Source organism: Strongylocentrotus purpuratus, unplaced genomic scaffold (genome assembly GCF_000002235.5).
Source record: "Strongylocentrotus purpuratus isolate Spur 01 unplaced genomic scaffold, Spur_5.0 spur5_contig_862, whole genome shotgun sequence".
Taxonomy (NCBI): Eukaryota; Metazoa; Echinodermata; class Echinoidea; order Camarodonta; family Strongylocentrotidae; genus Strongylocentrotus; species Strongylocentrotus purpuratus.
In genome coordinates this window covers 168,147-312,325 of record NW_022145571.1, presented here as the reverse complement: position 1 = coordinate 312,325, position 144,179 = coordinate 168,147, and the positions used below count along the sequence as shown (strand labels likewise).

At 36.8% G+C, this 144,179-nt stretch overlaps 6 protein-coding genes and 4 long non-coding RNA genes across 13 annotated transcripts; 3 read left to right on the top strand and 7 right to left on the bottom strand.

The window, feature by feature from the left end:
• Positions 1–10,139: 10,139 nt before the first annotated feature.
• On the bottom strand, positions 10,140–13,049 carry LOC588356 (protein HGH1 homolog). The gene is made up of 3 exons (XM_788046.4): positions 12,264–13,049; positions 11,674–11,864; positions 10,140–10,717 (listed from the first exon to the last, which is right to left on the bottom strand). The coding sequence occupies exons 1-3, from the start codon at positions 12,922–12,924 to the stop codon at positions 10,451–10,453; spliced, it is 1,119 nt and encodes a 372-aa protein (XP_793139.1). The 5' UTR covers positions 12,925–13,049; the 3' UTR covers positions 10,140–10,450.
• An 81-nt stretch (positions 13,050–13,130) lies between these two features.
• Positions 13,131–17,565, top strand: LOC115918266 (serine/threonine-protein phosphatase PGAM5, mitochondrial-like). 2 transcript variants are annotated; one of them, XM_030971972.1, is made up of 5 exons: positions 13,131–13,465; positions 14,199–14,371; positions 14,910–15,127; positions 16,083–16,213; positions 17,075–17,565. In XM_030971972.1, the coding sequence occupies exons 1-5, from the start codon at positions 13,281–13,283 to the stop codon at positions 17,223–17,225; spliced, it is 858 nt and encodes a 285-aa protein (XP_030827832.1). In that variant the 5' UTR covers positions 13,131–13,280; the 3' UTR covers positions 17,226–17,565. The 2 variants fall into 2 exon arrangements, with proteins under 2 accessions (XP_030827832.1, XP_030827827.1); XM_030971967.1 differs by having other exon boundaries at positions 16,080–16,213.
• A 3,306-nt stretch (positions 17,566–20,871) lies between these two features.
• On the bottom strand, positions 20,872–42,770 carry LOC115919124 (mediator of RNA polymerase II transcription subunit 19-like). The gene is made up of 6 exons (XM_030971935.1): positions 42,574–42,770; positions 40,141–40,260; positions 39,337–39,467; positions 38,250–38,358; positions 23,675–23,787; positions 20,872–22,936 (listed from the first exon to the last, which is right to left on the bottom strand). The coding sequence occupies exons 1-6, from the start codon at positions 42,749–42,751 to the stop codon at positions 22,868–22,870; spliced, it is 720 nt and encodes a 239-aa protein (XP_030827795.1). The 5' UTR covers positions 42,752–42,770; the 3' UTR covers positions 20,872–22,867.
• Positions 24,700–29,804, top strand: LOC105442014. Its single transcript, XR_004061706.1, has 4 exons — positions 24,700–25,082; positions 27,450–27,559; positions 27,958–28,088; positions 29,762–29,804. It is a non-coding gene; the product is annotated as an uncharacterized LOC105442014 (long non-coding RNA).
• On the bottom strand, positions 31,285–32,642 carry LOC115919128. Its single transcript, XR_004061707.1, has 2 exons — positions 31,714–32,642; positions 31,285–31,669 (listed from the first exon to the last, which is right to left on the bottom strand). It is a non-coding gene; the product is annotated as an uncharacterized LOC115919128 (long non-coding RNA).
• On the bottom strand, positions 33,823–36,838 carry LOC115919125. The gene is made up of 3 exons (XR_004061705.1): positions 36,796–36,838; positions 34,423–34,538; positions 33,823–34,144 (listed from the first exon to the last, which is right to left on the bottom strand). It is a non-coding gene; the product is annotated as an uncharacterized LOC115919125 (long non-coding RNA).
• A 13,265-nt stretch (positions 42,771–56,035) lies between the features above and the next one.
• Positions 56,036–58,341, bottom strand: LOC115930066. Its single transcript, XR_004061704.1, has 3 exons — positions 58,201–58,341; positions 56,923–57,044; positions 56,036–56,408 (listed from the first exon to the last, which is right to left on the bottom strand). It is a non-coding gene; the product is annotated as an uncharacterized LOC115930066 (long non-coding RNA).
• Positions 58,342–58,703: 362 nt separating this feature from the next.
• LOC591398 (neurofilament heavy polypeptide) lies at positions 58,704–100,308 on the top strand. 3 transcript variants are annotated; one of them, XM_031000558.1, is made up of 17 exons: positions 58,742–58,800; positions 61,196–61,281; positions 62,419–62,596; positions 64,589–64,672; positions 77,524–78,231; positions 78,805–78,891; positions 81,247–81,400; positions 81,754–81,935; positions 82,913–83,170; positions 83,548–83,726; positions 84,346–84,455; positions 86,582–86,781; positions 87,172–87,366; positions 91,463–91,643; positions 92,056–92,169; positions 94,325–94,388; positions 95,414–100,308. In XM_031000558.1, exons 3-16 carry the CDS (start codon positions 62,471–62,473, stop codon positions 94,384–94,386), a joined length of 2,640 nt encoding a protein of 879 aa, XP_030856418.1. In that variant the 5' UTR covers positions 58,742–58,800; positions 61,196–61,281; positions 62,419–62,470; the 3' UTR covers positions 94,387–94,388; positions 95,414–100,308. The 3 variants fall into 3 exon arrangements, with proteins under 3 accessions (XP_030856414.1, XP_030856420.1, XP_030856418.1); XM_031000554.1 differs by lacking the exon at positions 61,196–61,281 and having other exon boundaries at positions 58,704–58,800; XM_031000560.1 differs by lacking the exons at positions 61,196–61,281; positions 94,325–94,388 and having other exon boundaries at positions 58,704–58,800.
• A 1,180-nt stretch (positions 100,309–101,488) lies between these two features.
• Positions 101,489–113,281, bottom strand: LOC115930060 (pescadillo-like). Its single transcript, XM_031000546.1, has 14 exons — positions 113,134–113,281; positions 110,994–111,073; positions 110,339–110,492; positions 109,713–109,822; positions 109,211–109,382; positions 108,753–108,842; positions 108,137–108,253; positions 107,277–107,465; positions 106,539–106,672; positions 105,847–105,972; positions 105,143–105,330; positions 104,476–104,651; positions 103,549–103,716; positions 101,489–102,363 (listed from the first exon to the last, which is right to left on the bottom strand). Exons 1-14 carry the CDS (start codon positions 113,152–113,154, stop codon positions 102,280–102,282), a joined length of 1,809 nt encoding a protein of 602 aa, XP_030856406.1. The 5' UTR covers positions 113,155–113,281; the 3' UTR covers positions 101,489–102,279.
• Positions 113,282–120,782: 7,501 nt separating this feature from the next.
• On the bottom strand, positions 120,783–133,556 carry LOC115930059 (sodium-dependent serotonin transporter-like). The gene is made up of 12 exons (XM_031000541.1): positions 132,993–133,556; positions 129,876–130,010; positions 129,267–129,477; positions 128,583–128,721; positions 128,029–128,163; positions 126,202–126,305; positions 125,648–125,772; positions 125,071–125,183; positions 124,520–124,651; positions 123,967–124,167; positions 122,547–122,717; positions 120,783–121,842 (listed from the first exon to the last, which is right to left on the bottom strand). The coding sequence occupies exons 1-12, from the start codon at positions 133,513–133,515 to the stop codon at positions 121,762–121,764; spliced, it is 2,070 nt and encodes a 689-aa protein (XP_030856401.1). The 5' UTR covers positions 133,516–133,556; the 3' UTR covers positions 120,783–121,761.
• Between the last annotated feature and the right edge of the window lie 10,623 nt (positions 133,557–144,179).

The following is a 144,179-nucleotide window of genomic DNA, read 5'->3' as shown; positions in this document are numbered from 1 at the left end:
TTTACGATCAGATAGGGCAAAGGAAGTGGAGCGTAAATCGGCGTGGGATCCTAGGGCAAAGCCCCGGCGGGGGTCAGGTTTTTAGGCATTTAATAAGGGTCAGATGAGCATATTTTGATACCTTATTTGTGTCACTTGAATGCAGGTCACAAATTGGAGTGGGGTCCAGGGGGGCGAAGCCCCCAGAAGGCCTTTGCACATGGTTAGGTGAGCTTCCAGTAGCCCGCTTAGGGCCCTGGTGGGGCCCATGGGGCGGAGCCCACGGAAGCTCAGGTGTTTTAGGCATTTAATTATGGTCAGCTGAGCAACCAGGGGGCCTTATAGGGCCATTAGTGGGGCTAAGAGGGCAAAGCCCCCGGAAGCTCAGAGAAAATCAAGCCATTTCAGCAACATTTGTAAATTTGTCACTGGTATCGAATTAGAAATAAACCACTTTTGAATTTTATCGGGGGGGGGGGGGATACTGCCCCAAGCCCGAGTGAGTGAGCATAGTGAACGAGAGGGGTGAAGGTGACGAAAGTGACTACTCCCTCACAGGTTTTGTTGCATTACAAAATTATATTCCTTAGAAAAACTTTAGTAGTATGAAAAGAAACAATTTTTTTTTCACACTTTACTTTCTACAATATTTTACTTGAACATTTTAAAGGATATTATGCAAGGGAGCATAGCTCCTGAGCCAGAAGATTTTTACATTTTTATATCTAAACGCTTAATTTTTAAGTCTAAACGCTGCACTCTTGGACCCTCCAAAGCCTAATAGTGTGTTGCAGTCTTTAGTCAGTATTTGCTGTACATTATTATGTTAGCACTTCTTCAAATTTACAGGGGGGGGGGGGGACGATCTCCCCCTACAAAAATCGAGGGGGGGGGGGACGTGTCCCCCGCCCCCCCCCCCCCCGGGATCGCCGCCCCTGGTTGTGCGTATGTAGGTGTGTGTTGTGAGTTTGCGTGTGTCGCTTGTGCTTTTCTTTTAATTTTATTTACAAGTATACTATGGCGGAAAGAATATAAATCAGTGCCATATTTCTAAAAGTATCTCCATTGATGTTCTGAAGTAGAATTCAAATATCAAATATATCCAATACGTGCAAAAGTTACAATTAAACATTTTAATCAGTTATCTTTTACACGATATTGCAGCATTCCTAATGTAGAGATCATTACGAGACAGCATTGAAGTAATTTAAAAAGTAATTTAAGTGTCATCAAGGACGACTTTAGGCTACCATAACATAAATCACATTCAAGAGAATGCATTTGCTGGACATACTCTTTTTATGAAATACTAATGTGAAAATGTACGCTTAATAATTATGTACAGACGTTCTTTACTGTCCTCTTTTGTAATGTCTTTAACAGCAAATAACTTTCTGCTTTTTCCTAAATCCAAGTGAAATTCATGCGATAACAGACGAAGTTTTTACATTGATTGACTGTTTAGGGTTGTGCGGTCTACAAGTATGTTTTTGTTTTTGCTTATGTTCTACTTTGATTTTTTTTTGTTTTGTTTTGTTATTGTTTATTCAAATACCATATATCATTTGTATGATTCCTATACTGTTTTTTTTTTCTGGTGGCTGTCCAGACAAACCCTCTAGGGTTTTTATACAGCAACCTAATTCATATTTGTTTGTTTTTACTGTCAATATTGTACTATGTTAATCATATTTATGTAAAAGTAATATTTTGATGTCACTGTTTTTTTTTTTACTATGGAATTAAATAAATACTGAACTTGAACTTGATATCTCAAGAAATCGCGTAGTAGATATCGCGGTGTGTGTTATTTTGTTGAGGGTTTAACTTGCCAACGCAGCGCCTAGATTTTCATAATGGTAGAAATACTAGTAGCCACTAGGTACCTCGTAGCTCAATATGTTCTTCATGATCATCGTCGTCATGAATGTTAAATAAATTTGCTAAATTTGTATATTTAAATTTATAACCCCCAAACTTCGTTTAAAAATGTGTTCGAAGTAGGATTATACAACATAAAAAATGCCACAATACAAGAATATACAGAATCGAGTACCGAGTCCATCGTCGTTTTATATTGATTACGAAGCTTCCTAAGCTCGTGATATGAATAATTAATGGTGAGCACTGGGTGTGCAGATGTGTTTACCCGGGGTCTAAGAGACACGATTGATTGTATGTGTACTTATAATGATCAACAAAACTCATCGGTGGGGGTGTAAACACTATAGGGGCTGTTATGGTATGTTTTTGGCTGTAGTTAGATTACAGAAGATAAAACCCCTTTTTGATTGCGGACGTATCTAACAACTCAGAGTTGTGATGCCTTCCTATGGGATGTGATGACGTCACAACCAAGTTTCATCATCATGTTTGACCACTTGCAGTCTATTGGAAAATAGTACATTTTATGGTTCAGCGGTGATCATGAAAACAAAAGGTGATATAAAGGATGTTTCATCGTAATAGCCCCATCTCAAGACATACAATAACATTCATTTACAGCAATATCAGGATTGTGTTTTACCGTGTGCTTATAGTGCGGCATAATCATGAACATGTAAATGAGGCAGATGGTTTTGTGTTGGTCTAATTAATATTGAAGTAGATTTAGAAGGAACTGATACAGTTTTTTTACAACCCAAGTCTTGATAATCAGTCAACAATCTTGTTGATATTTAAAAAAACGAAAAGAGCTCAGTTGTAAAGCAATTGTTTTGAGATCACAAAGTTGATGCTCACGTATTAATTACCATGTTCCATGATTATAGCCATGGGTACACTGGCAACTTATATACAAGCATGTTTTACATGCTCTCTCAACAGACAAATAAACTAATTAAAATGATGATATTAAAGAATAACATAACGGAGAACAAACCATTATTAAAAAGCATTTTTGCTGTATAATGATTATGATTGAAACTTTTTTACAACCAATGAAAAAGAAAGGGCACCTGAGAAAATATAATAAATACGACCACAACATGTATAGGAAGCTATTTGTCTCTTTTTATTATTGACCGATTTTATTCTTGATATGCTCGTCTCAATCTAAGAAATTGAATTGAAATTGATTTGAATTTTATTATTTATTTTCATGCACAAATAAAGGGAAGGCATACAAATCTTCTTACGACTCGCAGTTTGTATAAAATATAACAATACATTGACATGTCATAAACCTATCATAAACAAATAACTACAAATAACATAAAACATAACAATGTCAACTCTCTGTTGAGAGCCAGAGGAATACCAACCCGTATTATTTTGTAATCTCCTGGCTCAAAATGTTGATGCTTTTAATAAACCTTGAATTGAATACATGTTGTATTTTGTAGCAATAAGTAAGATTCTAATGGTACTGATTGGTGTGCTTTGTCTGTGTAAAGAAAGAAAAGGCGAAATTTATTATATTATTTATACAGAAGTCATCAATTTTCTTTTATAATTATATTAAATGCCTTGTGCTGATATGGATGGGTGTCATTGACATATAGGGTAAATTTGTACGTGTGTTTCTCAGGCACTATACATTGATATTTTTTTGCATAGTAGAATAATAACTGTTCATTGTACATTGTGTACTTTTTGCAAACACTACATGTACTTGATATAATATAGATCAAATTTGAAATGTAATTCTTGTATTCAAAGAAGGGTCTTATGATGGCTGTGCATAAAATCCATTTGGAAGTGTACAGGTTACTATTATTGCTTCTCTATTGAAATAAAATGTTTACATTGTGAATTTTACATCAGAAGCGCAATTTGATTTATTTTACATTAATTGTTAACAACTTAAATGGTAGGCCTAATCCTTGTCGCACTTCAAAATGCTCAAGAGGTTAAAATTTTTACAAAATTTGTTTAGGAGAACACTTTTGTAAAATACCCGTTTAGGGTGTGAATTCGGGAATAACCACGCGAAATCCTAATTATGGTGTATTTTGGCTTCAGAAGAAATCCTCGTTTAGTGGGTGTCTGGAAAACCTGTGGTCACACATGCTAGCGGTATTTCTACATGACCGAGACCCCTACAGGGGCATATATAACGACGAATACAAAGGGGTCGTCACCCTTAGAAACTATAACGATCGCGGTCGGGGGGTAGCCCCTGTGTACGTCTCTCTCGTCGACGGAATAGAAATGGTTGTGTTCAACCTTCAGAAATATACGTGTAGCGTCAACTTATTCTTTGTATTGAATTGATTTGTAATGAATAAAGGCTACTGAATAATCAATGAGGTTTACTGTTTGCCTGTGTTTCAAAGACGATATGCGTTTTATTTATTAGTTTTGACCATCGTAGAAGGGACGTATTATATTATTTTAGTCATTATTGACATCTTTTTTTCATTCTTTATCTGACAGTTATAGCGTTATATTACATTCCATGATTGTGTTTGTGTAGGCAGGGCCATGATAAGAACACTGACACGGCAACCCTGGGTTTAAAACAAAGAAAACTAACCACATGAATAAATAAATTCAGCTGCAAATTTTCGGGATATTGATGTAAATAAGGTTTTAAATACAGCAAGATATCGGCGGAAACTTTAATCGAATATAGCTTGAATTGTATAGTAAAGCCATTAACATTCAATTGCATGGAAGAGATATGCTAAAAAAAAAAGTCATCGGTTGATGTTTTCCAGCATAAAACTGGTTTGTCTATGCCAAATCTTAAAGGTTCACTTGAAAATGCTGCAGAGAATGTTGACTACATGCAGAGGCGGCCCTCCTGGGGGGGGGGGGGGGGCAGAGGGGGCACAGTGCCCCCACCACTTTTTCAAGCACCTGAAAAGTGCCCTTTTTACATAGAAAAAGTGCTCCTTTAACTTTGTAAGAAGTGCCCCTTTTTACATAGGAATAGTGCCCCTTTTACTTTGACAAGTTCCCCTATCAATTGATAAAAGTGCCCCTTCCCCTTTTCACCTCTGATAAGTGCCCCATTTATTTTCACACATGCCCCTTTTCCTTCGACAAGTTCCCATTTTCCTTTGCAAAAAGTGTCCATTTTTCATTCTTATAAGTGCCCTTCTTAATCTCTATAGTAAGTGCCCCTTTACAGGTATGAGAATTGCCTTTTTTCACTTTTGATATTAAAGTGCCCTATTCAAATCTGTGAGGTGCCTCTTTTACTGTGACAAGTGCCCCTTTTCCTTTGTAAGAAGTGCCCCTTACCCTTTAATGACTACCTCCAATTCAACTCGGATAAGCGCACCTATATTTTCACATGTGCCCCTTTACCTTTCTAATAAATAAGTGCCCTTTTTCCCAATGAAAAGTTGCCCACGTTAAAAAAGCCCCTTCCCTTCTCATAAATGCACCTTTTTATCTCTGGTAAATGACCCTTTTCAGGTACGAGAAGTTACTCCTTTTTACCTCCGATAAATGCCCCTTTAAAATATGATCGGTGCCCATCTTCAGGTGCAATAAGTGCCTCTTTTCACCGATACGTGCCCCTTTTACTTTATAATAAGGTCCCTAGCCCCTTTTCATAAATACCCTCTTCACCTCTTATAAATGCCCCTACAAAAAATGCACATTTTCATTTATTATAAATTTCCCTTTTTCATTCACATAAAGGCCCCTTTTCATATCTGGTCGTTGCCCATTTTCAGGTGCGATAAGCCTCTTTTCACCTCTGATAATTTCACGTTTAACAATAATACGTGCCACTTTTCCTTTCTAATAAGGAACCTATCCCCTTTTCATAAATGCCCCTATCAAAATCTGATGGGGGCCCCTTTTCCGTCGACAAATGCCCATTTCCTATTCTCATGACTGATTTTTTTTTTTTTTTTATCCCTGGTGAGTGCCTCTTTTTGAAGGTGTAAGAAGTGCCCCATTTTCACCTCTGATAATTACTCTTTGTACTTTGACAAATGGTCCTTTTCTTTCAAGTGATCTATGTGATGAAGTTAATGCAATTGAGATTAGAATATACTTTTTTTGGTGGACAGTTGCTAAAATCGATTTTGATTTATCATTATTGATTTACCAATAGAAGCCATTGGACTTTGGATAAGTGTCCCCTTTTCCACTCATCATTAAACGCGCCCCTAATTTCAAGCGACTAATAGCAATTTCCCCAAAGCTCATGCACTCGCTACGCTCGCACGCATTTGTAGATGATATACTTATGTTACTTCTCAAAGGCCTTTTCGGTCTACCGTTTTGAGAATGTGCTTATTATCTCATAAGGATTAGGTTTTTTCCTCTTTATACGCTCGCAAATAATTTTACAGACCATCACACCCAGCTGCATGGAAAGTATGATGCTTAAGCAATATCTTGTATGGTGTATAAAGTTAAACAAATATTGAAATCATCCCTGAAAATGTATTCATAATGTAGACGTATAAACCAATGTAACAAGGGGGGGGGGGGAGGGGTTGTGAGCGCTACTTTTTTTTTGCCCTCGAAAAATTGAAAATTCGCACCCCCCCCCCCCTTGGGCGCCAGGGGAGGGGGACCATCTTCCCGAAAAAAGGTAAAATAAATGTGTTTTTACCTGTTTTCCCCCAGGAGAGGGGGCCCGACCCCCTGGATCTGCCACTGGGAATAACGGTACAGGGGAGGGGGGGGGGGGGGGGCTTGGTAGGCTTGTGGAGAATGTCCTCAATCCCCTTACCCGGAAATTTGCGGGAAAAGAAATAAGAAAATAAAATAAGAAGAATATGTATAGTGAATAATTAGTTAAATAAAGAAAGATAATTCTTTAAAGGCCGTCGCCATGAATGCAAAAACAAATGTCTACTGTAAAAGGCAAAGCCTCCCCCTCCTTTGCGTTCGATTCTTCCTCCCCCCCCCCCGCCCCATCACCTTCCTCAAATCTGTGGCTCAATATAACCCCAATGCTCGTCCAGAACATTTAAAATAAAATATTGAGCGTCATGGGAGGACTTAGTGTCGATTAGATAACAGTTACAAGTTTGTTATAATCAATGTGTATACAATGTTGCCATGCATGCTTGCTTTCTGTTTGCTTTCTAAGTAATGGTACCTTGTTTGCTCTAACCACGGGTGATAAACTTTCTTCCAATCGATGAGGGGCTTAGAAAGAAGTTTATCGCATACTTATATAGGTTAAGACCCTGGCAGTCTTGTGAGGGCGTGTATTGCTTATTCTTCATTAGCATGATGAACTTAAGTTTTAGGCCGTGAAAAGAGGTAATTTGAATCACATCATAAGCTTTTTTCATTTGAGATGCTTACACGGTGGCAAAAGTTTGTTTCATCAAAAGTAGAGTAGTATTCAAATAAAGATTACAAATAGCTTATGACCACACTGTCCGCATTATCAATGAGGTGTTTTTGTATATAATTAATGTGATAAATAATTAAATTGCAAGTTCCGGGTATTCGATGCATAGCATGTCTTGTGAATAATAAGCATTAAATATGTATTAATGTAATTTGAAAATACCATATTTCAAAAGCAAATTCATGAAAAGGAACATAAACAAATAAGTTTTTGATCGAGAGTACTGCTTTGTGGTGGTTAAACGATATAAGTGGTAAGTAAATGGTGAGAATTAGAGGGGCCCAGTTAAATGATGAGGAACAAAGGAAGATTTTGTGAATAATTTCTTTGGAAACACTCTTCTTTAATTAAGTAAATTCTGTCATCTTACTTAAAATCATCTCTCACCTTCTCATTGCGTGTCTGGGTGTATGTCCCTCACATTGCGATGTACTCGTCACTTCTTCATTTTACATGATTTAGCTGTTGATCTGTCTCTTCTTTCTCTCTTTAACTTTCTTTCCCTCCATTCTTTTACCACTTCTCTCTCTCTCTCTCTCTCTCTCTCTATCTATCTATTTCCTCTCTCTTTCTACTAATACCCTATAATCACCATTTCTCCTCTCCAACCCAAGTGTTTACTCATTACAAATAGGCAATTCACATTATTTTTCTTTGTGTTATCTGCTTAACTTTATGGTCAAACCACTTTTGAAGTACTCAATCATTATAACATGGACTAAATATACATGTACTTACAATTTATAATTCAATACTTATGTATATAATATATTTATAATAAAGGTATTTCACTATCATTATACCAACAGGAACTAGATTGTGAATAGCATTCATGTAACTATGAAATCATATTTTCCTTTGCAGAAACACATGTTTTTTCAACAGGTTAAGGAGAACAAAGTTTCAGTGCCTTAGGCTTCAATAGACCATGAAGCAGCCAAAAGGTTCCACATGAATGGAAATTTATGACTGGTTTCACCTATTCTTTTAAAGGAATGTGATTGTTAGATTTGATAGGAAATATGATATTTTTGATCAATGAATTCCTGTTCAGTGATTGGTCAACATACTGTAGCATCATGTGACCAAACATAACATTGCTATGATGTATCCGTGACGTCATCCATGGTATAGTGCACTATACCATGGATGACGTCATATGCGATCGATCAAGATCAATGTGCTATCGGTCGCAGTGGCGGTACTGTCATCTGCGCTGCTCTCACTGCACTCTACACTACTTCAGTGACAGTTCACATGATTATTATTATTATTATTATTTTCATGACGGTTGGTTTGAAAAATATAAAACAAAAATATCATGCACTATTTCAAGCCATTACCGGTAGTTAAAATTATGGATTCCTGTGCGACAGAAATAATAATAATAATGAACGTTATTTGTATAGCGCATATCGCTAACACAAAGAAAGTCCCTATGCGCTTAGAAAAGAAGGACAAGGGCGGAATAGAAATGAACACTTATGCCTGATACATGAAAATAATTAATTACAACAACAATATGGCACTATTTCCTGCCACCTCGATCCATAATTTCAACTAGAGCCTCTCAGTGCATGGTATATTTGTTTACTATTGTAAATCTGCACTAACAAAACAAATGTTCTGGTAAAATCTTACTTAAATATCAAATAATTTGTCATGTATTTTAACAATTATTGGGAGGTAAGAATTAGTTGCAAGGATATACACCTGTACTATACTTTGGGGGTAAATAATATTGAAAACAAATTCAAGAAAGTTCAGTAATCTTCTTTTTCTCTCATTAGAATCAAACTGCAGTGGATTGAGATGCTATTAATCATGACATGGCATCATTACCGGTCCTTTGCAATCATGAAAAAAACTCACAAATGGAAACTTGTAGAGTGAAACCTGCTTTAGTGACCACCTGTATATAAAGACCACATTTTCCATTTCCCTTGACAATCGTTTCTCATGAAAACCTGTACATAAAGACCACCTGCCTATAAGACCACATTTCTTGCAACCCTTGAGTGGTCTTTATATACAGGTTTCACTATGAAAGGTACACATTACATGTTAAATGATACAAAAGTATATTGTTCAGATGAGCCTTATCATAAGGTCCTATATTAAACTCCTTCTTACAAGACAAGTATTTGAAGTTTATTATTTTGCAGTTCATCTTGACAGATTAGACTTCCCTCAGTGGTTGTAATGGTTGTTCTTAGGCTCCATGTCAGTCATTTGAATCCACATAAAGATATCTTCAATAGAAATACAAATAACTAGATGAGGTATAAAGCTGTTCTGTCTATAGTATATATCATTCCATATGATCCTGTAATGTATAACAACTGATTTTCTACAGATAATTCATCTCAGACTTCTCTTTTTTTCTTCTTTATCTACATCTTTCCTATCTCATTATCCTCATCTTTACTTCCTGTCTGTCTGTCTCTCTCATATGATCAGACTTTGCCCCCCCCCCCCCCTGAATGTGATTCAGCTGAAACTCTTACTCTTTCTTTCCGTTTCTTTTTCTGTCTTCAGATCAATCTGTTTCTTAATCTCATCTTAATCCATCTCAACCTTCCTTTACCTCTCATTGACCATTTATATACAACACACAATGTATGAATTTAATTTTCATCTTATTCCTGCTCTTCCATCTGTCATCCTACAGTATCTGTTGCGTCTTGAGCTCCTAATAATCAACCTTTATTTAAATTAAATACCGGTAGATTGTAATGGTTGTCCTCCTGCTCCTCCTTCTCTCGGAGGCGCGATAGCTCAGTCGGTAGAGCAGTGGTCTCGTAATCCGGTAACCAGGGTTCGAAACCAAGTTGATGCGCTAGTGCCCTTTGGTAAGGCATTAATCCTCATTACCAGGTCCCTCGGAGAGGACCTAAAGCCATCGGCCGTCTGGTTGCTTACTAACAAGCATTTCTGCTTTCTTAGCAGTCAGGCAAAAAATAACCACCACCACCACCACCTAATGACTAGTGTGTCTTGATTTCATCATATTCCATTCTAGTCCTTCTCCTGCCCCTCCCGACCCTCCATCTCTTTTATCTGATCTAGCTCTGCTTTGATCTCCTCTAGTCCTTCTCCGGCCCCTCCAGACCCTCTTGACCCTCTATCTCTTTTATCCGATCTAGCTGAGCTTTGACCTCCTCTGGTATCTCGACCTCCCTCAGGTTCTCCATTCTAGTCCTTCTCCTGCCCCTCCTGTTCCTCTATCTCCTGCCTCTCCATCTCTTTCATCTTATCTAGCTGAGCTTTGACCTCCTCTGGTATCTCTACCTCCCTCATGTTCTCCATTCCTGGCTGTGGTTCCTCCATGATGAGAACCTCAATGACCTTACCACATAGACTCTTCACTGTAGCATCCCTTTCCCAATTATAGTACTCCCTCAGGATAACATACGTTCTTTTCTCCTTTACTATACGCCGACCTTCCTTGGTGGAACAAAGCTGGAAAAGAGAAAAAAAAGTCATCGAGTATATCACATATGTTTTTCATAATGAAGGGACTCTATGACTACTCCTGAGTTTCAACATATTGTATATGTGTGTCCACACATAATAATAATAATAATAATAATAATAATATTCCGCTTATATAGCGCTTAATACAAATGTCTCTAAGCGCTTTTACAGCTTACCTCGGTCATTGGACTCAGTGCTTGCTATTCTATTAGCCAATGAATATCAAGTTAACTTCAATACATAATTTTGTGACAATCTCTTTGATAGCTTTAATAAGCATAATCAATACTAGATGTAAATTCCAACTATTTCCAAGACTAATACATTGTACAAGGCCCAGGAGTGAAGAAATAATAGAAGTGACATAATCGAAAGCAAAAGCCTAAATTAATTCCTAATTTCTTGTGTAATGTGTACATAGGAGCAACTGAGTGATACAATATTCTGAGTCATATCCCAATGATTGGAAATGATGCCATGTCTTTGATTGAAAGGTATCATAATCCTCATGAGAATACGTGTTCCCTGTTTCAAGGACATTGATAGAACATCAAGCTTCCTCACTAACAATATGCTTTGATTCAAACGTACTTCTTAAAATAAGGTTTAAACTTTAATTAGACTACAATATTTGGTTTATAAGATCTACAACAATGGATCAATTGTTATTCATTGACTGAAGAAAACAAATCCTCAATGATTACTTTTTAGGCATAGCAAAACTGCACTAGGAAGTAAGGGGACACATGTATACACCAAATACTTTTTTTTGGGGGGGGGGCGGGATCCTTTTAAGGGGTATGCACACTTAAATATTTTTTTAGTTTAATAATATTTGGGAACTCTTAAACAAAATAAATATCAAGTTTGTTTGCATTTTCGGAGTAGTAAACATTATTTTAATTGAAAAAAAATACAACTTGAGTTAAAGGAGTGCTTACTTGATAGATAGCTTCCAGGAGCATGACACGTATATCAGGATCATCCTCTCTCTTCTTACTCTCCTCAAGATATTGAAGGTCATCTGGTAACCCTTCCATGTCCTCCTCACTCAGCTCCTCAGGACCAGCCAATGGAAGCAACAGATGAGGCAAGATATCCACATGGTCTCCTAGCAACCATTCATGACATGCTGATGGGGTGAAAGGTCAAAGAGATCATGGGATTAAGTACAACCTGAAGCTTTGAAGATAGAATAATAACAATTCATACTTATTTGATGAAGTATAAATACATGTACATTTAGAAGTAGAAGTATGAACCATGATACTCTATAATATCTCAGCACACCTCAGCTTGTAAATGAAAATACACTGTATATATGTAACTGACATCTTTAGCAACAAGTTGTAATTATTGGGGTAATTTCAAACTAAAACACAAAGGGATGACTTGTGAATGTGATAAAGACCTACAGTGGTTTAATTGAAACCTAATGAAGTTGGCTTTTTCCTTTCATTCATATAAACTTTTAATTAATCCTCTAATCATGGCAATAATGTGATACAATTTTCTAAAGCTAAGATCTTACCAGTATCAAAGCAGCAATTCCTCAATACTGTGACCACTCCTCTCCTTCTGACCATTGATAATCTATACTGAGTGAATGGAATCAGTCTCTGAACTACACAGCGCTCTCTGTCCAAGATAAACTCCCTCGCTTCATTCAACTGCGTCAAGTTAGATAATAAGGGTCCAACAAAGTCCAGACTAGAACTCTTCTTGTTATAACCTTCTATACAAAATGATTCAACCAGTTTGTTCATTCCAACATGGTTCTCCTCATGCTCAAGGATTGTCAAAACTCTTGCTGCTCCAGCCTTGTTTCGAGTTAAGTTATTCAGAATCATGCATGCCTGCCTGGCAAATGGACTCGAAGGGTCAACAATTGTCTGCAGCAAATAAGAAATGTACGACAATTCAAGGGCAAGTTTCTCCGCATAGCTGTCCTCAGATGATAAATTGACGACAATGTGATAAGCCTGCTTTTTGTGTGACTCGTCTATCCCTTCCGAACGGACGAGCTCCCCCAGAGTTTCGGCTACAGGCAAGAGCTGTTTCCCGATGGCAAGCCGCCCGACTCTAGTGGCAGTCGTCCCTTCCACATGTACTAGTGCGGTGTTCCTGATGTCCGGTCTGGTTGTCACCGATAGGAATTGAATCAATTCTTCTATTACTGATGCATCTGCCATCGTGGATGTTAATATTGTATGTCATAAATGTGAGAGAAACAACAAATTTCTTGCATGTGAGCAGTCTAGTCACACGTATACCTTTAGTCACATGTGTGTAAGATAAGGATTATTTCTTAGATTTTTGACAGGAGTTTTATCTTAATCGACAATTCACTGAACGAGCGTATAAGTTCAAAGCACGCCGAGTTGTACAAAAACGACTGCAAAAGTTAGTCTTATCTTTTATTAGCATTTCGTTTCCGGTAGCGTAACTGCAATGATTCAAGTGGAAAATACTTCTTTGTGACTGATTTTGTTACCCATTACTGTGTGTGAAGAATTATTTGAATCACTTTGTGTACTGCATTTGAGTAATGCCAGCATTTAATCACGGTTTTAGAGCTGTTAAGCTCATATTCGGCATTTCAGGCGGGGTTGCGTTTGGAGCAGCTGCAGTTGGATATTCTCGCCGAGAGCGCGATGGATTCCTCCCCACAGCTCTGGCGGCGTGGACTACCAACCACAACCCCAGTGTGAGATGGGATACAAACTGGGATAAGTGAGTCTTCAGTTCTTGAATCGTTCCTAGCTCCTGCTCCCCCCACCCCTCACAAAAAAAAAGGGGGGGGGGGATAAAAGATAGGTATCTAGAGATAGAAAATCTAATTAGACTTGTTATTTCTTAATTCATTTTTAAAACTTTTTAGTGAAAAAGAGATCCAAGAAAAGGCAAGATTCAGGAACTTAGTACTGGTACTGGTAGGCCTATTTATCTATTTGTCATTAGGATATTTATAAAGAAGATTTAGGAGTAATGAATGAATAGGGGCATTAAGGCATCTAAACAAAGCCCCTCCCCTTTATTTATGGCTTTAAGAAATAACGGTCAATATTCAGTAGTTGACGTCTTAACCCACCTGACTCTTCATGCAATCAGCACAACAAATAAGTAGATAAAGATTTACCTACACACTATGTACAGAAATATAAAGTTCTATAGATCTCAAGTCAGTTTCACATTAAATGAATATTTGGCATTGTGAAGTTTTCTTCATTGAAATTCAGTTTTTCCAAATGTTGAGCTACCAAATCATAAGCCTTACTAGATTCTAGATAACGATAATACTTTTACAAAATGTTAAATGAGTGTATTATTCATTTCATTTCCCAACATTTATCCTTTGAAAGATTTGGCTTATTTGAATTTGAAATATTTCTAGAATCTGTATCTTTGATTAATGATTACATGTACCTTGATTTACCATTTCTTTATGAAACGTCCTTTATGCCAGGAGAGATCCAGAAAGCTTGATAAATCCATCTAGGACTGAGGTCGACTCTAAGGATCCAACTACCAAACTTACCGGAGTGAAACCTACAGCAACCAGGCATCTAATCCTCATCAGACATGGGCAGTATAATACAGACGGAATCACTGATGATGAGAGGATACTAACTGCACTTGGTAGGTACTTCTTCTTACTAAGTTAAGCGTATAAGGTTTGTTCAGATATGATGCAACAAAACTGAAGTGTGTGTGATTCGCTTCATAGTATCTTATAACACAGAGTCCTTTTTGCCTGCAGTTGTCATTCATTTTCACTGGGAAAAAAATGCAACTGCTTTTTTGCGCAGTTTACTGTTTCATATCTGAACAAGCCTTCAGCCTAACTTAGCTTAGGTTTAGAGAAGGAGAATGGCATGTTCATGTAACAGTCTGTAGAGGGAATCGTTAATGTGGCTCATAGTAGGGGAGGAGTGTGATCTTTATAATACACATCTGTAAACAATTGTATTCAACAGTATAAAAGACCAAACTTTTTGATGTTGATTGATTCAAGTATCCAGGTTGTGTGTCTCTTGAAATTCAAATAGTTAGCTCTGACATTTTGCAGATTCCAAAGATCTTAAATGTACATACATGCCAAATTTTGTGGGATTTTTTTTTTGATGGTGCAATTTACATCCGATTCTTTCAGGATAAATATTATTAAATGTTTCAGGTAGGGAACAAGCTGCAATGACAGGACAGCGTCTGAAGGCACTGAACCATCCCTACACCACCATCATTAACTCCACTATGGCTAGAGCTATAGAGACTGCAGACATCATCAGTGCACAGATACCGGATATACCTCGTGAAACATACTGTGAACTCCTGAGAGAAGGTGCTCCTATCCCTCCTGAACCACCAGTAGGTCATTGGAAACCTGAAGTAAAGGTAAGATCGTGACTGTATCTTCCCTCAATTTTACTTGTCCTTGCATCATTACAAATTCCACTCAAGAAACGTGAATAGAGGTGGGATAGATTTGATGAGAAAACTTCTAGTGTGATTATTGAATTAAAAGTTAAGAGGCAGAAGACAAGAAAAAGTGGGAAAGTGAAGAAGGAGAGTTCAAGGAGATTTATCCATACTGAAACAGAGACTCTATCAACATGTTTATTTTAGGCTCCATTAGTACCTACTTCATGGAAGTTGATTGTCAAAGAGAACTCCAAACTAATGATTTTTAAGCAAGCTTTAATTGCCTCATGTACAGGTACATGTTTGACTGGATGAGGCGACTATGAAGCAAGAATTAATCTACCAATGGTTCTAAACTGTTCAGCTTTGAAATGAGGATTTTTGTAACACAGAGATGTTCTTTTAAAGATTTTTCTTCTCTTTCTAATCTGTTTTTCCTACTCATTTCATTTCTGTAAATCTCCATCATAACTTCACAACGTACATTGTGACCATTTGATGTACGGTATATGTAATCTTTTGGGGAAAAAAAATCTGTTGTGAAACTTATCCTTGTTTAAATCTTTCATTCCCTTGTATTACAACATTACTTTTATGTTTGAGATGTTTGTTGTACATGTTTATGTAATGTATCCCTCTTATGTTTGCACATAAGAGAGAGAGAGGGAGGGAGGGAGAGAGAGAGAGAGAGAGAGAGAGAGAGAGAGAGAGAGAGAGAGGGGGAGAGAGAGAGGGAGAGAGAGAGGGGAGAGAGAGAGAGAGAGAGTGAGAGAGAGAGAGGGGGAAAGGAAGGTTCCTTCTAGGTTAGTAGCTTATGATATCTTTTAGGATGTTCTTGTGTTGCTAACACTTTTCTATCTGTCTGCTCTGTTCTCCTTTAACACTCCCTTGCATCTTTCTGACCCCTCATCTTGGCCTTCTCTAGCAGTTCTATGAGGATGGAGCTCGTATTGAGGCTGCTTTTAGGAAATACTTTCACAGAGCTGACCCTGCTCAAACCGAGAATAGCTTTGAGGTCATTGTATGTCATGCTAATGTCATCAGATACTTTGTATGCAGGTAAGAAGAGTGTACCTACTTGTGAGTGACTCCATGTGTGTTCACAGATTTTTATGACCTGAATGCTTCATATTTCATTCTTAACACTGGTTGAATTGCAGCAAAACAAGCAGACTTAAATCTGACATCCTAGAGCTCTTCTTCTTGCTCTCGTCCTAGTAAATCGCAAGACTGAATAGAAAACTCAAGTCAGTCAATACAAGCAGAAGCTAAAGAAAGAAAGTGTGTTAAAAATTAATGGGCTGTGTTTGGCTTTGGGAAAGTAGATGTAAATCCAGCCATTTAATGACAATGGGCTATAGCAATGCTAGCCAGAATAAGACAAGAGTCCGTACTAGCTCTTTTGTCTAGACTAGAAGCCAATTAATTTATTGATGCTTTGCTCCTTTATCCTCCGCTTACATTGATTGATTTTGGCTTTCTGTTCATTCTTGCGATGGATCCAATTTTGTAGTACAGGTTGAACATCTAACTTAAACCTAGGATTCAGCAGTATATACAAATTAACCCTTAAATTAATCTTAAATCCATTTTGCACTGTAATCCTATGATATCCTAGGATAGGATTAACATTCTTTGAGAAATAATTCTTACAGTTTAAAATATCACATAAAAAAACAATGCATTGGAATATATACATGTATGCAACAAATATAGATTTGTATTGATAGATAAATGTTTTTTACACAGCACAGATCTATGTTTTATGGTCGATATGTAATAGATTATCTCATATTATTTAATATACATACCGACATTATATTTCAGGTGCTTTTTTATCAAAAGACTAAATATCTGTAATTTGTAGAAATGATTAATGATAGTAACAAACTCTTTTTTTTATTATTTCTTCCATCACAGAGCTATGCAGTTTCCACCCGAGGCATGGCTTCGTATGAGTTTATATCATGGCAGTATAACTTGGGTTTCAATACGCCCCAGTGGACGAGTCTCACTAAGAGCTTTAGGTGATGCAGGATTCATGCCTGCTAACAAGGTCTCCGTTTCATAATACTCATCACTGCCAGGTCAGATACCTTAGGATCTTCATTCGGGTGGTATTCCATATCGTTTGTTCAGAGCCAGAAGAATTTTAATTCTGTAAACATAGGTTTATGCCCTTTTGAATGTTAGATGACATGCCAGATCATGAGAAACTATTGAAATAATAGCAATTCATTTGTGTGTTCTATATTGTAAAGCATTACTTTTGTATGCTTAGTTGATAGGGAGACTATGCCGTACCAGATTACATGTACAAATAGTAAGTGTATACTTTTTTTGTGTGAATTAAAACAAAAAAACTACCTGAAGTCTTTGGCAGATTTAAGATAAACTCACTGAACGCCATGAATGATTACCCATTAGTAGACGCCTGGCATTGAATTACCTCATTTAAAAAGTTGTATGTCAAAAGAAATTAGCCAAAATACTTGCATAAGCTTGATGCTAATATCAAATACCAAACCTGCCTATATTGTGACACTGAACTTTATGAAGTATGCCAATTGTGCTTTTAAATGAACAAGAGTACTGGATAGTATTGTGCTCCATATCTCGACACATGTGCATTCATCTCTTTGTATTGTCAAGAATTTGTTCACTTCAAGTTATCAATGCCATGTAGGTATATAAGTAATTACAGTACATCTAATAATCCCTAAAATTTTGTATAGCTTTCTTCAACGTGTAAGAACAATGCTTTCTTCCGTTCTTTCGTAACAAATTTGGTTTCCAATCGATAACTTCAGTAATGTTTGACGGATTTTAATTAAAGACCGTCACCACTACTGGGCCAGAAGAGCCATCGAGGTCACTGTGACAGGTGGCTATCTCATTAACTCAGCTCTCATTTAACATAAGAAAAAGAGGATCATGGATCAGTTTTTTATATAGAGGGAGCAAGTAGCTACAAGTATGGCAGTGTGCCTTTAAATTTGATATGAAGGTACATGATATCAAAATACAGGCTAAGTTTGATTTCGGCATAGGGTATGTAGGTCAAAGGTCATAGCTCATTAAATATGCGAATCTGGTTTGCATTCAATAACTTAGGTAATGTTTGACGAATTTTAATGAAATTTAATATGAAGGTACATGGTATCAAAATACATGTACAGCCTAAGTTCAATTTCCGAGTATGTAGGTGAAAGGTCGTAGCTCATTAAATATGCAAAAACACCTAATTATATTTGTAAAAATGTGGTTAACTTCCTTGCCTAGTAATATTATAGTATAGTCCAATGGAGGTAACTTGTTCTGACGTATACAGGCCATTTGTACCCTACATGGGGATGCTACGCTTTGCATTGACTTGTTTCCTATTGATCCTATGCATATTTTGTTGTCGCTATTAACCTAAATGCTGACTTAAATGTTAGATGCTGCTTATAAGATTGGCTTGCATGTATCAACTTTAAGGTTATTCAAAAGATTTAGACTAATGCATGCATACATGTACTACAAAAATGGGATGCATGCACCATTTTCCTGATAAGAATACTGGGGCACCTAGCCAATAAGTATTTAAGATACTAACAGTTCCCAGAATACTACATGTCTCATAGTACGATCAGGATGTTGTTATAGATTCACTGCATGTATTCTCAACACTTTATAATATTGATGTGTCATAATATCAAATCTGTAAGAGAATATATATATATATATATATTTGGGAGTAGGCAAAAGCTGTTACATGTAATGTGTTAAAGAATAATGTTGCCGTATTGACTTTGTGTGTTTGTTTGATTGTAAACTTTGAAAGTTCCTTGACATTTAATATTATTCTATTAATAAATTGAGCCTTGGATGTCTCTTACTACTTAGAAATCAACCAGAAGATGAGTGACAAGGCTTATGAGAAAGCATGTTTATATAGTGCTGGCAACCTAATCATAACGGATGGACAAACTGTTATTTTAAATGTGAGATGTATTCATCTGTATCATGAATGTGTAGCAAAACTCAGTTTTATACTTAGCTGTGTTAAGGTCTGCATGTATTGTGAAAGGTGTCAGCAAATAGTAATATGGAAGAAATTTCTGTATTTCAGGAATTAAAAAACAAAAAGATGTGGTTGCTAACTTGATATCTTGGTTTATGGTAGATGAACCCTTGTGTAATATCTAATCAGTCAACTTGTACAAATGAGCTATTTCTTTACGTAGTCATTTGCCTTAACTTCTTTTATTATGCATACATAGGCCTCGATGCTACGGGTGTGAATATCGTTGAAACCAGCTGAGCAAAGCTAAATGTTAGATGAGATTGTGCTTTACATCATCTACAATACATTGCAGGCCAACAAAATAATTTTTACTTCAGAGTATATTTATGATTATGTGACCAATAAAAAAAACATCTGAAAAATAATCTTTGCCTGCTTGTGGCAATTTATTTGTGTACTTTGGATCTTGGTGGTGGGATTAGTGATACATATCGAGGGGTCAGTGACACAAAGACGTAACTCCATTTTTGCCATTTTGAGAAAAAGAGGTTTAAAGATTAAAGAACCACTTGGGTCTTAAGGAGTTAAGTCTATGTTTACTAGCCATTGACTTCAATTGGGTTTCTTTGTCTTTCCTGGAAAACCCACATTTTTCTGAACATTTTTATATCAAATACTCATTTTGACAAAACATGGAGTTGCGTCTTTGAGGCACTGAACCCTCAATATAGGGCTCTCTGAATCAACAGGAAGTAGGACCAATGGTATAACCATGGACTTATTACGGATGGACATTCATCGTTTTCTTAACGAATTCATTGTGATTGTCTCCGTCAATGTCGTCTCAATAACATTCCCTACATGTTTCTTCACTTTGATCTCATGATGGTCACCGCCAAGAAGCCGGGACAGAATCAAGATAGTGATTTTACACATGTTAATCTACTTGCGCAGAAGATAATAACTCGCCTAAGTCATGGAAAATAGATGTGCAGATTTGGCTTATAATCCGAAATTGTTGTTCCGTGTACTGTACATGTATTTTTTTGAAAAACATGTTGATATTAACAGATGGAGCTTATTTTTTGATTTTTTGGTTGTGATTTAAAATCCTGTTTCCCCGTATTTCCTCATAATATTCCAGAGCTACAACGCACAGGGCTGATACAGATCATGGCCTTCTAATTGTTTTATAAGGTCATAGGTGTGTGCGAAAGTTTGCGAATCAGTAATAATACATTTCATTTCACCAAAATCGTCTGCTTTTCAACTTTGCTGCTCCCTATTGGGGATGCTTTTATTTAAGACACACTCTTACAGAGCACACCATCCAAACAAAACCCAAGAGAGGGAAACTGCTCCTTTGTCAATGACCGAAAATGCTTACGCAGTCGTTATTGTTAAAACAGATGAATTTTATCATTAAGATGCACATAATCAGAAGGCGGTGACTATCATTTGATCAAAGAAAGAATCATGTTGAATGTCCATCTGTAATAGGTCTATGGTATAACACATTCAGATATGATCCGTTCAATGAAGACAATATGTATGCTATCAAACAACACGGACAAGAATAAACTGCGTAACACAGACAGACTTTCATTTTAAATAATTTTCTTATTTTTTTCTTTCTTTTACATTTGTATAAATAATAAGAATGAGACATCTTCATACCATTTAAAATAATAAAAACATGCATCTATTCATACATTTACATAAACAAGAGTCACTGCTCTGCAAGATTTTTTCTCATTTAGAACACTTGTTACCAGCATGCAACTACATGTATTAGAGAAATTAAAATATACAATACATGTAACATAAATTCTTGTCTGTACCATCACTCTGCTTGGTGTTTTGTCGTTGAAATTACCATGTGCTTTAATAGCAGAAGAGAATGATTGGATGCATGGAAACTGAACTATTTCAAGTTTTCGTCTCCTTTGATTAATCCAAACAACACATTCAAAACATACACCATACACAATCTACATCTACATTGGCACTTAATAGTCTTCTCTTAATATTTCTTTATCTTTTCAACACCAATAATATAAATGGTAAAACTTGATCAAATCTATGTTGGTGAACTTCTGCTGGACACATGATGATATCAAAAGAAATAAAACAAATTTAAAGTTCTTAGAAACTCAACAGCTAAAATCAGCATCATGATTCCAAAATTCAGAATTACCTGTAATATTTATAATAAAATGCTCTCTCTCCTTTTCTCTCCTGCTCTTTTATTTCTTCATTTTCTAAATGCAAACATTACTTTACAAAAGCTGATTCAAAAGGCCTGATCAAGGCTAAATTAGTGAATCATGTTGTCAATGATTAGGTGTTTGAACTGCTAGAATACTTACGTTATCAAACAAACAGTAGAGTTCCAGAGTAAAAAAGTTGAGTTAAAAACAATGAAAGAGCGGGTACCATCCAACCCAAAACACAGGAACATGTAGTGTCTGCATTCTTGTGTTTGGTTCAGGATGATCCTTTTCCTCTTTCATTAGATCTACCGGTACTCAGATTTGTTTAATTAGTATTCTAGCTGTAGAGAAAAAACAAATTGGCTATATTTCAAAATTACTTTCCCCAATAAATAAAAGTTATTTATTATACATTTTTCATTCCTCTATTTCTAGCCCATTCTTAATCTGAATATTGAAACAAATGACATGAATAGCATACTTAATAATTCAACAATTTGACAATATTGCATTTCTATTGTGTGATTTACATGACTTTGAATAAGATCATGCTACAGCAAATTGGTATGATGAAAATGTATGCCATTTCAAGACATCAGAAATACAGTCAGCCCTTTTTGTTTCATTGAAAATACTTGAGTACCATGTATAATGTTCAACTAAATTACTGTATAAAAGTGTGATAGTGATATTTATAACCATGAGATTTTAAAATCTCATTTATACATTGAGTTGAACATGGTCCTAATAGAGGGAGCCCTTCAATCCTTCCTGACACAGCTCTGGAATAGGTGCTCTTGAGCACGGCATCAGAATGATCTTGCACCAGTCGTCCTACAAATCATGATGACTGACCCTTTGTGACCCTATTGATGATGACATTCCAACCACTTCTATCCTGGGCATAGCGATTAGCTGCGCAGATGTTCATGCCATTCATCTCTTTTATTCCATCAGCCCATCAAACTCTTGGCCTACTACGTTTTTGTTGACCCTTAACATGACCTTGGGTAATGATCTTCTCCAGGTTGTCACCTCCTCTTCTAGAAATGTGCTCAAAATACTGCAAGTTGTTCTTATCTATCTTTTGGTATAGGGTGACCTTCGCTTTAATTGCACCAGGGTCTGTGTACTATTCTTGATAAAGTAAGTACAAGTCCCCCAACTTGCTTGGAAAGTATCAAAATGTAGATGAGCCATGATAAGGGCAGATTTCATTCAGGAATGCGCTAAAAAACATTCAGCTTTGAACTGGGAGGTAGTTTACTTGTGATATCTCTGCACACACTCTCTCTCTCTCTGCTGGTGTGTTAGACATAATTTAATGATTTATGCAGAACACATAATGGGGATTTGAAAGCTGGTCTCACACCCCAGAGGAGCTAAGTTGCAGAAAGGTTTCATCTGGATATCACAATCCGTTTCAGGAGAACTGCTACAGTCTTTGCTTGAATAACGTTCATTCATATTACTAATATATGCTGGACGTCGTTAGGGCCTACCTGGTCCACTGCCCTCGTGTGTTGCAGGCATGCCAGGGTGCATCGGATCTTGACGAGCCTGTGATACAGTAAGAAGAGAAACAGGCAATTTAAAGATTTCCACTTACAATACTAACAATAACACTTTTTGTTCTTAGTAGAGGTATTGTGGTCGAGTGGATACGTCGCCGGACTGTCGATCACAAGGTCCGCGGTTCGAGTCCCGCCACTGCACTAATGTCCTTTGGCAAGACATTGATCTACATTTGCCATACTCCACCCAGGTGAAGTAAATGGGTTCCTGGTAGGAATTTATTCCTTGAAACGCAGCGCGCGTAACAGCTGCACTGCTAAAGCCAGGGTAATTATGCTGCATTATTGTAGAGCGCTTAGAGACTTCTGACAAAGTAAGTGTTAGGCGCTATATAAGCACTGTAATTATTATTATTATAAATATAAAATAATCATGTATATTTCATATGCTTGGTTGCACATGAAAGAGCTATTAAACAAAAAACATACAAGCACATTTTAACACATCTTAGCATCCCCCTCCCCCCCAAAAAAAGATTTAAACTTTAAAGAGTGTGTTTTATTGAGTGTTTCTCAACTATAGTAAAATCATTCACCTCAAAGATTACATGCAATATCATTTAATACCAACAGTACCATTGTAATATGTCCTGTGCACATCAGTAAAACTCGTAACAATCTATGAGCATGATTTTAGCTGTAAATATCCAAAGACATACCCAGAAAGCAAACTTTCTTTATATGCTAAGTATAGGTAAGAGGACAAACATGAAATCAAGTTTACCTTCTTCTTTTTCTTCTTCTTGTCTCTCTTTTTCTTCTCTCCATCTTGGTCTCCGTGTTTCTTGGTTTTCTTATGTTTCTTCTCATGGCCATTGTCTCCTCCAGCTTCAGCTCCTATTATAAGAGAAACAAGATTCCAAGGTTACACTTCATTCAGAAACAAGTATGAGATTCCAAGGTTACACTTCATTCTTAGTAAGAGAAACAAGTATGAGATACCAAGGTTACACTCCATTCTTAGATTTCATTCCAAGACTCTCTCCACCTCTACACTTGACATATCTGACTCTGACACCTTTCTCATTCATATGAAACAAAAATGTGTCTAGTCTAATTCTTTTTATTATAGTTTTACTATGAGGCGCCGTTTGTAAAACAATTATATAGACAAATTATATGTTATATAATCATTATTTAACAAATAATAACCATTATTTACATATAATGCATGAAAATGTACGTTTTTATTTGTATATAATTCTTAACACATTTTTATTATTTATAAATAATGACAAAGAACTTTGCATTATTTATATATAATTGCCATTATTTATAAATAATCACAATTCACACTTTCATTATTTATATATAATGAAAAGCATATTTCCATTATATAATATATAATGAAAAGCACATTTCCATTATATAATATATAATGAAAAGCCATTTCCATTATATAATATATAATTAAAAGCGTATTTCCATTATATAATATATAATGAAACACACATTTCCATTATATAATAAATAATGAAAAGCCTATTTCCATTATATAATATATAATGAAAGCACATTTCCATTATATAATATATAATGAAAAGTGTATTTCCATTATATAATATATAATGAAAAGCACATTCCATTATATAATATATAATGAAAAGCACATTTCAATTATATAATATATAATGAGAGGCGTATTTCCATTATATAATATATAATGAAAAGCACATTTCCATTATATAATATATAATGAACAGCGCATTTCCATTATATAATATATAATGAAAAGCGCATTTCCATTATATATTAAATAACGATTGTGTATGCAAATGTCAATGGTTGGTAACGCCCATAATATGAATATTCATGAGCTTGACTGATATTATTATCCTCTATTCCAGGCACCTTTCCATTTTGTGTTCTTTGTGCATTCTTATCAGAAATCCTACGTGCGGTAAATAAGTCTCTGTATCACTATTCTCCTTCTTATTTGTATGCAGATTTGGTTATAATAATTGATAACTGTAATCATCCTCATTATTTTAATAAGAAATTTTTCTATCTGTGATGGAAGTTTTTATGTACGATTGCCTGATCTGAAGACAAGACTTTCGCTGCATGCATATTTAATGTATGACGTCACCCACACAGAGTGAGAGCTCGAGGTTTTCTTTGAAAGTTTGATGGTGAGTACAGCTGTAATTACGTTCAAATCTCGTAAATTGAATCATATTTATAAACATATCTGCTGTAGGTATGAATCTGCTGATATGTCTGTACATTATGAAGTGGTTTAAAATGGTTATATCTGATGAATTTAGGAGTAATCTACACTCGAACTTTTGATTCGTTATTTATCGTCGTGAGAAATATTGCAGCTCGATTGCCATCGTCACTCCTTGATCCTTGGCCCAAACTTTCGGGCGAGACCCTCTCTGAAAATTAGATACGAGTATAGGGTCTATAGGCAGATCACTTCACTAGCGCTAGCTGCATCAATGATCCAAGCTTTTTGTTACTTTTAGGTCCAACTGTTGAAAAACTACTTTCATAGTTAGGTCAGAAGAAAGTTAATAGCTAACACTAAAAAGCATGGTCACAGTTGACATGAGTTGTGAACAAGCGCCAAAATTTGGACCAGATACCGAGATAGACGAGTACGAGAGTAGGCCTAGAAAATTTGAGGCCTAGGCCTACAGACCAGTAATTAATTGGACTACCTGTGAACAGGCGCGGATCCAGGATTTCTTAGTGGGGGGGGGGGGGGCCCAAATTTGAAATTATGCAAGCCAAATATTGGTACATAATAGTGACACCGGCAGTAGCGAAATGAGCAAAAACCGGAGGGGGGGGGGGGGGGGGTAGACAAAAAAATCTGCACCACCCCACTCTTACATGCAGGTTCCGCTAGACGTTTCTCTATAAAAGTAGGTGGGGGGGGGGGGAGGTATTTACGATCGAGTAGAGCGTTGTGAAATTGGCGTGGTGTCTAAGGGCGAAGAACCTGCGGGGGACAAGGGGTGGAACCCCCAGAAGCTCAGGGGTATTGGCATTTAATTGCGGTCAGATGAGCATATCAGCATACCTTATTTGTGACACTGGCAGGACACTAATTGGCGTCACTATTCTTTCTTTCTTTATGAATTTGCCATTGTCCCACAAACGCATTAAAAAGTATAATTTATTAAACATTGAGGAAAAATCTCAGAAAATTATGTCATTTCAGCAACATTTGTAAATCACCGGTAATCACCGGTATCGAATTAGAAATAAACCACGTTTGAATTATATTTGGGGGCCATCTGTCAACCCCCCCCCCCAAGTCCCCTTCCCCATCAGTACGCCAGTGCCCCCCCCCCCCCGATCTACACGTAACTGATCTCCCCTACCTTTCTTCTTTCTCTTTTTTTCTTTCCCTTTCTCTCCTATTTCCCTTTCCTTTCCCTTCCTACTCTCTGTTTTAGGTTTGCTAGGGGGAGGCAAGGGCCTTTTGGCCCCCCCTCCCAGATCCACACATTGTTGGCGGGATTAATCGCAACTGTTCTCCTCTTCTTATCACCCTTTTCTTTTCTTCTTCCTCTTTTTTGTTCCCTTTTAGCTCTCCTCTATCCCTTTCCCTTCCTTCTCCTCTTTTTTTTTTTGGGGGGGGGGGGGGAGGGAGGAGGAGGCAAGGGCCTTTGCCCCCCCCCCCCGAACTACAACTTGTTGGCGGGAAAATTGCAACTGATTTCCCCCTTCTTTTCTTCTTCCTCTTTTTTCCTTCTCTTTATCCCCTCTTTACTTTTTTTCTTTCCCTTTCCTTTCTTCTCTTTTATTTTTTGATGGGGGGAGGGGGAGAGGTTACAGCTGGGAGGCAAGGCTCTTTCGGCCCCCCGATCTCCTTCTTTTCCCCCTTTTCTTTTCCTCTTCCTCTTCTTTCTTTCCCTTTCTCTCCTTTTTCCTTCCCTTTCTCTCCTTTTCCCCTTCTTTTCCTTCTTTTCCTTCTCTCTCTCTCTCTCTCTTTTTATTTTTTGCGGGTGGGGGGGGGGGGGGGGCGGCCCCCCTGGATCCGTGCCTGCCTGTGAATGTGATACTCGTAGTCGTACAGAGTCTCATAGCTGTCTAACAAATTAAAACATGATCCCCCCAAATTAGACTACACTGTATACAGGCGTACGTATAGTGGTGCCTGTGTGTTTCTTAAATTCTTTGTTGGCTTAGCCTAATTTGCCTCTGCTCTAGGCTCTATCTTTGAATTTTTGTTTGCTGTAACCACGATTAAGTTTTCTCTGTCATATATAGATCTAGGTCCATATCTATTTTGCGTTTTTTCAATTTGATAGAATGAACAGTTACGAGACATGCATCTAGATCATCTAGAGACTGTAGATCAACTAGATCTGGATCAAGGAATTGAATATAAATTTCAATGTTAGATAATGAAGGAGGGCTTTTTTGGTAAAGAGAAAATCCAAAAGAGAACAGTTAATTCTGCAAATGCTCATCAATGTTTTAATGATCATGCTCATTTCCTTTTATTCTAAGAATTAAACCCCCCCCCCTCTCTTTTACAGGAAAATGTACAGAGACTTGTCGCAGTTAATGCAGTACCAAATGCTTGCTTTCTTGGAGTATGTGCTTGAAACAAGAATGTCCTGGAGAAAACAGACCACCACAAGAGAAGGTAAACATATTTACTTTTGATCTAACTTGATCTGTTTAGTTTTTTTCAAGTAAAACAAAATTTTGAATAGGTGAGGTCAAGGTCAAACTGAAGGGGATGCAAAGGGCTGGTTTGAGAAGTATGTATTCATGGGATGGCTATGTATGAATCCACATGTCTACTAACACGTTGCTGAAGTGTTTCTCTTTTTAGAATTAACATTTTTAAGCTCATGTGCGGGGGGAAAGGGGGGGGGGTCCAATACATGAAAAGGAACGACAAGCAAAAAAAACAAAAAAAACAATTGACCTTCAAATTTTGCTGAAAAAGTAAACGTTAAAGACAACTAAAATATTAAATAGTGCTATTTATTTCAAATTTGGTTAATATTTATTGAATTGTTTATAATTCTGTTCCAGGGATTGAGAAGGAGGGCTTCCTGTTGACAGATCAGGGGGTGCCTTGAGGTTCCACTCTTGATGTTCTGCCCCTTACCTGAAAGCGATGGCCTCTTGTGCCTGACATATTAGGAGCAAAGCACAATGGACCGGTAATTAATAATGAATATTACAATGGTTTTTTTAAAATCTGGTAAAGAAACAGATAAAGTCATAGCAAGTGAGCCTGTCATGGCATTTCGAGTGACCAAACATTTGCTCCTGCAACGACTGCTCAAGGCTTTATTTTTCAAATGTGTAGGGTTAGGCCGAGGGTTGCAATTGGGATTGAGGTTAGGTATAGGGTAAGGTCTAGTGTTGGATCCCGGGATGAAGTTAAGTATTTGGATAATAGTGTAGGAAATTGATGTTGAGCAAATGTCTTGAGGAACAAGTGTCGTACAATCAGATTTTCCAGGTGCTGGTGGAGCTGTATGTATTGATACTCATCATTGGCAGTTTAAAAATCTTCCTTTGTATTAGTAAACTAAAAATACGCTGACCCCCAGTTTGTGAAACGTGTATCTGATTTTTACGACCTGCTCTATTGTTTAGTGGTTATGTTGTAACACAAAATGAATTCTTAATCTTAATCCTGGATCCATAGCTAAACGTAATATTAACCCTAAAGCTAATCTAAAACCCTATCACAACTTGAGCAATAACCATATCTTGATGAAATAAAGCTTGTGTTAAGCATTGGCAGACCCAAAGTCGGGTTATCCTAAATTCCTTTCTACATACTGCTATTGTACAAAGTTGATATTTAAGTACATCCCATTGCAAGTTCTAAAATTTCTGTTAAAACCTTACCCTGCTGCAAGATGATAGTGTGTGAAGTAAGTTGGCTCATAGTAGAGCATGAATTATTACCTGCAATTCTCAACCAATACACCCTTGCCACCTGCAATCCATTTTACTTTCATAATATATTCTTTAAACAACATTAACTGAAGTTCAAAATTTTGATTAGTTATAAAAAAAGGCTACAAAGAATTGTATTTTTTTTCACACTCGTATAATAGAGGGGGAGGGGGGGGGGGCAGGCTAGCAGTACAACATCAAATTATCTTATATGATTATATCCTGCAAGTGTGATAAAGAAAAATATGTTTGTGTACTAAAAGTGAAACAAAAACAAATCACTGGAAACTTTTGGTTGTTAATAACTCAAAAGTTACACTCAAATCAAAACGAGGTTTTCAAAGCTTAAAGTTTAAGGATGTAAATTCTATGCCATTTCTATGAATGCTAATTGCTATTCTTAAAGCCCCACTGTCCTACTTGCTCTCTCTATATAGAAAACTTCCCCAATCGGTGTCTGTTGGTCCCCCATGATCCTCTCTTATGTTAGTTGAGAGCTGAGTTGATGAGATAGCCACCTGTCAGTGACCTGGCTGGGTGGTCTAATCCCTTCTGGCCCAGTAGTATTGACGGTCTTTAAAACAATGGTCGGAATGTTTGATTAGATCTTTTACTCAGACATGTAGTATATTAGTAATAAAATACATGTTTGGCAATATGGTATTTCATTTCAGACCATAATGAGAAGTAATATTTTAATCTGGGATCTCTCGTTGGCACAGAAAATAAGGAATGTACTCCTGTTGAGCAAACAGTGAATTTATATAAAACTAATAGCCCTTTGAAGATTACTAGAAGAAGAAAAACAACAAGAAAGAAGAAAAAGAAATATACTTGTGATGTCAGCTTTAGATCTTAAAGTGCTTGTAACAATATTGGATTTTTTTTTTCTTCTTTCAATTAACATTTTATTCATGAACAGCTGGCTTATTGGAATTGGTTACAAAGATACAAGTGGACTTGTCGTAGTTGCTGAAGAGGAGCAGTCAGCACAAGGAGCGTGTGCCTCCAAAACGACGTGGGAACTTCTCCCAAGTTCATCTCAAATCACAAGGCTCTTCAGGAATCAAGATGTAACAATGGAGGTTGAGAAGGAGTTTGCGACCCTCCAGATTTGGACTACTCGCTATATACATTCTCAAACAATGGATTGTAGCACTTCTGCACAAAACTCAACAAGTCATGATTGAGGAAAACGCAACAAATACTCAGTTGAGCATTGATTTATGTGACTGGTATTAGGGTAGGTTTCAGCTTGGTAATTTTATATAAACTATGTCCCAAAAGAACCTCGTTGGTCCTTATGGTTCCACGCCACAAGCTGCTCCCTCCCCTGTTTCGGTATACCGAACCCAGACTATCAAGGGATCAAATGAATTAAAATCCACACTTGATTACAAATGAATTGATCTTTTGAATATTGTCATCATTTCAGGGTGGTTTTGGTTACGGGTTAGTGTGAGCTTTCTGTGCGTAAAATTGAGGGTACTTCGTGCGGAGATCAGTGAATGGATATTTCATGTACAATGCAAGAGAGGTGTCTATCTTCATTGGAATTCAGGATGTGAATTCCAATGAAGATGGCTTGTTTATAAGGAGAGAAGCAAGATAGATTGATGTAAACTTAATGACATCAGGGAATGTTTGCCTGTATTGTTTGAATGACACGGATATTGAATAACATGAAGTTAAGTGGAAAGAATGGCATAATATATTCGATTTGTACACCATCCTATTGAATTTTTTTTTTAAATAGCATTATATGATAACATTTGTGCACAGGTCTATGGAAAACCAGTAAGTGGCATATACAATAAGATCATTTACCGCAGCTCAAGGAATACCGTAGATATCACTTACCGCAGTTACTGCTATTTGTGCCCACATGCATATTAATATCAAACAGTTGAAGCTAAAACTAATATAATCTAATTAACAGGGTTTTTTTTCTCCAATTATCATAACAAGAGAGAAAAACATACTTTTATAATAACTTCCATTATTTATTTATTTGATCCACAAGACCGAGTAGTCCAGCCCTTGTGAAACTGTATGTTCTCCAGATTTCATTGTCAGGGCCTATCAGGGGGGGGGGGGGGCGGATCTAGCTTTTTGCTAAGGGGGGGGGGGGGGGTTGTCCCTATGACGATGCAGAGCATCGCCCACGAGCCGCATTGCGGCGAGGCGATTAATGCATTTATAAGATGGATTTTTAAATTTTTTTTCTCTCTCTCTCGCTGTCTCACTGCATTATAAATTTTTCATTTTCACGACATCAACATCTCTCACCATTAAACAGTTCTCTCATTTCCTTTCCTTTCTCTTTTGCTCTCTCTCTCTCTCTGAACTCTCACCTTCTGTTTCCAGATTTTTTCCACATATGATTCTATTTATCCAACCATATATGCACACTAAAAAGAAAAGATATGAAGGGAATACTGTATATAAGATAATAAACATGTTTAATTTATTCATTTTATTACAACAAACTAATATGTTTACAGATTATAACATTGATGGTCAAATATTAAGCACAAATGACCTCATCTGCTACTTCCATTTGTAGATTACTTTTTTCTTTAAAAATTCAACAAAGCATACTTAGGCTAAATCTGAGCACTATTTTTTTCTCCAGGGAATGTATTGTATCATGACCTGCACCCTTCTTTATAAAACACATTATAAAAACATTTCTTAAAAAAAAAAAAATACCAATGACTCAATGACTGCAATTTTTTCCAGAGAAACAATAATACTGTACAATAGTATATAACATCCTTTAGTGTGATGGTTACTCCGTGGTCCACACACGCACCAAGGTATATCAGACCTTTTATTAACAGTTGCTTGTTTTATACAATATATAAATCATACTCATAGGCCCATTCCCAAATGTTATAATTATTATCAATAAACAGAAATTGATAAAAGATGACCCCTCCCCAAAACTCTTATATTCCAAAAGTTTGATCTTGGCTGACAGGTGGTAACTTGAGTACTTGACTACATCTTATTTGCCCTATAGACACATACTTAAAATGGATGCCTTGGCAAAGCCTCAGTTTTATAAATGATTGCTTGACTTAGACTGCCGATGAACATATTTGTTGTGTATTTATCTACACCATTAACTTTTCTCCACATCATGCTGTCAGATTGAGATGCTTTAGTGTGATATACTTAATGTTTTACATCATGTTTTTAATGAACTCCTACCTTGCTTAGTTATGCAGACATTGGGCCCTTTTTTTAAAACTTGCGATAGCAGTGGAAAGGATGTGCATAAAAGAAGAGGCGGGATATCCATACTACTACCATGTACTACTACAACATGGGTAAAATTGCATCATTGTATTATACCTTGGTTCCTGGTTACCTCTCCTCGGTAGTTTGAAAACTATGTTTCAGTACCGGTAATCATTGTAATAGTGTTTCTGTTTCATGGTGTCACTGGTGTGGTTGTGTGTATGAAGGCCAAATTTTCTATTTTCCTGCTTCGCCTGTCCACAATTACTAAACAATTTGAGCTGAAATACAGGGCCTAATATACAAGGTGATTAAAAAATTGAACATACTGCTTGCAAGGTGAAGTTACACGTACTGCTTGAAGAGAATTGTGAATGATATTTATCTATTGGGAGTTTGACAAAATCCAGGTTCAAAAATTCAGCTTCGGAGGGGGGCACATTACCCCTCAACCCCCCCCCCCCCTGTGCGCGCTTTTGACTGATGTGTCCCCCCCAGGAGTGGCGGAGCGTCTTTCAAAGTGGGGGGGGGGGGCACCAACAAAATAGGCACTTTCTGGAAAAAAAGGGAATCTCAAAGCGAAAATATCCATTTTTTAGACAATGGTATATACCCCTACATTGTGATTACATTATCAGGGACGATTTCAACATTTGTTTCTCTTTATACACCATACATATATATCTTTAGTTCATGAATTAGTTGTTATGTGTAATTTTGTTGTATTAATATTGTAATTTTGTAAAGCGCATTGCTATTTTCTTCGAAGATGAAATGCGCTATATAAGTCTAGGTTATTATTATTATTATTATACAAGATATTGCAGTACAAAAAATTGCATCTTATTAAGAGGGAAAAACCCAATCCTGATGGGGTTATAAGCACATTCTCACAATGGAAGACTGAAAAGACCTTTAATAAGTAACGTAATTATATCATCTATAAATGCGAGCGAGCTTTGGGGGAAGTTACTCTTAGTCGCTTGAAATTAGGGGCGCGTTTAATGATGAGAGGAAAAGGGGACACTAAAGGGATAAGGGACATGTGTCATGTAAAAAGGGTAATTATCAGAGGTGAAAATGGGGCACTTCTTAGACCTACAGAAAGAGGCACTCACCAGGAATGAAAAAAGGCACTTATGAGAATGGGAATTCTCACGTGATTGGGAATACTTGATAACCCTATAGTCTAAGTTTCATTGACTAAAAACTTAAACTTTGAAAATTATATCAAAAATTCAAAAACTTAACCTTAGGTTAAGTTTTTGATGTTGACGCCGTCGCCGCCGCCGTCACCGGAAAAGCAGCGCCTATGTCTCACTTTTTGCTTGTAGGCGAGACAAAAAGGGAGGTGCAGATCAGATTTTAATAGGGGCATTTATTGGAGGTGAAAGGGGGCTATTCTGAAAACGGGGAAGTGGCTCTTATTAAAAAGGAAAAGAGGCACTATTAAAGTAAACAAGGCACTTATGAGAGATGAAAAGGGGTAATTATGAAAAGGGTAAGGGGTACTTATGATCAGAAAAAAGAGCATTTATTAGGAAGGAAAGGGGGCGTGTCAAATAAAAGTGGCAGTTATTAGAGACAAAATGGGACACTCATCAGAGATGAAAAGAGCACTAATCAGGAGATGGAGGGGGCACTTATCAAAAGTGAAAAGGGGCATTTCTCGTAGTTGAAAAGGGGCACTTACTAGAGATTAAAAAGGGCAGTTATGAGAATGGAAAATGAACACTTATTGCATAGAATAATGGGAACTTGTCGAAGGATAAGGGGCACTTATCAGAGGTGAAATGGGGAAGGGGCAATTTTACAAATTTATAGGGGAACTTGTCAAAGTAATATGGCACTTTACCTATGTGAAAAGGCCATAAAAGGGGCATACTGGGGGTACTTGAAAAAGTGGGGGGGGGCACTGACCCCTCCCCCCTGGCTAACATCATATCTCCGCCACTGGTTATGAAGTTTATAATACCAAGGTTTTGATACCCAGTCGCAGCTCCAGCAGTTCATTGAAGAGGCTAAGTAGAACTTCATAGTCCATACTGTACATGTATGTCTGTTGAATGAAAAGAGAAGAGAATGAAAGTAAAACATTGATACCTACTTCATACATGTATCTCTGTTGTAACATAAAAATGTCTTGCATGTACATTGTAGGCCTAGGCCTCAAATTTTTTCATGTGGAATCATACATAGCCATCCCATTAATACATACTTCTCAAACCAGCCCTTCGCATCCCCTCCAGCTTGGCCTTGACCTCACTCATTTCAAAATGTTGTTTTACTTGAAAAAAAATAAACAGATCAAGTTAGATCAAAAGTAAATATGTTTACCTTCTCTTGTGGTGGTCTGTTTTCTCCAGGACATTCTTGTTTCAAGCACATACTCCAAGAAAGCAAGCATTTGGTACTGCATGCATTAACTGCGACAAGTGTCTCTGTACATTTTCCTGTAAAAGAGAGGGGGGGGGGGGGAATTCAATTCTTAGAATAAAAGGAAATGAGCATGATCATTTAAACATTGATGAGCATTTGCAGAATTAACTGTTCTATTTTAATTTGGATTTTCTCTTTACCAAAAAAGCCCTCCTTCATCCTTCATCCAGATCTAGTTGATCTACAGTCTCTAGATGATCTAGATGCATGTCTCGTAACTGTTCATTTTATCAAATTGAAAAAACGCAAAAAAGGTATGGACCTAGATCTATATATGACAGAGAAAACTTAATCGTGTTTACAGCAAACAAAAATTCAAAGATAGAGCCTAGAGCAGAGGCAAATTAGGCTAAGCCAACAAAGAGTTTAAGAAACACACAGGCACCACTATACGTATCCCTGCATACAATGTAGTCTAGACTGAATATTTTGTTTTGGGGGGGATCGTGTTTTAATTTGTTAGATAGCTACAAGACTCTATACGACTACGAGTATCACATTCACAGACAGGCGCGGCCGAGCGGGCCTTGGCCCCCCCCCCCCACCCCATCCGCAAAAAAAAAACCAAAAAAAAGAGAGAGAGAGAGAGAGAAGGAAAAGAAGGGAAAAAGGAGAGAAAGGGAAAGAAAGAAGAGGAAGAAGAAAAGAAAATGGAGAAAAGGAGATCGGGGGGCCGAAAGGGCCTTGCCTCCCAGCTGTAACCTCTCCCCCTCCCCCCATCAAAAAATAAAAGAGAAGGATGGAAAGGGAAAGAAAAAAAGTAAAGAGGGGATAAAGAAAAGGAAAAAGAGGAAGAAGAAAAGAAGGGGGAAATCAGTTGCAATTTTCCCGCCAACAAGTTGTAGTTTGAGGGGGGGGGGCCAAAGGCCCTTGCCTCCTCCTCCCTCCCCCCCCCCCCCCCAAAAAAAAAAGGAGAAGGAAGGGAAAGGGATAGAGGAGAGCTAAAAGGGAACAAAAAAGAGGAAGAAGAAAAGAAAAGGGTGATAAGAAGGGGAGAACAGTTGCGATTAATCCCGCCAACAATGTGTGGATCGGGGAGGGGGGGGGGGGCCAAAAGGCCCTTGCTTCCCCCTAGCAAACCTAAAACAGAGAGTAGGAAGGGAAAGGAAAGGGAAATAGGAGAGAAAGGGAAAGAAAAAAAGAGAAAGAAGAAAGGTAGGGGAGATCAGTTACGTGTAGATCGGGGGGAGGGGCACTGGCGTACTGATGGGGAAGGGGACTTAGGGGGGGGGGGGGGTTGACAGATGCCCCCCAAATATACTTCAAACGTGGTTTATTTCTAATTCGATACCGGTGATTACCGGTGATTTACAAATGTTGCTGAAATGACATAATTTTCTGAGATTTTTCCTCAAAGTTTAATAAATTATACTTTTTAATGCGTTTGTGGGACATGGCAAATTCATAAAGAAAGAAAGAATAGTGACGCCAATTAGTGTCCTGCCAGTGTCACAAATAAGGTATGCTAATAGTAATGTGCTCATCTGACCGCAATTAAATGCCTATACCCCTGAGCTTCTGGGGGTTCCACCCCTTGACCCCCGCACGTTCTTTGCCCTTAGACACCACGCCAATTTCATAACGCTCTACTTGATCGTAAATACCTCCCCCCCCCCCCCCACCCTCACCTACTTAGAGAAACGTTTAGCGGAACCTGCATGTAAGAGTGGGGTGGTGCAGATTCTTTTCAAATTTGGGCCCCCCCCTAAGAAATCCTGGATCCACGCCTGTTCACAGGTAGTCCAATTATTTACTGGTCTGTAGGCCGAACTTTGTTAGGCCTCAAATTTTCTACTCTCGTACTCGTCTATCTCGGTATCTGGTCTAAATTTTGGCGCTTGTTCATGTCAACTGTGACCATGCTTTTTAGTGTTAGCTATTAACTTTCTTCTGACCCAACTATGAAAGTAGTTTTTCAACAGTTGGACCTAAAAGTAACAAAAAGCTTGTATCATTGATGCAGCTAGCGCTAGTGAAGTGATCTGCCTATAGACCCTATACTCGTATCTAATTTTCAGAGAGGGTCTCGCCCGAAAGTTTGGGCCAAGGATCAAGGAGTGACGATGGCAATCGAGCTGCAATATTTCTCACGACGATAAATAACGAATCAAAAGTTCGAGTGTAGATTACTCCTAAATTCATCAGATATAACCATTTTAAACCACTTCATAATGTACAGACATATCAGCAGATTCATACCTACAGCAGATATGTTTATAAATATGATTCAATTTACGAGATTTGAACGTAATTAGTTACAGCTGTACTCACCATCAAACTTTCAAAGAAAACTTCGAGCTCTCACTCTGTGTGGTTGACGTCATACATTAAATATGCATGCAGCGAAAGTCTTGTCTTCAGATCAGGCAATCGTACATAAAAACTTCCATCACAGATAGAAAAATTTCTTATTAAAATAATGAGGATGATTACAGTTATCAATCATTATAACCAAATCTGCATACAAATAAGAAGGAGAATGGTGATACAGAGACTTATTTACCGAACGTAGGATTTCTGATAAGAATGCACAAAGAACACAAAATGGAAAGGTGCCTGGAATAGAGGATAATAATATCAGTCAAGCTCATGAATATTCATATTATGGGCGTTACCAACCATTGACATTTGCATACACAATCGTTATTTAATATATAATGGAAATGCGCTTTTCATTATATATTATATAATGGAAATGCGCTGTTCATTATATATTATATAATGGAAATGTGCATTTCATTATATATTATATAATGAAAATACGCCTCTCATTATATATTATATAATTGAAATGTGCTTTTCATTATATATTATATAATGGAATGTGCTTTTCATTATATATTATATAATGGAAATACGCTTTTCATTATATATTATATAATGGAAATGTGTGTTTCATTATATATTATATAATGGAAATACGCTTTTCATTATATATTATATAATGGAAATGGCTTTTCATTATATATTATATAATGGAAATGTGCTTTTCATTATATATTATATAATTGAAATACGCTTTTTATTATATATAAATAATGAAAGTGTGAATTGTAATTATTTATAAATAATGGCAATTATATATAAATAATGAAACGTTCTTTGTCATTATTTATAAATAATAAAAATGTGTTAAGAATTATATACAAATAAAAATGTACATTTTCTTGCATTATATGTAAATAATGGTTATTATTCGTTAAATAATGATTATATAACATATAATTTGTCTATATAATTGTTTTACAAACGGCGCCTCATATTTTACAGCAGCAGATTTTCAACTTGCAAGAAGAAAAAAAAAATTGGATTCTAGAATTCTGTAATACAACTCATGTTTTAACCAGGGTATTAATACTGAGCTCTGTTTCAATCTTGTTTCAAACAAAACTGCTACGATTCTATCATATGCATTAATGTCATCATCTCACAGTAAAACCGAAAATGTCAGTAAACCATTCTATTTTCACAGCAAGAAATGTTTGCGCATGGCAAAAGTTCAATGTTGTGATTCATTTTTTAAAGCATTCTACTTTCACAAATCTTGACCACTTGCAAAACAAGCAAAGTTCTATGGACACATACATCTCACATTATAGAGTACATTAATCATTTCATTGTATACATGAATTACAGCCCTGGAATGAATGGATCATCTTAAATGACAGAGCACAATATAATGATTGTACTCTTCTTAATACTCCTGAATATGTGGCACTCTTTACCTGCGCTCATTGGTTCACTGAGTTCCGGTATGCGATGATCTCTCTTGTGCTTCTTGTGTTTGTGTTTCTTAGCAGGTTGATGATGAAGTAGCTTATACTGGTCAGGAATCTGATGAGAGAAATAAAACAAGTGATACAAATCTTAGTTGAGAGGTGATTGCATTCTTGTAATGTATACATGTAGCATGATGTCAAGAAGTATATGGGATACCCTGTAAATCTGCTCTCTGAGTGCTTTGCTTATAACAATATCTACTCACAAAAGAGTAGAATGTCATAATGCGACAGTGAATCCAAAGAGGTCACACCTCATCTAAATCAGCCTTTTTTTTAACCCTTTTTAGAGTCACAACAACCTTCCACATTACAGAAGATTCATTTTCTATCACTCTGGCTCACATCATGCATCAAGTGTTTTGTACGCACGTAAATCTTCCTGTTTCTAAATGTTCCGAGCGAGTGGGTTGAACGAGCGTGGTAAAGAGACAATTTCAATATATAGAAATAGAAGACATATTCAGGCACCTTGCTCTCAAAAGAGATATTGTAACACCTCGTTGACTAATTATATGGGTATTCAGGCACTTCACAGTTTCATAATTTTGCAAGCGAACAAAGCGAGCGAAGTAAAAAGACACTCAAAATGTTATTTCTTCATGAAAATACAAAAATACGAAATTGAGGTTTATTTTTATGATGGATCCAAAAATAGATGCTTAATTAATTTCTCTGGCGGCACCACTAGAGATGTCCTGCAGCACCCCGAGTGAAAAACACTGATCTATATACAATTAAACCCACTTCTTTGCTCATAATAGGGTTTGGCATGTTTCCTCTACATTGAGTGGGAGGAGGTAACCCATATACGTACTGTATGAAACCATGCATGCATACATTTTCTTACATTACCATCTCTTAGTTTAACTCTAGGATCTATGACTGCATATCTATGACAGAATAAAAATCAGTTTTTGTCAAACATAGGTTTACTAAACACAAGTGAGTGGCTAATTTTCTTTAGCATAATGAATATGCATCAGTATAATGAATATGCATCAGTATAACGAATATGCATTAGTAAACTTACTGATCCTGGATGCAGTTTGAACCCTTGCAACATGCCTGTAGTAAAGGTAGTGATTTCCTTTGTAATTGGAGGTTTCTCAATCACTGACTGAAGACTGCTGTTGTCTTGTGAACTAACAGTGTCAATATTCCCTGAAACACAATACAATTGTTGAAAACATTATCTTTAGTACAAGAACAATAGGAAAATTGTAGAAGAGAAGAAGAGAAGAAGAGGACAATGTTTTCGGATCTGATTATCATGAAATTGAATTTCAACATCATTCTACTTTCAAAGGAAAAGGATAAATGGAGTAAGGAACAGAAATAATCAGTCAGCCCTGCAAATATACTTCACCTATTCCAGAGCTGTGTCAGGAAGGATTGAATGAAACTAATAACATAAAGGCTCTCTCTATCCATTATCAGACCTAACATTTCTAAAACAAAGACTATTTCATGACTGGTGAAGCCACCGGTACTTAAAATGAAACATTCTTTGTATCACTATAAAGAAAATACAATGAAAATGCAGACTACTGTATAAGTAACATCAAGTCTCTTTGTATTTTTCTTTCCATGTGTGTAAAAGGTATCAAAAACGTACAAGACCATCTAAATGAACCTCATTCCATAGAGAATATTACACAACTTTCTTTAAATACTTGATGTTAAGAAAACAGTGTCCCTTAAGAAATTTTCCCCCTTAAGTTAAGAACAGGGGTTGCTACCGCAGCAACCTATAAACCTGTAATTCCCTATCCAAGAGACTTGTAGCGACCTATACACCTGTAATTGCCTATCCAAGAGACTTGTAGCAACTAACCTGGTAAGAGAGGCAAGAATGCACTGAGCTGTTCTTTGAGTTTCTTGGTGGAGAATTTGTTATAGCTGTGCTCCAAACCATAGTGGCTGATCATGTGGGTTTCACCTGTCACCTCAGAACCTGATGAGAGAAAACAAAAATACATTCAACATAGAACTTTGTTAGCTGCAACACTTCTTCTTTATACATGTACATTCTAACCACAAAATAATCTTCTTCTCCTTCTGAAGTGCAGACTGTCCTATTTACATAAATTTATAAATATGTTGACGACTTAACGATTGTAGAAAGCCGAAAAGTAACATCTCAGTCTAAACTACAAAATGAAATCACTGATCTATACCAATGGTCAGCTAAAAATAATATGATATTGAATCCGTCCAAGTATTTCTCTATGGTAATATAACATTTATGAAAATTGTGAAGAACAAACTTCAATTTCATTGGCGACAGAATTAATTTATGTTCATCAAGCCAAAGTCCTCAAAATAATTTTACAATCAAACCTGAAGTGGGATAGTCATGTATCCGATCTCTCAAAAAGGTTTAATGGGAAGTTGTTTATGTTTCGTTGCCTTTAAGAAGTATGGATTGCCTGTAGATGACCTTTTATTTATATATAAAGGATACATTCGTTCGATTTTAGATTATGGGGTACCGGTTTTCAATGGTAATTTAACAAAAACTCATGTATATATTTTAGAATGTATTCAGAAAAGAGCTTGCAAAATCATTTTAGGACATCAGTATGAAAATTATGAAGCAGCATTGGAAACGTGCAATCTACGTTCATTAAAAGCAAGATGTGAGCAGCTATGTTTAGACTTTGCCAATGCACTTGCCAAACACCCACAATTTAAAGAATGTTTACCTCTTAGACAACAAAGCACTTATGCTCTAAGATCTCAATCAAAGTATAAACAATACCAATGTAAAACAAAACGCTTCCAGTGCAGCTCTCTTCTTTACTTTATAAATCTTCTGAATAAAATGTAATACCAATATAAATTGTATTTTTAGAATTTCACAGTCCATGATTGAACTACGTGAATGAATTTTGACAGTTTTTATCTCAATTTTCTGCATTACTGAATATTTCTTGCCATCTCCCTCATCTATAATGATACGGTACCCTTTGTCTGTCTCTTCGTCTCTTCAACTCTCTCTCTCTCTCTTTCCGTCTCTCTCTTTCGTCCCCCTTCTCTCTCTTTCTCTCTCTCTTTCTCTCCTTCTCTCTCTTTGTCATTACTCCAACTCTCCCTCCCCTACACCTCTCCCCATCTCTTTCTTTTTTTAAGAAAAATTTGAATTTGATCAATGAATTTTTATGAAATGTCTATATGTTTGATTAGTGATTTATGTCATATTTTGTGTTATTTCAATTTGAATTGCAATTGTATTGTATCCTTGTAAAATCAATCGCAATTCAGCCATTGGCTGCGATGATCTTTTTAATAAAAAACATATCTATCTATCTATCTTAAGGTGCAAGTAAAAACAATTGTCCCATCTGGTGCTGATTCAGCCATTGTTTTTTTTAAATTCAACTCTTTCACATGTATGGCACAAAGAACTTTGAGCATTGAGCACTGTACAGTGAGTTTACGCGCTCTCATTGGCCGATCCGCTTGAGTGGCTTTGAATTTAAGTGAGAGAGGGTCTACTTAAGCGCAACTTAAGTTCAATGGCAATGTCAATGCTTAATGTTACGTCACAACACAGAGATTTTGACATGTCATGCTTTAACAGGTGACGCACTTCACACATAACTGACGCACACATGAAATTGCACACACATAAAGTAGAAAAATCAATGAACATTTCAGAACAAAATTCCAGTTTGTACCATAAATATGACGAAAATGAGAATTGTTCAAACTTAAAAATAGCTATATAAGACTTAAAATCAAGGGAAATACTTAACCTTTTAAGGATGCTGAAAAAGTTGTAACAAATAAAGGGTTTGACTGAAATATCATAATTTTGGTATCAAATGAAACGGAAAATCGCAAGCTTGCTCCTCACACAAACATTGAGCAAATGGAGGCCAGTGATAGCCAATAAGAAGGTCCCTTGTTAGCGCCAATTTCGTAAAATGAGACTGCGATTCGCAGAGATCGTTTTGCGCATGCGCTAAATGTAAGCTAAAGTTCTCCGGCATGGCCAGGTTTGCCAGGTTAAAACATTTCATTCTCAACTTTCACACAAACCACATTCAATCACAGATCCATTTCTCTAATTTCTATTATCCTTCTATTTGAATGGTTGGAAAGATTGGATTGCACTTCATTATTGCTTTATTATGGACATAAATCTCTAAAGATCAAACAATAAGAAATAAAATAACTTGGCCTTCACTCTGTTTTATGTTGCACTTGAACCAACGCCATTGTGTATATGTGGGGCTACATATTTCTATTTCCTATGGCTTACCAGGTCCCGATATAGGAGGGTCTTTCAGCAGATAAAACGGCTCTGGATCAACACTAGGTGGACTAAGAAACTGCTTTGTTGGCATTGGAGATCTCTGGCGAATTGGAGTTGGCATTTTTGATGGTATTCCTCCGTAGTTTGAAGAGGAATCGGAGGGACTTCGCTTGAAAAACGACATTTTCACAACATCGTCGATAATATCGACAACTTTCCAAGAGAGGGCGCTATGCCATTATGATCTGTGGCTGGTACCGGTTGCATACCCCTCAGAATTAGAACTGAAGATCCGTATTTTCAGTTCTGTGAATACCGCCCCCCCCCCCCCCCCCCCGCGAAATAAAATAAAATTCAAACGTGCTTTATTTTTTAATTCGATACCAGTAAGGGAAGCCTAGGATATAAAGAAATCCCGGACAAAGCGATATCCGTTTGCAAGGAGGAGAATCGTGTAAAAAAATAGGTTTAGGGTTCACTATATGTTTGTTTGGCTTGATACAAAACTAAGTTCAGAATTAGATTCGTTTATTTTCAAGTTTTTAATAACATCAATAGTGCATAACAACATCAATACATTTGAGATGAAAGCAATGTGTTTTTATAAATAAGTAAATTATACAATAGTTTCACAATAATTATATATCATAACGGCCTATATAAGTTATGACCTTCAGGAATTTTGTTGTTGTTAAAAACATGCTGACATGCTGAATAGCTAGACTGAATCATTTCCCAAAACGAGTTATTTAATTTCATCTTTTTCATTCATTACCATCTCAGTTAATTCATACGACAAACATATTGACAATATCATGCTAAAGTTATGGCAATCTATAATGACCTGAAAATGTCTTCCCTACCAACGGACTCGGAATGGTTTCTCTTGGTTCTTAGTCGATCAAGGGGCACTGGATTTATTGGGATGCATCGACAATCGAGAAAAAAAAATAGTTTAATGAAATGCGAGAAAAGAAGTCCAAGAAAAGTGTGTGTTGCACAATAATTTCATCAAGTTGCCTCCCCTCATAAGTGGGGTCAAAGTAACAACTTTGAGAGCGCCTTATTTTGCTTCTTCTTCTTTGTTTTTCTTTGTTTTTCTTTTTGTGCGTGTGTATGTTGGGGCGGGTGGTTTAGTGGTATGAAGGGTATGGAGGGGAGGGTTTCGGCTTTAAGGGGCAGGGAGTGAGAAGAGTCAATGTAGCATTCAAACATGGCTACATTCAGTAGGAAAGGTTAGGGCTAATCATAATGTAATCATGATAGATTTCATTCTGTATCCTTTTTGTTGTTGATAATCTCAGTTAATGTGGGTCTTTTTTTTCACTTGCTCTTATAGTAGAATGTTATTTGTATCACTATCAAATTTTAATATGCATTAATTGACTAAAGCATCAGTGTTTAAAAATATAATTTCCGTTTCTGTCAACAGTGAAATATAATTTATGTGCAATGGAATCAAATAAGGATTACGGGGATAAAAATGTGTTCCGGGTCGTGAACCAATAAAATGAAAATGGCAATCATTTTCTTTCTCTTTAAGCATTTTATGATACTTTTTGATATACTGCACTTACAATCATTTTGTTTTCCTCACTTTTTTCTCAAAACAAGAAGCAATATAAACATGATTATACACAAAGAAAGAGCCACTTACAAAGTCGAGTAACTATCAAACACGATTTTGTTTTTGTCAATTTTGATTGATGTACGGATTCTCTCTCTCTCTCTTTCTTTCTCTCCTCCTTTATATTTCTCTCTTTCTCGTTTCTTCTGTACCGGTCACCCTCTTCATCAATCTGCCACACCTATCCATCTCCCCCCTCCCCCCAGCTCTCTCCCCTCCCACTCTCCTATTCGCCACCTCCTTCTCCCTTCTCTTACCAACACAAACCCATAGTCACCTTTCCTCTATATCACATTATTTCCCTCACTTTGTCAGACTGATTCGGACAATGAACCTTGATTCACATCACATGCTTTCGAAATTCAAACTGCCTTTCACGTTGCCTTTATTATCACATCACTAATCTTTTTCTTTATCATTAATAAAATCACACAGAATATAACTAATAATTATGAGAACTGAAGTCAATCTTATACGAGATCACATTACAAGGGTTTTTATTGAATAATATAATGGCATAAAGGTTGAGTACATTACTCGTTATAATTATCTGTGCTGAATGATTTCTTCGAATATTCATCACCATGTCTTGCTTGTAGAACTATATCAAGGTTGAGGTATATGAACAGATTCCATGATGAGATCTATAAAATGACACAAAATGAAACACAAGGGACATCCAATTAGCGGTATGCATAGACTCGGCACTCGGCCGTGATTGATCAGAAACAATAATAACAATATATTACATTCTTTTAGAATAAGCAGCATGAATCACATTTTTTATCAATGATTTGTCAACTTATAGACAACATCATTTCTATGATTGAATATCATGCATTCTATTTCTATAGCTATAATCATTGCAATATCTATAATAGGCGGGGGCGGGGGTGGTTGGCGGTAAATAAGCCTATACCCGAATTGCAAAATGAACGCAAGCGCTATACAAAGATCACTTGGAAGACGGGGGAGAGGAGCCTGGAGGGGGGGGGGGGGGGGGGGGGGGGGATTCGCATGCTCTCCAAAAAGAACTTGATATTTATTTCAACTAATCTTCAAAAATGTGTAGCATCCACTAATGACGTAATAGGGGAGGGGCTGTGCTTGGTTATAAGGCGCATCGTTGAAGTCAGGCGTGAAGCTGGACGAAGTGGGTGTGGTGAATTTTCTTATTTGAGGTTTTCTAAGATCGATAACAATGATTAATGTAGTTGCTCACCTGAATGTAGTTCATTCATGATAGTTACACGAGTGTGTTTAGTGAATCTAGACGGGTGTACCCATGTTAGCAGGCCTGCAGTTGACATAACGTCTCCTGCTGTTACGTCTGAACTTCCTATCACAGACACAGTTATCACCACGGAAGTTCTTACAGACTGAATTCAAAAGATATAAAGAGAAAACAGAACATGTTAGAAAACTATGTTTTAAGCAAACAAACGCTGCTGTATATATAGCCATGGAATAATCATCCTTGCTTGAATGTTCTCTATTATTGAAATTATTTTCAAAATAATTATCAAGTCGGCATCAGAAGCGTCGATAGACGTGAAGAGGTGCCCCCTCCCCATTACCCCCCCCCCCCACAGCTTACAACTTATTTGGTCCGACGCCCCCACCGCATTATGTGGAATCCTTCCCGTAAATAAAATAAGTTAGTAGGGGGGGGGGGTGATTTGCTTAATCCAAAAATTGATCAGTGTAGGGAAAAGAAGTTAATAATTATTTTTACAATTTTATGCGAGGCATGATTTTCAGTGAATAGGCTTTTAGACTCAAAAATACTTTTTGATCTTAACATGGAAATTAAGTTCCAACTCAGTTTCTGTTTCTGGAGTAAGTTTCTGTAAAAAAATTATGGTTTAAATTTCAGTGTTTCAAGAGTTCTTTTAGAATTTGAGTTTATTCCATTTTGGGGCAAATCTTGTCTATCGGGTTAGACTCACATTTGAATCGTCCTCTCTTCACCATAGGCTCACTTCCATAAGCCATGTCCTCCAAGAAATCTCCTTCCTCCGGCGATCGTTTGTCAATCATGTCAAAAAGCTCCTCCTCTTCCTCCAAAGCAACAACGGAGGCGACGATGACGGCGAGGGCGAGGAAGACGTAGAAAACCTTCATATTGGAGTTACTGATCAACAGAAATTAAGATGAAAGGTAATATACATGTATAAGCTGATTTATATGATATAGGTTTACAAACAGAATATTGATGTACTTCAATGAAGTTTAATAAATACAATACACAATACATGTATTGCGTAATGAAAATTGGTGTGATGCTGATGGAGGAATCCATGCAGTATGATCTGAAGAGGGGAAAGAGAACCTTGTGCCCCTCCCCCTTTCCCACAAAATGTGCATTTGAAAAATCCGGCCATGCAGCTCCTTGACTCCCGGGGAAAAGGTACATTTTTTGACGAAAGATAATTATTATCAGTTTAATTTTCCAAAACACCTTCACCCCTTTATGGATTACCGATTTAGATCATGTAGTCTGTCGTAGTTCAACCGTTATAGGCTCGTACCCGAAAGTATATGGTATATAAACGAAAGTTACTATTTTCCTACATAATATGTGTCAGCAACTTCATATAACATACACATTCTATATTTTGTAGATATGAAATGGTGGACGCGTATGTTAGACTGTCCCGTTCATCATATTATTCTATGTCTCCCATTAACATGTTTAACTTTCATGTTATCTTCTAACCTGAATAACAGAATGATCTTCATGTTCTTTTCCCCTCATTCTATAGTTGAGCTACAGCCAAAGCTCTTTTTTCTTATTTTAAAAGTTGCATGAAATAACGAAGTTGACATCACAAAATGACACTCATATTATTTTAGTCATGATGTTAATTCCTCTATGTAATAGTCATCAAGCGTTCAACGTTCTGTTTTCATATGACAAATATTTTATTCGAATGACAGTGAACATTAAAAAAAAAAAAAAAAAAAATCCCATTATTATAATAAAATTGATGCTATCATCCATTTCCGAATGCGCATTGCTCATTCCCACTATTTTAAAGACTATTATACAACTAACATACTATACCCTTTGGAACCATTAACTCACAAGCGCAGTTTTCACCTATTATAATATTATATAGGTACCTCCATATTTCACGCTTCTTTTTAGTTCAGTCTTTTCAATTTACTGCATGCAATCAAATTGAAATAAGGTACTCAATTTCTTTTCTAGTCTCTGTCATTATAAATCATGCGCGTTTGTACCATTTATATTGTGAATCCTTGCAAAAAATATTAAGAATAAACTGAAACTGAAAGAAGAGAATCATATGATATTATCAGACTTACCTTGATTCCGCTGTATGTTGCAATGAGAGACTTGGATGCGAATGTCCAAAGACCAGATATTGACGCCTTTTTATACTTTGTCATCGTTTCGTAGATGTCATTACCCTTCAATATGTTCGTTCATCCAAAACTATATAAAACCCAAAACTATACCAGAAAATTGTTTTTATTAGAAGTTATATAAAAAAGAATGATAACATTTTCACCGTTTCTGTAACCTCTACACATCATCACCAGTCACTGTAATATCATCAGGATTTAATGTGTTTTAGTTTGTTACGGAAAATCAATTAATGAAACTCATCTGCCTGTAACCAAGGTTTGTTGTTATTGGAGTGATCCGGAAGAGCGTAACCAGGGTAACGGACATGGCCTTCAAGTGTCTGTCATCTTCTCGAAGAGTTTCTTTGATTAATACCTTGCTACCATGTAATATGGATGTGTTGATGTGTTGGTCGTTGCATTATTAGCAAGATGGAAGAGGAAGGTATGGATGCCCACACTATGACGTCATCGATTGGGATTTTGGATGATAAGCAATATTGCCCTATGCTGTGTCTCAACTCATGACAGTTTGATGTTTAAAAGCTTAAAAAACTTCGCTATTATGTTGAATGAAGATACACAATGTATTATCCTAAGCAACATGCCATTGACCGTGATTCAACATCGTGTATACTGAACTGTCGATGCATGAAACGTATATGCAGTAGTATCAGGGCTGGGCTTGAGAAGAGATAATGGTGTTTCTATTTCGATTTATGCTAAATGATCATTGTCTGAGGCCACATGTACCTCCTTTTCAATAAAAACAGCCAAGTGTATTATCTTCTTTGCACCAGTCAAACTACTCAGGGGCGGATCTAAGGGGGGGGGGATTCGGCGATTTTCCCCCACCCCCTTGGGCGGCCAAGTGAAGAAAAAAAAAAGGAGGAAAAAAGTGAGAGAGAAAAAAAAAAAAGTAAAACGGCGCGATTTTTGGAAAATCCTGGATCCGCCACTTGGTCGAACCCCCCCCCCCCCCTCCTTGGCAAAAAGCTAGATCCGCCCCTGCTACTTGTCGGATCGATTGAGAAGGGGGCAATTGCACGGGTGTACTGAACCGACATACCGTACACATGAAATAAGATGTACTCATTGTGCCCCCGGTAGCACTGTTTAGACCATAGGCACTTGAAATGTAGGCTTAGTAATTCTGACTATGATTATATTTCTTTTTTTTCTTTCTATCTTTCTTTCTTTCTTTCTTTATTTCTTTCTCTCTCTCTTAATGTATTTCATGTCAGGGAAATTGGGAGAGAGAAAAAAGCTAACAATCCAATGACCCCCTCTTTTATTCAGAGAATATTTTAATTTTTTCCGGTTAATTTCTAGAGTCATTGATGATTGGTACGGATCTTTTTATGAAAAGAAAAAAGTTGGTGCATGTTCTCTTGATATTTCAAAATGTTTTTAATTTGTATTGACCATGAACTTTTGTTGTCCAAATTGAATAAATATTGTATTTTAAATACTGAACTTAAAAGGTTTTCTAGTCTTTTATCGGGTCGGAAACAAGCATTAGGGAAATATTCGTTTTAAAATAATATGCCATAAAAAGGGGAAACATTTGAGATTGTAGCTCATCATAGATATTCAAGCCATTCGGAACTTTGTCTAAAGCAAAAACTATTATAAATTTTGTCTTTCTCTCTCTCTCTCTCTCTCTCTCTCTCTCTCTCTCTCTCTCTCCTCTCTTTCACCCCCGTTTCTTTTGTTTCCTTTTTCTCTTTTTCTTTTCTTGTTTTCCTTTCCTCTTTTTATTTCTTTCCTCTCCTTCCTCTTCTTCTTCTTTTTTCCTTCTTTCCTTCTCTTTCCTTTCTTTCACCCTTTTTTCTTTTCTTTCCCTTTCCCTCTCATTTCCCCCTCCCCCTTTTCTCATTTTTCTCGATAGCAGCGCAATTTTACCGACAATACTCCTGACAGGTGGGGGGGGGGGGGGGGGGGGGGTGTCGCACCGCACCCCCTTTAGCAACGTCCCTGGAGGCAACTATATAATATAGAGGAGTAGATTTTACCAAATGCCAGAGAAGCGCGGAATCTTTGACGTTTCATTAAATCATTAGAGAAAAAAGACGATTCGTTGTACCGTTCTCGACTCTTATTCCTTGTCTGAATTCAGTCGCCCCCTCCCGCGCGTAGCGCGCCAGCGTTTTATCTTAGAGAAAGAAGACGATTCGTTGTAAAGTTCTCGACTCTTGCCCCCTTCCACGCGAAGCGCGGAAGCTTTGACGTTTCATTAAATTATTACTCTTAATCCTTGACTGAATTCAATTTCGCCCACTCGCGCGAAGCGCGTAAGCTATTACATTTCATTAAATTATTAAAGAAAGAAGACGATTCCTTGTATCGATTCTTAATCATTATCTGAATTCTCAAAAATGTTTCTTTGCCGGATATAAAGTCATGAGTTCGAAGGGAAAACAAATTGACGGCCGACCGACATATTACATCGCACCGACTTTAAACTTCTGCATTATTATACACGAGCAGGGGCGGATCTAGCTTTTTGCTAAGGGGGGGGGTTGACCAAAATAATGACGATGCGGAGCATCGTCCACGAGCCGCGAAGCGGCGAGCCGATTTTTTTTGGGGTGTTTATTTGAACCCCGTAAGTGATGTTTTCCTGGCATCTATTAACACAATGGAGACCATAAAAAGCAGTGCATGATAACGTCTTTTTAAATCAAGTAACAGTTAAATACACAGTTATATCCAGAGTTATCATGTGTTTGGTTAAGTTACCTGATGAGTTGAATATCTTCTCACAATATTTGCACTTGAAAGGGTTTCTCTCCAGCGTGCGTTCTTTTTTCTTTCTTTTTTTCTTTCTTTTTTCTTTTTTTTTTTTTTTTTTTTTTTTTTTTTTTTTTGGGCCGCCCAAGGGGGGGGGGGTTGCAACCCCCCCAACCCCCCCCCCCTGGATCCGCCACTAACGAGGATTGAGCAATTGAGGATTGAGCTGACCCGACACAGCAACAAATATTAATCTATGCGTATCTTTCTTGCTCCCGCGACTCGACGTGGCGACTTTACCCAATGACCCAACATCCCCTTCTCTCTTATTCCCACCCCTCTTCTTTCAGGCTCTTATCTCCCTCTCTCTCTCAACTTCTCTCTTTCAGGCCCCGTTTTTTATGTTTCCTTATATTCACTTTTTCTCTTTTTCTCTTCTTGTTTTCCTTTCCTCTTTTTCTTTCTTCGATCCTCTCCTTCCTCTTCTTCTTTTTTTCTATTTCCTTCTTCTCTTCTCTTTTCTTTCTTTCCTTTCTTTTCCTTTTTTCTTTTCTTTCCCTTCCCTCTCCCCTCCCCCTTTTCTCATTTTTCCCGACAGCATCGCAATTTTACCGACAATATCAAGACAGGTTGGGGGGGGGGGGTAGGGTGTCGCACCGCATCATTATCTGAATTCTCAAAAATGTTTCTTTGCCGGATATAAAGTCATGAGTTCGAAGGGAAAACAAATTGACGGCCGACCGACATATTACATCGCACCGACTTCAAACTTCTTGAGGATTGAGCTGACCCGACACAGCAACAAATATTAATCTATGCGTATCTTTCTTGCTCCCGCGACTCGACGTGGCGACTCCACCCAGTGACCCAACATCCCCTTCTCTCTTATTCCCACCCCTCGTCTTTCGGGCTCTTATCTCCCTCTCTCTCTCAAATTCTCTCTTTCAGGCCCCGTTTCTTATGTTTCCTTATAATTCACCTTTTCTCTTTTTCTCTTCTTGTTTTCCTTTCCTCTTTTTCTTTCTTCGATCCTCTCCTTCCTCTTCTTCTTTTTTTTCTATTTCCTTCTTCTCTTCTCTTTTCTTTCTTTCCTTTCTTTTCCTTTTTTCTTTTCTTTCCCTTCCCTCTCCCCTCCCCCTTTTCTCATTTTTCCCAACAGCATCGCAATTTTACCGACAATATCAAGACAGGTTGGGGGGGGGGGGGGGGGGGTAGGGTGTCGCACCGCATCATTATCTGAATTCTCAAAAATGTTTCTTTGCCGGATATAAAGTCATGAGTTCGAAGGGAAAACAAATTGACGGCCGACCGACATATTACATCGCACCGACTTCAAACTTCTGCATTATTATACACGAGGATTGAGCTGACCCGACACAGCAACAAATATTAATCTATGCGTATCTTTCTTGCTCCCGCGACTCGACGTGGCGACTCCACCCAGTGACCCAACATCCCTTCTCTCTTATTCCCACCCCTCGTCTTTCAGGCTCTTATCTCCCTCTCTCTCTCAACTTCTCTCTTTCAGGCCCCGTTTTTTATGTTTCCTTATATTCACTTTTTCTCTTTTTCTCTTCTTGTTTTCCTTTCCTCTTTTTCTTTCTTCGATCCTCTCCTTCCTCTTCTTCTTTTTTTCTATTTCCTTCTTCTCTTCTCTTTTCTTTCTTTCCTTTCTTTTCCTTTTTTCTTTTCTTTCCCTTCCCTCTCCCCTCCCCCTTTTCTCATTTTTCCCGACAGCATCGCAATTTTACCGACAATATCAAGACAGGTTGGGGGGGGGGGGGGGTAGGGTGTCGCACCGCATCATTATCTGAATTCTCAAAAATGTTTCTTTGCCGGATATAAAGTCATGAGTTCGAAGGGAAAACAAATTGACGGCCGACCGACATATTACATCGCACCGACTTCAAACTTCTTGAGGATTGAGCTGACCCGACACAGCAACAAATAATTAATCTATGCGTATCTTTCTTGCTCCCGCGACTCGACGTGGCGACTCCACCCAGTGACCCAACATCCCCTTCTCTCTTATTCCCACCCCTCGTCTTTCGGGCTCTTATCTCCCTCTCTCTCTCAAATTCTCTCTTTCAGGCCCCGTTTCTTATGTTTCCTTATAATTCACCTTTTCTCTTTTTCTCTTCTTGTTTTCCTTTCCTCTTTTTCTTTCTTCGATCCTCTCCTTCCTCTTCTTCTTTTTTTTCTATTTCCTTCTTCTCTTCTCTTTTCTTTCTTTCCTTTCTTTTCCTTTTTTCTTTTCTTTCCCTTCCCTCTCCCCTCCCCCTTTTCTCATTTTTCCCAACAGCATCGCAATTTTACCGACAATATCAAGACAGGTTGGGGGGGGGGGGGGGGTAGGGTGTCGCACCGCATCATTATCTGAATTCTCAAAAATGTTTCTTTGCCGGATATAAAGTCATGAGTTCGAAGGGAAAACAAATTGACGGCCGACCGACATATTACATCGCACCGACTTCAAACTTCTGCATTATTATACACGAGGATTGAGCTGACCCGACACAGCAACAAATATTTATCTTTGCGTATCTTTCTTGCTCCCGCGACTCGACGTGGCGACTCCACCCAGTGACCCAACATCCCCTTCTCTCTTATTCCCACCCCTCGTCTTTCAGGCTCTTATCTCCCTCTCTCTCTCAACTTCTCTCTTTCAGGCCCCGTTTCTTATGTTTCCTTATAATTCACCTTTTCTCTTTTTCTCTTCTGTTTTCCTTTCCTCTTTTTCTTTCTTCGATCCTCTCCTTCCTCTTCTTCTTTTTTTCTATTTCCTTCTTCTCTTCTCTTTTCTTTCTTTCCTTTCTTTTCCTTTTTTCTTTTCTTTCCCTTCCCTCTCCCCTCCCCCTTTTCTCATTTTTCCCGACAGCATCGCAATTTTACCGACCATATCAAGACAGGTTGGGGGGGGGGCGGGGTAGGGTGTCGCACCGCACCCCCCCCCCCCCTTTAGCGACGTCCCAGAGGCGACTATATAATATAGAGGAGTAGATTTTAGCAAATGCCAGAGAGGGAGGAGGTGGGAGAAACAGGCGAAGTACGGAGAGAGAGAGAGAGAGGGAGAGAGAGAGAGAGAGAGAGAGAGAGAAGGGGAGGGGGGGGGGGGTGAGAAAAAAGACAAACAGACAGACATACACAAGAATATTCTACAGACAGTGCTAAGTACCGGGTAATAACGAAAGAATAGAAAGAAAGAAGGGAAGAAAGGGGAAAAGAGGAAAGAAAGAAACATGAACATAAAAATAAACAAAAATAAAAAGGAAGATAAAAAAAAAATAATAATTAAAAAAAAAAAAAAAAAATCACGGCCCTAGCTGTTTTATAAAAAGTTGCGATTAGTCCAAATCGCAAGTCTTCCAACTCTCCAATGAATCGCAAGTTTGCAGTCTCCTATTATGACAGTTGCGATTGATATAAGTTGGGATCTCAGACGGGTAGCTTCATAAAGTAGTTGCGTCGAGCAGGGGGGTTCAACTCCGCTTCTGCATCCGTCTAGCCATGGGAAGATTTTGGAGGGTCAAAAGTGCACACTGCTTCCACTTTTCATGTATTAGCCTATGAAGACGACAAAGTTTTAGTGCACCAGCGAAATGGGGATTTTGGACTGCGCGTAGCGCGCAAAATATTTAAATTAAAATTTGGAATATTCATGAGCTCTTTTCCACTTATTAGCATATTAACGCAATGAAAAAAAGACAATGCGCATGCGTTACTATATCGACATAATCCTTAATTGGGCCGGATAATGTAGAACAAAGTTCATGCAGAGTTGTGGAGGTGTGTGTGTTGGGGGGAGGGGGGGGGGGGGGGGGGGGTGGGTAATAAACTTTTAAATGGTTGACTTAGTTGGGGCAACAAACTTCACTGTCACCAGGATGGAAAGTACATTTTTAAAAATTCAGTTCAGTTAAAAGGCAAAATAATGACCCTATTTCACTGTGGTACCTCAACACATTTTTTGCCTCTTTTTTTTGTTTGTTTATTAACTTAAATATTTTTTAAATCAGAAAAACTGCACTGATCATTTAGCCGACTTAACAAGTGATATATTCATATTTTTAGTGTCCAAATAATGAATCATTCTCACCTCGACTTCAATGTTTTTCATATTGTGCCCCATCCCCAATGAAATTTAAATTTTTGCATTCGTCGCCACTGATTTTTTTTAAATTTGCCCCCCCCCCCCCCCCCCCCCCCCAACAGTAACATTTTCAATACAGGGACCCTTTCCAATATTGACATTTCCATAGTCTCTATTAACCTCCCTCCCCCATCCACACCCCAATTACCTATGCTTTCATCATTTTGGCATTGACTTATTCTTTATTTAAGCTCCCCCCCCCCCCCTCATCTTATTGTAAACCATTTTTTATACTGTATTTATACATAAGTCTTGCCCACTCTCGTTACATTTCCGCTTTCTCTCATTAGGAAAAATGGTTAAATCTATCTCGCTGATACCAGATATAAACAAACATCAAAAGGTCGAACACCATACTCAATTCTACACAAGACTGCATCAGACCCCATCTCACCTCAGTCATACAGCATTATCATTACAGAGTGCCTACATCATCATAATCACCAGCATCATCACATATATTTCACAAAATAAGAAAATGAAAAGAACAGAATTAAGCATTATCAACTAATTTATTAACATTTATGAACTCATTTTTGAACATATTTTGTTTCTATAAAGATCTTTTTAAATCCAACATGACATCAACAAAAGGATGGCAAATGGATTGGGGGGGGGGGGGGCTGTCTCTTGAATTCAAATTTTTCAGTTGTAAAAGTTTATTGTAGATTTTGAAAAAAATATTCAATAATATCAACATGCTATTTTATTATGTAAAGAAAAGGTATATACTGACTTTTATGAGTACTTTATCTTACATTGGACATTATTGTTGTTGTTTTTACTACTACCTGTATTATCATTATTATTACTACTATTATCATGATCATTGTCATTATTGTTACTATTAGTTGGAATATTTTTGTTTTACCCCAAGTTATGGAATTATTTTATAAATAATTTTAAAATAAGATCGGAGAATGTATACTATTATCTAGATCTATTATTTTTAAAATAATTCCATAAATTGGGGTAAAACAAAAATATTCCAACTTTATGAGCGCCAGTGTATAATTATATTACTACAGTATTACTATCGAACTACATCATTTTATACCCCACCCTTCAATTTACTATCCAGTTCAGCATCCCTAATATTTTTGTCAGAACTTGACTTAAGATTAAATATCAAAAAACTATATTACATGTACACGCATTTAAAAGAAGATATGATTACTTTCATGATCCTCGATATATCTTCTTCTTATTCTTCTGGTAATCTTCAAAAGGCGTTGTAGCCTATCACGAAGATGAACTAATACTAAAGATTACAAGTGGTGTGAGGAAGACAGACTGTTTTTAAGTGGGATAAGGAGAGTAGATGCCTCAGAAGTAGTCCCTGGCAGCTGGACTGTCAGCATGCACTATATTTGCTGGAAGTCAGTTCCATTAACTTTGGGACAGAGTGTTGGGCAAATACAAACTTGTCTATGTCGCTTCTGGCTTGGTGCAACTGGAGGGTCATGTCATGGTACTTCCTGCTCGTGATTTGTTAAAGCCCGTCTGTACTAGTTTGGCCAGCGGGATTAGACCACCCTGCAAGGTCACTGACAGGTGGTTATCTCATCAAATCAGCTCTCAATTAATATAAGAAAAAGGGGATCATGGGGGACCAGTAGGCACCGATTAGGCATTGTTTGCTATATAGAGGGCGCAAGTAGCTATAAGTAGTGCAGTGGGGAAATTTTCAAGGGAGAGCGGAGAGACCATTGACTATCTTGTGCACCATTCCCAGTCTTCTTGCAGAGTGCCTTGTAGTTGTAGATATAGTAGGCAATTAAAAGGTGCTGATCATCTCAGTCAAACTGCTGGTTCTCTTGTGGTCCCCATTGTGAAGTAGCGTCCTGGACATCTGAGATGTTGTAGGGATCCCAGACACCGGAACAGTTCTCAAGATGAGGATAGACAAGGGACTTGTACAAAAGAAGCCTGGGAATCAAACCTTCTGCATGGGACAACCTGCATAATAAAAAACAAAAAGAGAGGAGAAATCAAATAAGATTAAAACTGCTGCATTATATTGGATTTTCAAAAATAGTACCTCCCCACTTTTTTTAGGTCTTGTATTTTAATTTTATTAAAAAATGATAAACTTATGTCTATCTGATAGGACCTTTTTTGAAGAGAAGAGTAAAGGTTAAAATGTATTTCCAATTATTTTAAAAGTAATTTCCAATTCATTTTAAGTTATTATTTGCTAGACTTTTGTGAACAAAAGTTTGTTAGATATAATGTAATATTTAGGAAAAGTACCTTTGAGTACATCTTTTAATATGCTGAGAGAATAAACTGTAGCAACACCATAGTTTGTCACCTAAATAAAAAGCTAGAGAATAAATGAGAATTACAAGATATAATGCAACATTATAATTAAGATGGTAATTGGTGGTTAGTCCAAGATGAGTGCGATGTTGGCATGGGCTTAGCCTTAGATTATACAGCCTGAATATTTTCGAACTTTATACAAACATACCTTGCCAGAGTTCAACTTAGGTGTCCTGTTCCTGAGATCTACACCATAACATATGATGATCAGGTACTGGTAGTCTCTGTTGCACATCTGTGGTCATTATCTGCTTTTTGGTTGCATAGGATCTACAATTAAAAGAAAACAGAAACTTAGTAAGGTTCGTGCAAGTAATAGTATCAAATGCTTGCATTAGTTATCAGTTTATAACTTGGTTCATGTCCTTTAGACTAGAATTAGAAATACCCATGCAATACCAAATAAAAAGGGGGGTAGCAAATAGTCCTGAAACTTTACTGTAAACAAGGTAAATATTCGGACATTAGTAATATGTAAATAATATAAACCTATTTTCTCTCTAAACATGTCATTTTCCTCTAAATATTTCAAACAAGGCACAGTGCCATAACTTAGAAGTTAGAGCACAATGAAGAAAAAAGAGGAGTGGGGGTGGGGGTAGGGGTGAGGGGGTGGGGTGGGGGTAAAATTATGAAGCTAGGAAGGGACACCCTTTTTGTTTTGTTGTTGTTGTTGTTGATATAGTCTATCTAGCCTACATCCTAACTAAGCTGGACCTGGATACATAATGCCACACTAGCAACAGCATGACTAGATCTAGACTAGGCCTAGACCCTAGGCCTAGCCTAGGGCTAGGCCAGGGCCTATGCCTTGCCCTTAGCCCGAATTTTCTGTCTCTTTCGTTCGTTAGCCTCTGACTTGGGTAGGATTGGCTAAAGAGAGGAGCCGACTCTACCCAAATCAGAGGCTAACGAACGAAAGAGACAGAAAATTCAGGCTAGACTCTATGCTATGAATACTAGCCTAAAGTGTAGCCTGTTATAGCCGCGCCAGCTCAGGAAACGCAGTCGCTTATTGGTGGAGTGTTACAACCGGCTAGCACCGGCGAATTGAAAATCATAAACCGCTCCACGAAATCTCATCGGCTTGGACTAGCAATGAGCCATTTGCGCAGTCTACAACAGGTCTACATCTACTACCGATTACTATCGGTAATCAAGCTATGAACTGAACTTAAAATTACGAGATGTGCTGTGATGAAATAACCTACGGTAAACTCCTGATTATTTCTAAAAATATTACCGTCGACGACTTAAATTAGAGTTCATTCAATCAGTAATATTCTTTGGTCAGAACAAAGAAAAAAGGATGGGGTAGGGGGTTAACCGGGTAATACGTTGTGACAATGCGGAGAGCCCCTCACTGCAATGACGAACACATCACAATCATTTCAGATATCTTCACACAAAATTTATCTTTACTTACTTTTTTGGTATCCGTATGGTATCACTTTGATGTCGATGTTCGCCTGAAGATTTTCTGCTCAACTGAGATGTATTTGACAAACTTCTATTATAATAGAAATTCACTTACAAGAAAAATGTTTCATTGTTCGTAATTGAAAAACTTCAAAGTCGCAGTTCATACAACCGCCATTTTTCATCATTTTCTTGCTCAAATCGTAGGGAATTATGGGAATGCAAAAAATGTTTTATGCATGACCTAATACATAAAACATTTTGTCGATGGCCAATCAACAAACAGTAGTTGGCGTATTTTTTACGTCATTGCTCATGAATATTCATTGACCCTCCAAAACCGTCGTTCAAATCGGACAAAACCCCCATAATGCATCCAATGCAAAACCTATGAAATGTCAAAGGTCACGATTTTAGTTGGCCCTCTAGTCCTCCTACGGAGGACATACTGTGTATGATCGAATCTCTTTGGCGTCGAGTATTTATAGCGCCATCTATTGCTATGTCCTTGAAATGTTGTCGATCTACATAATTTTTCTCTCAAAAGCGAAGTCGAGTCGTCAAGTCAAAAACACCTTGGCTGAAAGCTATGAGAGGGAGAACTGTGGTAAGCTAAGCCTATTTATCTGCTCATCTTTTCAATTGATTATTATGAAATGGAATATTTTAGTCTTTTTTTCTCATCATATAAGATTGTGGGTGTGTTCGAAAAAGTCGTGGAAATATATGTGTAAGTCCCGTGAGTTTGACTTCTCGCTCTGTCTCAGACTTCACCGAAGCCGATGCCTATGGCACTAGCAGCTGTGCAATCAAACAAGTGGTCTGCATCTACTATGGTCTAGCGCTCAGCTAGACCGAATTTTTCTGTCTCTTTCGTTCGTTAGCCTCTGATTTGGGTAAGGTCGGCTCTCTCTTTAGAGACAGAACAGCCCTATACGCTGTAGTGGACGCGCGTTTGTGTAAACATGGTAAAGAAACGTTACACAAAACTTGGCCAAACTTAATCCCTAATTTTGATATTTTACCGAATGCGTATCCGATGCATTTAAGTCCTAAATTAGTTTAAATGCTTAACTACTTCGGTTTCACTTACCAACTTGACTACTTGAATCCATCTAATGGTCCCTTTTCAGGAAATTATGGGTCAAGATTGACATCCATGAAGAAAATCTTGCAGCCGGGTCTCGTTCCTTCTAGTCTACGCCGAAGGCAAAATGATTATAACGGAAAAACAGTGCATGTCATTACGAACTCGTAGCTCGTGCACAGTCTTTCCGTTATAATCAATTTTACATTGTAAAACAAAAGCGTGGACGGCATTATCCTGAAATAGAAAACCAAACCACTATTCACTCTGCCCGGCCCAGCACGTAGAACTTGAGCTTACAGCTAGCCGATTCTAGTGCATGCGCATTACGTCGATCCAGTCTCAGCCTCATTTAGCCAAATTGGCGCCTACAAGGGCCCTTCTGATTGGCTATCGCAAACCTTGTATTTGTTAAGATTTTTGTAGCATCCTTATTTCACTTTATAAGTTTAAGTTTTACATATTTTTTTTAAAGTTTGAAAAATTCTCATTTCTTTGTGCAGCACAAAGCAACAACCATTCTGTAAAAGGGTCTGAAAATCAGACTATTACTTAGGTGATTGCATTACATGTATATAATTTTCTCCAAAAAGAAAAAAAAAGCTAAAAGAAAAGGGATGGAAGAGAAAAACTGAACTTTTTCAGTGCCTGCATCACTATCATAGCTTGCAGTTTAAAAAACCTGGCACAAAACCTCATTTTTCAGACCTTCAGCTCATTTTGGGGATCCTGTTTCTTATCAGTGGGCGTAAGTGCTGACTTTCAGACTTTTTGGCAGCAGAATTCAACCTTTCATTTTTTGTGAGTTTAGTGTGAGCGCTCAGTTATTTTAGTTCAGAACAAATCCTTTCTAAAAGTTGGTCCTCTGTATTTTATTGTCATAACAACAAAGTGCTTCATTCTGGGACCTGTTTCACGAAGCCTTTTTTCAATGACAAATGACAAGTCTGCTGATAACCAATCAGAAGCAAGGATTTCAGTAGCTTATAACAAAAACTGTCATTTGTCACTGATGACAAGTTTTGTGAAACACCACCCTGGTTGTTCAAATCCAGACAAATGCTACAAAAGTCCTATGAGTGACTTTGGTTTTGTGTTGTTTTGTTTTGTTTTTGAGCATGGATGTTTCTTAAATGAGAGACATTATTTAAAAACTCATTAGAAGCTTCAATATACTGTACATGTATGCCTTAAAGACTTTCAAATTAAGAATTCAACACGGCCCTTCACATTGCATTGGCATGTTGTTTACAAAGTACAGATGGATTGAAAATCTTGTTCATTAAAAACAAAACAAACAAAAACAAAAAAACAATGCACTTCCTATACCTGTAGGTTACAATACAATATGCATCATGGTAGTTGGCCTGACATAGTAGATTGTCAATATACATGTACCATGTACAGTACATGTATACAAATAAAAAGGTTTGATTAGATTTGTATTGAAATGAAACCCAAAGTTGGGAAAGGTTATTTGTCAGGCCTTGTAATGACATCTTATCTTGATACGTGAACCTTGGTATACCCAATCAATGAGTGTTTGTCTGCATAGTTTATCATTCCTGTATTAATAGAGCAAGCATCTGTGTTGTGTACATGTAGGTGTGAAGAGAATTCATTATTGATTTATTTCTGCTCTATCCACCACTACCATGTAAAGTACATGTAATGCCCCATATGGATATATCATATAGTTGATCTTGAGGCTGAATCACTGAATACATGTACATGTATGTTTGGAAATATATTGGAATAGTTGTTTTGTCTACTAAGAATTAATCCTTTCGTCATCTCTCAAAAGTAAGTTTGTTTAAATTTGTTATGGAAATTACTATACATGTACATGTATGTGTGTCATCTACCATGACACGTTGTTAGAAATAATTTGATGTTTTGATTGAAATTTGGTCAGAATGTGAGCAGCACACCCGGATTTTACCTGTACTCTACATACTGTATGCACTGGAACTAAATTATTCCTACCCCTTCTTGTACTGTGTAAGACTGTAAGTTTATTATATGTTTTTTCCCCCTTTTTTTTCATTTAATTAAAAAATGAAAGGTGGATTTGTTAAATTAGGGCCTTTGTTGAATATAGGCTTTAATATGTCACATTCTCAAGAAACATGAATTGGGACAAATAAATTGTTCACAATTCCAACACTTTGTAACTAAAAGGTATGAATAAATGAGCTGTTAAGGAACCATTTCCTGTCTGTTTGGTGTTTTGTTTTACCTTGTTTAAATTAAAAAGAATGTTTTCCAGAGCATATTCTTAATTCCCCTTCTTCTTATTTCTATTATTATATTGTGAGGATTTATTAATATTATTACTGAATGATAATCATAATCATTATCATTGTAATTATTATCATCATTATCATAACTGTTATACTCATTATTTTGTATAATTATTACAATTATTATTATTTATTTATTTATTTTGAGTATCATAAATTATTATTATTTTTATTAATTCATTAATATTACATTTGGCACAGACAAAATCAGAAAATAGTGAAAACATAAACAAAAGTAAAGTTTGAAATGAGTCACGTGGATGCTTGGAAAGAAAACGATTATGTACTACATCTGTAGGTGTGCTTGTTCATGTAAATAGAAAACTCCAGCTTCTGTTGCCCCTCATAGACAGGCCTGATAATTACCCGATTTAAATCAGTTTCCAGATTATTTTTTTTTCTTCATGATTTTATTCCAATTTTCCAGATTTTTCTCTTATTTTCTCTATTCTTCCCTATTTTCCCTATTCTTCCCTATTTTCCCTATTTTTTCCCAATTTCCTTACTCAAAAGGGGGGAATGTTGTTAGATGCCATCCCCCCCACCCGAATCCTCTTCTTTTTTTCTTTCTTCTTTTTTTTTTACTCAAGGGGGGCATGGTTGAGGGGATGAATGGATGAATTTGGGTTGATTTGATCGATATACATGTTGTATGTAAAAGAATGTTTCAAAGGAAGTGTCTGAAGTTTGTGCTCCATTTCTGGCTGAAATACACTGAAATCGAATTTGTTGAATACTGTAGCCTTCATGTACTGTAATTGTATGTACATGTAGACCTACAAAAGGGAAACTTGAAGACATTGTTTATTGAAAATTGTTTTTTTTTTGTCTGCAGGGGATGCTCTTGAGTTTGCCCCCACAATACTGAGTGAGAAGGATTTATAGTGATGTCCCAAGAGGAACCTAGTGATCTGTCAGCGTTAGATTCTCTGTTCAGTAGATACGGACAAGGAGGAGCTCGTGGGCTGTCAGAACAACGCAAGAAACAGATCTATGCAGGCAAACAACAGGAGGTAATTCATCACTAATTCATTCTACATTCATTCACTGCAGTAATGCTGGAAATGAAGTCTTAGTCTTTTTATAGAGTAGTTGGCTATATATCTTTGTTAGAAACATAACAAAATAACAATTGATACTGTAACAACATGATTTTATCAATCATCATGTCTTCAAATAGCTATTGGTGACCCGACTCAAATAAAAAACAAAGGATAATAAAAAAGCAAAAAAAGCAAAATATCTTGACCTGTCTGTTTCATGTTCTCATTGTGTAAATATTAGGTACTAAGGCTGTGCACAACAGTGTAATGAGGTACCCGAGTACACTCCCAGGCTTACAAGCGAATACTCAAGTATTCGGACGCCATGTTTTTTAATAATTTTTTTGAATTTTTTTGAATTTTTTAAATTTAAATTTTTTTTTTATTTATTTATTTTTTAATTTTTTTTTTGCCACCACCATACCACTGGGGCAGTATCTCACGTCTCCGAAAACGCATGCAATTTTACTTTGAGTTGCAGTTGAAGCACCGATTTAACAGTAAACAATGCTGTTTTAAAAACCAAAGATGGCAGAATAATCCATTTTCCTCCAAGTCCAAACAGAAATCCAGACATTTGGTCCCAGTTTCTGAGTGGTGAGTTTGACAGTGCTTGAGTTGGGAAGCATTTTTACCGACGGCACCATGCCAGCGGCCGCCGCTCACCCAGGCACGGGTAAGCGTCGGCCTGGACAGATTTTTTTTTTTTTTTTTTGCGGCCGAATATTCGGGTACTAAAAATCGTACCCGAGTAGTTGTCAACCGTGCGGGTACTCGAGCATTCGACTACACATCGCAGCCCTATTAGGTACATGTCTAACAATTAGTTAACAGGTTTTATTATTATATAAGTATGTACAGTACATGTGTAACGGCCTTGCCCTAAAAATATTGAAATTTAAGGCCTGACATGTACAGGTATACAGGAAAGAAGTGAGTTATCTTGTATAGATCTTTGTTCATTTGTAGGTTGAATGAGCTGGCATTAGATTATGCTTGAGTCATAAGAGTAAACTCCAACAGATTGTTATCATCACAGGAAATACCTGCTGATTTCTCCACTGATATAAATTGATAAAAGTTGACATTTGTCTAAAGCGCTATAGATTATATGTACATTGGTTTGCATTGTTGATTAAGGTAGAGGAATGTGTTTTGTTGCAATATTATTTCAGTGTTGTTGAATGAATAACAGCTACACGTACACTGTATGTATGTAAATTGTACAGCAATAATAACTATTAAAATGATATACCTCTGTACATGGAGTTCATTACATGGGTTTGTAACTTTGTAGATAAAATATATTTCCATCAAATAGGCTTAATAACTTGAAGACTGGTAGTGATTAAAATATGAATACAAGAAAACAAAAAACCAAAGGAGATTCATCCATTAGTGTTTTACTTTTGTTGTTGTTGTTTAAATACATACACGGAATAAACTACATAACAACTGATACGTATTAGACCTTTACTGGGATACTAACCTTGTGACAGCAGTCTAATCTGTTGTTGTTTTTTGTGAGTGCCATAACAGTACAAAGGTATCAGGATACACAGGTATTCAGTGCTCAATGCTCTACCGTCTGTCTCTACGTGTATGTATGTTTAGGGCTAGATCCACCCCTTATTGATAAGAAGTTGAGGACAGATTAAATTGGAACAGTGAATTGTGGTCAATTGTAGTAATACTGACCAGGAAATCGCCTTCCTCATAACATGCTCTATTCGTTGTAAAGGTGTGTTAAAGAGTACTGTACAACATGATATACATGTAGACGGCAAGCATATTGGATACGTGTACTGGTAGTTGAAAATAGAGAGCCAGTACGGTGATATATAAGAAGTAATATATCCTAGAAATGCATTGTTGTAGAAGGGTTTTAAATAATCACTGCTGCATGTGAATTGAATGTTCAAAATACAAGTGTGTTTATTGTTTTCACCATTTTCATGACAGGATCAGCAGGAGTCTAGTAATCCTACCCACAAGACACTGCAAGCAATCCTTGATTACGAAGAGACTATCCCAGATCGAGAGGTGGTAAGTTGAGTAGGATCTATAATGAGTTTATTTCATGTGATGTGTTCATTGTGTTGTGATTGTGAGTGACCTGAGGAGCACTGGTATGGGAATCAACACTTGCCAATCATATTGCAAGGTCTGCGTTATCTAGACTACGGCTTCATATTGCTTGACCGGGAGCTCTAGAAACATGAATTTTCTTTCAAATTTACCTCTTTCATGTTAAAATTTTTGGGGATTTGGGATTTTTAGTCGTGACTGACCAACATCACAAGTTTTCAACAACAACAAATGCAGACCCATGTGTCTTGATGTAGTGGCCAATGAACATGTTCAGTGCAGTGAAGAGACCTTGTTCAGTGGAGATATATAAATTTCTTTGCCGAGTCTGTTAGAAAAAGAAAAAAGAAAAAAAAGACAATAACAAAAAAGAAACAAAGAAAACAAAATAGATCAATATTTATTAATGAGCTGCAGATTCAAACATCCTGGAGCAAGGTTTCCACGTAAAAGCTAAAAATACATTACTCTTTCTCAGGTAGCATTTAAGTGCCTCCCCCCCCCCCCCCCCATGCAATGCAGGTCATATGAGCTGTTGAACTTGAACCCAGCCTAGTCAGGAGACCGTTCGTCCAATGTTATTTCAATGAATCTACAAGAATACTCAGTTTGTAACCTCTTTGGAAAGCACATTGAATGAAAATAGGAATAGAATCTTTGACTGGTATAATATGCCCCTGCAGTGGACCACGGATTTGAATCTTCTGTTCTGAATATAATGAGTTACATGTACATGTACCAAACATCAATGGACATGGACCTGTGTGTTTCCTGAATGCATGAGGAAGAGAAGGATTCTTATCTTTCCTTCTTTGTTTATCAACAGGTGGGTTGTAACCAAATAGTACATGTAGATACCAGATACCAATGAAGGATCTCTGTAATACACAGTATATAAAGACCTCCATAGATACACAGCTAAACCTGTGTATAAAGGTCATTAAAGGGATAACAGTGATGCGGTGGTCACAACCCGCCGTACTTGCAAGTGCGTGCTGTCTGCGTGCAAAAACGTGGGCAAAATGTGGGTATCCGTACGTGGTGAATACTGCCTCCGTACGGATTTGGGAGCATGCAGACACACCGTAGCATTTTTAGTGCACGAGGAACTTTCGCTGCTTTCGGGCTGCAGTCGGGTTACCAATTCACCCCCAGTACGTGTTACTATGAACATGACGGACAAAGAAAGCAGACAAAATATACAGTTCCTCATTCTACCCTCAACAATTGCTGTGGTAGACAAAGGAACATCCCTTCACTGCTATTATTTGAAAAATAAGTAGCACAGGTGAATATAAATGTGACACCTGTTCTACACATTTTGACGTGCGTTGCCGGTACTCCCTCCCTGCCTTTGCCACTCCCTCCCTATGTTTTCAGAAAAACGTGGCGGCCATGGCCTCCCCGAAAACCGTACGGACTAAAAACACGCACGGTTGGGTGTGACCAACGCTTTAGGTGGTTGTGATAATGATCTGGACGGTGTGGTCCCTACCTGTGCATGTACCTGTTGGTATCAACTCTTAATGTTGCAATGATAAACACATAAAGGGAAACAGGAATGTGCGGTCTTTATAGATGGGTGGACAGTAGTCACAGAACACTATGGCAGGTGTTACTGTACTTCATTTCCTGTTTCTGAGAATTATATGGATGTCTCATGCTCTAAATTCTACATGTATAGACTTGTTCCTAGGAAATTATACACTACAATTATATAGAGGAAGTCTTCTGGAAAACTAAAACCCCGGCAAAATTCCTACAACTGTATACAAATGTCCAGCATACTTGTCTATTGTATGATTGCAGTAAATTGTATCAGAACAAGGGGACAGAAAGGTCAGAATCTGTAAAATATCCTGGTACTTGGTATAGAGCCCACATATTGTTGAAGCTTGTTATGATGGATTGAAGATCTGATCAATATTACAGTGTACAGTATACCACTGTGTATTCAAGATACAGTTTCAAATTTCTCTATAAATGTTCACTGTTGCAAATCTGCTCAAGGATATTTTTTCTGATTTACTTTTCAAATATATTTGAGAACAACAGTTTAGTAGAGCAACAACATGGATGCTCAGATTGTTGATGTCCTCATCATGGTCATGCATTATGTGTAGACCTACCATTGTACTAGCTTTTAACTGTTTTCTCAAGCCGTAATGAAAATGTTGAAGTCTGTAGCATGAACATTTGGCCTACTGGTAACATTTTTGAGTATTTTGTCCTACAATACGCTCAACCTAGTATTCACTTGATAGCCAAGCATGCCTGTGCCCGTCTTTATTATTTGTTTGTTCTTTTATGTGGTTTTATTTACCGGTATATTCTTTTTAAAACACTGTCAATGTAGTCAAAACTAGTGCTGTAGTGAAACGTTTAACCGTCCGGTATCCGACCGCCCATGGCGGATTCCGTTTTCAATTGGACGGTTTCGTTTTCCCGTTTTTTTATTTTTTTAAAATTTTTTTAATTTTCAATTTAAAAAAAAAATATTTTTAATTTTTTTTTTTTTTTAAAGTTTCGATTTATCTGTGATGTTACAGCACTAGTCAAAACTTCGTAGCATGAACAGTACAAGGGCATGGATGTGTTCAGTAAATGGTTTCTTGATGTACTGTACAGTATGCGTATGCAAAATTCATTGTTTTACTCATATCTTTTGGTTGGAAGAAAATTATATCTGTGGTTATATTACAAAAAATCACCCATGATTTAGGTCTCTATATTTACCTGTAGGTCTGGAATTTGACATTTTTTTTTGCTTGATCTACATGTACAGGAGCATTTGCGTTTGGTGCTTTTTCATGACAGACATTGTCCCAGTTAATATTGGAAAAGTTTGTTAAAGTTTGTTCCCATTTTATTGCTTTGATCATTATCTTCTTACATGCACCATTCATATTAGGGCAGGTCCAAGCTATTTGCTTTGTGACGTACGGGACATTCAGAGACTTTAAACAAGAAATAACAATGGATGACATTATTTATATGACTATCTTTTGGTATGAGTCTGTGGCTATTATGGGCTAGTTCATTTGTGGAAAGTTTTAGTTCTGACCAATTCATAAATTAATTTTTAATGTAATTAATGTGCTACGTGACGTACGGGACCAGAGAATTTCTGACTTTTTCAAAAATAAGTTCATCATAAAAGTTCTCTGAATTTATTAAGTTATGAGATTTATGGTAATGATATCTTAATTCATTATGAAATCAAGCATTAATCACAACTATTACCATATTTTTCTGACCTTTCGTTATTATGTAATATACCAAAACATAAATGTGTGCATGTGACATACGGGACATGTGACGTACGGGACAACTTTTCCCTATGGGAAAATGCATTGAAATGGAGAATTTGCGTCAAAATTTGTTAAATGTGAACAATTTTAACTTGAATCAGTGACAATTAGAGTGTTTTAGAACCCAATTAGATCCTCTAACCATCACTTAATATCATCTGTGTTAATTTATGAGGTAAATCAATACAAATATTACTTTAACACAGAAAACAAATTGAATTAATATTTATACACACCATTTACCCATCTATCATGTGCAGTCATGCTTCTTTTCTCATTTCTTTTTTCCATTCCATTCAACATTGCAAAATGTTTTTAAACAATAATTAATGAAGAAGATGAACTTGAACTTGAAAACTTTTATTTAAACTTGTTTGAAACACAGGGACACACTCGGCACATCATATTTTGTCAAAGAACATTTCTTATGTTCTAAGTGTTTGTGAACAAAGATACATTAAAAATATGAAGTCTTTTCTTCATAGCTTGTTTGAATTATTTGATAGTAATATCACAGAATTTTGAAGGAATTCAAAGATAATGCTGAACATATTGTCTTTTTTTATGTCCTTTTATCACAGATTAGAACATGTATATGTTGCTGTCATATATTCAAGAATTTTGATGTACATTAATGTAGCCTACATGTTTGTGAAAGATGGATACAAAAATATAAATCTTGAATGTATTTCGTATTGATTAAAACATCTTATTAACACCACCAGATATAAGAAATTAAAACCCTAAATGTTTGTGTGACCTTTTCCACAATTCAAAAGATTAATTGAAAGCAAACTCAACAAAAATGCATGGGTGTAAAAGTGGTAACAATCTTAAGTGGGTGAGAGTGTGAAATACTCAAAAAGGCTATCCTTCCTTAAAAGTTATGATTTAGTTTTTAGGAGATCAGAATTCCCGAGCTGGCTCCATAACATGTACAGTGCATGCTGTAATCCTTTACCATCATATATGACATTTAAATATAATATAAAACAACCTCACATGGAGAGCTTGATAGCATACATGTGCTAATCTTACCTGCAGCATCTATCCACTACCATATAATTTCATTAGACTCATTCCAGGAACTAGTACACTATTATGATTTACATATTTAGCATCCTGCCAATGTTAGAGACATCAACTGGCAAAATACCAAAGTTGATAATACCAGGGGTCTGGCTTGAAGACTAATTACATTAACAAGAATTACATAAAACAACAACAAAAGTACAAACAAGTAAATTCCTAGAAGGGACCCAGTTGGAATGTTCATATATCCCTGTATACAACAAGTTTCCTAACACAGTATATATTCTCCTTTTGGTAATTTCCTTTTTCACATCACCCATTGGTTTTGTATGTGGTTGCCCCGTACGTCACACACTTGTCCCGTACGTCACATTTCTTAATTTGATTATGTAATCAACACAGAATTTTTGAAATTTTTGTTAAATCTATTTTTTGTTAGGTATTCATTTAAATTAGAACTTCCTAGAATATCTTTAAAAAAAAAAAAAATTTTCATAATTAAAATTAAACAAATTATGATCAAATTGTGACGTACGGGACATCACACTTTGGGACCTACCTCATTTCCATAATTAATTAATTTTGAAAGTTTTTATATTTTTTTCCTATTTTCTAGCATGATGGTCTTCATGTCCTGAGATATTTAATTTTAAACAAATAATTCAAATGAGATACAAAAATAAAAATGTAATGTCCCGTACGTCACGCTAATTAATACAAATCGAAGTTCGTGATCTTGGCACCCTTCGTATTTTGATAATTTTTTTAATTTTTTATCAGATTCATAAAATTTATAGTTTCAGCTTTAAAATGAGGTATAGTTTGTTAAATATATAAAGATGAAATTGGACCCCCAGAGGGGACAATAGCTTGGACCTGCCCATTAACAAATAACAAACTACAAATATTCTGAATACATTTGAGGCAGTGTGTACATATGTTTAACTCTGGTTGTTGTTAGATTGGTGGTCAGATTGGGTAGGACTGTGTGAATAGTATTTGAAATACCTGTGGGTGACAATTGTTCAGAATGTTTACATAGCTCTTGATCTCTGTCTAGTTCTCTCATAGCGTTTCTAAAGTTCTGTGATTAAACCATTGGTCCATGGTTGAACTGTGCTTGCCTGCCACCAGGTCAGCTCTAGGTCACTCTACACTACTGCAATACGTACTCTCATGTAGTTTCAGGATAAAAGAATGAACTTTTATAAGCGGAATACGCAGGAAGGTTTGGGCATGGCGATCACTAAACACAGGAAATGTGTTACAGTTGTGCCAATAGTAGTATGACTGTCATGGCTTGGATTTGGAACCTTTTGTAATAGTACGTATTTGCCCTAATTTCATGGTAACCATTATAGTTTAACTGAAAGCAGCGATTTGGCTTTCTTTTTAGATACTACAAGTACATTACTACATGTAGTTCTAATAAACATCATTAGCAATTAAGGACAGTATTTGGCACAAACCCATCTTGGAAATTACATGTCCCTTTGCACATCCAAAGAACTGTGGGCTGGATTTGAACCCTCAACCCTTGGATTGAGAGTCAAGTGAATGAACCACTATACCATATCACCTCCACATATACATTACATGTAGGCCTAATGTACAAGTATTGTATGTGTACATTGCATGGAAGAAGAGTATGTGCAACAAGTACCATTCAGATATCTCTTTTAAGTTCCAACTTTATACAACCCTACTAGTACTATAGATACTATTGTCCCTCCAGTTTCAAGTGTCATTTTGTAGACAGGTGGTTTGGTTTTTGTATGGAGTCTATCAATGAAATATTATGGATTCTTTGTTTTTACTTGCATTGTGAGACCTCTTTGAGAGGCTAACATTGAGTTGTTTAGTCATTCTAGGAGGATCACTACATCACTCTGGTAAACCTAAGATCAACTCATTTCCTCTTTAAACGGTCCACCCATACTCCTTGCTAATCAACTACTCTTGTGTTCCTGTAGCAGCATGCAGTCATGCTCGTTGTTAGTTGTACATAGGACAGACTGTATTCTGCTTTATTAGTGAAAGCTTGTGAACACAAAGGCCAACAGAAATCACTTCTTGAAAATATTTTTCTGGGATCTCTATGTTTTTAACATGATTTGTCTGCAGAAACTTTCTTTATATATTCCATCAAAGATTGTCTGAAGGTAAATGCTTTGATAAGCTTGTTTTGTATGAATATTTTATTCCAAATATAAATTTAACTGAGGAATAGCTGTTGCCTTTTATATCAAGGGACTGATAAGATGAATTATAATCTTTGTGACTGTAATTATATATTCCTCTTTTGAAAGAGGCATAGATAAAAACTGTTTTTCTTATTCTTTCCTATCCATTTTCTGTTTCATACATGTAATATCTACAAATGTACATTTACACGTTTATTTCTTCTTAAATAAGCTTTTTTATATTCTTACTTGTACTTCTCAATCAATTGGCTCTTCTCCTTTGAAGTTTATTAGATTCCATCTCTTATTTCTGCATTAGTCCAGTTATCCACTTAATGATTTTCAATGTACTAAGTATTACATTGGCCTTTAATAGAGAATAAATTCTATTGAGCACAGCATACTAACTGGCCATATTCTCTACATCTGTACGAACTTTACTGAATCACATGAGGGTGATGTTACATTGTAAATAAGCCTTCATACTGCTTGTTATTGTTGGTGACCATTTTTAGACCTTCTATTTTGTAACCCCCCTCCTCCTGCTAATGTCATTGTCAGGGGGGGGGGGGGGAGTTAAAAACATACACTGTGACTGTACATACTCAACTGTAGAAATACAGAACAGTAGTTTTAATGTTTTTTTTTTTATTGCAGAATAAGCAGACATAAGCATTGGGATGTATTGTACGTGTATTGTACATGTCTGACATTTCTACTGCATTTCTCTTGCAATGCAGAATTGCAGATAATAAGGAAGTTTGAGTTTAGTCGAGTGAAGGAATGAATAGTGAGTAGTAATAGGATTATTTAGACAATGATGTGACTGACTGACTGATCTGTCTATCTCAAGCTGTGTTTCCATGGTCATTGATTGAATAGAGCAACGAGTTACTCATTGAAGTTAACAAAGATTTGTGTCACTTCACAACCTTTGTTCTTTTGGGCCATCTACATGTAGCAGTGTACAGGTACATACTTTACAAGCCTTTCATTTGTTTATTTGTTGTTTTGAGGCAAGTGTAAAATCAGTCCAAAATATCGTCAATTTCAAAATAACCCAAGAAAATTAAAGGTTAGATGAAAGACATGTGTTTACATGGAGAATCACAAAATGAAAAAAAAAAGGAATTTGATAGAAATCAGAAGAGTGTACTGTGCAGTCAAACTAACTGTTTTGGTAGAAACATCACAGAAGAAGAAGAGGGAGGAGAACAATTACTATTACACAAATGTAATATTGAATTTGACAGTGAAGTATATACTTGCAAAGTTGCAATCTTATAAGTGGTTTCATACTTGTGCAGAGTTACTCTTAATTAATGGTCTTCCTTGCCTGAAAAGTTAACAGAGACACACAGAATTGATGGTGCAGTATGCAATTTTATGTGATGTTCATGATCAACCAAAGTACATGGCACTTACTTGCAAATATCACTAACTCATTAAAGTTAAAAAAAACACAAAACAAAACAAGCAAACAATAAAAAATCACACAAATCATCGAGAAACAATAATATTCACCAGATGATAAAAGAATGCTGAGCAATTCTTGTACTGACTGATTGCAATGTGATTTCCATTGGATTTAATGCGGGTTGCAATGTAAACACTGTGACACAGATCCTAAAATAGATCTTTTGTCTTGTTAGACCTTGTTAGGTGGGAAAGTGAGTTTCCTGCCTGCAGATTTTGATCAATATTTGATGAAGATTGCTGATCGCGATTTTTTATTAAATTCTTATAACAGGGATGTACACTGTACTTAAATGCATAAATGAAAGAAGATGAAATCGGGTTAATTTGATCGCATTATCATAATCAATTTGATGTCAGAATGATCACCATCATTATTACATGTATCATTAATGAAGAATTAATGATGATCACAATAATTCTGTTAGTAAAGCAGTTAATTTGACCTAATTTCATGTGATTTCCTCTTATATCCTCTTATAGTATAGCCAAGATCAATTCATGCAAAATATAGATTAAAGTCTACCAAGCATAAAATCCACATTATATCTACTCCAAATCAGAATACAGAGATCTAGTTTTATGACAGTGTTTGCATCAATATTTCTCCTCAACGAATTGGGAAAATATGCTCTTATCCTAAATCAAATTCTGTTAAACGTTCAGAAATATGTTGTTGGATGAGGCAGATATGCTAAGGAGATGAACTCTTAACTTAAGTACAGGCTTTAGCACAGAGAGTATGGTATTTGAGCCAACTACATTATGATACAGGTATGTAACTAAAACTATTTTCCCTTAAGTCTGGATCCATGCATACATTTGTAAAATGTGAAAGAGTGAAGGGTGAACAGAGTCACTCAAGTTTGTTATCAGTATGACATTTCTAAGACAGTTTTTTTTTTTTTGGAGGCTGTGTTTGTATTTAGTTGAGTTACTTGAAACCTGTTCATAGTGATACAGATGAGCTGTCATGTTGGAAACCATTTTTCTAAATGAAATAGACTGCAAGGATGCGTTGCTTTAATATACTAGTCAATGTTTTTGACAATTTCAAAATGCAGCATATTCCACTCGATAATATAATTGCTAAGATCGCAGTGTGTTCACACACTGAGCATGTCTTCTATGTGTAGATGTATTCACATTTACATATACCGGTGCTTCTTCAGTGGAGGATTTGTTCTGTGACATTCAGTGTGGTTGTTTGTAGAAATGTTCACATTAGAGAGGTTTTATTCACTTTCTAAATTCACTTGGGAATATCACAATTCTTAAAGATAAAGTTGAGTTCTGGTCAAGCAATTGCATTGTGAAAGAAACGGTATGGAATCGATCAGAAAAGGTTGATCATCTAGCATATATGAGTATTGGTGTGTACTGCAAGGTTCTAGAGCAGGCCTTCTCAACTAGTTTATTAGAAGTGCCAATTTTTTTTTATATTGAAGTTGAAGTGCCAACCTGTATGGTTGGTGACTGTGTTGTGAGGGAGCGTAGCGACCGAGCCGATGCCGCGTGGTGTCCGCCCCCGGAAGCTAGTCGATTTTAGGGCTTTTTTAGGGCCCAGATGTGGCATTTTTAACACCTTTTTATTCCATAAAACATCAATCATAATTTCATATTGATGTGAAATAATTAGTACAATTCCTTGGTAAAATCTACACTGGAAGTAAATTTATATGTAGTTATTTTGGTGCAATAAACATGGAAAATGTCAAAATCCAGTGAAAATCAAACAACCAAAATGGCTTGCTTACATTTTGGGCTCAACTTCAACTGCGACTTTTGATTTTGCTGAGTTTTTAAATTTTGAAATATAGTTTTTTAATTTTTTCTTTCTTTGATTTTTAATTTTTAATTTATATTTAATTTTTTGGGGAACAGCCGCGCGCCACTCCGACTGACCGCAAGCGCCACTAGTGGTGCGCGCGCCGCCAGTTGAGAAGGCCTGTTCTAGAGTCATCAAACTGATAAGAAATTTGGTAAAGTTATATAAGCACTGCACACAGGAAGATGTATATGGGACTACACAAACATGGGGCATCAAAATCTGTCCCGATTTTTAAGCTGTTACATGCCATATTTAGAATATTAAGGCATTTGAAGAGCTACATGTACAGTGTATGCTTTTCAGGGAACATTTTTTTATCCAATGTTTTTCCACACTAGCATAATAAGAGAGTTTACAGATAGCACATGGTACAAATGACCCCAAATATCCACAGATCTTTTACACATGGAGAAGTTCCACTTTGAGCATCTTAGAATAATAACTGCCAAAGTCCTAGATATGCTTCATGAATACCTTTTGTTTGCCCTCTTGAAAAGAATACTTCCACCTGCGTGTCTTAGAATGTACTGTTGGTGCATAAATGAATAATGTTACATAACTTTCATGAGTGCATTTATCCAGTATTCATCTCTGGTGGGTGTTACCTTTTTGGTACACATGACCTTTATCTGCCCATGCGCAGATTGTATCTGTAAACTCCCTAATATAACAATGATAACGCTTACAATTTTTTTTTCACCTCTTCCCAGAACTCAACCTTCTCTTTAAGCCAACTGTCAGCCTTTTAAAAATTCACCCTGTTTTTGTCAATAAATTATGAAATTTATGGGTAATAAAGCTGTTCAGTCACCACCACGTGATGATATTTAGTTTTGAAAGTTGTCTGGAAAGTAAAACACAGCTATAGAAAAGAGCCCATCTCATTTCCTTTGATATGTAATCCATATAAAACCCTCTGTCAAGAACTTCCTCCCATCATTGAGTGATGTGCTTCTTCTACTCATGATCTGTCTCCTGTCTGTAGCTGTAGCTGGATTCAAGGCTTTAATAACTGTCTCTGTTTAGCTTTCTCTCAAAACTATTACATGCAGAGTGATAAATGTCATATTATTCATACAGTGGGTTTTGATATCGATACAAGCACACAAAGCTGCTCTTCAGTCTAGATCTACAAACCTTCATACTCGGGATATGTTGTCTTTCTTCCATTGACCGGTCTGTCTGCTAGACGTCTCGTATACATTTCATTTGAAATGATCCAGCATTTCAGAGAATTCCAATGCTCAGTTTTCATGTTTAACTTGGACACATGTACCCTCTCTATTTATGAGTTAGGAGGTCTTGATTTATCCTTTAAAAAGATCTGGTATTGATTTGGATTTGGATTTGAAAGTTTGGATAGCTGTCCAGAACTTTGTTGTGTCATGCATTGTGCAGCTCATTCTTATGAAGCCAGTGAAATCCATGATATGAAGTGGTAGTCTCATTTTTTCATGAACTTGAACAGTGAACATATATACCTTGCATCAAGAAGTGATCATATTTGAGTTTATCTTGTTGGTCTCATTATCTTTCATCATGTTTTTATCAAAGATTCATGCCTGTATATTGGTAAGTTAATTAGCATTTAAACATGTATGTGTCAATTGTACACATTTCATTGAAAATGGTTTGATTCTGATGCAGCATACATTTTGTATAAACAAGTAACTCAGTCACACCGTCAAATTGACTCCAAACCGACTCTAAACTGATCACTTTTTGTTGCCATTGGTTGTGATGCAATGGTCAGTAGTCGGTCTGGTGTCGGTCTGGTGTCGATCTGGTGTCGATCTACCTGGTGTGACTACAGCTACAATCACAAAGGTTTGTACGAACGATGCGTTCGTACAAATCTCCCTGTTTTTCCATTGTCTTCCCGAATTTCCATTGTCTAAAAATTACAGCGTTCCCAGCAGTTCGTAATGGCATTTGTGACCGAGGCTTTAGGTATCAAGCCTGATTAAAATGTACATACACTTTTTGACAGATATATTGTTTAAATCTACTACAGTACAGTAGATGTTCTTTTTTTGGTTTAAATTCAGAAGATATTTACTGCAAGAAGTTGTATTGTTTATGTCCAGACCTTATCCTAGTATTAAGCAGCCAGAGTTCTGTGTAGTGATAGAGTTTATAGCTACACTGTAGATGGGTATTTTCATAATTCAATGAGAAGGCAGTGTCAAAGTCATTAGGAATTAAGCTTTCTTTGGCATTATAAGTGAGGTTATTTTCAACTGTAGAAATGTATTGTATTGTAAGTCTAATACTGATTTAGTTTCACATGTGAGACATCCTGCTTTTCAAGACTGGTACTTCTCTAACCACTGATTGACAGAACCAAATAACAGTTACAAATTAATTACCTCACCTATTAAAGTCACCTTATAAAACCTCTACAGTGTGTCATACTGAGAGGCAGAGGCAGGTTATGTGTACAGAACAGGAGGAGTTATAATTTAGGGCCTAATTTAGACCAATTAGTCTTGCATGGGGAACCAGGAAGAAAAGAACATTTAGTTGGCCGGCACTGCCTTGATCAGCCCTTGGCCTCTGTGCACTGACAAATTATGAATGTTTGCTGAGCTGGTTGCGTATGGCAACACAGAAAATAACAACATTGCACTGCTAAATATAGTATGTCTTGCTGTATCACACTCGTTGAACTTCATGTACATGTATGCACATATTAAAATTGCTATTTTATTATTTTTACAGAAATTTTTAATAAAAAGTTAAGAACCTTCCCAATTTAATTGAACTGATTTGTTGCTACATTTCAGATTTTGATACCAGATTGAGAACAGGGAAGAAACTTCCATGATGTACATGTACCCTAAATGTAAAAGAAACACTCCCTAACTGTGGTATGATGTGTTTCACGCTGTGCCACCATTTTTATTTTGATCACGTTATGCGTTCTTCACATTTCATTCACGCATCATTCAATCATTGCACCATTTACCCTTACAGGATGAATTTGTAACAAAGATTCGTGATACACGGTTGCTTGATGATTATCCTGAAGACGACACTCTAGAGTCTACTGAGGCTGCTCCAGCTTACAACCCTTGGCCCCTGGATGAAGATACCTCTCCTGCCACCATGGCTGATCCATTGAGCGGTGAGATCTTAGTAACAGACTTACAAAACACACTCAAACCTGAGCCTGAGGAGGATGAGACACTCGATGATGCATCGGCTCATCAGGAGGACGATCCTGCTTCGTCAAGTGAGAGCGACATTGATGATGAGGAAGCAGAAGATTTGACGGAGGAGTTTGAGAAGGAGAGAGCAAAAGAAGATATGTCAGCAGATCACCATGGTGGTGGAGATGCACAGAAAGACGAGGACGGAGATGAGGATTTGTTTCCTAGAATAGATGATGATGCTGATAAAGACCAATCTGTTAAAATGGTTGATGTTTTAGAGGAGGAAGAAGAAGAGGAGGAGGATGATGAGGAGAAGGAGGAGGAGGAGGATAAGGCGGATAAGGAGGAGGAGAAGAAGGAAGAAGATAAGGAAGAAGATAAAAATGAAACTGATACCAGTGCAGATACCACAGACATTGAGGTAGATTCAAGAACAAGTCCTGTGCAAATAAATGTAGAGTTGTGTGAAGACTCTCTTGATAGCACAGATGGCATCACAGATACAGATGGAAAGACACTGGAATCACAGGTATGTTATGTTATGTTGTAAAGCTATTCACTTTGAAAGGTTTATGTGAGTATTGGGATGCCTCTGTTATGTTGAGCACAGCACTTGAAATTCATCACAGTATGGGCAGTTGATATTTTTCCCCTCACAAATATGCCAATAAACCACTTAAATTATAGGCGAACGATGCCATATTTTTGTATCGATTCACATTGTATATTCAGTGGATAAGCAGCTTTTTAATTGGAATGTTAGTAAATCTTATTTTGCACTTTGCTCAGAATGCTGCTTTTGTTGCTGCACAATGTACACCGCACCTGACTTGTATTTTTGAACATTCATTCATTCAAACTTGAACATCACTATTTGCTTGACATGCATGTACTGTACTAAATGAAGTACAGTGTACATGTACGTATACATGTATCAGTTTTGCTTTTCTAGCAAAAAAAATGTTTCGTTTGAAACCTTGTATAAATCTGCAATATAAGAATGAGGATGGTTTTAAAACCATGTAAGAAATATAAGCTTGATCTTGAGGAGAAAGGAAATAACCAAGCACATGTCAATATTTATATTTTGTTATTATTTCAGGGTAACACAGCAGGTACATCAGAGAAGACTCCACAAGAGAAGAAGAAAGAAAATGTTCCAGATTTTGAAACATTCCTTGCAGAACTGGTAAGATTTATTACACATCTCTCTAGATTATAATGCATTTCTAGAAGTCACCCTCAGGCCATCTCAATAGCTTTGTGCATTGCCTTTTTCATGATTTAAAAAAAAAAAAATCTATCACACTTTAATCAAAACACAATTTTCTTTTTTAGGCAATACAATATGTATTGAAATTTTCCTAAAGTTAATTTCTTGGATGTCATTGTGATCAAGTTGGCAGAAAAATTGGAATTAAGATGTAGATTCTACATACAGTATACCTGTATAGATGTAGTGAGTTATATACAGTAAGTACCTGTATGTATCGTCTGTTTGGAGCCAGAAGGACGTATACTCATATTCTTTGAACAGAGTTAATACCCCTGATCAGATGGTATGGTTTCCACATGAAAACTTTACAGTATTTAAAGCAAGAAATAGTTACTTCCCCAGTTCAAAACAAGTGATGCCATTGCAGTAAAGCCAGGCAGGCAGTCTTGTTTAATCTACATGTACATGTATACGTGTAGCACTGAACCCTCATGTGGTAGTGAGTGGGAATGGCCGGTAGTTACAATCCTATTTTGGGCAAGTCTATTTTTGAGAGGGGGATTAGTCGAGATTAAAGTGAGCTTACAATGATGTGATTCATATCCCTGTATCTAAGCCATTCACAGACAGTATTCAAATAGTACCTACTGTACATGAGCAAAGCTACATAGCATGGATATTACTAGAGTGTGTTATACAGGCCAGGCTGGTGATATGCCAGTTCTATCCTATTTCAAAGTGTTAATATTGTACCGGTATGTGAAGTGTAAAATAGATTAAGTGATTGATTTGGTACAAAATGGTATACTATATTATTTTTGTTTGTTTGTTTGGGGGGGGGGGGGGGTCAGTTGAGAGCAAATTTTATCTTGACATCAACATCAAGTAGAGCTTTAAACTTGTTATTGAGAGGGGGGGGGGGGATGAGATGTACAGGACACCCTATAGCTATCTCATAACACTGATTGTACACCATCCTACTTGTGTGTGTGTGCTGTGCTTCCTGGTAACGTGAGTTATACAGCTGTTTACTTTGAAGGTCTGTGTTTCACCAAACCCTGCTGTTATCACAATGGGATAGAAACCTTCAATAGTAGATAAGATTTGTAATACATTATAGTTGTATGTCATGCAGTATGGGTGCACCACCACAACAAGTATTTAGTAGCCTGTCTCTTTTCAAGCGGCATTATGATTAATCCTGATTTCAGATTCAGAATAATACTTGTCATGTCGTTAAATACATTTTTTTGTAGATAGGCAACCAGTGGACATTCAAAACAAGCTGAAGTGTACTCCAAGCAAGAGAGTAGGAGCATCAAACAGTTTTTAAAAGTTTTTCAAATGAATTTCATCTTTCAATACGTGATTGATACCATATATTTCAGAATTCAGTTGATTGTAATCGTTGAAGTTCGTCTTGATATCTTGTGTAGAAACCTTAATGTAACTTTTTTGTCAGGGAAGTAGAAATAGCAATATACATGTATACCTGTCATATGATATACATAATGTACATGTCGTCTGCAATGAAATTGGCAGTACATTTGCACATTCTTGTAATATAGACTATCGATAATTAGTTACAGCATTGAAAATGCTTGACAATAAATGAATGTGAGCCAGCATCACAAAACCACCAAAAGTCACCAGAAATTCTAAAAGATGAGATACTCAGTTTCAAAATGATATAAATCATCAGAATGGGATGCTCCTATCCCAATGAATATAGAGAAAAATGTTTACCTACCTTAGTTGTAAAGAGTGTTACTTGTGAAAAAAAAACTAATTTAAAGTCTGTAGTCTCACTCTGAGACTACAGACGACAAAAGGAACTAGGTACATGTATATAGGAAATTCTGTGAAGGCCGGATCAATTAGATTGTCCTATAATGTTGTACACTAAATAAGCACATTGTGCAATTTTTTTTGTCCATCTATCATCACAACAGCTTACTCTATTTTGAGTTATAATAGGAGATGAAAATGAGTCCATGAGCCAGAATTGTACAAGAAATGAAAACTATGATAACAAATTCAAGATCAGACAAACATACATGTAACCTACCTGTTCAGGAAGTGTTAACAATCATAATTTGAGCTCTAACTGAAATTCATACCATGCGACCTTTTTAAGGTTTTGTGGTGCCTCGTCACAAATGTCAAGTTTTTGTTTTTGTATGACCCCCATACATACTCCTCCTCCTTTTCCTTGGTTTTTATATATATTTAATTATTTATAACTATCTAATGTGTGACAGTGTTGATTGATCCTGATTGAACAAAGCAAAATTTAATTACAGTTAAAAAAATTTATGTGTATTCCAGGGTGTGGATCCCAGAGAGACGCTAGATGTCGAGGTCCAAAAGTCTCGGGCCAGACTGAGTAGACTTGGTCCTATGGCCCAGAGGAGACCTATGACGAAACGGTTCTCAGGAGGAGATGAAGACGGATCTAAATGGATGTTCGTTGATTCAACAGGTGAGTCAAGATTTAAATATAATGTATTGAAAGATGATGGTGGAATTCAACCTCTTACCAAATGATACAAAGTCATTTGTATATCTGGGGACATGAGATTATCTTCTTCCGTACCCCCCCCCCCCAACAAATAAAAGACCCTCAAGTGATTAATGTTAAAAGAGGGTATAGAGAAAAATAAAAGTTATAAACAAAGGCTGACATGGAAGTCAGTTTGCACTTATCATTTTATGTGTGCTAAATTGTTATGTTGTGCACGGACTGGTCTACTTACAAGTAGCTTTGTTCTATGTTCAGAGTGTAATTTCTTTGACTTTTCAGTAATTTGATTATTTTTCTGTGCTTTTATACAGAACCTAAACCACAAAGATCAAGTATAGATGAGGAGGATGAGGAGGAGAAAGAGACCCCAGTAAAGGCACCTGCCCCTCAACCAGCCAGTAAGCCAGGCATGAGGAAACCTCCAGGAGGAATAGGACTAGGTCCTATGGTGCTTCCAGGTCTTGGGACAGCTCTTGGGGGTGCCAAGCTAAAAGTAAGTGAAGACCAGAGGATAGACACCCTCTGAAAGGTCTCAGTCTTGGAATAGATAAGGATAAATTCATCCCCTGAATGGATAGATCTAGATAAAGACAACCCTGGAAGGTTAGGTCTAGACCCCATAATGCTTCTAGGTTTGTGGGTAGACCATGATAGAGACACATCCTGATGGAACAGTTCTTGGCCCCATAGTGATTACAAGGCCTGGGGCTATGGTTATGTATCTAAGTAAATCCAAATATTCCAATAGGCCAGGGCTGAATTTCCAATGTTGCATAGTCAGACACTAAAAATACATTGCTGGAAAGATAAAAATTGCAACCAAGGATTTGCCCGCGAAGCTTGAAGCCTTCTAGTTTATTTTGGTTTCATTGAAAGAAGTGTGATTTCTGGATTGTGTGATGAGTTTATACATGTTTATTACTGGTAGAGGAGAGACCTCAAGTGTGCACTTGTCCTGTCACCAAACATATAGATTGACATCAGGAATGTAAGTTAACTCAGAAACAGCGGGATGGCTCAAAGAAAGATTGCTGTTCATTTGGCTTAAGAATTGTGATATTCACTTGTGCCTTTAGATACACAGAGGTTTACTACCCGATGCCCAATGCCAAAAACTAAATATTGAATAGATATGAAATTAGTGCAAATATTGAGGCTCAGTAGATATATTCTATATTTCAGTGCTTTCCCTGAAGGCAAAGGATGTTACATCTAGCTGTTGACTCAAGGCTCTTTCAGATATATAAACCCCAGCTGGTTTTTAAAAATTTAAATGAATGGCTAATATGCGCAATGATATGTCCTATGTGTCTTCACCAACCTCTGTTTTATCAGATACAGAAATATGAAGTGCATTACACTTAACACATCCTGAGAATTAAAAAAAAAAAAGTTGCTGTGGTTTACCACCTTACATCTGAATAAGTCTTATATTTATCCTCTGTCAATTTCTCTTACTGTAAATACCAGAAAACACCAACCAGTACACCGAACAAAACCTTCCAGAAGTCTATAGAGGAATCTAAAGTGAGCATCTCAAAGTCAGAACCAACCAGAACAACACCTTTATCATCTCTCAAGAAAACCCCTCCCCCTGCATCAAAGGCTCCTCCCCCTGCATCAAAGGCTCCTCCCACTACGGCTACTAAGCCCCTCCTCATCAAGAAGAAACCGCTAGCCAAGCCACGCCCTGCATCACAGGCCATGCCCTCAAAGGAACCCTCTCAGGTAGAGACTTTTATCTTGCTTTAACAAAAAGTTGGAATAATTGATATTTAATGAAGTGAATGCTTTTTATTGCTTAGAATTTGTGAAGTGTGTATGCTGTCCATTACAGTGTATTAACAAAAAGAAAATGCTTTGATGTAAATTGCATTTTGCAAATTGTGATATCTCTATAAAAACAATAAATTATAGTTATGTTCAGAGAGGGAAACTCAGGAAATTCTAAGTGGGTTGATTGATGACAATCTTTAACTGTACCGTGCGACTAAAGGGTAAGACCATTTTAGTTCATGCTTAAAAATACAGATATGCCATTATATGTGAGATACGTCATCCACCGTTAATTCACATTTAAGATAAGTATGATTTTTTTTTTTTAGCCTGCCTGGTTGAAAGAGTTGAAGTCTAAACCCAAGCCAGAAGTGAAGGAGACAAAGAAAGAAGAAGATAAATTAAACTCAGATATCCTCCATCCTAAGAAGACGACTCCTTCAGAGACTGCACCTAAATCACCATCCTGGATTGCAAACAGCAAAACAAAGAAACTGCCTCCTATTCCGTAAGTCTCATTTTTATTCAGCGTATCAGTCCATTTCATTGAATGTTTGATGATTAGAGTTTGCACTTCATGTACATAATAGAACCATTTTTCTGGCTGACATCATTTATTATTCTGAAAATACTAAAAACTGTAAAGATATTTGCGGCAGTTTTGATCATCATAATGTATGAAGTGTACATTAGTTTATTGTGAATCTTTTCCTTCTTCAGAATGAAGATGTCATTGTTTAGTTGAGGAATAACCGAACACAGATCAAATGGTCCAGTGTATGGGAGTCAGTGCCAGAACTAACATCTTTAATATGGCAGCTACATGTTTTAATCTACACTTGCCACCCTTTACCCTAGATAGAATGAAATCTAGGAGCATTGCAAAAAAACTAAATTTGTGGATGCAAATTCTTCATTGTCTGGGATGCATGCATTAGAGTGTTTTAAATAGATTAAGAATGTTCTACCTATGAGAGGAGGTGGTGCACAATGATGTTTGTTTGCTAAGTGCAGTCAACTTCTTGTTGCGTATTGAAATATTCATGTAATGCATTACACATTAAGTATGAGACGGTATTATTATCACTGAGATATGATGATTTGGATCTCTTTATGCTGATCTGTAGGTCTTCATCTAGTACACCAAAACAAGAAGTAGAGAGCTCAACATCTAACATACCTGCATGGAAACAAGAATTAATGAAGAAGAAAAAGGCACCAGTACCAGCGCCAAGCAGTGAGTCTCCATCTTCTTCTATTTATATCCCCTTTTTTTTACTCCAGTATATATACTTTGAGAGATTTGTTACGGAAGACATTGATGTCTTATTATCTCTTATTTGCCATAGAGAGCAAGAAAGGTAAAGACAAGGAAGGAAAGAGATATAAAACAAAAATGAGTCATAAAAGGAATAGAAATTTACAACAGGGGGAAGAGAAATACAAAAAGAGATTGGCAAAGTGAAGGTGTTATGAGAAACAAGCAGAGAGAGAGAGAGAGAGAGAGAGAACGCAAAGGAAAGCGAGCAACAAACGGAGAGGCTAGGACCTGTCTGGAGTTTATGCCTGGTCCTTCATTTAATTATCACATTCTTACACACATTATATCCTCACCATTACCACTCACACTGACAGTTATATGCATAAATGACAAGTAGCTGGACATCCATCCATTGAGAAATGCGTGTATTTTTAGAATCCTAGTACATAGTCAATACAGGTAGATTAACAATGGGTTGAAGCATAGGGTCACAGGAATGTCAAGTTAACAGGATATTGGTCGCTCATATCGGTTGCTGCATAACTGTGAAACCAGCTAATTACTGCTGTGCAGACGGCTTCATCTGTTGACCACTTTAAGAAATTACTTATTAAGTCACATCTATTCTGCTAGAAATTGCTTTATTACCAGCCTAAATATATTGTACAAATGATGCATGTTCTCATTCGTTCATTATACGATCTATCCGCACTCGAGTTGAGGCTGTGTGTATCTATCGCACGTGTGATAGATACACACAGCATCAACGAGGGCAGATAGATCCTATAATGAACGAATGAGAACATGCATCATTTGTTTTATACAACGAAACTCCTAGATCCTTGTTATTTGATGTAAAAAGAATTAATTCAAGATTGTTTTGTGACAGTATAGATATAGCAAGCGTACATACCTCTACACACATTTACGCATAGTGCTGCGCAAAAATAGGCCCATGCACACAAGTATTAAGCGCTCTAACCTCTACGCCCACTACTGCGCGGTCTGAAAACGAGTTCAATAGTACTGGGAAATATTGCACTCCTTTTTATGAAAACGAGTCCAATAGGCTCAGTAATTGAATCACACGTGACCGCGCATGACCAATCATTTGATTAGGATCTGGGAGTGAGTTGTACATTATGTACTTAACTGATCTCTGAGAAGTGACTTATCTTTGTTTATAAGTGATCCAAACATTGTGGAGCGGTGTGTGCAGTGCTTTGTAGCTTTTTTGGGGGGGGGGGGGGGGTCATGCAAACTAAAAAGCATATTCAAATTGGATGATTATTGAGAGAAGGGCATTTCTAGGATATAAATATTATGAACAATGGTCTTAACCCGGCTAGTCTGAACACAGCTCTCTCTCCCATCCTAATTATGTTAGTGTGTGGGCATGATTGAGGATGTATCATATTAAAGATATAAAGAGTCTCAGCATTCTCTTCATGGTTAATTACTCTCAATTGTTTGGCTCATTGATGTCTATATCCTGTTTGTTGAATCTCAGTGACAGTGGCATTCATTGGGTAGGTTTCTCATGGGTGAAGTTCACAAGCACTGATCTCTCCCCCCCCCCCCACCCATCTGCCTCTTGTGAGATATCTATGTTTTCTTACCTAGTAGGTTTATAGGTTTAGTCAAAACTTTCTCAAGGTTCATCTATGAAGTATTCACATCATTTTACCTGACATGTAATACTTTTTGTGGACATTGTTGGAACCATGTTTGCTGCTCAAAGCTCAAGCACAATGATCTGATTGTTTGATATGTGCTTTGTATTCCTGCTAATTATTGTGCATGTGTGAGTATGTGTGTGTGTTTGGGCCTTTAACCACTTAAATCCACATGGGATGGTGAAATAGACCATCTAGCATATTATATCAAAAAGAAAGATGGGATGAGTGAGACTAGATAGAGAAAGAATGGAAACAAGAGAATATGTAGAGAAAGGAAGAAAAACAGAAAGGAAATAAAATAAATTCGAAAAAAGAAAGAATGAGAGAGGGGAAGACTGTGTTTTGACTCTCCATGTTCAATGTCCATATTTTCTTAATTTTTCATTTTTTCTTACTATTTTTTATTTAAATTTCTGTTTCTAGGTGTTAATAAGACACCTGTCAAATCTCGGATTTTGCCAAAGTCACCTACCAAATCTCCAGCTAAACCCCCAATTGCGAGAAAGCCCGGTTTTCCTCCTCCCAAGCCATCCCAGACGGCTGGTACGGATAAGGGTTCAGACTTGAAGCGAGAGGAGGAATCAAGAGATGAGACTGACTCCAAGAAGATCAAGCTATCTCAGGTTTGCACCATCTACATTCTCATTTTGAAGTCAATTATGATCCAAACTCTAAGAGAGTAGAGTAGAATGATGTTGATGGAGATGTTATGTCTGAGATACATGTAGCCTTTGACCCATTAAAGTTTTGTTTACTTAATATTGGGATAAGAGTAACAGTTATGCAAAGATTTCATATATGTACATAATATTTAAATTACTGAAATTAGTGAACATGAATTTGTTTTTGTTTCACATATTAAAAATAATCTGATATTGTTACTCCTCTTGTAGCCTGATGTACCTCATCAGTCTAAATTCTTTCAATGCTTTGAGAACTGCATAATTGCTGGAATGATACCAGACTAGTTGAGTTGATATTTATATGCAGTGGTATTACGTGTGTGTTTGCAGAGTATGGACTCTTCACTTGATGAGGAAAAGATGGATGTTAGCCAGGAGGAGACACCAGGGGAAACACCAGAGGAAAAGCCAGAGGAAACATCACAGGTGCCAAAGGATAATGAGAACAAGGATGACTGCCAAGGAAAAGATGTTGAGATGAAACAGGAAGAAGAAGAAGAGAAAGAAGAGGAGAAAGAGGAAGAGGTGAAAGTAGTGAAAACTGGAGAAAAGAAAATGATTATTATAACAAAAGAAAAATCAGAGAAAGAAGAAAACAAACCATTCAAACCAGAAGAGCATAAGGAAACCATGGTATCAAGGAATGATGGTAGTCAAAATACTGTTAAAGAAAAGCAGGATGAAGAGAAAAATAAGAAGGGAGGCGTAAATTTGGAAGTAATGAAAGATGAGAAAAAAGTTGAGAAACCTATCGTTTCAAAACCAAAAACAGATATACCAAAAATTAAACAGGAAGAAACCAGCAAGGTGAAACCTGTTAAAGTATTTATGAAAACAGACTCTAAGAAAGAAGAACCAACAAAGAGAAAGCAGAGGAGAAGAAAGTCACAATTGTGACAAAATCAGAAAGCAAGATGGAGGCACCAAAGAAACAAGAACAGAAGAAGGTGACGATTGTGACTGAGGATAAAAACAGTGATTCTGACTCCAGCATGCCTAAATGGAAACGAGAAGCACGTGAGAGGATGCAGAAAAGAAAGATGTCTGGCGGCAACATCGTTGTGAGTCTCATCCTACCTTGGCACGGTGTTGTTTGGTTCATCCCTCTCTCCTTGCACCTTGTCCTTTATACCATTCTTGTCTATCTTGCACCTTGAAGTATTGAAAGCCTTTCCCTGCAAGTTCTTCTATGCTTATCCTTGGTTTACCTTTCTGTGTCTCTCTTTCAGACCTGTATGCCTTTGCACTGTGATTTGTGTTCCTTGAAAATATTCCTTTTTACCTTTCCATTGCAAGTCTCACTGTATTGAAATGTTTCCCGTCTTGATTCCTCCTTACCCCCACCCCTTCTCTCTCTTTCTCTCCTCTCCCCTTTCTTTCCCCATTATTTCTGTCTGTCTGTCTGTCTTTCTTTCTCTCTCTTTCTCTCTCTCCCCGTCTCCCCTCTCTCTCCCCCCTCTCCCCTCTCTCTCCCCCTCTATCCCCAAGACTGTCTGCCTTCTCTGTCTGTCTCTGTCTCTCTGTCTGTCTCTCTATCTCTGTCTCTCTCGCTCTCTCTCTCTCACATTCTCCCTGTGATTGTCTGTTTTTGTCTCTTTATGTCTTGCTCCATGGTTACATGATCTGTAACTTCTCTTCTTCCCTCTCTGTCTCTCTGTCTGTCTCTCTATCTCTGTCTCTCTCGCTCTCTCTCTCTCACATTCTCCCTGTGATTGTCTGTTTTTGTCTCTTTATGTCTTGCTCCATGGTTACATGATCTGTAACTTCTCTTCTTCCCAACCTATTTGCTATTTTCTTTATGGGAGCATAAGTCTGGCTTGCCTTAAAACTTCACTTTATTGCACTTATTTCCTGCAATACTCTTGCTGTCTCTCTTCACCTGGTCTGTCTTTTCATTCATACATCAATCCCTCTCCTTGAGTCTGTTCCTGTTTGTATATCCCTCTTTTACCTGATATGCATGTGATACCCATTCTTCCCCATACTCTACTTTCTCATATTTTCTCTTGCACTTTAGTAAAGCCCTTTCTGATTGTAAGAGTTCATTTTCAACGTTTTTCTTCAATTTGGTTTGTGCTATTGAATTCTTCACCTCCTACCTTCACCTACATGTACCTGCCAATGAGGCAGCTGAAGAATTCATAGCACAAAACACATGTCATTTTGGCTTCTCTCTGCTCTTTATTTAAATGCTCTTTGCATGTAATGCCTTCCCACTCTTGCCTTCATTGTTTTTGCCTGTTATGCCTTTTGTGAGTTATTTGTTGTTCTTGTCCTTGATCACTCTACCGTAAATCCTGCTTGCCCCTCATCCGTTGTTCAGATCAATCAATGTGTTTCTATAATAACTCAAGTTACTCCTATATGTGGGACTATTGTCAGACCATCCACTATGCCCATTTTTAGAGGTATTTTCTTACTTATTATTTTATGTCCAGTATCTTGCTCTGCTCTATTTTCATACCATATTCATTCCTCCTCAACCATTTCTGTAGATCATTTCTTTATTTTCACTGTTTCAAAAATTCAATAAATCCTTCCCAAGCTACTCTATTACCCTTTTCACATCTACCAAATATTGCTTAACCCCGGGAAATAGGTGGGGCTAAGGGGGCTCTTAGCCCCACCAATTCCTTCCTTAGCCCCACCAATTACCCGGGGTAATTTTAGCCGGCTTTCTGTTCACATTACGTTTTGCCAAAGTGGGCTAACCCCACAAATAGTACGGGACTATCTGGCCCTGCAAAATAGCAGGGTTAGCCGGGCAATTGCGGGGTTAGCCGGGCAATTGTGGTGCTAAGCTGCGTAGTGTGAATCCGAACCGGGCTAAGGAGAAGCGGGGCAAAGCAACAGCCAATCACAGACAGCGTGGTCGTGTGGTCGTGAATTTGCATTTATCGCGCGCTATGCATGCAGTTCACGTTACGCATGCATGCAGTTCACGTTTAGTCGAAAGGCGCATGCGCGGTAGCAAAAGCATTAATATTCATGAGCTATCGAATAGTCCGGGGCTAAGGCGAACGTAGTGTGAATCGCGTGAAATTTCTTAACCCCGGCTAAGCACATAGTCCGGGGTTAAGAAAATAGATGTGAACAGCAAAAAAAATAGTATGGGGTTAAGGATAGTATGGGGTTAAGGATAGTCCGGGGTTAAGAAAAATAGATGTGAAAAGGGTATATATGTTTCCTCCTTTCTTTTCTCCTGGCCTGTCATCAGTTTGTTGATCTTCATTATAAGATGTGTCATCTATAGGGTGGATGTCCTTCTCTTTGCTGTTCTTCAATATTAAATGGATCATAAGGGGATATCATCGTCATCCTGCTCTCTTTAGATCAATCTCTGCTTTTTACTCAATGCAAGCACAAAACACTGTACATGATTATGCATCTGTCAAAAAAAATTATGCGTATGATTTATTTGAAGCAAATCACAATTTTTCTGCCTCATTCTCTGCGGATAAAATTCATCTGTTGCACTTCTTCATTCTGCACTGGGTGTTTGGGGTGTCTGGTTTCTTATATTCCTTATCTTTTGCTATTGGTTTCAATCTTCTGTTATAGCTTTCATGTTTATTTCTGTTGTGCACATGTTAAAAAGGTAGTAGCATTGACTTAAAAAGAGCTTTTAGCTTTGGAATTTCAGCCTCAAAATGTTGAATAATTACTTGAAACTCCACCTCCTACAGTTGTTGACTATTATGATGATAGAACAATTTACTTTTTTATTTGGACTGCATGTCTGAGGTTTGTGCCAGTAGAGTAGCTTTATGGTGTTTTTGCTTAGAAACAGGCGTCCTTTTACTTTTCAGATGCTATTTGGTTTTGGTAAACTCATTGTAGTTTTCAGCTCAAGTTATGTTTTTAGTTTATATTCCAAAGCTTAACATTGTATTCAAGCAAATACAAGTCAATGCTACTATCTTTGAAGTATAACTTACTATTCTTGCCTTTTTTCAACACCGTTATTTGATTTAAAGTCAAATTGTTCTATTGCACTGAATTCATTCTGTGTTGGTTATTTATGGGTGTAGCCGTTTTGTCATTATACATGTATGTGTGAAATTTCATTCTGTTACTAATTTCTTTGAAGGACTATTGGTTTTTTATACTTCTCTTTCTTGTAAGAGAAATCGTGTATATGAAGGAAATTAATTTGTTAAATTTAAATTGTTGGGGTGCTACAAATCAGGCCAAAGTGTTAAAGATAGATACAAATCTATTGGATTTATGAAAAGACATGGAATAGCTTAAAGTCCACCATAGAATTGCATGTAAAGTCATGACTTATGTGTATGTCAGGTAATTATGGAAGGCCGTGAGTTCCCACATGAAATAATAGGGACTTTTAGATTTGCGTGGACTGATAGGTAGTACTTCCATTCAAGGCAGTGCTTTAAAAGGACGTCGATCGTAGCATAGACCTATTGTCTTCTTGCGAATCTAAAAGTCCTTAATGAACATTTGTCATGAACGTACATAATTGTTTCCCCAAGATTTCTAAAATAAAGTGACACGTATTCATAATTCAACTCATAAAAATCCTGTTATCCCATCATACCATGATTACCGTATGTACATTGCATCATTCTTATAATGACCCCTAACCTCTGACCCTCTGCAGCCAATGAGGTCACCCAAAGATACGATAGAGACAAGTAATAACAACACTCCGCTATGGAAGAAAGAGCTGGTGGAAAAGAGGAAGCTATTTCCTAAGATGCCCTCACTTGACAACGAAGAGAAAGGATCTGTTGAGTCACAGAAGTCAGAAAAAGTGCTTAAGAGACATACCATTGCAGCAGGTTAGTGCACTAGCTGCCTATTCAATCAAACATACTTGAGATAAAGATCAAGTGGTACTTTATAGCTTGATTTAAGAGGTTTGAAATTCTAACCATTACTCTTAAGTGCTTTATTTGTTATACAATGTACATACTATACACTCAAAGGCTTTTGTCAATTGGATGGCAATAGATTGGGTCCATTTTTTCTTGAATTTTATAGAAAACAAAATTAAATTTTTAATATGATGATGTTATGTGATTTTTGGACATTAAATACACAATAATAAACAAAATAAAAAATATAGCTTTTGTAAACTATGAATGATCAAATACATGTGGGGAATTCTTGTCATAACATTTTGTAAATGTTTTAAGTTGCCAATATTTCTGTACAGTGGAACATTTTCTTCTACTTTTCATTGGATTGCAGAGGTTCCAACGATCAGCGTACCTGCAGGTCATAAAATGGGCACTCCAACATGGAAACAAGAACTAGAGAAGAAGAATGCTCGTCTGGCCAAACATCTAGCCGTTAAGGATGCAGGTAATTACTCCTCAGTCCGATCCCTATCATCGCTTTTAATGCCTCTACAACCAAGCCAAGCCAACCTTTTCTGAGAAAGCAAATCAATTCAATTTCCACCCAAATTGATGTGCTCCTTGTCTATGCACACTTAAGCAGCTTAAATAGGTGAATAACTCATTCCCAGCGTTGTTAGAAACTTCTTCACATTAAACTTTGAAGTAATACTAAGTATTGTAGAATGAAAAATAACCAAGAAGATAAACATAAAGTACAATTATTCTTTGAAAGGACAAACATTCTGTTTATTTGTAAAATAGAAACACATGTTTTATGCTGTTTTCTCTCAGCATACCTGTATGAAGAAGGAAATGACAATCATGTACTTGGTGTTCATGTAAATTCATGCCAACAAGACAACAAGAGAAGACTGTGCGATTGTCAACCTATAGCTTTTGTAAATATATTTGGTTTAACATTCTGTCATTTACAACAGCTGTATCTCAATAAACCATAAATCATTGGTCATTAAGGTTTATGTGACCAAGGCTTTACAAAATCATCAACTATAATTGTAACAAATCGATTCAATAAATCAAACCTGTAGCTTTACTGACATGGAATTAATCTTTGCAAAGATGGTTTGTATGATTTATAGATAATAACATTGAGGCAAGAGTTGATAGATTCTGTGGCAAAGGTTATGTTAAATCACCTGGGGCCACTTTTTTTAAAACTTTCTCAAGTCTATTGTTTACTGGCATCCCATAGAAAAGTGTGTTAATTCTATAACACATTCTATGGGATTTCCAAGAAGTTAAGAATTGTGACAGTTGCATGAAACAGCGCCCAGATGGGAACTTGCTTTGAAGAGAAGAGAAATGGAAATTCAATAGTTCCTAGGATTTCTGGAATTATACACAAAACTTCTGCTTTGAAGCCTCCCCATCCTGTGATGGTGTTGGAATATTTATTCTAGTGTGCTGGGAGTTTGAGGTTGCACAGCTAATGCTGCACTCAGTGTGAAATGCAATAAATGTTTTTCTCTCTTTTTCAATCTTTATGACTCATGTACCTGTCTTGTAGCAATTGATTTTGATTTTTCTGTTTTGAAAATGTTCCATGTAAAATGCTCTTTGCTCTTACATGTATGTTCTTCCTCTAGTATCCAATTATGCTAGGATCCCTTTTTCTCTTTTGAATGTCAATATAGGTTTCTAAAGTAGCCAAATTTATTATATTTAATAGTCTTATACTTCTATTTTAAAAAAACTTAAAAAAACAACAAACAAACAAAGTTACAAACCAAGCGATTATTTCAGAAAATTGTGTCATATATATAGCAGTTGCAAAGAACTTACATGTACTGTACATGTATCATACAATTATATATTGTGTCTGTTATCTGAAGTAAATAAGCAGACTGTAAAATGTAATTTCTTTTTTTTCAATTCTCTCCTGTTTCTATAATTCTTTACAATCTTTCTCTCTTATTGACTCTGTCTATTGATGTAGAAAACTAAATGATACTGCGCATTCTATGAAAGCTAATTGTCTTTGCTCTTTTCAAACTTCTTCCCCTTTGCCTTCATTCATTTAACCCCAAACCACTGTTGTTTGCATTGTTGATTATTATTTCATTGTCTTTTTGTGCTGTGTCCTTCTTTTATTTTGTGAAATAATTTTGTTGCTTATATTTTCCCATTATCTAACCATCCATCATTACTTAACGTTACCATGTCATGATGATATATGGTATATGTCATTTTCGCTTTTATGATCATCATTACGTCTACACTTTCATGATCTTCATTACATCTACACTTTCATGATCATCATTATATCTACATTCTTCAACCCAAATTTATTTGTCTTAACCATACTCGCACATATCACACTTATCTACGTATCTTCCATATTTCCATTATTATTTATCTTTCATCAATTTATGTACATCATGTTTTATTTTGTGTTTAATATCACACATCCATTTTAACTGCATCCTGTCTTGCACTACTTCATCTATATCACACAACCTTCCCTCACTTACTCTCCCTCACTAATCCTTCCACACTAACCATTCTAATCATCACCACACCCCACCCTATGCACGTACCATCTTACACCCCTCCCCTATCCCCACCCATCTGTATCACCACATAACCTCCCTTGTTAGGTCCTGAGATCAAGCCTCCTATTGATGGTGTTAAACAGCAGCCCGTTCCCGAGCTCTCCTAATGGTATAAAACATCACTTTGTATTTAAGAAAAATCATTAATATCTGATGTGTGTAATATCTATCTTGTATGCATTGTGGAGGGAAAATACTCTTCATCCTAAGCGCACAGTTGTGACAAGATTGTGGCTATCGCTATGTATTAAGAAAAACAAAACCAAACCGCTATCAAATTGCAGACAAAGAATTACCATGAAAAAGCACTGTCTTTGACATGTATGTAAGCTATGAATCCTGTACACTTATTAAAAGTTAATTAATGGGAGTGTGATAAAAATATCAATGGTATAATATTCAAAGAGTTGATGATTTGTCTATCATTTAATGTTTCTTAAACATTTTTTTTGTATGAAGTGTGATCTTTAATCCTTCTGTTGACAACATTTAGTAGAAGTTATTGGTGTTTGTTTCCGTAATGATTCTTTTCCTTAAATGGTATGTTTCTTTTCATTTTCAAATCATTTTGTTAGGATAAGTGACCTACATTCATGAAGGATAGCAAACTATCTGGCATGCCTTGTTTATTACATCATCTTACATGAAACAGATATACTCTGTGGTAGGCATATATCAATGGTTATGAAAGTATCTTGAATTGCAAAACTATTATTATATCTGAAGTTTTATTAAAAAGATTGTATTTTTTCTCAGTAATGGAATATGGACAGTGATCGAATCCATCATTGAAGTGATTAGGAAAATTGTCAAAATTTACCTGAAACCTTGGATTAGTAAAAGGAAGAAAAAAAAGTGTTGTTAGGTTCTTACAATTGGAGATGTTCCTTTTCGATACTAGGTTTATGTTTACATTTTTTAGAACGTACACTGTACACAAATATTTTGGGGAACTGAGTCACACAAAAATAGTTTGACAGTGATGACTGACGACTGAGCTCATATTGGATAGATCAGAACTTGAAATGTCTTCAACACATATTATTCTAGTACATAAACATAGTTTATTTACTAACTCTCATTTTCCTCTTTTTCCATCTTCATCTCCATCTCGTTCCCTCTCCCTCTCTGCAGAACGAGACAAAGATTATTAGAGTGAAGCATCTTATCCAGGGATTCAGAAAGAACTATTACACAAGGAGAGGATGCATGCAGGATCAACCCTTGAAACGAATAATTGTCTGATCCAGTTCTAAGTAGTGAAGTGTTACTTTGGCATCTTCCAAAACTGAGATAGGGGTGCATAATTGAGATATCTTATATGATATCTGTTTTTGAAATAATCCCCTGCTCTTAAACCTATGAAATTCATGAAATTTCTTTTGATTCATTCCTAAAATTTCTTTTGATTCATTCCTGAATGTTTGACTTCATTCCTGACTGTTTGACTTCATGTTTTGTGAATTGTTTTATGATGTAATGGAGAAAATAATTCTTACAAAAAATGTGGAGAAACATTGGAGAGACCAAAGCTAGCAAATCGGATTTCTTGACTGTAGAACATTAGGAAACGTATGAAACCTTGATCAAATGAACATAATCCATGAGTTGTAGTTCTTTTATGATGAATGGAGTGACATCTTACTATGTGAAGTCTGTACTCAGACTCTCAGAGACCTGTCAAAATGCAGCCTGATTGTTGGGCCCCCCTCTGTGGATAATGCAGTGTGCATCTATGCAGTGTGGTTTGGAATAAAACTGAAGGTTGTGTGCTTTTATAGCTTTCAATGTTTATGGGTCCAAAATATAAGCATTTGTGGTTTATAAACATTAGGTATGACATCCTATGGGCATCATTTAGAGCTCCACGTATCGGTACAAGAGGAGATTTGAGCATTGCACATCGTATGTACATGTAGATGCACAAATATTACTTAGAAGTAGAAAAATATTATATCAAAAAGTGGTGTTGAAAAGAGAACATGAATGTTTGTTCTTTGTACATTTTTTTCCTTTTCTTCTTCAGAGTTACCTTTTTGGGATGGTAAACAAGTTTCTATTAGATCCTATTTTGTATATTTTCCTGTAAGTATTTCATTTTCTTATTCTCAGTAGGTGTTGAAATATCCACAGGTTTTCTCTGCTGCCAAAGCTTTCAGAAGTTAATATATGCATGGTTCTATTATTGTCCTGCCATTTAATCCATTGACAACTGAGTTAAATGATACTTAGATTGAAAGTCATTTGAAAGTCATTTGAAATGCGCATTAGAAGAAAATTAATTACATGTAGAGACCAATGGGATAACATACCACTGCCTAAAACTGCACTAAAGTCGTTTGGGGCTTGAACATGATACACACACAGATTTCCTGATACTCCTCCTATTGCTCTTACATACTAAATCATCATCAGGTGAATGTTAGGTAGTCTGTAGTCTGTTTGTCTGTCTGTCTGTCTATCTGTCTTGGTTTCCATGTGATCATCAGTTATATGATATATTCATTACATTCAGTACATGTACAACATGACATAGCGATGGAATGACAGACAACATCCGTCTTGAAGTGAAACATTGAATGACTCATTTGCATTCATGTCCAATTATCTCTCTACCATTCCTGTCTGTATATTTCCCCATTGTCTGCTCTGTTCTCATTGTGTATCAGTTAACCGTTTAACCCTGTCTTGGTGTACCATGCACAAGCACTAAATCAATTACTGCCATTGTTATTTTCTTGCTGAATTTATGAGTAATGACATGTAGGAAAGATGTCATCTCAGGTAACTAGAAGAAATTTTGAACCCATATTTTATGTTACCGCTCGCCCTCTCAATCATTCTTATTTTGAAAGGAAAATATGTTTAGTCCTGTCTTAATTGCATGAGTTCATGATGTACATGAACAAGAAGTGAATACTCTGTTAAATCTTGTTATTTCAGATATCTGTTGTGTTTTGCCAAAGAGGATACTTCACTCTGATGTTCATAAAATTGTCCAAATTGGAAAAAAGAGTGATAATGCAATACTACTACATCATTTAGTATGGGAGAACATGATTCCATTCATATTTGGTTAAAACTTTGTCTGTATGAGGTTGTTTACAATTTGAGTAAACTTGAATAAATTGAATTGAATAGAGTGAACAATGCTAACATTGTAGAATTATAACGGAAGTCTGTATTTACAGTCTTGATAAGTTAGATCTTCAATGAATTAGTGGATCAATGTGCTGTACATACACATAGATTCATGAGGACAGTTAATTCAGTATCTGTGTTTGGTATCTGAATAGTGCCTTTGTAAGAGAATACAGGTAACATGTAAGATATACTGTTGTTGGAGTCCTTTTATAAAGACAGTATGGATATATTCTCTACAATGTAAATCTACTTCAACTTTGTTAAAATATCGTCACCAGTCACAGTGCCTTGGTGCAGTATTTGTTCTTTAACCTTTTTGTGCGAGGTATTTTATTAGAATTTTGTTTTTCTTTCTATCAATCCCTTATTGCTCTGTCTATAGATAGTTCCATTACCTGGTATATATATATATATATGTATAAAGTCACTCTTTCTTTACAAAGCAGTTTATTTTGTGAAAGAAAGGGCATTTGCATTGTTGATTTTATTCCAATCTGTATGCAGGCCATTTTTGAATTGTCTTTAAGGATGTATGTATCCGATAACAAGCTACATGTACTAGCTTGTAGAAGAGAGATATTTTCGTAGAAACAAGACAAAAAAGAGTCTATGTAAGTGCACATACATGAATTTTGTTTGAAAGTCCGCTGTTAAGTTTCCTTCCTGCTTTGATTATGTTCCCAATGGCCATGTACATATAAAGGGAATGGATGTCCTTGTGTTTATCCTGTATGAAGTGAAGCTATATGTATCTGAAATTCTAACTGAATTTAGAAGAAAAAAATGAAATGAAATCACTGGGCTGTTGTTTCAGAGAACTATAATTATAGATATAGATTTTTTTTATTTTCTATTTTTTTTAAATACTGTAGGTATGCAGGATAAAACATGATTTGTAGATATTATTTTGTTGCTTTCTGGGTGATTATATGTTCAGTCAAACCCGTCTATAGCAACCGCCCAAGGGAAACACAAAAATGGTCTTTGTAGACAGGTTCCTTTAGTCCATGTTTCAATGAGAAACCATTTTCAAGGGAAACAAAAAATGTGGTCTTTGTAGATAGGTGGTCACTAAAGCAGGTTTTACTGTATTTAGAAAAAAAATATGAAATATATAATATACTCTCATGTAATTAAAAAAAACACTATTCTGAGAAAATTGTTTCTTCATGTATGAATAATATTCCCATCTGGTATTAGCAACACATTCCTCCATCCTTACTAATCTTGATGAGTAATAGCTTTATATTTTTCTTGTAAATTTCACTGGTTTTGTAGTTCTCTTTTCAAACATTCTACTCACTATTTGTTTGTATATATTTGCTTTGTGTGTGATTCTTCTTTGATTTCTATCAATTGCTACTCTGTCCGCTCTCATAGTTTTATGATTTGTGTATATTTTCTGTAACCCATAGTTATTATATATTCTATAGATGCTATTGAACAAATTCATAACAAATGATAGTATAGGTAAAGATTTTAAGAATTAATAGCTTTATTTGACAAATTATATGAGTTTAATCAACACTTGTGGGATATTCAGAGAATGATGCTGGGAAGGTTGATGTATGCTTGCGATACTATTGATATTGTGTAAGAAATCAAAGCTGCTAATTGTTATATTTGATTTATATTAAGCACTTTGTAAGAAATCTTAGTTGTTTTATATTGATTCCATGACAAAAAGACTGTAAATTGGTCATATGTGGGAAATTACATTATACATTGACACTAGAAGTAGTTTTATAGTTTTATAGTTTTTTTTCTCAAATAATCAGTGAAATCCAAATATTGCTTTTTATCTTATCTCACCATTCCTTTTCCATCATTCCAACTCTTTCTCTCTGTCTTTGTAGCTCCATGTATTTCAGCACTGTCAATCAATTCCTATTGTTATACTGTGGTTTACCTCATAATTTCATTACATGCATTCACAGAACAAATTCTAATGAAATTCCTAATACAGGACAAATTAATATGGTTTTGCTGGAGGTATTAATAGTGGACAAGTATTAAGGATGTTAATGTATTTACATGCATATGTTAGTGAATAAAGATTGATATGAAGTGTTGATCTGGTTTAATGTATAGTGTGATGGGTTGAATTAATGTCACACTTGTGTAGTTGATGCACATTGCACAAGATTACATAATACAATACACTTTGTAGATCTTGTTTGTTTTCACTCAATGATATGGTCAAGATATAAATGACAGCTAATCAGTCAAAACTAAAGTCAACAACACTTAGCTGTAAGTTCTTTTAAAAGGCAGATAAATAGGATCAAAATAAAAAAAATTAAAATGTGAAATGAATCGTCTTGAATTTGAAGTAATGAATTACTGGAAGATAGTTATGTGATGAATTTTGATCGATAATTTTTCGAAAATTAATGAATAATATTGAATCTGCATATGAGAAGGATCTATCAACATTGCCCTGAATGTATGGGGAATCTTGTATCGTAAGACGTTTCTAATGATATACTACAGGTACATGCCATAGAGCAAAGATACAATTCCTTTCTATTTTAATGCTCTATTTGTACATTTCTAAGTATACTGTGTCATCAAGAGTTTGTCTTTGTATTAATTAGGTCATTGCCTGTATCATATTACCTCCAAGTCTAAATACATAGAGTAAGTACATAGATGTTGTCCATAGATGTTGTCCAATACATGTGGTATATCATGTTATGTATGTTCAGAGTAGCCGAGAGTAGTCATCAATGCACTACCCTGCCCTGCCAGAATGAATCCAGATGTGGCCTTCATTTCTTACATGTTGAATGAAAGTATTGTCTCATCATCTTTTATAAAGAATAATATTTTGAAAATCTGCTTCAAACAGTGCACTTTCAAAAAAATAAAATTTTATAACTGTATACTTTGTCATTGTAATTCTTTCATTGAAAATAAAAAATCCTATACAGATACAATCTCTTTTGAGTTCTTACTCTCTTTTTCACTGTTCCTCTCCTTTTCACTCATTTTCTCTCTATTCCCCCCCCCCCCCACTCTCTCACTTATTTTCTTGATTGTTCCGTTTGTGTGTGTCTCTCTCTCCAGGCTTGTCTGTTCTTCAATCTATTAGAATAAGAATGAAATCTTCACAGCAATTATATAGTTGCACAAAATATATATTTGTGATAACAGCTAAAATTGGAAAGATTCTCACAGATGAGGTTACCCCCCCCCCCCCTCCCCCATTTCTTCAAAGTTGTGTGAAGGATGATCATGTATGACTCAGCAGTCATTATCCCAATATACAATGTACATTTGTGATGTGAATTTCTTCTTCTGTATATAGCTACTGTAGTTAATCAACAATCAGTACTAACATGAAGACATCAAGATAGATCTTCTACAATACAGTAACATTTAACAGCTCAGGGGGTAGCATATAAATTATGATTAATTATCAAATTTTGACACTTCGGTAATGTACAGAGACATGGCAAACTGCAACAAAGATCTTCTTCATTCTTATGAAGCATTCAATAGGACAGATCCACTTAGAAGTTGTTGCCATTATCATGATTAACAAACTGTTTCTGGCCATACATCTAGGAAACAAAGACCAATTTACATATAAAATCCATAAAATTAGCAAGGTCAATTAATTGAAATCAAATGTCTTAACTAAATGTAATAATAATAATAATACTCGGTTTTTATATAGCGCTTCTTAGAATCACTAAGCGCTTCCAAACTTGGAGATTATTACCCCGGCTTTAGCTGTGCTGCCATTGCAGAACTCTAGCATTTCAAAGAATGAATTCCTGCCAGGTACCCATTTACATCACCTGGGTTGAGTGTGGCAAATGTAGATCAATGTCTTGCCAAAGGACATTAGTGCCGAGGCGGGTCTCGAACTACGGACCTTGTGATCGACAGTCCGGTAACTTAACCACTCAACCACGGCACCTCCCAAGCCTTTTTCACTGGCATAATTAATGAACGGCTGACCAGTACATTTGACTTACACATGTATAATAGTCATGATTTCAATGTGAATATCTTCAATAACAGGTTGTGTGAATTTAAAGTTGTGATTACTTGACAATTATTTGCTCTCCTTATCATGACCCAATGTCTGCAGATGATACAATTCTTTTATTTATTCATTAACATAGAGAATTAAAAGCATGATGGACAACTGAGTCGCACTAATAACAAAAGTTATATACATTCTGTATGCAGTATCAGTACTACTGGATCAAACCCGGAGATAATGATCTTCCTCATACATATTTTGATTGCTGAGGAGCTATAGTACGATGTAACACAGGAACATCCATTATCACTGTGAATGAACGTAAAAGGGAAATATTTATGCTTGTCAGAACAGATTGATAACAACATAATGATGGTGAGATGATGGCATGTAGGATCATACACTGCTCCAAATCATGATAACAGTTTGACTGGTTGAGCATGTGTTTCACTTCATTTGGATGTCTTACATAAGTTCCTCTTGGCCCAGCCAGTTATCAGAACATTACATGCTTAAAAGCCTATGCACAGGTTTGCTACATGCCCTGAGACTTTTTGGAAGATTTCTTTGATTTGACTGATTCCCAAGCAGATGTTTGCTTTCCAAAATTGTAATGTAAGATACATCAGAGGTGGAAGCAATTTAGATCACTCGGTCATGATCAAAATTATCTCAATATTTTTGCTTTGTTATTTGTAACTCCTTTCAGATCTTTACATGTATTATACATTGAAGTCCTCTTGATACCCTTGTAGTACATACCGTACTTGTATGTATACTCCATTGGTCAGCACACAGTACCATATTCATCTATGGCTACTGATGAGTCTGTTATTATAAGGCATCTATGATATCAGTCCTACATCGCTGTCACCTTCTTCTTCTTCTTATTCACCTTCTGTTCCTCATCGTATTTCAGCCTCTTCTCCTTCAGTTTGCGTACCTACGAGACAAAAAGTGAATTCATTTTATTAAGACATGTTGTTCATTAATTGTTTGCATTGGAAAGCAAGATATATAAAGATTGAGAGATTTTGTTTTTACTGCCAATATGGTTTTAGTAGATGGACATAGATAATCAAAATAAACTAGATGGAACTTCAACTGCGCGCAGTCGAAATGATGCCTCCGTCATAGAGCAATTTTACAAACAAAAACAGAAGAAATTTTTCAAATTCAAGTTCAATTGTAATCCATTAACAGTTTCTCAGAATATCGTGATTACAAGCAATTTCTCATATACATATATGACCCTTTGATCTTTGACCTCATGACCCTAACATCTACTCAGTTCATTGGCTCTACAAGATGTCCCGAGTTAAATAGTAATCCATTTGTCAGTTCTAATGAGAATGCGTTCACGAGCTATTTTTGCATACATAATGAGCCGCATGACCTTTGACCTTGACCTTATGACCCCAAAATCTAATCAGTTCATCGGCTCTGCAAGTAACATACATGACCTAATTTTGGCAGGAATCCATCAATCGGTTCTTCAGATAACGCGATCACGAGCTGTTTTTGCATACATAATGAGCCCTGTGACCTTTGACCTTTAAACTCGTGACCCCAAAATCTAATCAGTTCATCAGCTCTGCAAGATACATACATGACCAAAGTTTGGCAGGAATCCATCAATCGGTTCTTCAGATAACGCGATCACGAGCTGTTTTTGCATACATAATGAGCCCTGTGACCTTTGACCTTTGAACTCGTGACCCCAAAATCTAATCAGTTCATCGGCTCTGCAAGATACATACATGACCAAAGTTTGGCAGGAATCCATCAATCGGTTCTTCAGATAACGCGATCACGAGAACGGGACGTACGGACGGACGGACGTACGGACGTACGGACGTACGGACGGACGGACGGACAACCCGAAAACATAATGCCTCCGGCTACTTCGTAACGGAGGCATAAAAATATAAACAAATTAAAACAAAACAGAAAGTTGACAAATATCGATGTTTCAATAAAAATTATCAAATTTGCTAAAAACTCATATTTCTTTCAATGTAATTCTTTCAATTTTCAATCATGTTTAGTTAGCTGTGAATTGAGGAAAAGGAATGTTATTAGCAATAGTGTTGCCACTTTGATTTTTATTTATAAAAAATGTGCTCACCTCCTTGGCTTGTTCCTTCTTCTTCTTCATGAGTCTATCGTATAACCTCTTCCTCTTCTTGGGGATCATCATCTCTTGTAATCTCCTTTCTTGTCTAGCTAGCTTCTCCGCGTCCCATGTAGGATTCACCTTCTCTACTTCTCCCTCAGCTACAGATAGATTCATTGTCTGAGGGGACAAATAGAGTAATAGTATTAGGAATATGCAAATGAACACTTTGAATATTCATGTTTTTGCTACTGTGAGGCAGCTGATCATTCCAATGAAATGATGACCATGGTGAAGTGTTGTTCGATTGATTTTGTCCTGTGACCGAGGATGGGAGAATACAATCATGTATTATTAGATCATCCAAGCTACACCAATCTTAATCTATTTCTACTTCAGCTATAGAAAGCTTCATGGAGTAATGTTAACAAACTATCACCCTTTCAAATACAGAAACAACAGTCTGATAATCACAGAGTAATATATACACAATTACACATAAAAGTCAATATTTTAACAGACAAGCCATTAAGTACTTTGCTTTGAACATCCCATTTTTATCTAATAGTTTTAAAGTCAATCAAAGATAATTTCATGAATAATTACAATGTTTTTATTTAAACCTGTAAGAATCAGTGTATTACTTTGATAGGTCATTACATTCCATCTTTATGCTCTAAAAACTCCACATTTCTTGTTTTTCCTAAGCTCAATACTAAGTGGGGAAGTTAACCTTTGCTCATGCGGGGCCTCCGCCATGGAATGCTCTCTCTCAAGAGATTCGTTATGGCAGATCAGGTGAAGTTTTAAAAATAATCTTAGAACAAATCTGTTTATAATGCAAATGCTTTTATGTGAACTCTCTTTCGTTTGTTTTTTGTTTCACAAGTGCGCCTTCAGCACCTTACATATCTCATATTCTCATTAGTAGTATCTTACCTGTTTTTGTGCTAGTTTACTGAGCTGTTTTAACCTCTTCTTCTCAGCATCACCTATACTAGTCTCATCCTCCTCCTCCTCCTCGTCATCATCACTGCTGAGGCCTTCCTCTAAATCTTCTTCATTCTCACTTTCACCAATGATCTCTTCTTCTTCCTCCTCCCCAACTTCCTCATCTGTAAGTGAAGGATTGTGAAAGCATTACATTCTACCAAGAACCTCATATCATTAGAAGAATAATTCTATTTCATAAAATGAAAAAGTATCATCTGTCCCCACAGGCTTCATTCCTCCTGGCAGGGTGCATTTTTTTAAAAACCTGTATCAATTTTCCTGTTGTAGGAGCTTTATTGCTTGAAGCTAACATTTGGATCAATATTCAGGTAAAACAGATGAAATTTAATCTTCATGTGAGATATAAATACTGTTTTATTCAAGGAAAATAAGAAATCCAGCTTTCTATTCAATTTAGTACAAAATATTAAAATCTTAGAGATAGCATGACTATATATAAAAGGTTATATGACTCTTCAGCAGTACGCCCAATTTCTGTATACTTGGTTTTAAAAAAAAAGAGAGAGAAACAATGTCATGACACAGAAGAGAAATTCTCATGTGTTATGAAGAATTGTACAACTTTGTAAGGGGTTGAGTGAGCATGACGTACCATCCGACTCTGTTTTCTGGTTTCCCTCCTGCATGGCCATTCTCTCAGGGGGTAAGTATGAACCTTCTTTATCTTCAACGAACGGTGACAGGTGAGGGGGTAGGGGTACACCTGGGAAGTAGTCCTCTAATGGGAGAAGCCGATGAGCATTCACACAGTCAAACACCCACTGAGGCTGGATATAATACCTGAACGTCGATAGAGAGACAGAGAGAGGGAAACAGGGGTTAAACTACAGAGAAAATGAAATCTATATGCTGTATAGGTATTCTATACAATTGTTGGAAATAACATCAGGATCAGTTACACATGTATCTGATAATGCCTTACTGACAATTTTTCCACCAAACTTTGGCTCTCACTTCCACTGAATTCACTTACAAGAACATGCTAAATGTTAACATAGGGGTTACACATCTGTTGATAAAATAATTACAAAATAATGATGGATACAAATATCAAGGATGATTTACGTTTTTTGAATGATGCTTTTTAAAGTCTTAAGAATTATTTGTGGTTTACATCCAACACAATCTACAATGTAACCCACTCCTACAGTGTTATTTCAAACTATGATTCAGCTTTGTAATTCAATTACAGACAGACATTCCTTAGAGCGCTAGATTTAAACATGCATCCATTCCCTTGCCTTTTCGTCTCCTGTAAATTAATTTAGAAGTATACCTTAATGAAAGAGAGCATACCTTGATAAATACTGCTTATCCTGCTGTGGTCTGTCTACAATCTGATGTGTGATCGTCTCATCAGACATTTCATATGGAGCACCAACAAACATTGTCTTGTCCCATGATACCTGTCCTCCAAAACACCTGCATTCAAACAAACAAACAAACAAACACACAAACAAACAAACATGAATAAATGATATACAATCAGCGTGCTATGGTCATAGTTATAATCACTTCTGATCATTCCACTAATCATTGTTCTTTAGGCTTAATAATTCTGGGGGTGTTTCACAGAGACTAAGATTGACTATTTGACTTTAAGTTGGACTAACTTTGGCAGGCTGCTCATGCCAATGTTTGCTCTCACCGTTTACTGGTATTGGTCTCTCAAGGGACGTACATAATCACAGTCACAAATCTACATAATTAACATTTTTTAATGATTGGAAGTAAAAAATATTTTCTAAAATTCATTATGGTGAAAGCAAAACAGTGGCATGAATGGCCTGCCATAGTTAAGTCCAACTTAAAGTCGATCTTAGTCTTTGTGAAACACCCCCCTAGTCATATCATTTAAAGTGTACAGAAGGCTGCATTACCAATCCACTTGTTTTCTTCATGTCTGCCCACTCATGTTAGAATGACTCATATTTTACATTTCTTGTATGTACCAACAGGCTATGTTTGTATCAATGTAATATTCTCACCTGATGACGAATGTGATAGCTTCTCTTGGTACCTCTCTTGAAAGGAAGAACTTGCATCCTTCAAACAACTTCTTGAACCTTTTCATGTCATCTCTCTCTTCTCTTGCCTTCTTCACGGTCTCTTCATCCACAGTCTAACAAAGAATCAACATAAGTCAAATCAAAATACAATTGATAGTGTTACAGACTTTTTCAGTGTACAAAGGAATGAAGCTCTAGATTTAATTTGTTAAAGGTAAGTTACAAATCTAATCAGTATTACCGAGGGAGAGAAATACAGCACGATGATAAGTATTGAAACAGATCCATGTAATGGAGGGAAATTACTTGTGACTTGTGTCTTCACTGTAACTTCAAAGTATATAAATAACTCTTCTGACATACAGACACACACAAAAGGGATTCTATAGCCAGTTCTTTAAAAATATGTATTAGTCATTTTTTTAGGTACATGTATGCACATCAAAGGTCATATCAAAGTACCACCACTATCTTTCAACAAATGTTTCCACATAAATCAAAATATTTAACCCATGAAAACAGATGTGCCAGATCTTATATAATAATGGCTAATTGTCATGTTTACTGGCACAATCCAATGACATCATTGAACTATGAGAATTATGGGAAACGGTAGGGGATTACAAAGTACTTTCGATGGCATAAAATGGTTGCTCATTAATAAAGTGAAGCTTGATTCAACTGTATGTATCTTTGACAATATTAAGTGTTACTCACCCCACCAGCAATGAGAACCTCTTGTTGATCATCATCCTGTTCATTGTCTTCCTCATCCTCACCAGTAATACTTGACCCCTGATTGACCTTTACAAGGTCATGTGCAAAGGAACCAATGAGGTCATCTACAGCATCGTCCACTTCATCTTGTTCTGCTTCTGACTTTGTGCTTTGTGATGCCATCGACAACTGTGATGTAAAACAATATAAGAAAGCATTTTCATTAATAAAGAATGAATGCTTCTGACGTTGTGCTTTGTAATGCCATCGACAACTGTCACATAAAACATGGTTAGTTATAAGAAACCATTTTCATTAATAATGACAGAGTGACTGTACTTTAACAATACATGCATAACTAATGATGTATTTGGCATCATGTCCCAGCAATGACATCTTTTGAGTAACATGAATCGTGATCCAAGAGTCACTTGTATAACTGCCAAATTTTGAAAATTAAAAAAAAAAAAAAAAATTCTACCCCTCTTAAAGACAGAGTAGTGGGCTCTCATGGGGAAATAGACACCATTTGTTTGGTGTTTACCCCAAAAGAGGTGTTGTCAATCACTGGGATTAGACCAACAAGCTTAACGTAATGCTCTGTCTTTTCCCAATATGGTAAAGTACATGTCTCACATTTGCATCAACTGAAGACTCTCCGAGAGACGGGGTATTTCTTGATTAGCCTATGGGTTTGCTGTGTGCAGACTTGTACACCCATTAATGGTATTTCGACCAAGTCTGGTGTCAGCGAATTATGAACTTCTACACATGGAAACCGTTGCCTGACTGGCTGCAAGTCCTAATGGTACATGGGAAGCCTGAAGCCTGATCTACTATGAAGAAGACAGTTAACTCACCTTAGGAGGGTAGTGGAGGTTAAGACTTGTGTAGAGTTTAAAGTTGACAAATCCTACTAGAGTAGTGTAGAACTCTGTGAATGTAGACATGATCTTTAAATCAACATCGCCCGGCACCTGAAACATGAGAAAGATAAAGTGAACATCAAAACTTTGTACCATAATATATTCACCTACAGCAATAACATTCATCATAATAATGTCTCATATCATTTTGAAATGACTTAAATTAAATACACTGAATATGTAAATGTAGTTGTTTTCTAACCCCAGCTTTATCTTATGATGGCCATGTCAGCCTTTTCAATCTCAACGTTTGGTAATCCAAGGAACATACTGTAATTATATCTACACTCTTCTATCAAATGCTGAATAATAAATCCAGTAAATCAAAATACACATCTATTCCTTGATACTGCAAAATGGCTAACAAAAACGGGGTGAAAACAAATTCTCATGTCCGTCAAATCTGTTTTTACACTGAATCATGGTCAAGAATGGTCAGTATCATGGTCAAGAATGGACAGTAAAAAGGGTCAAGAATGGAAAGCAATGTGCTCAATAAAGAAATGGACCAATAAAGGAAGTGAAATTAATGACCATAAACCGTTCTCACCTGATATCCAAAGTTATATGGAATGATCCATGTTAACATCTGACCCTCAATCTCAACCTGAAAGTAGATTCCTTTGATAGACAGGAACACCTACAACAAACAAAGACCACATCAGAATAAACATCATCATAGGGGGCATGATTAACCTACCAGTTGAGTTTAATTCTCTTTTCTAAGGACTGGATTGTTGGTAAATATACTGATATGTCCAACTTTTTTTAATCTCCCCCTCCTTCCCCCCCCCCCCAAAAAAAACCAAACAAACAAGAACTGGCGTTTTAATACATCGCCCCCTACATTTTGTAGGTCTTTAGCTAATGGGAGGATTTATTAAATTCTTACAGCTGCATTCTCTCAAGTGAAGTACAATCTAGAAAGAATGTATTCAACAAACACATACAGAGTAGAAGATACAAAAGTATGTGTTAAGGATAACATTGACAGTTTCTTACGCTGACCTTTCTGAGTGACCTTGATGCGATGACATAGTTCATGAACTCTACGATGAGTCGTCTACAGAGAGGGAGGACTTCACTTTTGACCTTGGCATTCTTACGGAACGTACTGAACAATGAACACAAGGTCAAAGGATCCTCAAGGTCACGCAGAGCATCAACAAAGGTTGGGTATCTGTTAAACACGGAAAGGAAGAAAAACTTTGTTGTTCATTGAACATTTGACATTACACTAAGACAACATACATGTAGAGTCCATTACAAAGCACAAAATAAAATAATGATTTCTTCTTTTGTAATTTGCAGAAGTTACATGCTGCAAGAAAGACTGCTGCTAACAATCTGCGACTGATTCTGGTTTCCAGTATTCAATATAATTATGTGGAGGTTTAACAGAAAACGGAAAATAATGAGAAATATTAGTTACATGCTAACCTCTTCACAAAAGAGGATGACAAATTGTGGCTATTCATTTTCTATTGACAGAGAATCTCTCTGCACCTACCTCTCTTTAACGATGTGGTCTAGTCTATATTTGGGTTCATTTCTACAAAGTCTGTTCACTGTTGCCCATTCCTTTTTGGCTTTTGCTTTCCTCACTTTCCTCACGAAAACCTGAGACACAAGAGTGAAATGAGCCATATGAAGAGAATAGATATACATATAAAAATACATCTATATAAATGCATATATATCATGTTAGAAAGTATCAAGTAAAGTAAATGTTAGAAATAAATTAATGAATGTCATTTGGTGAGTAAACCAGTAGCCTTACTTCATCTTCAAGTATGTAGAAGAAAAAAAAATCATTAAATTTGAAATAATTATTTAGAAATATTCATTTATCAGAAACATACATGTATGCTACTTTGATAGTTGGTTTCTACATCCTGCTTCTACTGTACACACACTTTGGGCTAAATTTGAATCATATTAAAATTCCTGTTTTTTTTTCAGCCTTAAATTTCTTGTTTTGAGGAACAGGCCAGCCAAAGAGGCACAAAGCAGTCCATTTCATGACAGCAGAGGGCATCACTCGACCATAAACTTTTAAAATAGGCATGAGAGTCTATGAGTAGGGCACCATGGCTAAAAGCAGCATAACTTGAGGCCGGCTATTATAATACATACCCTGTGATCCCTGAACTTCTCAACAATGGGTTCATGAGCTAGAAACTGGATGTCTTTGAATCTGAAGTAGGTTCTGTGAAGCCTTTGTCCTTTGCCAGCTTTCCTGATACTCTTGGGTTCTACAGGGTAGATACCTTTCAGAATACACAGTCTCCTGTAAAATCATAAAATATTATCATTATATTATATACCTTTTCTTCAATTATTATAGAGTTCAGAATCACTCCAGTTCCTTAAACTTGTCACTACTCGTGTTGGATCATTTAAAACCTACAAAGGTAACTCCACCCATTCAAGTAAGAAGGAAAAAAAGGAAAGAAGTACAAATAATAGTCAGGTCTGAATGTCTATCTTTGTACACTTTACAGGAATTACATTAATACAGTACAGTAGACCGATGCAAGTTTACCCCCTCCCCCCTCTCCAACAAAAAAAAAGAAAACACACAAACTTGGCATCTTGAATTTAACATTTCAGAATCTTGCATATATGTAATATATTTGCCAGGCTACCTTAAAAAGGTGGTGACATCATTAACAATAAGCATGACTACAATCTAAAATATTTTGTATTGAAAAAGAAAGGGTATGAATGGCTCTAAATTGGCTTGATAAATGGATATCACTGAATTCTGAGGTCACACAATGTATCTCACCTGAAGTTGACTAAATTTAACTGCAGCCTCTTCACAGCTGATGCTCGTGTAATGAAGCTTGTTGCTATACCACTCTTGAACTGTAACATGGAGAAGATAGGAATTTGAAAGAAGATTGGTAAACTCAAAATGTTAAAGCATGTAGGCCTATTTGCAAGTTGCAACTGATTAGTACCCTGAAATTTAGCATCCCAAATCACAACATCTCAGTCAAAATTGTCAAATAGCGCTATTTTAGGGTGTAAAAGGCAGGCCTGTGTCACGGCAAACTGCTGCACATTACAATTGCATACCGAACCGACAGGGGGGTGCGGGCGCGCGCGCGCGTGTGTGACGTTAGCGACTGTAATCTTAGATCCCCATTCAGTAAATCTAAGCAATTCATCATTACAGTCGCTAACTTCACACATGCGCATGCATAGCCAGTACCCTCCATCGGTATGGTATGCAATTGTAATCATGTAGGGCGCTGATCCGAGAAAAAGGATCCTCTGCATAAACGCAGGCCGATACGTCCTCAAAAAAAGATTCGTCCGCATTTTCGCAGACGTTTCATATTTCTGATCGGCGCGTTGGCGATGCAAAAAACTGATTCTGTGATGATTTTCTTGATGCATTTTACATTGTCTTTGTACAGAGACTTTCACATTATGAGCGATAAATCCTCAGGAAGACGGACAACCCAGTAAACTAAGTAGACTGTAGACAGTGAACTAGGTTTTTTTTTTACGCCGAACGAATACATTGCCAGCGGGCGGTTTGGTAACCCGAAACTCGTAGAGCGTCGATGAAAAAATACGTCTGCGAAAATCGATCGAAAGACGATCCTTATTTTTGAGGACTTTCTTTGTTAAATCTGGCAATTTTCTGAATTTGTCGACGAGCACTCATATCGTAGGCTAGACCGAAAGCTTCAGTCTCTATAATCGTCGGTTGTTCCACTGAGACTACGTCTGGCTCCACTAGACCTCCGGTTATAGAGACTGAACGACTGCCTATGCCAGCCTGTGTTGAACTTATTCCGCTAGATTTTAGCCGCTAGGCCCCTCCCACAAACTTGCCACGGCCGTATTGTTATGCCCCCAAAATCCCCCAAAATGTCATTTTACCTCGTCCATATCCAATTTTAAATTAGGCCTAGGCTATAATACATCGGTTCCACTTACTAATTTGATGTAAATAATCCGTTTAATGGTCCCTTTTAAGGAAATTATGGGTCAAAATCGACATCCATGTTGAAAATCTTGCAAGCCGTCCGTACTCTCGCTGCCGTCAATCTCATCCCTTCTAGTCTACGCCGAAGGCAAAATGATAATGAAGGAAAAACTGTGCGCCATCTACACGTTCGTAATGGCGTTATCACAGTTTTTTCCTTCATAATCATTTTGCCTTCGGCGTAGACTAGAAGGGATGAGATTGACGGCAACGAGAGTTTAACACGGCTTGCAAGATTTTCAACATGGATGTCGATTTTGACCCATAATTTCCTTAAAAGGGACCATTAAACGGATTATTTACATCAAATTAGTAAGTGGAACCGATGTATTATAGCCTAGGCCTAATTTAAAATTGGATATGGACGAGGTAAAATGACATTTTGGGGGATTTTGGGGGCATAACAATACGGCCGTGGCAAGTTTGTGGGAGGGGCCTAGCGGCTAAAATCTAGCGGAATAAGTTCAACACAGGCTGGCATAGGCAGTCGTTCAGTCTCTATAACCGGAGGTCTAGTGGAGCCAGACGTAGTCTCAGTGGAACAACCGACGATTATAGAGACTGAAGCTTTCGGTCTAATCGTAGGCGGCTTACGCGCGGGTATTGCATTGCCATTGGGATTGGCCTCCCTATTCATGCTAGACCCTATTCAACTTGTGATATTGTCTGGATTGTCATGAAGTGTTTTTCTCCATTGTCTACAAGAGGTGATTGCATGCCAAGTAAGGCCTGTCTCCTGAATGAAAGCAAACGGCCCGGCGCGCGGCGCGGCTACCTGTTTTGTTTTGGGCAAAACCATGTACATATTACCACACACAAAATGCGACATGTGGGACTAGTATTACTCCCCAATCCAAAATTACATGACAATTCTCACAACATACAAGCAAAGGAAAATATCACATATACTTGATCTTACGCTTACCTTCTTTTTCTCCTTCCCCATGATTGACTTCTTTCAATCGATAAGAATCTACTAATCAACTTACGAAGAAACAACACAATATTGATGAATTTCTAGAAGGCACGTGTTCTTTTTTTCTCGCACGTCTCTTTAAATTAGTAGTCTTGATAAACCAGGCGCTTTTTAGGTCTTCTTCTTGATGAACAATTAGTTTTGCCGATTTTATTTCACGGCTGTGAGGTTTGGGGGTCCTCAAATTGAGTCGTTTTATTTGAAGTTTGGCAAGAGTTTGATAAGATCTAAGACTAGTAAGAGTACTCCAAATACCATGGTTTACGGAGAACACTGTGGGTTTATGATTATTAATCGTATGTTGATGTTCTGTTATAATGGTATAGGCTGAGGCTGCCAGGTACACAGAAAAGAGGGAAACTGAAATTAGCACATCTGTTGTATTCCTTTAATTAATTTTATTAATTTATCAATGAAATGCATGTCATACCTTGAATTCACAAGATTAAATGGCTTCTTGATAATCTGAGTTTTACTAATATTTGGGACAATCAAACGAAGAGAATTATAAAAATGTCCAATTTAAAAAAAAATCATGTAATATATTAGTTATCAAGATTGCCACAATTGAGGTGAATTCTAAGTAACAGAAGCTTACTTAAAAAGCACTCTAAATACGAAAGAAAAGAGAGAAAGAGACTTAAAAAGGAATGGAGAAAAAGCTTTTTCATCTCGCACCTATATGCCTAACATTTAGTTTATGGAATTCACCAGCTTCATCTTATACTACTATCTTTCTCGTTCGCTTAATCTCTCTCTGTCTCTTTCTCTCTCTCATTCCAGTATACCCACCCATTATCTACCTCTATCTATGGTAACCCGACACATGCTCCGCCGACGATTGCTCCGCCGACATTTACTCCGCAAAACGCGACAATTGCTCCGCGACATTTGCTCCGCGACATTTGCTCCGACGTCAAATGCTCCGCCGACAGTTGCTCCGCCGACAGTTGCTCCGCCGACAGTTGCTCCGCCGACAATTGCTCCGCCGACAGATGCTCCGCCGACAATTGCTCCGCCGACAATTGCTCCGCCGACAATTGCTCCGCCGTCAATTGCTCCGCAAAACGCGACAATTGCTCCGCCGACATTTGCTCCGCCGACATTTGCTCCGCCTGAAGCGACACTTGCTCCGCCGACATTTGCTCCGCCGACAATTGCTCCGCCGACAATTGCTCCGCCTGAAGCGACAATTGCTCCGCCGACATTTGCTCCGCCGACATTTGCTCCACCGACATTTGCTCCGCCGACAATTGCTCCGCCGACAATTGCTCCGCCTGAAGCGACAATTGCTCCGCCGACATTTGCTCCGCCCAAAAAGTGTCCCATAAACTACAAATGCTACTAGTACTACGACAAATGCTTCGCCGACAATATTTTCTTTACACCTATTTTTTTCGTTTCTTTTTTTCTTCTTCATTTTCTGAATGCATTTCTTGAAATAATGTAGATGAAATGAAATGAATGAATGTTGATGAAGTGGGAGGAAAAAGGAGTTACCTAAAAGTCATTTCGAATATACTGAAATAACTTTCCATCTATCACTGTACGTCCCATATAATGTATACTAAACACTCATTACATGTCGTGGGAAGTTTTTAAAAAAAAGTAGAGCAGCAAGCCACATTCCCCAATACGCGCATACCTCCTAGTTAATTTCAAGTAGCTCATCAATATGTAATACCTGAAATTACCTCGATCAATGCATCTTACTAGGTAAAGCATTATACAATGTAATAGGTCATCATGGAAGTTTAGAAAATAAGTAAGGGGGATTTACCAAGTGTTGATCTTTTTAAGAGTTTTATAAAGAAAAAAAAAGATATTGAATATTTCTCAGCGAAAAAAAAGGAACAAGCTTGTTTCGCATTTTAAGAAATGGCGATTTGACTTATGATACTCATGTTGATTTAACTTTTATTCCTGTGCCCCCTCACTCCCCTTTATGCACTGGAGTTCAAACTATGATTTATATGTGTACAGTGTATTTTTTTTTAATATAATGTTTTTTTTTAATAACTTTCTTGTCCTTTCATTATTGTTAGTTGTTCTTATACATATTGGTTTTTTTGTTTGTCTAATTATTACCAATGACTTGTAAATATGTAATTTTTATATGATTGAAAATTTAGTAAACACACAAATATAAAAAAAAAAAGTTTAGAAAATAAGGGCACTTATATACGTAAGGAAGAGAACCCATTCAGACGGGAAAATGAGATGGCAGCCTTTCTGCTTATTCACATTTATACAAATCATTTTGTTGCAGTTTGATGTTAGTTCTTCATGATAAGCCAATTGCTCTTCTTCCGGTTGCTTCGTGAGTCCCTTAAATTATTTAGTGAAAACAAAGTACTCGAATGAAACGGAGTGTTTTGCACACTAACATATATATATATATTAAAGCTACATACACTTAACTAAAGGCCCGGTCACACAGGGAGGACGCATGGGGAACGCACGGCCAGCGCATGGGAAATTTGCAATTTTGGCCAGTGCGTTGTCGTGCGCCCAACTTTTGACACCAAATGCATAGCGTGTTGCTAGCGCGCTGAGCGCATACAGGGCGCATACAGTACGCATACAGACCGTACCCAGAACGCACATGATAACAACTTCCACGAATGCACAGCGTGTTGCTAGCGCGCTGGACGAATGGTCCACGCATGCATCGCGTTCTACGACGCACGGCCAGCGCATTGGAAATCGGAAAAGGCCGTGTGCCTAACTTTTGTCATGATTTTGGAAAAGCTAGCGAGCTGACACAAAATGCACAGCGTGTAGCGAGCGCGCTGTGCGTATACAGGGTGTGTGCCCCGCGTATGTCTGGCGCTGGTCTAGCGCGCTCAACGCACGTCTGGCGTGCCTTTGGCGTGTACATTCATGCGTCGAGCTCCGCGCACACTTTTGAGCATGCTCAAAAAATCCCGACGCACACAGCGAATGACGACGAATGCATAGCGCTGGTCCAGCGTTGGTCCAGCGCGCTCGACGAACGAGTAACGAGTGATGACGCACGCCTAGCGAACGACAACGCACTGGCCAAAATTGGAAATTTTCCATGCGCCGGCCGTGCGTCCCGCATGCGTCCCCTCTGTGTGACCGGGCCTTTAAGGAAAGAAACCTTTAGAAAATGGACTGGATATTATTGAAATTATTATTCTAAACAAGAATGTACTACATGATTGTATTACTTTACGTTTCAATTTCACGAGAGAAATAGAACTCGAGAGGGGGAGCAGAGAAGAAGTGATGGAAATGAAAGAAGACTAATAGCATGAGAGGAAAGAAAAGAGCAAAGAAGACAAGAAAACGGTGTAAACAGGAAAAGGAGGAGCATGGGAGAGAGAGAAAGAGAGAGAGAGAGAGAGAATAAGCCTTGAGCTTTGGATCAGCTAATGAGTAATACATGAAACAGATTTTGAGCGGAGTAATTATCTTTCGCCGGAGAACTTGCGTAAGGAGCTATAATTTTATTTATTACTTTTTTAAATCAAACATTATGGGGAATAGCAAAAAACGGTTGTCTTTTTTTCTCTTTTCTTTCCTCTCATGTTATTAGTCTTCTTTCATTGAGGTAATTTCAGGTCTTACATATTGATGAGCTGTTTGAAATTAACTAGGAGGTATGCGCGTATTGGGGAATGTGGCTTGCTGCTCTACTTTAAAAAAAAAAAAACTTCCCATGACATGTAATGAGTGTTTAGTGTACATTATGTGGGACGTACAGTGATAGATGGAAAGTTATTTCAGTATATTCGAAATGACTTTTAGGCAACTGCTTTTTCCTCCCACATTATCAACATTCATTCATTTCATTTCATTTACATAATGTCATGAAATGCATTCAAAAAATGAAGAAAAAAAGAAAGAAACAAAAACAACCCGTGAAAAAAAATATTGTCGGCGAAGCATTTGTCGTAGTACTAGTAGCATTTGTATTTAATGGGACACTTTTTGGGCGGAGCAAATGTCGTCGGAGCAAATGTCACCGGAGCAAGTGTCGCTTCATGCGGAGCAAATGTCGTCGGAGCAATTGTCGGCGGAGCAAATGTCACCGGAGCAATTGTCGCTTCAGGCGGAGCAATTGTCGGCGGAGCAATTGTCGACGGAGCAATTGTCGGCGGAGCAATTGTCGGCGGAGCAAATGTCGTCGGAGCAATTGTCGGCGGAGCATATGTCACCGGAGCAATTGTCGCTTCAGGCGGAGCAATTGTCGGCGGAGCAATTGACGGCGGAGCAAATAACGGCGGAGAAAATGTCGGCGGAGCAAATGTCGGCGGAGCAAGTGTCGCTTCAGGCGGAGCAAATGTCGGCGGAGCAAATGTCGGCGGAGCAATTGTCGCGCTTTGCGGAGCAATTGACGGCGGAGCAATTGTCGGCGGAGCAATTGTCGGAGGAGCAATTGTCGGAGGAGCATCTGTCGGCGGAGCAATTGTCGGCGGAGCAACTGTCGGCGGAGCAACTGTCGGCGGAGCACCTGTCGGCGGAGCATTTGACGTCGGAGCAAATGTCGCGGAGCAAATGTCGCGGAGCAATTGTCGCGTTTTGCGGAGTAAATGTCGGCGGAGCAATCGTCGGCGGAGCATGTGTCATGGAACCCTATCTATCTATCTATCTCTCTTTTTTCCTTCTCTCCCTCTATTTCTCTCTTTTCCACTTTTAGCCGCAATATGTTGCATTTTGTTTCATTTCTTATTCTGTCTCAGTTTAGTGTATATTCTGGGTTTTATTTCTTCTGTATTTAAAGTCAGTGGTTTAATTCAGTGAACCTACATACAACAACCCTAGCTTGTAACCTTCGGATTCCATGACATTTGCTCCGGCGACAATTGCTCCGCTGTAAATTTCATACACTAATCGAATGGCTAACTTCAACCCTGGATTCAACACTATACCCTACCCTAAACCTAACCCTAAACCTAACATAAAACCCTATTGAAACCCTAACCCTAACCCTACATCTTAGACGAAATAAAGCCCGGAGCAATTGTCGCAGGAGCAAATGTTGTGTCACCAACCTTCGATCACTTTTTATTTCCGTATTTAATGATATACAGACAATTCTTTCATGTCAATAATTACTATGATGATTCAGGATTATTGACTTCCATATTACTTAAAGAAAATAATTGAATGTTTTTTTCAAATGAATCATGCTTTATTAATCTTGAATGGCATGACTTTGTATACGTAACAAATGTTATTGTCTTGTCAAGTGTTTATCTTATTTTATTAATCTCGCATGGCATGTGAATAAAAGCAACGAATCAAATACAATTTTAAAAAATATATATTAAATCAAAAATCTCATATAGCATGTGAACATGAAAAATAAAATCAGATGCACTGGCTTTTAGCCTACCGGTGAGGGGAGGGGGGGGGGGGGGGGGAGGTGTCTTTGGGGTTGTTTCCCTATAGTGCTTACAAAAGAAAATAGAAAATATTATTATTCTTACTGGCTTCGCCGCTCATGTTTTGGGTTATTACGCTAACGCCTGCAGTATGACAACTCTTTGAGCATAGATTATAGGTTAATTATCTGATAAAGTAAATGTGGGATTAAATTCATAACCGTTATGAATTAGTAATTAAAGATATAAGTATGTAGAGTAATGCCTTACCAAAGGACATTCGTGCCGCGCAGGTATTCGAACCGCATACCTTGTGATCAACATTCCGGTGACGTATCCGTTAGACCACAAAAGCTATACAAGTAATCATAATCATAATCATCAATTCATCATCACCATCACCATCATTACCATTTTCATACTTCATCCCCAACATCATTACTACTTACCTTCCCATCATAATCACCACCATTATCCCAACCATTATAATTATCATCATCATCATCATCATCATCATTATCATCATCATCATCATCATCATCATCATCATCATCATCATCATCATCATCATTATAATCATCATCACCACTATCACCACCATCACCACCATTATAATTATCATCATCATGATCGTGATCATCACCACCATCACCACCATAATAATCATCATCATTATAATCATCATCATCATTATAATCATCATCATCATCATCACCGCCATCACCACCATTATAATCATCATCATCATGATCGTGATCATCACCACCATCACCACCATTATAATCATCATCATTATAATCATCATCATCATCATCACCACCATCACCACCATTATAATTATCATCATCATGGTCGTGATCATCACCATCATCATCATCATCATCATCACCTTTATCAATAGTATCATCCAAATCGTGCTTGCTAAAAAAAAGAACCCAAAAGAGGACTTGGTACTCAATATTAATTATTATTCTCGTCCGCCATTGAAATAAATATGCGCTATTATTCATTTCAGGAATCCAGCCGTGATTCATCTTGCACTTCGAGACTCGAGTGGGGGGGGGGGGGGGTATAAGAGAGAGAGAGAGAGAGAGAGAGAGAGAGAGAGAGAGAGAGGGGGCGGGGGAGGTGTTTCATTTTTCATTATATGATACAAAACATTAGTACACACAAAAAAAAAAATTGTATGTGCTATAATTGTATCGAATCATTTACAAAACAATACCGGATTTTATTCAGATAAACATGGTCTATAATTACATATATATATATGTATATATACGAGCAAAAATCACACTTGCAAGTGTTCACAACTAGCATGCAAACTCGATACTTAATAAATTCTGTATACGCGAATCCAAACAATTGCATTGAATAATCACAAATCTCTTGACTACATGTATTTAAACACCGATATAATGTGATGAATTAGTACCCACATTTTTTTAAACAGCATTACTTTGATTTTCGTACAAAACAACGATTAAAAATTACAGCATTAAAATAGCAACAACGCTTACATTTATAAAACAATCTGTGCCAATAAGACAATATTGATATTACACTGTATCAGAGTTGATACCACTTTTATTTTAACTAGGGAACGGTAGATCAGCAAGAAACATATTGGACAAACTATGAACAAGCAATAATGTGGATTTCTTATCAAATACGTGTATACATTAAAACAATATGTCGACAGACGTGGGTTTGAAAGGAAAATCACATGAAAAATAGGGGAAAAATGAAGAGAAAAAGAAGAGGTATACAAAACAGATTAAACAAATAAATTAACAGACAAAATACGGACAAATCGACAAAAACAATTACACTGTAGTACTAAAATCTATTTGGTTCAAATCATATTTTGTTTTCTCTTTGCATGGACCTACATAAGTACATTTCATAGTAATATACATCTTTCATATGATACACTTTTTTTAAAGAAACATTTCAGGACGTTACATTCCAAACACAGATTTTTATGCAGCTTTCATCCATTCTACTTCTATCATGAATTAATCGTATTAATTATATTACTAACGTTCAGAGCAGCACAGTTTGAATACTTTGAAAATAACATTCAAACATAAAATATAAACTTCATCGATGAATAAAATAAGTTAATGCGTTATTCAGAAATCCTGTGACATTTATATTTAAACATAAGCATAAACATTGATAGAGCTCATTGTAAGTTTATTGAAACCAAAACGGGATAAAAGAAGAAAATCAAGCCAGACGTATATTGATTTGATTTTCAATGTTTACTTCCAGTCAATCATCTAGTCAAATTTTCAGTCTATCACGACATACAAATATTTAGGCGATATGATAACAGTAAATACTGATTGATTGATTGAGTACCATTTGATTAGTTTATCCAAGGAGTTATTAATGTCACCTCCCTGGTTTATGGCAACATTATACATGATTTCAATTCGGAAACACAGCATATCACCATATCATCATCAGACATGATATATCGCATAGCTCAGATTAAACAAAATTGCACATCCATATCTAATTATCTTTTATTCTAAAGAAGCTAAACAAAACTATTGAATGAGTACTTAGTCATGAAAATCAAATGTGACCCAACAGATCAAATCTTGTCTACAGCTTCCTTATGACGGATAGTATAACTACATCGAAAACATCTTCACGAGCAGAATACATTACAATAGCAGCAAACAACATATCTGGCATGGTCATGACAATATACAAATCTATCTAGTACAGTACTATCAAAATGAAGGGCAAAAATGGTAAAATAAACATGACCCATAAAAGAATAACGAAACAGAAATATAACGAAAAATATCAACATAATACATGAACATATTTCAACAAATTCGACGAGAACAATAGACAATTATACTAAAATGATAAAATATAACTCTTCGGAGAATATTACAGGAATGTTCGTTGACTTTTCCTTATCAAAAGACAATTTTTTGCAATCATAAATCTTGAATTGGCTCTAGTCCTTAAGATACATAATAATGATACTAAATAATATTCCGCTGTTATATCGCGCTTGAGATGTCTCTGAGCGCTTTGCAGATTATCATTACCCTGGTCATTGGATTCAGTGCTTACCCGCCCGCACACACTGTGTGCACAATCTCCACTCCCTGGGGAGCATTACAGCCAACTGGGACAACAGGAACAGAGTTAGATGTCCAATGCTGTTTGTCCATGACGGAAGAAAAGAGATTCATCACACACTATCGACTGATGAGCTGTCATACGATGTCTTATGATCGGGATGTTCCTGGGGAGAAGTTATAGCTACAAATCTCTGTATGGAGAAAAATAAGTAAATGAAAAATTGTATTTGAATAATAATAATGATAATAATAATAATATTCGGCTTTTATATCAATACATCAACGATGTAGGCGCCTTATTATTGCCCCGGTCATCGGATTCAGGCTTACTCGCAAACAATAGATGCACATTCTCCACTCCCTGGGGAGCATTCCAGCCAGGCGTCATTTTTACAAGCGCACACATGTTTGCTCATCTAGCCACATTAACTTTCGCATCCTGCCGGGTACCCCATTAACACCTGGGTGGAGAGTGGCAAATGTAGATTAACTGCCAAAGGACATTTTGTGCCGCGCGGGATTCGAACCCCGTACCTTGTGATCTGCAGTTGGGTGACTTATCCACTATATATATAGACCACAACACCTAAATCGAAGTCATTTTAAACTAGGATCTTATAGCAGCTTTACAAAATGGTGATTCAAGTTGGTGCATATGGGCATATATGGCAATATATATGCCTTAAAATGGGCCATTCATAATGTGAAAATTATTACTTTTGTAAATGGAGAATTAAATACATATATGTATACAGTATGTTATTCATGTCTTTGGATAACGTCTTCGAAATGTATGAGGTAAAGTTGATGTGCACGCCTTATAAGGCGCTAAGGACATTTGTGAAAATAAGTAACCCTAAGTGCATTGGCCTATACTTTTATCAATGAGCATTACCTCCTTAAGGGATCCTGGTGTAATGAGAAGCTTGTAGAGAGCAAATGCAGGAACACAGACAATAGTAGACATAGTGAGACACCATCCTACACCAATAGACCACTGTGGATAGGGTTCCCCTTGGAATCCTACCATAGGGCGATGCATGAATAGGCCAAACACCACTACGAACTGTGTTGAAGAAAGTAAACAAAGATTGTATAAATGAATGATTCTGAGTCGTGTCAAAAGTCGATACATGAATATTCTAAACACCACTACGAACTGTGTTGAAAAAAGTAAACAAAGATTAGGTCTGAATCATGTTAAAGGTCTATACATGAATAGTCCAAACACCACTACGAACTGAAAAAAAGAACAAGTAAGAAACAAAGATTGTATAAATGAATGAATTTGAATCATGTTAAAGGTCGATACGTGAATAGTCCAAAAACCACTATGACCTATGCTGAAGAAAGAAAAAGCAATATTACAGAAATTCGTTTTAATGAAACAGTGAAGGGATCCAATATGGAGGGTTGAAAAGCACGATTTAATAAATTTGGAATTCAACAAATATCAATGTTCAATTCATTTGTATGAATGCCTAAACTCGATCATGAATAGAATCATAAGACAAGGTTCTCTATGTGTCCTGGTGATCTCACATTTCATAATTAACCGTAACGTGAAGATCAATGAACTTATAGGTCCTAGAAAGACATGACTTAGTTACCAAGTAAAATTCGAAGTTTGACTACAAGTCTTTTGTAGTAAAGTTTTACGAAAGAAACTAGTTTGAAAGAAATATGATTTGAAAGTTGGTGGAGAAACCATACAAGATACAACCCACGACTGAGAGAAATGTATTAACCATCTATAACTATCATCGCAACTGAGATACGCCAGAAATTAAGATATGATTAGAAAAAAATGAAAACAACAAAAAAGGTGTTATGACAATATAACAAAATAAGTGAAAGAAGAAGAGCATTAAATGCAAAAACAATAACTCATGATGAACAAAGGAGTTATGTATGCGACAATTATTATATTATTATTATGATCAAAATGTGCTGCAACGCCGTTCTAAAAGAATTTGCATTAATTTCCCTCATATCGAATTGAAAAACTTATCATCCATGATGACTCTGATTTTATGTCAGTCCTGTTATTCAGTGAAAACCTACAATTCCCTCTTATATAAGGGATCATCAACCCCACACAAGAGAAATAAAAGTGATTCCACCAAAGATGGAAGCTGTACAAAATCTTCCATCTTCCTGAAAATATTTTTTCATTTTCAAGGTATTTTTTTATACTTTCATCTTAGAGTCAGGTAGTAAACAGGAAGAGACAGTTGGATCACAAAGAAACCAACTCAAGGGAAATTGGGACAATTTTTTTTTTATATGACACAGATCTACTGATAGGTACTTACGAGTAGCATGGCTGGACTTAGAATACTCCAGCATAGCTGCCAATAGACGCTAGGCGTTCGGCCTATCATCGTACGAATGTCGCTAGTAAAGTTTTGAAGTCCGTAGAACCATGTGATTGAAATAGCTTCGAGAACGACGACGAGGAGGAGAGTGGTTGAGGCGCCGTAGCTCTCTAATAACTGAAATACATACTGACCGCCCTGCATGGTGATAGAACAATTAAAATTATATTATATATGTGTGTGTGGGGGGGGGGGGGGGGGAGGGGGACGGGGGTGCTGCGATGTGAATGCGGGCGTGGGTGTGTGTGCCTGCATGTGTGTTGCCAGTCTTATTTACATCTCATTACTAACTGAAGTAATTCTGTGGCGCATAAGTCATATTATTTTAAATTTAGGAAAACAGCATTTTAGACCCTCAAACTCCTCCTGTCATCATTGTTACTTTCTAAATGGTTACCTATACCAATGCCATGATCATTCTTTGCCACGCCTACACTTAAACTTTGAAGTATACAATGTTCCTTATGAGACGAACAACATAAACACTTACGTAAGTAACCGTCGTAAGTGAGCCGAGGAAGATAAAACACACAACGCAAGCAACGAAAATTTCCCGATGTTTACCGATCGTCTTCGGATTGCGATCACACCAAGCTGTAATGATCGATTCCAATCCACCGAACTGCAAGGAGAATTAGAAACAAAACAGTCAAATCAAGTTCCAATAAATTGAAAAGTAATGGCTAGCAGTTTTATAGTTTTCTGGTTCAAGAAGTCGTAAGCTAGTGCTGTCATGATAGAGGTTTATATAGACGGTGGTTTTCTGATATTTGTAGTTGTCAGGGGAGTGTATTTGGCGAGTATTTTTTTTTTTTTTTTTTTTGGGGGGGGGGGGGGTGGCAATGTGGGGATGGTAGTTCGGGCAATGTATTCCAGATACAATAGTTTGAGTAATTTCAGTCAAACAGATTATATTTTTCTGTGTGAAAATCCTTTTCTTTAACAAAATAGTGATAAACTTTGCATCCCCTTTATTTTGTGTAGAGCCAAACCTAGCTAATTCCGATGACATTGACATAATGTATTAAATGGCATACTTACAGTGCTATCTAGGCCTAGTGAGATGATCATAACAAAAAAGATGACAGCCCACCAGGTTGAGCCTGGTAACTGACTGATAGCTTCAGGGATAGCGATGTAGATGAGCCCAGGTCCTGTTCATAATCAGAGGGGTAATGTTTAGTCGTGCAGTGGTAATGGAATATCATCAGGTGTTCTAACCAAAAAAGCGACAACTTTAATGCATGTGTCGATCCACAAAGCATAAGAAAAGTATGATCTTTCGTCAAGGAGGATTATGTTTTCAAGCTTCATTACTGGTATTGACAGAACATATACATTAGATGAAATACCTCTACCAAAAGACTCTTATAGAAAATGCAAAGTAGAAATGATCAAAGGATTATAAGGAAGTGAGCTTGTTAGTCGTGAGCATAATTATGTGCAGGCTACGGGTGTGCAAAAGTGAGTTATTGTTATCCGATGTTTTCATCGGTTTTGTTGCTGGTCCGAAACCCCTGACTTCTACATGAAATACAAACATGTTTTTCTGGAAATGCAAGTCAAAAACTAGACACAAGACGAGGTTTGAATTTGATCCAATGCAGAATGTACTAACCATCAGGTGTTACTTCTTCAATATCTCGCCCCTGTTGGACAGACATGAAACCCAGCACAGAAAATATGGCGAAGCCAGCTAAGAAGCTGGTAAAGCAGTTGATACCACTCGTAATCAGCGCATCCCTGTAAATACAGAGAACATCATAGTTCGATCAGTCAAGTTAGTGAGTTTGTCTTGAACAATTCCCATTGTAAGGTTTCAGGTTAATCCAAATTTAATCCGATTTAAGCAGAAGATCATAATAATCATAAGGGAAATAGAAAAGGGCATGTCAAAACATGAAGATAGAGAATATGTATCCCAATTCATCCTAACTAAACAAAACACGTGTACCGCCAAGCATTGACATTACGCTTAATCAATGCAGTAGAACTGCCTCCATCGAGATATAGCAGTGTATAAGGTTTATATGTGATCCTAACCAAGCAAAAGTCATGTTTTTATCATGTTATCCTCCTCCTCATGAAATAAATCGATTTCCCTTATAAGATAAAGTTGTATCACATTCATCAAGCTAACATGAAATACAGGAAATGTATATCAAGACTTACTTGAAACAGTTGTTATGGAGTTTATTATAACTAGAGAAAGCAAGAATAACGCCGAAGCCTGGACCAAGCGAGAAAAACACTTGGACAGCAGCATCAACCCATACCTGAAAGATAAACAGATATAGCGTGAATAATATAACAGTGGGGATAGAATGTAGTAATAATGTCATTCACGATCAAATTGTTTTCAGCTGTCTATATCTTTTTTATTTGCTATTTGATTTCGGACGAAAATTCTGATTTGAAACATGCCATGTCATTTTAAATAGATTGGATAATACAGAACATTTGATAAAAACATAATACCGGATAAAAACAGCAGTGGCTAAATAATACCAGTTTGGTGGAAAAGAAAGAGGAATTAAATGAGAAGAAGAGAGCAAACCAGAATGAGAACGAACCTTGTGATAGCGATAGGTGGAGAGGCGAGAGAGAGAGAGAGAGAGAGGGGGGGGGGGGGGTGGTGAAGGGCATAGGCGCCGGAAGTGGGGGGGGGGGGGGGCAGGGAGGCAGTTGCCCCCCCCCAGTCAAAAAAGTGGGGGGCAAAACGCATTTTTGCCCCCCAAAACGCCCCCCCCCCCTTCCAAAAAAAAAAAAAAAAAAACAGTAAAGGAGTAAACATGGTTTGTATTTTTAATCCAAAAGAACGTAACAATAATAACAACTTGAATTAAATCACATATACAATTCCATTCAGAGAAAAAGGTAAGTTTACGGGAATTAAATTTCATAAACATTGCGCGTGCCACCTATACGGTATTTATCAATGGAGGTCTCTATAATGGCGATACGCACATATGGTGGACATATTGTGCGAGAATGGGAAAGCGTGTCCATTTGTTTGTTATAGGGGTGGGAAGACATGAGCCCCTGAACGCTGGCGTACAGATGGGGGGGGGGGGGGTGTATTTACTTATTCGAAACAAATGATTTACAAATGTTGATGTTGTGACATGATTTTCCGGCATTTTTCTCCTTTTTTTGTAAGTCATACCTTTTTATGCGTTTGTTGGAAAATAAGAAATTCCCAAAATACAGTCAGGCGAAAAGACGCTTATTTGGAAGCCTTTATGTCATGGTCTGCAAAGTGGCTGGGCTCGAGCCCCCCCCCCCCCCCCCTCCTTTTTGAAAAAGTATGTTAAAGAGAAAAAGAAAGAAGGACGGAGACAGAAATAAATGACCTGCCAATGTCACAAATAAGGAATAAAAGAGAAAAATCCCCATCTGACCGTAATTAAATGCTTAAAACCCCAGAGCGTACGGGGGCTCTACCCCCTGGACTCCTACCAAGGGCCCTAAGGCGGGCCCCTGGATGCTCATCTGACCGTAATTAAATACCTAAAACCCCTGAGCTTCCTGGGGGCTCTGCTCCTTGGACCCCACCAAGGGCCCTAATGCGGGCTCCTAGATGATCATCTGACCGTAATTAAAAACCTAAAACCCCTGAGCTTCCGGGGGCTCAGCCCCTGGACCCCACCAAGGGCCCTAAGACGCCTCTGGATGCTCATCTAACCGTAATTAAATACCTAAAACCCCTGAGCTTCCGGGGGCTCAGCCCCTTGACCCCCTGCCGAGGCTCATGCCCTGGACCCCATGCCAATTTACGCTCTACCTGATCGATAATACTCCACTTTGGAAAACGTTCCGCGGGACCTGCATCTAACGTGTAAGACTGGTGGTGATGCAGATTTTTCGTCTGCCCCCCCCTTCCGACCTTTTTTTCTCATTACGTCACTGCCCCTGGAAGGTGAGCCCCCTGGAATGTTTGCCCCCCCCCCCCCCAATCCCAAACTGCTTCCGGCACGCCTGGTGGACGGGTGTACGTACCCCAGCATTTCGTAGAAGATGCCATTTAGGTTTGAGATAGTAGATGATGCCTGATGAAGCGCCCTCTAGTGTCACTCCTCGAATGAGAAGAACGATGAGACAGAAATATGGAAGAGTAGCTGTCACCCAAACCACCTAATAAAATAACATACCAAGAAAGAAAATGTATGATGGAGACAGTTTAAATACCACATCATGTGATCATTGCAATCATTACGTTTTACCAGCTGTAATCATACAACTATTTTGTCTTTATTGTTTCTACTACTGCTATGCTTGTCATTCAATATCCAGGGGGTTAGAGGGTGGTGGATTGGGCTTCAGCCCCAGCTCCCACACCCCCGAGGACTCTGGAAGTTTTATATTTTCTGGAAACGAGTCCCTCATATTAGGGCTACGAGTCGCCCCCAATCCTAATACTTTGGCAGCGAGGTATATAACTTGTACATCTTATCTGACTTCTTATACTATTTGACTATTTCCGCTAACTGATAATTTGTGATTGAAACTCATTTTTGTGGATACGGAAAGACATAATACGTGAAACACATTACCTTTCCTGAAGCCTTGATGCCTTTCCAAATACTGAAGTAAACAATGACAAATAGAAGGAGGAGACAAAGAGCGAGCTCCCACTTTAATCCTCCAAGATCACCGATACCAGTTGAGAGATGAGATCCAATAACTTTACGTCTAAGTGCCATAAACAAAATATATTAAAATGCAATTCAGTTTGCGATAAGTAAAGATAGCAAAGGTATATGATATATTGTGTATGTAAACTTATTTTGATTCTTTGTACGTTTGTAAAATGTGAGCAAAACAAATTTCCAATATTGGACAATAAATTGAAATTGAAATGAAATTGAATTGAAATTGAACGTCAGCGAGGTCTTATTTTTTTAGCAACAACAATAAGTCATTCTTACTAGGTGATACATTTATTAAGACACATAACACTTTCAAACAAAGTTAATAACATTTGTGGACTGACAATAAGAGTAAACTCTTAGGGGAACCTATAATCTACTGTACAAGCTGAGCTTTTTAATAGGTTCCTCACATTTCACCCTGTATAATCTACTATTCAATACAATTAGTTTCGACGTCTTTACAAAGAATTGATTGTATAATGTGATACTTTTAGTATATTTCATATTATGTTCTAATTTCGTCAATTATGTAAATTCTTTTTTGTGAAATGTGAAACAAAATAAACTTGAAAAACTTGAACTCACTCAAAGAACTCAGTGGCAGGGGTCACGCTTGTGTTACTGAAATTCTCTGCAAACGGACTGGCACAAAACTCAGTGTTCCAATCATTATCACAGCTCGTCCATGGGAGTGTTGTAGCGAATGACGCAATGAGGTAATAGACAGACCATGCAGTGATGGTCGAATAGAAGAACCCCACATAGCAGTTAATGATGCAGATTGCATAGCCGATACCTATAGAAATTGAATGGTCGAAATATCCTCAATTACCATCTCAGTCGACTTGTATGATAATCGTAAAATCATCATCGTCATTCCTATAACGAGAATAATTCATCACAACTTCCACTGTAATCACCGTCGTTATCATTATCTTTTCCCCTCGACAATCATCATGAACATCGTTATATTTCTTATTATCATTATGAATATCATCATCGTCGACTTCATCATGATCACTCCTATTGTCACATTCATCGGCATTATTATGGTCAACACTGCTATTCTTTTCGTTTACTATCACAATACCATCCATTATGATCATAATCATTATTGTTAATCATGTTTATTCATCACTATCATCATTATCACCATAATCATCATCATCATCATTATTGATCATTTTCTCTTACCTCCCATGATAGGGCATATTCTCCTCCAGACTGTAATGCATCCTGTTCTTTGGTACTGCCCTAGAGCCATCTCCATGTACAGGAATGGTACTCCACCAAAGATAGCCATCAACGCGTATGGCACTAAGAAAGCACCTGTAACCATGACAACTAAAGTTCATAATGGTCTGCTATAATATTGTCAAACAAGTACAGTTAAAACAATCCTAACTAGAGCTTCCATTTATTAACAAAAATATATATTCATATTCTGCTCTTGACAAAAAAGTCTACCTTCAAACTACCTTCTGATGACTTGCTATAAACGAAAGCTCTTTAAAAGATACATGGGTTTGATAGATGAACGACATTCTTCATTTATAAACTCTATCAGGATAGATTTTTTTCTTCAATCTCTTATACTCCGTGGGATGACAGGTGATGCAGATGCTTGAAACTTATAGATTCATATCTCCTCTTTTCAGACTTTTAGAAGTATGTTTAATTTGTCTCAATCGATTGATAATGGAACGAATCTTCATAATCTATAACCCTCCTGATTGCCATCGTATCAAATCTAAACGAAATACGTGCATTTAAATGCAGATTTACGGCAATTTCTGTGCTTAAGCTAGTGCTTGGAACCATCGTAAATGCGACGTACAGTCATTAATACTTTCATTATTAAGCTGACCAATTGTTACCAATTGTTAAAAGAGTTGGATTCCACGTTATGATATAACGAATATAAGATGCATATTGGACACAAATTACGTGACTAAAAGTGAAAGGCGCCCATGACTCTCTTGGTAACAAATTGGTTCAACCGCATTGTCAAGTAGGCCCTTGGTAGTTCACAGCAATAGATATTCTTTAGCGTTCAGTTTTAATTGGAATTAATTGTACTCATGGGAGTATTACTCTGTATTACGCTCGTGAACCTGATAGGCAGGGCATGAATATTATTATTTATTAATAGATCCAGCCACTACAGACATGCAGCAATTATGTCCAGATTATGTTAAACTCATTATAATGATATAATTGTTTGAATGGATAAAGGGATGGGGGGGGGGGGTGTTTTTAGATTTCCAATGATGTTTGTATAAAACATAAAAACAAAACTGAAACGAAAGAAAAGGGAACAAGTGAAATCAATTATTGAGTGAGGATCTCTCATTTATTTGGATGATTTCAGAGTGTGGCTAAAGATTTGAACAATCCTCCGGTAAAATCACAATTGATCATGACAAAAGTATTAATTCTTGTACGTGTTTATACAAAATTCTCACTAGGTTTGTGAATTCAGAAGCAATTTGTTACTATGTGTCTGACTGCCATTCCCGACTCCAATCAGTGGCAAATTTATAAAGACATATTAATATCGATCGCGGATATTGAGTACTCACTAATATGGCATTTTATATCATATGCAAGAAAGAAAATCAGCAAGTAGCGTTCACACCCGTTTACGTACGCTTAATTTTGTGGCTTTTCAAATATATTTTTTCAATAAAGTTCAAACAAACAAAGATACCACCTCAATTTGATAGGAGGACCTCTTCTGCAGTGCGCAACATGTGCAAATGAAATCGCTCATGCAGGACATTCCATTGCATCTCATATCCCTGAACGTTACTTTATGAAATCCTAATTAATCATGTTTATCATGTGTGATCTATGACAACTAGCATAACAGCGAACGAATAAATTGGAATATGAAAAGAATAGTTATGAACTGTGCTAGCAATATTTCAATTCTTTAAATGATATTAGACTTATCATCACATGGTTTTATCACGATGACTTCGTTTCAATTGAAAACACAATGGTATTACAAAAGTTCCCCTACTTCAGTATTTCCAATGATTATCTTTTAGGGAATAGCAACTAATTGCTGTTTCTGTGAAGCGGTTTATTGCTTCTCCGTTCTTTTATAAATGTTGGGACTGAAAGCAGGTTTCCTTTGAAGAAAGTTTTAACATTGCCACATTATAAAATAATCAGGTATTGTGTTTAAACGCGGTGTACTGTGAAGAGGACTGTCATTAGCTCTCTTTGTCTAATTCATCTAAGAATTTAAGAATGTGATTTCTTCGATTGTCCAAACCTCCACCACCTCCTCTAAATAAAGGGTGTCTTCTTTTCATGGTGCACTTATTTTTCCTGTTTTAACAGATTTATATTAACTGTGTAAGATTTTAATATAAGTTCTTTATATCATAAACCACTGGTTCTATTAAAAATACTCAGGAATATTTCATGCAAAAATTTCGGAGCTATATTATGATCCTGTGGATATGATAAATTATGTACTTTGTGTTCAAATCGTTAGTCGTATATATCACACCGGAGTGTTGGCTCAGTCAGCAGAGCGTCCGCCTCACAACCGGGAGGTCGTGGGATCAATCCCCAGCCGCGTCATACCAAAATGGGAGTTGCTGCTACCTTGTTTTGCGTTCAATTCAACAATAAGGGATAGAGCAACATCGATCTGGCGCTGCTCAGTGGCTGCCGGGCTCACGATCAATTGGGCAAAAAGAATTTTCATTTCGGTTGAATAAAATTTGGAGTGGACTAAAAGATTATTTATTTATTATTTTTGACAGATTCTTTTCCTAAAATATTATTTGTGTTTTTTCACGCTCACATCTTTGGCTGAAATATAGGCCTAACACTATAAATTCTTATTTAGAGTAGAATGCATCATGATAATTTGATGTGGTAGAAAACAATATACAATGAAGCTTATATCATCAAGACTTTGTAAGGTTACTTTTTGATTAAGTGCTCCTATTTGATCGATATTATGACCATTTTCATTATCAAAATGTGGTTTATGTCTTAGTTTGTGGTCGTGGTATTATAAAACGTAATCGATACAAAAACATGTTGTAGATGTAGCAAAATCATAGTTGTAAGCATCAAGGAAATCAACGATTATAATGTAAGAGTGTAAATGAAGAAATCTCAACTTAAAAAAAATTGTGGAGAGAATGTAATGTGTAAAGGATGCAACTTGGCCTGCATCATCTAGAAGTCTCTTTAAAAAGGAAATCTTGCCCTTTGTCTTTTAGTAATCATTCTGTACTTCATCATTTAAGACTAAAATATAAAAATAAAAGAATATCGACCTACCTCCACCATTTTTGTAACAAATATAAGGAAATCTCCAAATGTTTCCGAGGTCGACTGTGAAACCGATGACGGAGAGTAGAAAGTCTGCTTTCTTTCCCCATACTGCTCGTTCTGGTGTCGGTCCATCGATGTCATCTCGTGGTTCATTGGTGTCGTATGTGATTCTATTATCCCCATTCAATCCACGGTACCCATTCTCAGCCCGCTGGGATAAGGCTTCCACATTAACTACTGGTGGTGGAAAACCGAGAACATGTGTCTCTTTTCCTGATTGGGGCCAAGTTTTACCAGGCATGTTGAGTTTGCTTTCACTTTGGTCCAACTGAACAATATTATCTGGGCTCTGTGGTTCAATGAGTGAAGTGAGAGCAGTCTCCATCGTATCCATCGTCGTCTTGATTGTTGACGTGATCGTCTTGGGCTCCGTTGGGAGTGAGATAATTACCCTTGATATCGATGTGTCTCCTTTCTCACTTTTAGATGAAAGAGTGAGAGGTATAACACCTTGCGTGTTGCTAAACATCGACGAATCATCTTTACCATGAGAACAGAACGGTTTAATTGATGGCTCCGCCTCCTCCTTCCTTGTGATGCATACGTCATCAATGGAAATGAATCGAAAGGCTTCATTTTCCATTATTTGGTCACTTCAAAGCTGCCAATCATACAAGATTACGAAGAGGAAGGAAACTTCAGAAATATCGTGCAGTTCACCTACAGCAAAGTAAGAGAAAGTAGGATACGAGATGTAGATGAGTGTCCTAATCAACCTTGGATCATTAAGGGATATAGGGTACACGGGAGACATATTAAACACCTAATCATCCAACCTTCATTCTCTAATGAGCAATTAAGATATTGTGTGGATCTTCATCATTTTGGCACCGATCCCTTCACTAAATGAACGTCTACATTTAAGGAGTCCAAACAACGCATGCAATCAGTTAGCCTACATGATTCAAAGTTTTTCTACCATTTCAAATCTGAAAGTTGTTCGACTTACCTTAGTACTTTATAACTGGACGACTGTTTTAATGGAATCCAAAGCTACTGACACCACTCAATAGTCTTCCTTCCAACCAGCTTTGTTTTTTGTAAATACATAAATACCTACTACATAACAATAATAAACTAGGAGAGAAAGATGGCGCCCTACTAAGTCAAACCGTATTTTTTCTCATCGTGGAAAATTTCTGTAAGATAATTTAAAAATGAGTGGAAAGAAAAGACAGATGGACAAAATGGACGTTTCACCAAGGATTTCCCAATACTTCACCCCTTCTGGCTCAATTTCAGGCAGAACAGAGATGGATATCGATGAAAACTCGGGCATTCAACTTGAAAATCTCACTCAGCAGTCAGTGCTTACTGGAACCAGCGAAGCAGGCCAGGACTCGCAGGAGTCGCACCCCCAAGTTGTCGGGGGAAAGGAGAAGGAAAAAGACGAAGACGAACCGCGGGCAGAGAAGAAGCGAAAGATCAATGGAGATCAAAAGGTGCAGGCAAGTACAACCACTGAAGATTTACTAGCAAAGCTTCTTGACAGAATGGATCAAATGAACTCAAAATTCAATGACATAGTGGCCAGATTAGACTTATCCCTTACTCAGATTGATAACAATAAGAGAGAGATAGAAGAAGTGAAGGAAAAGCAAGAAGGGATTGAGTTTGACATTGGTTCAATCAAAGAGAAATTGCACGCACAAGAAAAGGAGAATGAGAAGTTGCGCGAACGTCTGACAGACCTATCCGCCAGGGGAATGAGAAACACACTTGTGTTCCAAGGCTTTCCAGAGGGTGCTGAGAACAAGAATTGTGAAAATTTGATCCAGTCATTTGCCAAGTCGCATTTGCAGATTGAAGCTGAAGTAATCATCGAAAGGGCACATCGCAGCGGAAGCACCTCATCACCTCGACCAAGGCCGATTATTGCAGCCTTCAATCGGTACTCGACCAAAAGTATGATCCTGGTAAATGCACGTCGCTTCTTGAAGGAGAAACCCTTTGAGCACAATGGAAAGCATCCTATTTACGTGGATGAAATGTTGCCTAAGGAAATTCGTGAACAACGGAAGAAGCTGATTCACATCAAGAAGAAGCTGAAGGAGGAAAATACAAGGAGAGCAGTGTACTTCAAGTATCCTGCTCGCATCTTCTACAAAGAAGGAAAAGACGGGAAGGAGAAAGAATACAAGATGAAATAACTCAAAACGTCAAAGGAAAGAAAATATTATCATTCCACATCGAAATGCTGGAAACATTAAAAAAACAAAAACATGAATAATGTTATAGAGCTGGACTTACCTTGCCTACTTAAAAACAAGAAGAAAAGTGAAAAAGGAATACTTAGATTAGGTTAATGACAAGAACTTAACTCTGAGAGTGAACTTTTATAGGTGAATATGTGGAAAAAGCACTCAAAGGATAAAAGGAAAGACCACGATGTAGAGCGCCACCTTGATCTCCCTAAGGCATACAGAAGAACTAGCCTTTGTTATGATTTGTTTTTTGTGTTGTTTGTTTGTTGAACCTGAATGTTTAATATATGTTAAACCTGATCTTATAATGGTGGTATTTCTAAGTAATTCATATCTCAACTATGGATTTGAAGCTGATGACACATAATGTTAACGGATTGGGGGACTTTAAAGCAAGGAAACGTTATTTTAATTATATGCTTAAACAGAACAAAGATATTATCCTTTTACAGGAAACTCATTCTGTAGAAAAGGAAGAATCATTATGGAGAAATCAAGTTAGATCTGATATTATTTTCAGTCATGGAACTTCTAAGAGCAGAGGAGTATGCATTATATTAAGAAAGACACCCGATTTTAAATTGTTAGACTCCATTAAAGATATAATGGGACGATTTTTATTGGTAAAAGTTGAAATTCAGAAGAAAGTTTATGTGATATGCAACATATATGCACCAAATAATGAGAAGGATCAGGTTGAGTTTTTTAAGAAGGTAGAATTGACCATACAAGATAACGTTGAAAATGAGGAAATTCTAATAATTGGTGGGGACTTTAATTTAATTCAAAACCTTGATCTGGACAGGGCAGGTGGCTCAATGAAAAGCATTTGGAAGCACTCTGTGAATCTTATAGAAAATCTGAAAATATATTTTGGTTTGGTTGATGTTTGGAGAATCAGAAACCCCTGCAAAAAAGGATTTACATGGAGAAGGTATAACCCACTGGTGCAATCTAGATTGGATTTTTGGTTAATCCATGAATCCTTACAGAATACAATTAGTGAAAATGATATCATACCGTGTGTTTTGTCTGATCATGATCATGTTAGTTTGCACATGAAAATTAAGACAAAAAATTCTGGTCCGTCCTACTGGAAATTTAACAATAGTCTATTGAATGATGTTGAGTATGTTAATGCTTTAGCTAATAAATACTCAGAATGGATTGGTGAGTTTACAGATAGTTATGATAAAGGAGGGCTATGGGATTGGTTAAAGTTTAAAATTAGAGAATTTACTGTACCATTTTCTAAGAAGAAGAAATGTGAAAGGGAAGAGAAAAGAAAGGCTCTTGAAAAAGAATTGAAAAAATTAGATGACAGGATGGCAGCAGAAGATATAGATGAAGAATTAATGAAAAAGAAAAGGGAAATAGAACAGGAGTTGTTTAAAATATATGACTATTTTGCAGATGGGGCAATCTTGAGGTCAAGGTGTACATGGTATGAGAAAGGGGAAAAGAGTACTAAATATTTTTTGTCATTGGAAAAAGGTCAAGCAGCAAATTCCAATATTGATGTTTTGATTTCAGATGTAGGACGTATTGATAAACAGTCTGAAATACAGGATTTCATTAAGATATCATATAAAACTTTGTTTGAGAACAAAGATAAGGTGGAAGATGAGGTGAGCAAAGATTACATAAGTCAGAGTAACATCAAGCAACTCACAGACGAAGAAAGAAATTCATGTGAAGGAAATATCACTTGCTCTGAAGCTAGGGCAGAATTGTTGAAAATGGCTAGAAATAAAACACCTGGGAACGATGGGTTAACTGTGGAGTTTTATGAGATGTTTTGGCCTTTGATATCAAAAGAAGTTATTGATTCTTTCAATTTTGCATATGAAAATAGTGTAATGTCTGTGTCACAAAGACAAGGTACAATTAAACTCATCCCTAAGCCTGAAAGAGATAAACACACACTGAGCAATTGGCGTCCCATAACTCTTTTAAATGTAGATGTTAAAATACTTTCTAAATGCTTGGCAAAGAGAGTTGCTAAGGTGATAGGAAAGTTAGTAGATAGTCAACAAACTGCCTTTATTAAAGGCAGATACATAGGGGAAGGAATAAGATTAATATCAGACCTCTTACAATATACTAAGGAGGAGAATTTGAGAGGTATTATGCTAGCCCTTGATCTATCAAAAGCATTTGATTCAATAAGCCACAGGTACATGCTAAATTGTTTAGAAGCGTTCAATTTTGGACCATCTTTCATACAATGGGTTAGAACATTGCACACTAATATAAGTAGTTGTGTATTGGTGAATGGATTTACCACTGGATATTTTCCAGTGTCTAGAGGAGTCAGACAAGGTGATCCTCTGGCTCCTTTACTGTTTATACTGAGCTTGGAAGTTGTTCTTACAAGACTTAATAATAATGATAATATTCAGGCTTTTGAATTTAGTGGAAAACAAATCAAGTATACAGCATATGCTGATGACATAACTTGCTTTTGTAGGAATATACAATCAATGAAGATGGTTTTCAAAGTTTTTGAAGAATTCTCAATAATATCAGGTCTTTATTTGAATAAAACAAAAACGGAAGGTATATGGGTTGGGAAAGATAGGCACAATGGAGAAAAAACAAATGATATACATTGGGCAGACAAAAGCATAAGAATTTTAGGCATTCATTTCTCATATGATCAGGAAGTAGTCAGGAAACTGAACTTTGATAAGAGACTGGATGAAATAAAATGTACTTTCTTAAGATGGAAGAATCGGGGGTTAACTTTAATAGGAAAAATTCAACTGTTGAAAACATTTGTTATGTCTAAGATTATGTATATTGTTTCCAATATTGAAATACCCGATGATTTTGTTAAGGAGGTTGAAAAGTTGATGTTTCACTTTATATGGAAAGGTCCAGATAAGATATCACGGGCAACAATGATTGCAGATTATACTGAAGGTGGTCTTAAATTCCCGAAACTAAAATGCATGATAGAGACACAGCTGGTTAAGTGGATTCAGAGATATTATACAGAATCAGATCATCGTTGGAAGTTGTTCTTTGACCACTATAGTAAACGATTTGGTGGAAAATTGATTTTTATGAGTAATTATTCTATGAACCAGTTGAATTCTCTTGGAATTCCCATATTTTATCATAACTTGTTGTTAGCATGGTCCAAGACAAAGGAGTATAATCAATTTGTTGATGATCAAGGAGCCCAAGCAAGTGTACTTAGTCAAATTGTTTGGAACAATCAATATGTTCTTATTGATAATAAATCAGTTTACTGTAAGGCCTTTCATGAGGCAGGTCTATGTTATGTATATCAACTTTTTGATCTACATGGAAACATTGTTCAATTTAATCTTTGGAAAGCAAGAGGAGTACCAGGTAAATACTACATGATATATTTGGCAATAGTATCGCTAGTCAGGAAGAAATGGGGAAGTTCATTTAATCAATTATTGATAAAAATGTTCTTGGAGAAAATAGATTTTGAACATGATCAGTCTGACCTTTTGACAGTAGAAATTCAAAAACTAAAAACTAGAAATATCTATGTTGATTTAGTTAGTAAATTGACATGTAGACCTGTCTGTGAACCCCTATTTTCCACTAAATATGGGATAGAAGAGGAGGAATGGCCACAAATGTATCTACTCCCATTTAAATGCACAATAGAAGTTAAGATGAGAGTCTTCCAGTTTAAAATTTTGCATAATATTCTATACACCAATGAGAGACTATTTAAAATGAAGCAAGTTCAGACAGAACTTTGCACATTGTGCGAGACCTCTGTTGAAACTCCTTTACACCTTTTTTATGAGTGTAAGGTTGCTGAAGATTTAAGACGAGCTTTTGTTGATAAAATTGGTCTAAAGCTATCTGTCAGATATGAGGATCTATCTAGGAAAAGAATGATGTTTGGATTCATAAAGGATTGGAAGGGACCACATAAAATATTATTAAATCACTTAATTATCTTATTGAAGAGATACATTTATATTCAGAAATGCAGGAATTTAGTAGTAAGTTTCATAGGTTTTGAAACGTTCATTTGCAAAATCAGACATATAGAATTGGTAATTGCTAAACAAAAGCACAAAGAAAACATGCACTATAGAAAATGGTCCCCTATTGAGAATTTATTCTAATTATCCATAATTATATTATTTGATAATGATATAGTTCAAACCACCCGAGACTGATTTTTTAGTTTTTACATCAGGTCTGTTTGTTTGTTTGTTTGATTGTTGTTTTTTTTGGGGGGTAATTGTTACAGTGATTCGTATTTGATTATTGTTCTTTTAATGTTATACAATTATTTAATTCTTGTATGATTGTTGTTTTTGTAATGTTACAAAAAATTTCGAAAATCAATAAAAAGTTGGAAAAAAAAAAAAAAAAAAAAAAAAAAAAAAAAAAAAACAATAATAAACTATAATGCCAATCATTATATTATATCTGGTAGATCAAGCAAAGTTAATCTGGCATTAAGATCAAGGCCGTTTCTAGTCTTGACTCTTTTTCTTAGTGGAATTTGTTTTAATCACGTCTGAACATGCAAACTAGTAGTTATAGCAGTGAGTAGGCGGACGGCCCTAGGGTTTGTACACGAATATTTTCGTACTTATACTATTTCTAATTGACTCGTGTACATTAACTTTGACATTTGACATTTGATATTTTGACACTAATTTCGAGACAAAATGGACTTATAACACGCGGCGTGTCTATGGGGTTTTGACGAGGTCTTGACTTTTTGAATTTAATTAGGGATTTTTCATTTTGAACTTGTACATTTTTTCGATAAAAACTGACTTATAATTACACGTGCGTCTATGGCATTAAGACTTTATAAATTTTACTTTGGGATTTTTCATTTTGGACTTGTACATTTTTTCGAGCAAAATGTGACTTACAAAATGTGTTTCTATGTGAATTTTGACATTTTGAATTTTACTTAAAGATTTTTTTAGGAATTATTGACGTTTTGAATAGGGCATGATAGATATTTTCTTTTTTGGAACTGACTTTTAACATGCGTGTCTATGGAATTTTGACTCTTTGACTTTCTTTCTATACTTTGAGTTAGACTTTCTGAGGAATGTTTACAACGCCGTTGTAGGTTGGATCAATATCTATTGTTCGATCAACTAAATGAAGGAATGTGTATTGACCCATACTGTGATCCTCGCGTGGCAACACGGGGAAGCGTATTGTAGCCTATGTGTAAAGGGTATTGATTTTGTATAGGTCTAGTGTCTTTTGTATTTGAATTACCTCTTTTCAGCAATAGTACCGTCATTACTTATTGATCGTACATCGACTTTATGAACCTCTCAACGGACTTTCGACAAATGAAGCTTGTTTTACTCCGACCTGTTCATACCGCCGAGTTCTTTGGACTTTCACACAACACGTTGATATATAGTTCAGGGCTATGTTTGGACTCTCTCAAAACATCATCAAAACAGATTTGAATATAAAGATAATAATTGCAATTAAGTCATGTTACCATGGGACGGAGATAAACTATACAAAACATTTTTAACTAGAGAAATAGAACCCAAGTCACATTATTATTTCATCGTAAATATGTAAAAATATATATATATATATATATATATAAAACAATGTAACATAATAATGTGTAGCAAACGTACACACCGTAAATCCGCAGTTTAGCGCCGTAACATGCCGTAACGCCGCAGCCGCAATGTAACGCCGTAACACCGTGTCGTTAATATCCACAACGCATTTAACGGATCATTCATCTCTATGCTTCATCACCAACTTTTCTAGACGAAGTACGAAAATATTCGTGTACAAACCCTATGGCCGTCCGCCTACTCACTGTTATAACTACTCAGACTATTAAATGTAAAAATAATAAGTGACACGTTTCACACTTTTATTTAAAACAAAACTGTAAAAAAGGAGGTCGACATACCCTTCATGCAAAGTTTGTGACCTCTGAATATTGCTGAATTAGTTCAAAATCTCACACAGTATCTTTTGATCGTACGTCAGAAATAGGAAAATATTTAGCCCCCCCCCCAAAAAAAAAAGAAGAAGAAGACATAACAATAAATAAATATATATATGAATATATACGTATATGACTTTACAGAATTATCGCAATGTACAAATATGGGTGGTACAATAGTAATATGTTTTTATATGGTTTCATTGTTAGAGGGCGTAGCATGACTGGGCGTGTTTTAATTTATTTGTATGCTACACTGTTAGAACGGTGTTTAAAATATCACTGTTTAAAAGAATGTTGTTTAAAAAAGTAAACAACATTGTTCAAAATCGGAAAATCAGTGCTCGATTGACTTACACAACTATGTATTAAAAGACAAAAATATTTAATTAAACAGAGTTGTTTAAAAAGTCCCGGGGGCGTCGTTGATATTTCTCGATACGCGATTGCAATTTGCGCACACACATGCGATATGCACAAAGTACGTACATAAAACATGCATGCAAGCATGCAGTGCTAGTGTGCAGTGCAAGTGCATACGAAAATGGCGGAACAAGGGCAAGGCGACGACTTGGTTCTTCTCGGCTTCGCCGATGGGGTTAAGGTGAAGTTATAGAGACAAATAATAATGTTGTCTGTCACTGCCATGAATATGATGAACAAATGTTGAAGTAAATTGGCAACAAGCTCTGCATGTTACAGTGTATAAATCGTTGTGATTATTGCAGGAGTGGTTCCAGTAGGTCATTTCACAAATTCAAACAACCACATAATAACCATTAAACAGTTCTGTTTAAAATTTAAGCAACTCCTTTTAAACAACCCAGTCGTGCAGTAATACTGAATAAACAACAGTTGCTTAGTAATTTAAACATTATTGTTTAAAATTTAAACAACTTGCTTTAAACAACCGAGTTGTGCAATTTTATTACTAAACAACTGTTGTTTAAAAGGTTTCCTAATTTTTAAACAACTAAGTGTTCAAAGTGTAAACAACCTTAAATTGTTTAATTTTTAAACAACGTTGAGCGATTCACCGGTTAACTCGGGGTTGTTTAAAATTTTAAACAACTTGTTTAATTTTTTTCTAACAGTGCAAGAAGAGAATAATGTGTTTTCATTGTTTTTTTTCTTCTAAACCCTGTACACCTTGACGTACACTGTTAGAAAAAAATTAAACAAGTTGTTTAAAATTTTAAACAACCCCGAGTTAACCGGTGAATCAGACATATTTGTATCACAGCGCTTTACAAACATATTATAGAAATGTGATTTAACACAATGAATATGAATATGTCGAGAACATGCAAAGATTTACTTATTGGTTGATAAGAAGGTCTTTTTTAAAACAGAAATGAAGAGATACAAGAAAACATACAAGAAAATATTTGGTAACACGATAACCTTCAAGAAAGTGAATAACAAGTACATTGTCATTGTGTCCGACTCTTGCTCGTAATATTGTCCAGGGAGGTGGGGGGGGGGGGGGGGTGATGAACATACATGCAAGGGGCAAATATTTATGTATTTCTGATTGATCAGTGGTGTATAAAGTAGACAAACAGTAAATTTTGTAAGATATGATGAGAATTACATCGATAGGTTACATCGATTTTTGATAGGCTAAATGGCAATTATTATCAGTGAGCATGGTTGTTGTTGTTGTTGTTTAGGTTAATAGGCGTTTATCATTCAGGGGTGAATACAATATGATATAAATAAGATTTTTAGCCTATGTATTCGTGTTCAATTAATTTGAAATCCAAGTTAATCTGAGCGCAAATAAAATAAGAACTTCCTGGAAAGATAGCGCTCATTCATTAAAAAAAAACCTATTGTATTGTTCCCGCCATCGCCTCTAGCTTATTTCCATGCACTTAAGTAATGAACGTGAATTGATATTAAGAGTACGTGTGTTGATCTACCCACTATTTGTTAACCTTTATTGACATTATATTTAGTTAATAAAAGATGTAATATTATAAACATAGCAATAAATGTGAGCTAGATTCAGATGAATACCTACCTAGTATACGCCTATAATGTCTGCATTGTAATGTAGACATAATATAGGCGTATGAGGAAGGGGGGGGGGGGGGGAGGAAGGGGGGGGGGGCACTTCACCACTGGAACTTTTTTTCGAATTACCTATTTTGGGGAAACCGGTACCTTATATCAGGGCAGCACGGGTTTATTTGTGAATTTTATATCTTATTCAATAGTGAAAAAAATTATAAAATACATTAATAGACAAATAATAAATAAACATAAATGTTTAGTAAATTTGGTGATGAAAAAAATTTAATCTCCAGTAAAAAAAAAGTTCTAAACTTCTTGTCTCGATTGCAAATACAAAACTTGGCAAGAGAAGGCGGCCTCCTAAACATGACCCCCTATCACTTTGTAGTACCATATGAACACCCGATCCATTAAAATGATCATGAATGTGGAATTCTGTATCAGTCATGTACGACCTCTAGCAAAAAACATTTAACAAAAAAAGGTACCAACATTGACTTAAAGGTAAAGACCAGTTTTGGAAACGCCCCAATTTCAAAAAATGAAATGGAAGCTCTCATTACCAATCATGTAAAAGAATATGTTTTGACTAATACATGATGATAAAAAATTTGCTGGGAAACCGCCTACTAATTCATATATTTTGTAAATTTGTTTCTCTCATGGTTTGTGAGAGATATAGGGTAGTCCCATATACTGTATAGTGCTTGTAACTTTACGAAGAATGGGCCAAATTTCTTATCATTTTGATGATTCCAGAACCTTGCAGATGCTAGATGCTAGATGATCAACCTTTTCTGATCGATTCCACAACGTTTCTTTCACAATGCAATCGCTTGACCATAACTGGTCTTTGCCTTTAAAATCGATCTTCGAATTTCGTTTTGTATAAGATATATCGTATAGTAATACAAAAATAACGATAAATGTTTGGCATCTCTATCTGCATAG

Bases quoted from the DNA above. Each gene is read 5' to 3' on its own strand.
- LOC588356 (XM_788046.4), bottom strand. From the start codon at position 12,924: ATGGCAGATGCATCAGTAATAGAAGAATTGATTCAATTCCTATCGGTG. The intron at 11,865-12,263 runs GTAAGATCTTAG...TCACCCCATCAG, and splicing joins GAATTGCTGCTTTGATACTG to CATGTCATGAATGGTTGCTA. The intron at 10,718-11,673 runs GTAAGCACTCCT...TCTCTTTTCCAG, and splicing joins TCCTGGAAGCTATCTATCAA to CTTTGTTCCACCAAGGAAGG.
- LOC115918266 (XM_030971967.1), top strand. From the start codon at position 13,281: ATGCCAGCATTTAATCACGGTTTTAGAGCTGTTAAGCTCATATTCGGC. The intron at 14,372-14,909 runs GTAGGTACTTCT...TAAATGTTTCAG, and splicing joins GAGGATACTAACTGCACTTG to GTAGGGAACAAGCTGCAATG. The intron at 16,214-17,074 runs GTAAGAAGAGTG...CTTCCATCACAG, and splicing joins ATCAGATACTTTGTATGCAG to AGCTATGCAGTTTCCACCCG.
- LOC115919124 (XM_030971935.1), bottom strand. From the start codon at position 42,751: ATGTCGTTTTTCAAGCGAAGTCCCTCCGATTCCTCTTCAAACTACGGA. The intron at 40,261-42,573 runs GTAAGCCATAGG...TTCTCTCATCAG, and splicing joins CCCTCCTATATCGGGACCTG to GTTCTGAGGTGACAGGTGAA. The intron at 39,468-40,140 runs GTTAGTTGCTAC...ATTGTGTTTCAG, and splicing joins ATTCTTGCCTCTCTTACCAG to GGAATATTGACACTGTTAGT.
- LOC591398 (XM_031000554.1), top strand. From the start codon at position 62,471: ATGTCCCAAGAGGAACCTAGTGATCTGTCAGCGTTAGATTCTCTGTTC. The intron at 62,597-64,588 runs GTAATTCATCAC...TTTTCATGACAG, and splicing joins ATGCAGGCAAACAACAGGAG to GATCAGCAGGAGTCTAGTAA. The intron at 86,782-87,171 runs GTTTGCACCATC...GTGTGTTTGCAG, and splicing joins AGAAGATCAAGCTATCTCAG to AGTATGGACTCTTCACTTGA.
- LOC115930060 (XM_031000546.1), bottom strand. From the start codon at position 113,154: ATGGGGAAGGAGAAAAAGAAG. The intron at 110,493-110,993 runs GTGAGATACATT...ATGATTTTACAG, and splicing joins TTAAATTTAGTCAACTTCAG to GAGACTGTGTATTCTGAAAG. The intron at 105,331-105,846 runs GTATGCTCTCTT...ATCGACGTTCAG, and splicing joins GATAAGCAGTATTTATCAAG to GTATTATATCCAGCCTCAGT.
- LOC115930059 (XM_031000541.1), bottom strand. From the start codon at position 133,515: ATGTTTAGCAACACGCAAGGTGTTATACCTCTCACTCTTTCATCTAAA. The intron at 125,773-126,201 runs GTAAGTCTTGAT...CTGTATTTACAG, and splicing joins CTCCATAACAACTGTTTCAA to GGATGCGCTGATTACGAGTG. The intron at 122,718-123,966 runs GTAAGTACCTAT...TCTTCAACACAG, and splicing joins TAAGTCCAGCCATGCTACTC to TTCGTAGTGGTGTTTGGCCT.